This window comes from Salmo salar, chromosome ssa21, assembly GCF_905237065.1.
Source record: "Salmo salar chromosome ssa21, Ssal_v3.1, whole genome shotgun sequence".
NCBI classification, from domain to species: Eukaryota; Metazoa; Chordata; class Actinopteri; order Salmoniformes; family Salmonidae; genus Salmo; species Salmo salar.
The window spans coordinates 36,378,020-36,522,198 of NC_059462.1; the positions used below are offsets into that span (position 1 = coordinate 36,378,020).

Sequence of the window (144,179 nt, forward strand, 5' to 3'; positions counted from 1 at the left end):
CATTACAAAAACACCCCTATACATAGGACCTTCATTCAGAAGCAACGAGGAGCAGCTGCTTCCAATTGAAGGTCAACCCCATTAACTAAACATAGAAATAGAAAGACTAGAACTAACATAGAAATACACTTACATAGAACATTAGACCAAAAAAACCCGGAATACATAAAACAAACACCGCTCTTATATAAGCACATAGCCCAACAAACCCCGAACCACATAAAACAAACACCCCCTGCCACGTCCAGACCAAACTACAATAACAAATAACCCCGTGACAGTAAGCCCCCCCCCAAAGGTGCAGACCCCGGATGCACCTGAAACAAAAAACTAGCAAAACTATAACCCACAACAAAAAAATCCCAAAAGTACAGGGGAGGGTGGCCACCATCACCGACAGTTCTTGTGCTACACCCCCCCCAACCCACCTACTATGGAGGTGGATCAGGCTCCGGCCTTACTCCCCAACCTAACCTGTCCACCCCCGCTAAATACTTATTAAATATTACCCCTCCCGAAGTCTCTGGGCTATGGCGCATCGCTGAAGACCTCGGGCTGAAGGGAGACTCTGGGAGCTCCGGACTGTGGGCCGTCTCTCTCGGCTCCGGACTGTGGGCCGTCTCTGGACGGGGCACTGTCGCCGGACACTCTGGACGAGGCACTGTCGCCGGACACTCTGGACGAGGCACTGTCGCCGGACACTCTGGACGAGGACTGCGCACTGAAGGCCTGATGTGTGGGGCTGGCTTAGGAAGCGCCAGACTAGGGACACGCACCACAGGGCTAGTGCGAGGAGCAGGAGCAGGACGAGCTGGACTGGGCTGACGCACTGGAGGCCTGGTGCGTGGGGCTGGTACTGGAGGTACCAGACTGCAGACACGCACCCCAAGGCTAGTGCTAGGAGCGGGAACAGGACGTACTAGACTGGGCTGACGCACTGGAGGCCTGGCGCGTGGTGCTGGCTTTAGAGGCGCCAGACTAGAGACACGCACCTCAGGGCTAGTACGAGGAGCAGGAACTGGATACACCGGGCCATGGGTAAGCACTGGAGGTCTGGAGCGCACCTCCTGCACAACCCGTCCTGGCTGGATGGTAATAGCAGCCCTGCACAAGCGGAGTGCTGGCACAAGGCGAACTGGGCTGTGCAGAGGCCTGATGGTTGCCGTGCGTAGAGCAGGCATAGGGTAGCCTGGGCCTAGGAGGCGCACTGGTGGCCAGATGCACTGTGCAGGCATCCTCCTTCCAGGCTGGATGCCCACTCTAGCACGGCACTTGCGAGGGGCTGGGATCACTCGCACCGGACTGTGCATCGGCGAGATCGTGCGCACTTCCGCAGACACCGGCGCTCTCGTCTCCACACGCTCCCCATAATAAGCACGGGGAGTTGCCTCAGCTCTACTGCCTGCCCTAGCCAATCTCCCCGTGTGCCCCCCCCAAAAAATTATTGGGGGTGCCTCTCGTACTTGCCCATCGGCGCGTATAATGCCTCATAATGACGCCGCTATGCCTTGGCTGCCTCCAGCTTCTCCTTAGGGCATTTGTACTCCCCAGCCTGGTGCCATGGTCCTGCCTCGTCCATGATCTCCTCCCATGTCCATGATTCCACATAGTCCCCATAGTTCCTCTGCTGCTCCTTCCTCCGCTGCTTGGTCCGTTTGTGGTGGGTAGTTCTGTCACGAGCGTCGTAAGGATTGGACCACAGTGCAGCGGGAACGTGTATACTCATCTTCTTTATTTATTTAAAAGAAGGAAAAACAAACAAATCACGTATACAAAACAACGACCGCCACTAAACAGTCCTGTCAGGTGCACAGACACAAAACAGGAGACAACTACCCACAAATCCCATTACAAAAACACCCCTATACATAGGACCTTCAATCAGAAGCAACGAGGAGCAGCTGCTTCCAATTGAAGGTCAACCCCATTAACTAAACATAGAAATAGAAAGACTAGAACTAACATAGAAATATACTTAAAACCCCGGATCACATAAAACAAACACCCCTCAGCACATAGCCCAACAAACCCCGAACCACATAAAACAAACACCCCCTGCCACGTCCTGACCAAACTACAATAACAAATAACCACTTTACTGGTCAGGACGTGACAATTTATTCAATCAACTTATCTCTTGATAAGTCCAGTATCTATAAACCTTATAATTCTGCATATGGCCTAATATCTAATCAATGTATCTCTTTCTCTGTCTTAGCCTCAAACAAATCCAAAGCACTTGCAACAAAAACAGAAATTTCAGAGCAAGTTTTGAAAAAGGAAGTTGTCTACGGGGAGGTTGAGTCTTACACAGAAATCAAGGCATCCCATACTCAGATGGCCATGACTGAAGGCCAGTCTCTCACCCTGAAAGCCAACATCCCCAGAGCTTCAGATATCAGATGGATCCTGAACGGAATGGAACTGGCCAACTCAGAGGACTACAGATATGGTGTGTCTGGAAACAACCATACTATGACCATCAAAAAGGTCAGCCAATATGAGCAGGGGGTCATCACATGTGAAGCCAAAACCGAACATGGCCTTGTCAAGTGCCAGTTCAACACTACTGTCACTGAAGCACGATCAGATGCACCATCATTCCTTGTGCAGCCACGCTCTCAGAATGTCAATGAAGGACAGAACGTCAAGTTCACATGTGAGATTGCAGGAGAGCCTGCCCCTGAAATCGAGTGGTTTAAGGACAACATAATGGTGAGTAGGCTACAAAGAGTTTTGTAAATAATGTTTGATTTGATTTCTTCAATTAAATTACATTTAATATGACAGAACTGTATTCATCCAATCAGGGGCAATCAGACAAAGCAAGTCAGGTTACAAACATCACTTGAATAGGTACTTGATTAATACAAAACACAAACAAATATGTTATTATTTTGTCTCTCTCGGTACAGATATCTATGACCTCAAACACGAAACTGAGCCGTTCCAAAAATGTATACACTCTGGAGATTATTGAGGCCACAGTTGCTGACAGTGGCAAATACACCATCAAAGCCAAAAACAAATATGGACAGTGCTCTGCAACATCATCTCTCAACGTCATCAGTAAGTTGTCATTGCTTCATCAATCCATTGTTTAATTAACAGCTTACAGTACAGTGTGATAATGCAAAGCTTCCCAAGTTCTTTGAAAAATGAAACTTGAGTCTCAAAATTTTACTAATACCTTAAATTAAAGACTAATCTTTAATTTTCCTTACCAGTATTTTCCATAGAATGTTAACAAAATGGACATGCCATTTTGTTTATATTCATATAGAAATATACACAGATGGATTTGAGTATCTCCATCAAGAAATGACCATTTAGCCATGTACCTCATCATTTGCGTTATTCTCACAGCTCTTGTTGAAGAACCTGCCAAAATGGTTATAATGGAGCAAAGAGCTGCTGCTGCCAGCTTGCACAGTGACAGTTTCTCAGCCACATCAGTCCATATGGCTGGAGCATCAATGTCTAAAGCATCAATGACACATGAAGGCTCTTTCCAAAGACAATTCGAAAGCATGTCTGCTGCTAGCATGTCCGCCATGACATCTGAATCAATGGTATCCATGAGCTCCAGCAGTATGATGAAAATGTCAAGTGAAATGATGTCAAGTCATGCTAGTTCAATGTCAACTCATGGATCCTCAATGACTGCTCTTACTCATGGTGTTGGTAAAGGTGAGATGAATTACCTTTACCTATACATCTAGTAGTGGTATTAGTAGTATAGTCTGAGTGACTATTGTATGTTGTTCCTCTGCTTTCAGTAAGAAGTTGACACCTTAATTAATTCCTATTTCTTTTTTTCTCATTGCCCTGTAGCTCCCAAAATCGAATTTCTCCCAGAGGATATCAGCATTGAGCTAGGAAGGCCTTTGAGCGTGTCCTGTGCTTTCTCTGGAGACCCAACACCTGAGATTGAGTGGACCCGCACAGGGAAACAGTGTGATGAAGACAGTGACCGGTTCCACATCGAGACCACGGAGGACCTCACCACCCTTGTAATCCCCTGTGTGAAGGAAGACGATGCCGGAGCGTACACCCTCAAACTGTCCAACAAGCTTGGATTTGCCATGGCAACTGTCAACATTCATACTCGATCCATGTAAAAAATAAAAAACACGTAAACATCTAATTTCTATCCCCCATTTTCCCTCCTCCAGTACCTTTTTATTTATTGAATTAGCAAAAATAATCTTTACTTGATAAAGACCTGGATTTCTGTTCTTGTAAATATGAACTATTTTTATACCAAACTTGACATAAATTTATGCCAAACTAGACTAAAGTCTAAAGTTGTTATAAAATGTGCCATATTGGATAATTATGACTAGGATTTTTGAACCACTTTTCTGTGACATGTACATAATGTATATAGCCGAATTTAACGGTTATGGAAAATGTATGAATTGTTATTTATGACAATATTAACTGAAACAAAAGGAACTAAATGTTTAACAGGAGAAAGTTTCACATGAAACGAATACCCTGAAAAACCTGAAACTAAACTCCGTGCCTCAACAAAAAGTTGAAGTCTTAAGATTTCCTCAACAGGTAGAGAGGCTCCCTGTTGAAGTTTATACTAAATCAGAGAAAGACAATGTTATGCACCGTGCATCTGTGGGTGCAATATTACAAATACTCATATGAATTGTAACATGATCATAAGACCCTGAGTGCTGTTTGCATAAACCCTCATGTAAGTAGCACAACTAGGTCTTGTGTTCAGACTGACTATGTCATACCACCATTTTAATGACATGCTAAAAGTGCGAGCGGCCTGCACTTTGAGCTCTATTTTTATGTGCTCTGTTTCTGGCATTGGACAGTTGAATTGGCTTTTTAAAACGTAACATCACCTGGCCATTAAAAAACAAAAGTCAATTCAAGTACTTCGTTGCAGAAACAGTGCCACCTCTTGGAGGATTGTTAGGTAATATTTTGTGTGTGTGAGTGTGTTCTAGTTTTAGAATTTCACCTTGCCAGTAGTCAGGGTAACCATCAAGTGAATGTACCATGGTGATACCATCTACCGTGAAACAAAGAAAGCAAAAAGCATGAATAATAATGCCCTGCACTTTGATTTAACTGAGTCTATTGATGTAGAATTACTACTGTATTCATCCTCCTTGAGTTTTATTTTACTGTTTTAATAAAGCATGATTTCAGCACTAGTGAACAACTCTGTGTTTCTTTATTCGCCTCAAGAACCTTGTATTGATGTTCAGTTTCCTTTCCTTATCAATGATTCCTTCACTTTCACATTTTCAAATGCAACACATAGCCACTAATGTGGATAATAACTAAATGGATACCACAGTCACAAGTCACAATTTGATTATACAGAATATTACAGAACAGTACAGAATATTAACCTGTTTAGGTAGCTAATTTCAGGAGAGCTTAGGCTGGAGTACATATTGTCCCACGCTTTGTCAAAGTTATATAGCTGTAATGGATTCCTTTTAGAGAAGTAGAGAAGTCAGGCGCAGGACACAGGGATCAATGTAAACAAAACGTGTTTACTTGAAAAATCAATAAATCTTCTCATAGGAAAATACATAGTGCGGAGAAACACCTCCGACACACAAAACAGGAAACAATCACCGACAAGACAAATAGGAAATGCAGAGGTTTAAATAATGAACATAATTAGGGAAAATCAAAAACAGGTGTACACAATAAAGACAAAACCAAACAAACAGTGAAACATCGATCGGTGGCAACTAGCAAGCCGGTGACGTCGACCGCCGAACGCCACCCGAACAAGGAGAGGGGACGACTTCGGCGGGAGTCGTGACAATAGCTTAGGCGGTTTGTTATTTTGAAAGTCTATAACATGGTTCGTCAACGTTTTTTAGGCCTACATACACTATATGACCAAAAGTATGTCGACCATTACATTCCAAAATCATGGGCATTAATATGGAGTTGGTCCCCCCTTTGCTACTATAACAGCCTCCACTCTTCTGGGAAGGCTTTCTACTAGATGTTGCAACATTGCTGCGGGGACTTGCTTTCATTCAACCACAAGAGCATTAGTGAGATCGGGCACTGATGTTGGATGATTAGGCCTGGCACACAGTCGGCGTTCCAAATCATCTCAAAGGTGTTTGATGGGGTTGAGGTCAGAGCTCTGTGCAGGCCTGTCCTGTTCTTCCACAACGATCTCAACAAACCATTTATTTATTTATCTTTTCATGTTTGATCCCTTTTTCTCCCCAATTTCGTGGTATCCAATTGGTCGTTACAGTCTTGTCCCATTGCTGTAAGAGGCGAAGGTCAAGAGCTGTGCGTCCTCCGAAACATGACCCAGCCAAGCCGCACTGCTTCTTGACACAATTCCTGCTCAACCTGGAAGCCAGCCGCACCAAAGTGTCGGAGGAAACACCGTACACCTGGCGACCGTGTAAGCGTGCATGCGCCCAGCCCAGAGTCGCTAGAGCGCGATGGGAAAAGGAAATCCCGGCCAGCTAAACCCTCCCCTAAACCAGACGACGCTGGGCCAATTGTGCGCCGCCCCCATGGGTCTCCTGGTCGCAGCCGGCTGCATGGGGGCATTGTCATGCTGAAACAGGAAAGGCCCTTCACCAAACTGTTGCCACATAGTTGGAAGCACAGAATTGTCTAGAATGTCATGTATGCTGTAGCATTAAGATTTTCCTTCACTGGAACTAAGGGGCCAAGCCCGAACCATGAAAAACAGCCCCAGACCATTATTCCTCCTCCACCAAACTTTACAGTTGGCGCTATGCATTAGGGCAGGTAGCGTTTTCCTGGCATCCGCCAAACCCATATTTGTCCGTCAGACTGCCAGATGGTGAAGAGTGATTCATCACTCCAGAGAACCCATTTCCACTGCCCCAGTCCAATGGCGGCGAGATTTACACCCCTCCAGTCGACACTTGGCATTGTGCATGTTGACCTTAAGCTTGTGTGTGGCTGCTTGACGCATTTCATGAAGCTCCCGGAACAGTTCTTGTGCTAATGTTGCTTCCAGAGGCAGTTTGGAACTCAATTTGGAACTGAGTGTTGCAACCGGGGACAGACAATTTTTACACACTATGCGCTTCAGCACTCGGCGGTCCGGTTCTGTGAGCTTGTGTGGCCTACTACTTGGCAGCTGAGCCGTTGCTGCTCCTAGACATTTCCACTTCACAATAACAGCACTTACAGTTGACCGGGGGAGCTCTAGCAGGGCAGAAATTTGATGAAATGACTTATTGGAAAGGTGGCATCCTATGACGGTGCCATGTTGAAAGTCACTGAGCTCTTCAGTAAGGCCATTCTACTGCCAATGTTTGTCTTTGGCTGTGTGCTAGATTTTAAACACCTGTCAGCAACGTGTGTGGCTGAAATAGCTGAATCCACTAATTTGAAGGGATATTCACATACTTTTGTATATATAGTGGATTTTGGATCCATCCTTACTCAACGTCTACGCAGCACGGCAACAGATCGACTGAATTAAAATCCAATTCTGTTTCCAAATCTCAACCCAAATACTCCAGATTAAAATGTTAATAGATGACAGAAGCATATAAAACAGAATTTAAATAATGTATGGACATTATATCTGAATGACCATCTGACGTGACTCTCCTCTTGAAACAGACTGAAATCTGGGACCAGAAAACCTACATGATCTTTAAACTTTCCGTTACAGATGGAAAAACAATAAGGAATATCACACGTCTTGAAAACATGGTCAAAGGTATCATAAACTCTTTGCATCTCAGATGAAGATGGAAATCACAAAGCAGAAACTTGAACGAAAGTAGTAAAAATATGTAAATGTATACACTGAACAAAAAATGTAAACGCAACATGTAAAGTGTTGGTCCCATGTTTCATGAGCTGAAATAAAAGACCATAGAAGTTTCCATATACACAAAAATCTTATTTCTCTCAAATGTTGTGCACAAATATTTTTACATACCTGTTAGTGTGCATTTCTCCTTTGCCAAGATAATCCATCCAGCTGGCAGGTGTGGCATATCAAGAAGCTGATTAAATAGCATTATACAGGTGCACCTTGTGCTTGGGACATTAAAAGGCAACTAAAAGGCCACTCTAAAACAACACAATGCCACAGATGTCTCAAGTTTTGAGGGAGTGTGCCATTGACATGCTAACTGCAGGAATGTCCACCAGAGAATTCAATGTTAATTTCTCTACCACAAGCCACCTCCAACATTGTTTTACAGAATTTGGCAGTACGTCCAACTGGCCTCACAACCGCAGACCACATGTAGCCACACCAGCCCAGGACCTCCACATTCGGCTTCTTCACCTGTGGGATCGTCAGAGACCAGCTAGCCAGACACTGATGAAACTGGGTTTGCACAACCAAAGAAGCTGAAAATGTCCCAGTTCTTCCAAGGCCTGTATACTCACCAGATATGTCACGCATTGAGCATGTTTGGAATGCGCTGGATTGACGTGTACGACAGCGTGTTCCAGTTCCCACCAATATCCAACCATTTTGAACACAGCCATTGAAGAGGAGTGGGACAACATTCCATAGACCACAATCAACAGCCTGATCAACTCTATCCAAAGGAGATGTGTCACGCTGTATGAGGCAAATGGTGGTCACACCAGATACAGACAAATTTTCTGATCCACGGTATCTAACCAACAGATGCATATCTGTATTCCCAGTCATGTGAAATCCATAGATTAAGGTCTAATGAATTTATTCACAGACCCAGTTTAAATCAATCCAGGTGTAGGTCTAACTCTGGTTTATAAACCAAGAACTAAGAACTAAAAACCTTTCAATTATACGTTTTGCGACATATGATATATCAACACCAAAAAAATCTCTACTGACAGTGCTTTATCTTGAAAACTTGATTGCTGACATGAATGATTTGGGGGGATTGTATTAACAGTGGACTAATGGATAAAATACTTAAAGGTAATTTTTGGTTGTAGTATTCCTTCAACACAGCATGACATCTAAAGGTAACAAGGTGTAAAGGTCAGTGTCATAGACAACTGTGATGATTGTGTCATACATACACAACTTCAGTGACCTTACAGCCTGTTGGGCATTGAGCCAAATATCAGCTGCACTCTGTCTGAACACAGAGTGACCAATACCCAGGTTAAAGGGGCAATGCACAATTCAAATAATAACAAAGTGGGCACCCCACCACTTTTTTTGGTTAATAGCTGTTACCACTCTCAAATTCATAAACAAGAGCTACAGTATGGATGCAAGGACTGACCATCTATGAGATCAAAATTATAGTTTTAACCATGTTTTGAAGCTATACATTGTATGTTTATGTTGACATTGTTTACAAACATTGGAGTAAAATAAGATTGTATTTTGGGTTCTGATGGGGTACGACAGGTGAACTAAACTCACAAGACATGTATAAGTTCTATTCTTCAAGAATCAATGGCTATATATATTTAATTTAACAATCAAAATGGATGTAGGAACTGTAGATTGCATATGCAGATGCAGGAATAGCATCTACTATAAGAGATGTAGGTTTTTTTTAAGAAAAGGTTTATGACATAAAAAATCATAAATTACAATTGTTCCACCATATCAGCCTTGTAGCAAATGCATCAACCTGACACATTTTGAGATTCTGAGAATTTAGCCCGATGAACTGAAGGCAAAAAAACGGTATTTCTTTGGCACTGCAACAGTATTACTCATGATTTAATTATTTTTACTCAACTACTGCCAGAGTTGCACTTCCATTCTTATTGAGATAAGTGGATATATGGTGCAAGCTTGCAATTTGAGATCCAACTACAGTATTGGCTCCTGCAATCAGGACTATCAAAGAAGCAACAGTATTGCTACGGCAGGAACAGAGCTTAGGTAAGACATTCAGTAGATGTTATTTTAAAAGATCTATAGAAATATTTACATTTGAAAGTAGTTATAAGATATAAATCTTAGGCTATGTTGATGATGTAGGGGGGTTTCGCAGTCTTTGGCAGTACTCCTGTGTTGATGCTCTGAATAGCTGGCTAATGGCTATGCTACAAGTTATTGGAGGCTAGATATCAGGAAAACTAGCCTTATTAAGGTTGGGCTTTGCCCCACAGCGTATGATATACAGTAGTCATATTAACGAGTTGACCTGCAACTAACTGGCAAGTGTTTGCTTTCAGATCTTGAGGTAACATGCCAAAGCAATATGCTTTTATACTCCATCTCATCATGGGCTGTACTGTCATACTCACAGAAGCTACACCATCCTTCCGATCAGGTTTGTAGTTATTGTTGGTAGTGTTTTTAATATAAAAAGACGATAAAAATATGCTGGACTGAGACAAATAAGGAACTATGAGATGAATGAAACTTTTTAAAAGAGAGAAAATAAAAAAGGGTCTTACCTTGTTCACTTGATTATTTTTCTTACCTTATTCACTTATTCAGGTAAGAAGAATATCTGGTTGGTTCCAAAATGCAAAACATTTCTGTCTCCTCCTCCTCCACCTCCTCCTCCATTTCCTCCATCGACACGGACATCTGCCCTACTGGTAATGGACATAGCAAACAGCACATAAACAATTCAGACTATGTTGGTTTACAGTGTAACATGCAAGTTAGATGTCTGTCATATGTTCTTGCTGACTGTTGTTTCAGGTGGATATAACAGAATATCTCAGGGGACCAAAGGGTGAAAAGGTAGTACTCGCTTGATTTCTATATACTGTAACTGATAATAATAATTACCATTTTTATTAAGTTATTATTTATGTAGTTCATTTTCACGGTTTCTCTTTAAAGGGCTGCAAAGGACCAAAGGGTCAGATGGTATGAATATATACATTGTAATAAAAAATAATACATACGATTTATATGAGACTTTTTATAATGACACTAGAACGTATCAGAAAGACACACTCAGTAGTGGGACAGTTATGTGACTGGACATTGTCTTGCAGGGTCGACCCGGTCAAAAGGGAGAAGAGGGAACCCATGGTTCCCCTGGTGTGATAGGACCCATAGGCCAAAAGGTCAGTGACACAATCTCAAATGCAATTGGGCTCCCTTTCTGGTATATAAGCTGTAGTTTGAATAATGGATAGGTATAGAGAGTGCTACATCCAAAATAAGTTGTAGTGTGTCTTTACTCATCGCTAGGGAGAGAAGGGGGACAGAGGCTGGCGTGGTTTATTCGGTGACATTGGAAGACCTGGAACACATGAGGTAAATTATCCACATAATATCTAATGCTGTGTTCTACCGGTATATTTCACGCTGCTTTTACAACAAATGTACATGTATATTTTTACAGGGTTCTCAAGGACGCACTGGTTCAAAAGTAAGCTTTTATTGCTTTAATAATTCATAGTTTCACAAATAATATACTTAACACAATAATAGTGTATGTCTAGCACCAAGTAAACTAAAATGACACATGAAAATGTGATGTTTATGATATAAACAGGGCGAGAAAGGACTGAAAGGTGACCTGGGACAGAAAGGTGGAAAGGTAAGTTGTCAATCAAGTTTCAATCACAATTGGAACGTCACATGTACTTTTACTCAACCCTCAACTTGTGTGTTATTTAACAGGGTTCCACTGGAAAGCCTGGTCTCCATGGACAGAAGGTGAATGAATAGCCAGCATTCTCTTACATTAAAGATGCTGAAACAAACCCCTAGGCCAGCAAACCTGGATTTGGAGAAATGCCAATGAACAGCAATCATTGAAAATGTCTAATTGAAGAAGCATTTTGTGGCCAAAATATTTCAATTTTAATGGTTACGTTTTTGATTATATAGTTGTATGCTTAATGGTTTAGGGTGACCGAGGACTAAAAGGATACACTGGATTACAAGGACTGGATGGACCTAGGGGAACTCCCGGGCATAGAGGGACAATGGTAAAGTGTCTCTGCTGTCTCTGTAGCCTCTGTAGCCTACAGTTTTTTCTGAAAATAATTAATTTGGCAATAATGATTAACTATCATTCATTTTCAAAGGTTAGACTAAACAAACTTCCTTTGATGTTGTTCTGCACTACTCCATATTGTATTTAGGGAATAAAAGGTCATCGTGGACAGCATGGGTTAACTGGATATCATGGAGTTGTGGGCAAACAGGGCACAACAGGAAAAACTGGTGCTCCAGGGGAAGGTTAAGTATATTATTGATATCATGTATCGTATGTATGCTGAATATACAAAACATTAAGAACACCTGCTCTTTCCATGACAGAGACTGCAACTCAATATTAAGAAGGTGTTCCAAATGTTTGGTATACTCAGTGTATATCAATACATTATTATGTAGGCCTACAGTGCCGTGAAAAGCATTTGCCCCCTTTCCGATTTTCTCTATTTTTGCATATTTTTTTTATACTGAATGTTATCAGATCTTCAACCAAAACCTAATATTAGATAAAGGGAACTTGAGTTTACAAATAACCCAAAATATATACTTATTTTATATATTTAATTAGCAAAGTTATGCAACATCCAATTCCCCCATGTGAAAAAGCTATTTCCCCTTTACACTCAATAACTAGTTGTGTCACCAAATGCTTCCTGTAGATGTTGATCAGTCTCTCACATAGCTGTGGAGGAATTTTGGCCCACTCTTGAATGCAGAACTGCTTTAACTCAGCGACATTTGTGGGTTTTCAAGCATCAATTGTTCGTTTCAAGTCCTGCCACAACATCTCAATTAGGATTAGGTCTGGACTTTAACCATTCCAAAATGTCAAATTTGCTGCTTTTTAGCCTTTTTCATGTAGACTTGATTGTGTGTTTTAGATCATTGTCTTGTTGCATGACCCAGCTGCGCTACAGCTTAAGCTCACAGACGGATGACCTGACATTCTCCAGTAGAATTCTCTGATACAGAGCAGAATTCATGGTTCCTTCTATTAAGGCAAGTTGTCCAGGTCCTCAGGCAGCAAAACATCCTCAAACCATCACACTACCACCACTATGCTTGACCGTTGGTATGAGGTTCTTATTGTGGAATGCAGTGTTATAACCCATGTCATCCAGAAAGTTGACTCAAGTTTGCCAAAAAGCACCTGGAAGCACCTGGATGATCATCAAGACTTTTGGAAGAATGTTCTATGGACATATTATTCAAAAGAATAACTTTTTGGATGACATGGGTCCCAATTACTGGGTGTAAGGGGGCAATAACTTTTTCACACAAGGGCATTGGGTGTTGCATTACTTTGCTTATGAAATAAATGAAATAAGTATGTAATTGTTGTTCTATTTGTTCACTCAGGTTCCTTTATCTAATATTAGGTTTTGGTTAAAGATCTGATAACATTCAGTATAAAAAATATGCGATAGCAGAGAAAATTAGAAAAGGGGGCAAATACTTTTCACAGCACTATATATACATTATTCTGAGTATAAATGATGTATTATGAGATATTATGTCAACAGCTATTGATATGATTAAAAAACATTCTTGTGTTTTCTTCTAGTATATGTTTTTCAAGGACACAGAGGGGAGAAAGGCCATAAAGGACCTTCTGTCTTTTGTAATTGTTCTACAGCAAATTCCTTCAAGCCAATCCCTGGCACAGGAAGATATAATGCTGATAAGGCAGTATCTGTAAGTGTATAATAAGAATCTTTCTATGCTTGGATAACATCATGATGTTTGGGTGATATCAAACGTCTTAATCATTTAATCATGTGATCAATTTTTTTTACCTCTTTGAACCTTCCATTGAAGACCTTTTTTAACCTTTTTATTAATTGAACAATAGATTTACATTGTGAATGGTGAGAGCGAGATGTCGGAGTTAAGATCTGAAAATGTTATGGTCCTGAGGAGAGATACTCGCATGCTGTTCGTCTACAGTGGCTCTGAATGGATTGATGTTATGGCTCAGGTAAACATGCACTGATATTTTAGTACGTCTGACATGCTTAGGCTACATTTGGAAAAGTGTCCATGACTGCATCCCAAATGTTACCCTATTTCCTATAGTGTACTACTTTTGACCAGGGTCCCTAAGTGTTGTGACACTAGGACTACAACCCCATAGGACTCTAGTCAAAAGTAGTGCAATATAGGGAATAGAGTGCCATCTGAGCTACACCCCTGTTTTTTCACAATGTTTTGTCTAATCTGATTGTTTTCCTATTCAATTCCATGAACACACTCTTGGTATTGTGAACAGAACAAACATCCCACTGCATCTGCTCTGTGACTACCCTCCTGCAAGAAGCACCCCCATGTAGTATGTGGTTCTGTCCTTGAGCTGTTGTCTATTCATGTTCTGTAATATGTCATGTTTCATGTTTTGTGTGGACCCCAGGGAGGGTAGCTGCTGCTTTTGTAATGAGGATCCTAATAAAACACCAAAAAATACTCAAAACAAATGAAGAAGCCCCTACCGTCCATTTTAAATTAAAATGTCATATGGCATGTCTGTCACTATAGGCTACTGTGTAATACAATTAAATAAAATTCACATCCTAATTTATATTATCTCTGTCTGACTCAGTGCACTGAATGTCCACACTATGTAATATGTCAAGCAAAAGTTAACAAAATATATACAATTTCATGGACATTTTTGTTCCATTTTTACACATGACATGGACATTCTTGGAGACATTACCGATGTGGTTAGAAATATTGTTTACCGTTTAGCATAGAGCCCTTGTATTGCTCAGATAGAAGACTTTTGTTGTGAAGCTTTTTTCAGGAAAATCTGACGACCCGGAAGTGGCGATGTAAGCAGGGTCACAGATAGAACAATGATCTTTGGCAGGGTGAGTTATAAAAAATCTTTGGCTAAACTAAAGGCTAAAGCTAGAAAGTAACACACGAGTAAAGTGGGTTTCGCCGTCCTAATGAGGAATAATAAGATACATACCTATCAATAACATAGTGCTGGAGCGGCATAGTTATCTATGTGGGTTGTGATTATGTAGATAGCGATGAATGAAACAGGATTTGAATCACGACTGTCGCTGGACATATGATGGCGACGGAGCTGAGACGCTTTTGGAAGCTGTTTGGGTCACTGAGACGTATTTTTACTTTCTCACTTCTATTTTTGTTTGTGCATTGTCATACGTGTAAACATCAAGTCCCATCTCTGTCGGAGGTAAGTGTCGTTTATCGCTATTTTGTCGTAAGGAATCAATTAACCACTTCGCAAGGAGGGCGCTCGAGCCATGTCAATATGGGTGTTCCATGTCGATTATCTTAACATTTTAGCTATTTCCTCTCAAAGTAGATTATTAAACGTTTCATTTATTAATGCATGCACTTAAATGTATTCTTTACATGAAAAAAACGATGCTAATCATGTGGTTCACTCATCTTAATGTGTTTCTACATGATAATCAGTGGTGGAAAAAGTACCCAATTGTCATAAAAGTAAAGATACTATACCTTGAGAAAAAATAAAGATACCTTAATAGAAAATTACTGAAGTAAAAATGAGTCACCCAGTAAAATGCTACTTGAGTTAAAGTCTAAACGTATTTGGTTTTAAATATAATGTATAAATCATTTCAAATTCCTTATAAAGCAAACCAGAAGGAAACTTATTTTAAATGTTTTTTATTTACGGATAGCCAGGGGCATGCTCCAACACTCCGACATAATTTACAAACAAAGCATGTGTTTGAGTCTGCCAGATCAGGGGCAGTAAGGACGACCAGGGATGTTCTCTTGATAAGTGTGTGAATTAAGCAATTTTCCTGTCCTGCTAAGCATTCAAAATGTAACGAGTACGAGTACAGATATCCCCCAAAAGTACTTAAGTTGTACTTTTAAGTATTTTTACTTTAGTACTTTACACCACTGATGATAATACAGTAGCTGCTTTGCTTTCAACAATGCTTCTTCTTGTAGGTTGTCCATAAAGTATATCTGAAGTCGGAAAGATTATCCAAAAGAAGCTCTGATCAACAATTAAAGATAAAAATAATTTATGATTCAAGTGTGGACAAGTAAGTTTATTTCTATCCTACTATTCTCAGAGTTTATAAGTGTGTTCCTGGCCTTACCGTAAGCCGATCTCAATGTTATTGTATACATCTTATGTCTTCTTCCAAAGGTTAACCTCAGATAAAAGAAGACTTGTGAAGGTATGTTGGTGTGAATGAGGTCAGAGCTCTTTCCCATTGACGTGTGTGTGTGTGTGTGTGTGTGTGTGTGTGTGTGTGTGTGTGTGTGTGTGTGTGTGTGTGTGTGTGTGTGTGTGTGTGTGTGTGTGTGTGTGTGTGTGTGTGTGTGTGTGTGTACGTACAGTTGAAGTCGGAAGTTTACATACACCTTAGCCAAATACATTTAAACTCAGTTTTTCACAATTCCTGACATTAAGTCCTCGTAAAAGTTCCCCGTCTTAGGTCAGTTAGGATAACCACTTTATTTTAAGAATGTGAAATGTCAGAATAATAGTAGAGAGAGTGATTTATTTCAGCTTTTATTTCTTTCATCACATTCCCAGTCGGTCAGAAGTTTAAATACACTCAATTAGTATTTGGTAGCATTGCCTTTAAATGTTTAACTTGGATCAAACATTTTGGGTAGCCTTCCACAAGCTTCCCACAATAAGTTGGGTGAATTTTGGCCCATTCCTCCTGACAGAGCTGTAACTGAGTCAGGTTTGTAGGCCTCCTTGTTCGCACACGCTCTTTCAGTTCTGCCCACAAATTTTCTATAGGATTGAGGTCAGGGCTTTGTGATGTCCTCTCCAATACCTTGACTTTGTTGTCCTTAAGCCATTTTGCCACAACTTTGGAAGTATGCTTGGGGTCATTGTCCATTTGGAAGACCCATTTGTGACCAAGCTTTAACTTCCTGACTGATGTCTTGAGATGTTGCTTCAATATATCCACATTATTTTCCTCCCTCATGATGCCATTTATTTTGTGAAGTGCACCAGTCCCTCCTGCAGCAAAGCATCCCCACAACATGATGCTGCCACCCCCGTGCTTCACGGTTGCGATGGTGTTCTTCGACTTGCAAGCCTCCCCCTTTTCCCTCTAAACATAACAATGGTCATTATGGCCAAACAGTTCTATTTTTGTTTCATCAGACCAGAGGACATTTCTCCAGAAAGTACGATCTTTGTCACCATGTGCAGTTGCGAACTGTAGTATGGCTTTTCTTAATGACGGTTTTGGAGCAGTGGCTTCTTCCTTGCTGAGCGATCTTTCAGGTTATGTTGATATAGGACTTCTTTTACTGTGAATATAGATACTTTTGTACCTGTTTCCTCCAGCATCTTCACAAGGTCCTTTGCTGTTGTTCTGGGATTGATTTGCACTTTTTGCACCAAATTATGTTCATCTCTAGGAGACAGAACGCGACTCCTTCCGGAGCGGTATGACAGCTGCGTGGTCCCATGGTGTTTATACTTGCGTACTATTGTTTGTACAGATGAACGTGGTACCTTTAGGCATTTGGAAATTGCTCCCAAGGATGAACCAGACTTGTGGAGGTCTACAATTTGTTTTCTGAGGTCTTGGCTGATTTTCTTTGGATTTTTCCCATGATGTCAAGCGAAGAGGCACTGAGTTTGAGGGTAGGCCTTGAAATACATCCACATGTACACCTCCAATTAACTGTCAATTAGCCTATCAGAAGCTTCTAAAGCCATGACATAATTTTCTGGAATTTTCCAAGTTGTTTAAAGGCACAGTCAACTTAGTGTATGTAAACTTCTGACCCACTGGAATTGTGATACAGTGAAATAATCTGTCTGTTAACAATTGTTGGAAAAATGGCTTGTGTCATGCACAAAGTAGATGTCCTAACCGACTTGCCAAAACTATAATTTGTTAAAAATAAATGTATGGAGTGGTTGAAAAACGAGTTTTAATGACTCCAACCTAAGTGTATGTAAACTTCCGACTTCAACTGTGTGTGTGTGTGGTGTGTGTGTGTGTCATGTTTATCACATCTACATGATAATCTTACCTTTTTTCAGTTTTGTTGCACCAGGCTAATATTATGTTTTGTGTATCCTAGCTGGCTGCTGGTATCATAGGTACTCCCTTTTTGTTTTCTACAGGATAAACTTTTTCCACAAGCAATTGATTATTTACAGAAGGTTTTTCAGGTTCGCCGGAAATCAGGGCCTATACTACTCAGCAGGTAGAGAGCTCACCTCCCATCACCCCCCAACACAGTCCAATAACATGTTCTTATCTCAAGAATAAAATACTATAATTTCACGTTTGTAATTCAATTGGGGTGTGTAACATTTTAAGATGTTCAAGATAATCTATTTTATTGAATAGACCTTAAACAAGGCTCAATCAGAGGGTCAGTATCTTTCTCTTGCATTATAAAATGGTGTGTTCCTGTTCAGACAATGTGTGACCAATCAGTATCTGAGGAAGAAAGATGACCCTCACCGCTACTGCCAGGGATCATGTGCAGACATCACAAAGTGTGGACCAGTCATTGTTCCTGAGCATCATCTGCAGGTCTGTCTACCCCATTGAGGTGTACTGACCCGGTAGGTTGGTTGATAGACTAGTTATTAGTAATACCTACTCTATCAACCAACCTATTTAGTCAGTGTTGGTTACTGTTATTGGTCGCCGTTATTACCTTGTGATTTCTGGTGGTGATTTATTATTGATGAAACACGGCATGTACATTGTCATTAGGGATGCCTGTTCTTCCACATTCATGTGTTTGGTCCACATACATTGCCCTGCCCACTACTATCCACTACAAATACAGACAACTCATACATTGCCCACTACTATCCACTATCCATATGGACAACTTATACGCACATAAAATAAAAAAGGTTTTACTAGATATTGTTCATCCTGATCAGACTGTTTTTTTAAATGGACAATATATTGGAGAAAATATACGACAATTACTTGAAACAATTGAATATTGTGAAACATCAAAGATGCCAGGCATGGTCTTCATAGCAGATTTTGAAAAGGCGTTTGATAAAGTACGACTAGAATTTATATATAAATGCCTGGACTACTTTAATTTCGGTGAATCTCGTACAGTGGGTTAAAGTTATGTACAGCAACCCCAGGTGTAAAATAGTTAATAATGGTTACTTCTCAGAAAGTATTGAGCTCTTAAGAGGAGTAAAACAGGGTTGTCCGTTGTCTCCATATCTATTTATTATGGCCATCAAAATGCTAGCTATTAAGAGTCAGATCCAACAAGAACATCAAAGGGTTAGAGTTCCGGGAGTTAAAAACAAAAGTGTTAATGTATGCCGATGACTCGTTTTTTCGTAAGACCACAATCAGGATCCCTGCATGGTCTCATTGAAGATCTTGATCACTTTTCTAGCCTTTCAGGACTAAGACCCAATTATGACAAGAGTACCATGTTATGTATTGGATCGTTTAAAAGACATAATGTTTACAGTACCTTGTAGTTTACCAATAACATGGAAGGATGGTAAAGTAGACCATACTTGGTATTCATATCTGAAAAAAAAATAGAAATTAACTTACCACAACCAGTTTGAAAAAAAAAAATAGATACGATTCTGCAACCATGGAGAGGTAAATACTTGTCTATTAATGGAATAATCACATTGGTTAACTCTTTGGTCCTATCACAGTTTACCCTTTTACTAATGGCGCTGCCTACTCCAGACGATTTGTTTTTTTAAATCATATGAGCAAAAAAAAATCACTTTATTTGGAATGCTAAGCCAGAAAAAAATTAAACCAGAAAAAATGTTACATGCCTATTTATATAATGAATATGAGTTTGGGGGGCTAAAATGATTTAAATATTAAAACATTAAACCTCTCACTAAACGCGTCACTCATACATAAGTTATACTTAAACGTCACTCATACATAAGTTATACTTAAACGTCACTCATACATAAGTTATACTTAAACATGAACTGGTTCTCCAGTCGATTATTAAGAAATCAATCAATAATATAATAATACTCATAGACATTGTTTTTCATCTTTAGCTCACAATCTGTGGATACTGTGATTTTAAAAAGGTTCAAAATTCATGTAAAACTTCACAGCACAATTGAAAAATATATGGGACATGGAAACCAAACGAGGTAGATCTACGGTGATAGGTGGGATGGGCTGAGAGTGGCTGAGGGGTAGGAATAAAGAGCTCATATTCGGTAATGTATTATTGTAATATGGTTGCTGTATGTAAAAGTATGAAGTTTATGTAAAGTGTGATATGTTGCAAAAAATCTGTAACAACAAATATTTGTGTTCTCCGAAGAGGGTGGGTGGGTTAATAAAAAATACTTTAAAAAAATAACTCATACGTTGTCCACCAGGGCACCCCTGGACCATTCTGGAGTTATGGGATTAGCTAATGCACCCTACACCAGTTCAGCGAAATGTGGATTATGATACGGCTTAGGTTGGAGTGCCTACTCACTGACCTGACAGCCTCAAACATGATTAGCCCTTCCGGGTCAAGAGTCATTTGAGGCACGCATTAATTTAAACCGCTCTCCAGGAGCTTTTGTCTTAACTAATATAATATACAGTGGCAAGAAAAAGTATATGAACCCTTTGGAATTACCTGTACTTCTGCATAAATGCCACAGCATCTCAATCGGGTTGAGGTCAGGACTCAAGACGTATTTTCTTCTGTTGTTGATTTATTTCTGTGTTTTGAGTCGTTGTCCTGTTACATCACCCAACTTCTGTTGAGCTTCAATTGGCGGACAGATAGCCTTACATTCTCCTGCAAAATGTCTTGATAAACTAGGGAATTCATTTTTCCGTCTGATAGCAAGCTGTCCAGGCCCTGAGGCAGCAAAGCAGCTCCAAAGCATAATGCTCCCTTCACCATACTTTACCGTTGGGATGAGGTTTTGATGTTGGTGTGCTGTGCCTTTTTTTTTCCCACACACAGTGTTGTGTGTTCTTTCCAAACAACTCAACTTTAGTTTAATCTGTCCATAGAATACTTTGTCAGTAGCGCTGTGGAACATCCAGGTGCACTTTTTGCGAACTTCAGACATGCAGCAATGTTTTCTTTGGACAGCAGTGGCTTCTTCCGTGGTGTCCTCCCATGAACATGACAAGATTCAACAACTGAGACATAAACTGAACAAGTTCCACAGACATGTGACTAACAGAAATGGGGTAATGTGTCCCTGAACAAAGGGGGGGGGGGGGTGTCAAAAGTAACAGTCAGTATCTGGTTTGGCAACCAGCTGCATTAAGTACTGCAGCGCATCTCCTCCTCATAGACTGCACCAGATTTTCCAGTTCTTGCTGTGAGAAGTTACCCCACTCTTCCACCAAGGCAATTTCCCAGACATTTCGGGGGGGAATGGCTTGTCCTGTCTTGCAGGAAATCACACACAGAACGAGCAGTATTGCTGGTGGCATTGTCATGCTGGAGGGTCATGTCAGGATGTGCCTTCAGGAAGGGTACCACATGAGGGAGGAGGATGTCTTCCCTGTAACGCACTGCGTTGAGATTACCTGCAATGACAACAGTCTAATGATGCTGTGACCCTCCACCTCCAAATCGATCCCGCTCCAGAGTAGAGATCTCGGTGTAACGCTCATTCCTTCGACGATAAACACGAATCCATCCATCACCCCTGCTGAGACAAAACCGTGACTCGTCAGTGAAGGGCACTTTTTGCCAGTCCTGTCTGGTCCAGCGACGGTGGGTTTGTGCCCATAGGTGATGTCTGATGAGGACCTGCCTTACAACAAGCCTACAAGCCCTCAGTCCAGCCTCTCTCAGCCTATTGCAGACAGTCTGAGCACTGATGGAGGGATTGTGTGTTTCTGGTGTGTTTCTGGTGTAACTCGGGCAGTTGTTGCCATCCTGTACCTGTCCCGCAGGTGTGATGTTTGGATGTACCGATCCTGTGCAGGTGTTGTAACACATGATCTGCTACTGCGAGGACGATCAGCTGTCTGTCCTGTCTCCCTGTAGCGCTGTCTTAGGCGTCTCACAGTACGGACATTGCCATTTATTGCCCTGGCCACATCTGGAGTTCTCATGCCTCCTTGCAGCATGCCCAAGGCACGTTCATGCAGATGAGCAGGGACCCTGGGCATCTTTCTTTTGGTGTTTTTCAGTCTGTAGAAAGGCCTCTTTAGTGTCCTAAGTTTTCATAACTGTGGCCTTAATTGCCTACCGTCTGTAAGCTGTTAGTGTCTTAACGACCGTTCCACAGGTGCATGTTCATTAATTGTTTATGATTCATTGAACAAACATGTGAAACAGTGTTTAAACTCTTTACAATGAAGATCTGTTAATTTGTAAAAATCCAAAACTTATCTTTGAAAGACAGGTTCTTGAAAAAGGGACATTTTTGTTTTGCAGAATTTCGTAGATTCGTCAACAGAGATGTTGGCATGTTCCAGAGATTTCATTAAGTCTTTAGCTGACACTCTAAGATTCTTCTTTACCTCATTGAGCATTCTGCGCTGTGCTCTTGCAGTCATCTTTGCAGGACGGCCACTCCTAGGGAGAGTAGCAACAGTGCTGAACTTTCTCAGACCATTTGTCTTACCGTGGACTGATGAACATCAAGGCTTTTAGAGATACTTTTGTAACCCTTTCCAGCTTTATGCATGTCAACAATTCTTAATCTTGGGTCTTCTGAGATCTCTTTTGTTAGAGGCATGGTTCACATCAGGCAATGCTTCTTGTGAATAGCAAACTCACATTTTGTGAGGTTTTTTTAATAGGGCAGCTCTAGCCAACATCTCCAATCTCGTCTCAATGATTGTACTCCAGGTTAGCTGACTCCTGACTCCAATTAGCTTTTGGAGAAGTCATTAGCCTTGGGGTTCACATACTTTTTCCAACCTACACTGTGAATGTTTAAATGATGTATTCAATATAGACAAGAAAAATACATTAATTTGTGTGTTATTAGTTTAAGCAGACTGGGTTTGTCTGTTGTGACTTAGATGAAGATCAAATTTAATTTTATGACCAATTTATGCGTAAATCCAGGTATTTCCAAAGGGTTCACATACTATTTATTGCCACTGTATTTCATTTAGCAGTCACTTTTATCCAAAGCGACTTAGTCGTGTGCTTACATTTTATGTATGGGTGGTCCCGGGAATCGAACCCACTACCCTGGCATTACAAGGGCCTTTTCTCTTCCAACTGAGCACAAAGGACGACCTCTATTGCTTGTTACTCACCTTTTAAGCTTGGCCTTTTTAACCAGTGACGTTATTCTATTAGACATACAGTACATTTAATCACTTTAAATAGTTGTATTTTACTTGGCCTGAAGAAATTAGTACCGTAATTTCCGGACTATTAAGCGCACCTGAATATAAGCCGCACCCACTGAATGAAAAAAAATATATATATATATTTTGAACATAAATAAGCCGCAGGTGCCTACCGGTACATTGAAACAAATGAACTTTACACAGGCTTTAACGAAACACGGCTTGTAACAAAAATAAATAGGCTTTAACGAAACACGGCTTGTAACAAAAAATAAAAAATTAGCAGTAAGCTTTAGTTGTCTTTTTGCACTGAGTCAATTCCTCACACTGCTGTTTCCAACGTCTTATCATCGACTCATTAAGACCAAGCTCCCGTGCAGCAGCTCTATTTCCTTTTCCAACAGCCAGATCAATCGCCTTCAACTTGAAAGCTGCATCATATGCATTTCTCCGTGTCTTTGCCATGATGAGGGTGACAAAATGACTACCTCAATCAGAATGATGGGTAGTTTGAGGGCGCTCGATTTAATCTAAACAGTAAACAAAAAACTTGTTTGACCGTAACCCGTTCGGCAATTTCATCGGTCTAATGAAAGCTTCATGCCGCCAAAAAACTGAACACGTCACAGAATGTGTTTTTTTTAATTATTTTTTAAATTGAAAGCGGGAAAAATCCATATTAGCCGCGTCATTGTTTAAGCCGCGAGGTTCAAAGCCTTGGAAAAAAGTTGCGGCTTATAGTCCGGAATTTACGGTAGTTAAAACCTATGCTTACATGCTCAACTGGGTTTCCTCTACAGAATATCTACTCACCTGACTTGCTATTATTGCCTTCTGCTGCTATGTTGAACAGGTCTTTCTTGCAAAAGACATTATCTCAATGAGACTAACCAAGGTTAAATGGAATGATAGGAAACCGCCCTTGACGCACATGCGATCCACATGCCTGCGTGGAATCCAGTTCCGGACACACCGGTCTTCACACGGTCTTCCCTCTCTCCCTGCTTATTCCATCTATCCCTATCAATAAAATATGTATTTTTAAAAAGATGCTAAACTGATAGGCCTATAGAAAGGTTGGCTGATGTTGGTCTTGAGTACTGTACTGTGATGATGTTATTATTATGATCATCATGTGATTTTCAGTAATGCAAGGTATTTCAGGTCTTACTTGTAGATTCAGGGCTCACCTGTAAAGGAGACCTGGGTCACAATGTGACTTTCCTGTTTAAATAAAGGTTAAATAACTAAAATGAAATAAATGGTATTCTGTGTATCGGATTTCCAGCAATGCAAGGTGTGCAGTGAGACAGGGAGGTCGTGTGGCTCGGCAGGGCCTCCGGACGGGAAGGGGGTGGAAGGGGCTGATTTTGTCCTCTACGTCAGCGGGGTGACTACAGAACGCTGTGGACAGGAGAACATTGTGGCCTACGCTGCATACTGTCAGCTGGAGTCTGAGCTGGACAGGTAAGCCTGCAACCCTATACACCTTTTATTAGGGGTGTAACGGTACATCTTTATTAGGGATGTCAAATCAAATTTTATTGGCCACATACACATTGTTAGCAGATGTTATTGCGAGTGTAGAGAAATGTTTATGTATGTTACGGTACACGTATTCGTTTCCGAACTGTTCGGTACGGGGACCTCAGTTCGGTCCACAATGTGAACCTGAATAAATACATTAACTCCTAAGGCTGCAGAAATCTTATTAGCATAATTAAAAATCCCCATAACAATCTGTCAGTTTAAACTAGAGAGATCAGCTTTTTTGCATCCACCTTTGAAAGAGCAGTGTATGTCAGATCATGAGACATCCCGAGTAGCTTCCAAACGGTTTGGTCTACAAACTATTATGACCCCTCTATGGAAAGATGACTCTCACGAACACGTTTTGCTCTACAACCCCCACAAGTGTCTTGGGACTCGTCTGAAGTCGCTACAGCCGATCTGCCAACTTCTGTCTGTGGTGTCCCAACAGTTTGGGCTACACACTAGTATGACCCCTCTGTGTAAAGGTGAGACTCTTGCTTTTCTCTAGGACGCTCACAAGACTCGTCTGAAGGTCCCCCGGTACCAGTAAAAAAAAAAAAATGGAATTATTAATAGAGAATGTTTAGTGACAAAAAATAAGGGGTTAAATACATCTAAAATAAATGTTTCCTAGATCTTTCTGATCTCTCACATATACAGAGCCTTCGGAAAGTATTCAGACCCCTTGACTTTTTCCACATTCTGTTACGTTTCAGCCTTATTCTAAAATGTATTAAATATTCACAATACGCAATAATGACAAAGCAATAACAGGTCTAGAGGTCCTCTGTGGAGATTGGAGAACCTTCCAGAAGGACAACTATCTCTGCAGCACTCCACCAATCAGGCCTTTTAAAAAGCATGACAGACAGCCCGCTTGGAGTTTACCTAAAGGACTCTCAGACCATGAGAAACAAGATTCTCTGGTCTGATGAAACCAAGATTGAACTCTTTGGCCTGAATGCCAAGCGTCACGTCTGGAGGAAACCTGGCACCATCCCTACGGTGAAGCATGGTGGTGGCTGCATCATGCTGTGGAGATGTTTTTCAGGAGCAGGGACTGGGAGACTAGTCAGGATCGTGGGAAAGATGAACTAAGCAAAGTACAGGGATCCTTGATGAAAATCTTCTCCAGATATTTTCTTTTGATACTTCAATTATTTAAAAAAAAAATCTTATACCTTTCCTTGACTTAGACAGGGCTTAGACTGTTTACTGCCCAAAATAAGCAGTTAAATTAATGTAAAAAAATATATATTAACTCAGCAAAAAAAAAAATTCTCCCTTTTTCAGGACCCTGTTTTTCAAAGATAATTCATAACAATCCAAATAACTTAACAGATCTTAATTTCTAAAGGGTTTAAACACTGTTTCCCATGCTTGTTCAATGAAGATGCTAAACTACAGGACTGTTTTGCTATCACAGACTGGAACATGTTCCGGGATTCTTCCGATGACATTGATGTGGTGTATTCCTCAGTCACTGGCTTTATCAATAAGTGCATCGAGGACGTCGTCCCCACAGTGACTGTACATACCCCAACCAGAAGCCATGGATTACAGGCAACATTCGCACTGAGCTAAAGGGTAGAGCTGCCGCTTTCAAGGTGCGGGACTCTAACCCGGAAGCTTACAAGAAATCCCGCTACGCCCTGCGACGAACCATCAAACAGGCAAAGCGTCAATACAGGGCTAAGATTGAATCATACTACACCGGCTCCGACGCTTGTTGGTTGTGGCAGGGCTTGCAAACTATTACAGACTACAAAGGGAAGCACAGCCGCGAGCTACCCAGTGACACGACCCTACCAGATGAGCTAAATCACTTCTATGCTCGCTTTGAGGTAAGCAACACTGAGGCATGCATGAGAGCATCAACTGTTCCGGACGACTGTGTGATCATGCTCTCCGTAGCCAACGTGAGTAAGACCTTTAAACAGGTCAACATATACAAGGCTGCGGGACCAGACGGATTACCAGGACGTGTGCTCCGGGCATGTGCTGACCAACTGGCAGGTGTCTTCACTGACATTTTCAACATGTCCCTGATTGAGTCTGTAATACCAACATGTTTCAAGCAGACCACCATAGTCCCTGTGCCCAAAAACACAAAGGCAACTTGCCTAAATGACTACAGACCCATAGCACTCACGTCCGTAGCCATGCTTTGAAAGGCTCACATCAACACCATCAACACCATTATCCCAGAAACCCTAGACTCACTCCAATTTGCATACCGCCCAAACAGATCCACAGATGATGCAATCTCTATTGCACTCCACACTGCCCTTTCCCACCTGGACAAAAGGAACACCTATGTGAGAATGCTATTCATTGACTACAGCTCAGCGTTCAACACCATAGTACCCTCAAAGCTCATCACTAAGCTAAGGAACCTGGGACTAAACACCTCCTTCTGCAACTGGATCCTGGACTTCCTGACGGGCCGTCAGGTGGTAAGGGTAGGTAGCAACACATCTGCCACGCTGATCCTCAACACTGGAGGGGGTGCATGCTCAGTCCCCTCCTGTACTCCCTGTTCACCCACGACTGCGTGGCCAGGCACGACTCCAACACACATTAAGTTTGCAGACGACACAACAGTGGTAGGCCTGATCAACGACGAGACAGCCTATAGGGAGGAGGTCAGAGACCTGTCCGGGTGGTGCCTGAATAACAACCTATCCCTCAACGTGACTAAGGAGATGATTGTGGACTACAGGAAAAGGAGCACCGAGCACGCCCCCATTCTCATCATCGGGGCTGTAGTGGAGCAGGTTGAGAGCTTCAAGTTCCTTGGTGTCCACATCACCAACAAACGAGAATGGTCCAAACACACCAAGACAGTCGTGAAGAGGGCACAAAGCCTATTCCCTTTCAGGAAACTAAAAAGATTTGCAACATTGAGAGCATCCTGACCGGTTGCATCACTGCCTGGTACGGCAATTGCTCGGCCTCCGACCGCAAGGCACTTCAGAGGGGCAAAGCTGCCTGCCATCCAGGACCTCTACGCCAGGCGGTGTGAGAGGAAGACCCTAAAAATTGTCAAAGACCCCAGCCACCCCAGTCATAGACTGTTCTCTCTACTACCGCATGGCAAGCAGTACCGGAGTGCCAAGTCTAGGACAAAAAGGCTTCTCAACAGTTTTTACCCCCAAGCCATAAGTCTCCTGAACAGGTAACCAAATGGTTACCCGGATTATTTGCATTGTGCCCCCCCCCCTCTTTTACGCTGCTGCTACTCTCTGTTTATCATATATGCATAGTCACTTTAACTATACATTCATGTACATACTACCTCAAATTGGCCCAACCAACCAGTGCTCCCGCACATTGGCTAACCGGGCTATCTGCATTGTGTCCCACCACCCGCCAACCCCTCTTTTTACACTACTGCTACTCTCTGTTCATCATATATGCATAGTCACGTTAACCATACCTACATGTACATACTACCTCAATAAACCTGACTAACCAGTGTCTGTATATAGACTTGCTACTGTTATTTTCATATGTCTTTTTACTGTTTTTATTTCTTTACTTACCTCCACACACACACCTTTTTTTCGCACTATTGGTGTAAGTAAGCATTTCACTGTAAGGTCTACACCTGTTGTATTCGCTGCACGTGACAAATAAACTTTGATTTGAATTACTGAACATGCACCTGTGGAACGGTCGTTAAGACACTAACAGCTTAGACGGCAGGCAATTAAGGTCACAGTTATGAAAACGTAGGACACTAAAGAGGCCTTTCTACTGACTCTGGAAAAACACCAAAAGAAAGATGCCCAGGGTCCCTGCACATCTACGTGAACATGCTGCAAGGAGGCATGAGGACTGCAGATGTGGCCAGGGCAATAAATGGCAATGTCCATACTGTGAGACGCCTAAGACAGCGCTACAGGGAGACAGGACGGACAGCTGTTCGTCCTCGCAGTAGCAAACCACGTGTAACAACACCTGCACAGGATTGGTACATCCGAACATCACACCTGCAGGACAGGTACAGGATGGCAACAACAACTGTCCGAGTTACACCAGGAACACACAATCCCTCCATCAGTGCGCAGACTGTCCGCAATAGGCTGAGAGAGGCTGGACTGAGGGCTTGTAGGCCTGTTGTAAGGCAGGTCCTCACCAGATATCACCGGCAACAACGTCGCCTATGGGCACAAACCCACCATCTCTGGACCAGACAGGACTGGCAAAAAGTGCTCTTCACTGACGAGTCGCGGTTTTGTCTCAGCAGGGGTGATAGTCGGATTCGCGTTTATTGTTGAAGGAATGAGCGTTACACCGAGGCCTGTACTCTGGAGCGGGATCGATTTGGAGGTGGAAGGTCCGTCATGGTCTGGGGCGGTGTGGCACAGCATCATCGGACTGAGCTTGTGGTCATTGCAGGCAATCTCAACTCTCTGCGTTACAGGGATGACATCCTCCTCTTTCATGTAATACCCTTCCTGCAGGCTCATCCTGACATGACCCTCCAGCATGACAATGCCACCAGCCATACTGCTCGTTCCTGCAAGACAGGAATGTTAGTGTTCTACCATGGCCAGCAAAGAGCCCGGATCTCAATCCTATTGAGCACGTCTGGTACCTGTTGGATCGGAGGGTGAGGGCCATTCCCCCCAGTAATGTCCGGGAACTTGCAGGTGCCTTGGTGGATGAGTGGGGTAACATCTCAAAGCAAGAACTGGCAAATCTGGTGCAGTCCATGAGGAGATGCACTGCAGTACTTAATGCAGCTGATGGCCACACCAGATACTGACTGTTACTTATGATTTTGACCCCCCCCCCTTTGTTCAGGGACACATTATTCCATTTCTGTTAGTCACATGTCTGTGGAACTTGTTCAGTTCATGTCTGTTGTTGAATCTTGTTATGTTCATACAAATATTTACACATGTTAAGTTTGCTGAAAATAAATGCAGTTGACAGTGATAGGACATTTCTTTTTTGCTGAGTTTAAATACAGTACCAGTCAAAAGTTTGTACACACCTACTCATTCAAGAGTTTTTCTTTATTTTTCCAATTGTATACGTTGTAGAATAACAGTGAAGACATCAGAACTATGAAATAACACATATGGAAATACAGTTGAAGTACATACATCTTAGCCGAATGCATTAAAACTCAGTTTTTCACAATTCCCTCTTATTTAATCCTAGTAAAAACTCCGTCTTAGGTCAGTTAGGATCAAATGTCAGAATAATAGTTGAGATAATGATTTATTTCAGCTTTTATTTCTTTCATCACATTACCAGTGGGTCAGAAGATTACATACACTCAATTTGTATTTGGTAGCATTGCCTTTAAATTGTTTAACTTGGGTCAAACGTTTCGGGTAGCCTTCCACAAGCTTCCCACAATAAGTTGGGTGAATTTTGGCCCATTCTTCCTGACAGAGCTGGTGTAACTGAGTTAGGTTTGTAGGCCTCCTTGCTCGCATACACTTTTTCAGTTCTGGCCACAAATTTTCTATAGGATTGAGGTCAGGGATTTGTGATGGCCACTCCAATACCTTGACTTTGTTGTCCTTAAGCCATTTTGCCACAACTTTGGAAGTATGCTTGGGGTCATTGTCCATTTGGAAGACCCATTTGCGACCAAGCTTTAACTTCCTGACTGATGTCTTGAGATGTTGCTTCAATATATCCACATAATTTTCCTCCCTCATGCGCTCATCTATTTTGTGAAGTGCCCCAGTCCCTCCTGCAGCAAAACTCCCCCACAACATGATGATACCCCCGTGCTTCACGGTTGGGATGGTGTTCTTCGGCTTGCAAGCTTTCCCCTTTTCCTCCAAACATAACAATGGCCATTATGGCCAAACTGTTTTATTTTGATTTCATCAGACCAGAGGACATTTCTCCAAAAAGTACGATCTTTGTCCCCATGTGCAGTTGCAAACCGTAGTCTGGCTTTTTTATGGTGGTTTTGGAGCAGGAGCTTCTTCCTTGCTGAGCGGCCTTTCAGGTTATGCCGATTATAGGAATCGTTTTACTGTGGATATAGATAATTTTGTACCTGTTTTCTCCAGCATCTTCACAAGGTCCTTTGCTGTTGTTCTGGGATTGATTTGCGCTTTTCGCACCAAATTACGTTAATCTCTGGGAGACAGAACACGTATCCTTCCAGAGCGGTATGACGGCTGCGTGGTCCCATGGTGTTTATACTTGCGTACTATTGTTTGTTTCCAGATGAATGTGGTACCCTCAGGTGTTTAGAAATTGCTTCCAAGGATGAACCAGACTTGTGGAGGTCTACAATTTTTTTTTCTGAAGTCTTGTCTGATTTCCTTTGATTTTCCATAATGTCAAGCAAAGAGGCACTGAGTTTGAAGGTAGGCCTTGAAATACATCCACAGGTACACCTCCAATTGACTCAAATTATGTCAATTAGCCTATGAAGCTTCAAAAGCCATGACATAATTTTCTGGAATTTTCCAAGCTGTTTAAAGGCTGTCAACTTAGTGTATGTAAACTTCTGACCTACTAGAATTGTGATTGAGTGAAATAATCTGTCTGTAAACAATTGTTGGAAAAATCAATTGTGTCATGCACAAAGTAGATGTCCTAACCAACTTGCCAACACTATAGTTTGTTAACAAGACATTTGTGGAGTGGTTGAAAAAACTAGTTTTAATGACCCCAAACTAAGTGTATGTAGTACAAAAAAAAATGCATGAAATGTATGTATTCACTGCTGTAAGTCGCTCTGGATAAGAGCGTCTGCTAAATGACTAAAATGTAAAAATGTAGTCTTCCGACTTCAACTGTATGTAGTAACCAAAAAAGTGTTAAGCAAATCAAAATGTATTTTATATTTTAGGTTCTTCAAAGTTGCCACCCTTTGCCTTGATGACAGCTTTGCACACTTTTGGCATTCTCTCAACCAACTTCATGAGGAATGCTTTTCCAACAGTCTGGGGTCCAACTCATCCCAAACCATCTCAATTGGGTTGAGGTCGGGTGATTGTGGAGGTCAAGTCATCTGATGCAGCACTCCATCACAGCCTGGAGGTGTGTTTTGGGTCATTGTCCTGTTGAAAAACAAATGATAGTGCCACTAAGCACAAACCAGATGGGATGGCATATCGCTGTAGCCATGCTGGTTTAGTGTGCCTTGAATTCTAAATAAATCACTGACAGTGTCACCAGCAAAGCACCCCCACACCCCCTCCTCCATGCTTTGCGGTGGTAACCACACATGCAGAGATAATCCATTCACCTACTCTGCGTCTCAAAGACATGGCAGATGGAGGAAAAATATCACATTTGGACTCATCTGACCAAAGGAAAGATTTCCACCGGTCTGATGTCCATTGCTCGTGTTTCTTGGCCCAAGAAAGTCTCTTATTGGTGTCCTTTAGTAGTGGTTTCTTTGCAACAATTTGACCATGAAGGCTTGATTCATGCAGTCTCTGCAGAGGTAACGCTGGGTCTTCCTTTCCTGAGGCGGTCCTCATGAGAGCTAGATTCATCTTGCGACTGCAGTTGAAGAATTCTTGACATTTTCCGGATTGACTGACCTTCATGTCTTAAAGTAATGATGGACTGTTGTTTCTCTTTGCTTATTTGAGCTGTTCTTGACATTAATATTGACTTGGTCTTTTACGAAGTAAATCTTAAGTGTACGACCCCTACCTTGTCACATCACTGTCATGACTCTCTCCTTGGTGAGGATCAAAGGCGCCAGATCAGCTTGGCACAGGGCTGACAGATTGCCAGACCCCCCCCCCCCTCTCCCCCACTAGAGAGGAAGGGGGGAGTTGGGATGGTTTTATGACTTAACGCCGGTCGTAAACTTGGTCTCTCTTGCCCTGCAGTATTGAACAAAGGAATGTGCTGTGTGTAGAGCAGTGGTTCTTAACCTGGGTTCGATCGAACCCCAGGGGTTCGGTGAGTCAGTCTCAGGGGTTCGGCGGAGGTCAAGACACACACCCGACTCATATGATTCGTGATGACACGGCCCGCTTGGCCATCATTGGCTGCCGGTGATCACGCAACATCGCTTGGCCTATCTGTGCTGCAGGGAATTTGGCGCGCTCAGTAGTCGAATTGTGACTGTCGTGATGGTACGTCGTGTGATTTCTTTCTTAATATTTTAATCCCTTCATACTAACTATGTCGAGCAAAAAAAGAAAGTGGTCGGACGAATATGTACAATATGGATTCACATTTTGTAAGCCTCTTACGACAACAACTAAGGCAGCCGATGTGAATAAACTTGTGGATGACTTCTTCAAAGACAGCAATCTTTCGTGGGATATGGTTTCTGCAGTTTGTTCGGACGGAGCTCCAGTCATGCTGGGAAGAAAGTCTGGTTTTGGTGCGCTAGTGAAAGCCGATGCACCACACATCATTGTTACGCATTGTATACAGCAACTCTTCAGAACAACAACGCTCTCAACGTTTTGGTGTCAACAAATGGTAACGTACCCTGTTATTGCTAAGAAAGCTCTGGAGATTTTCATACCGTTTGTTACAACATATCTTTGCGAGCAATCCTTTTCGAGGATGCTGGACATAAAAACGAAGAAAAGGAACAGACTTTGTTGCGAAAATGACATGAGAGTGGCACTTGCCAAGGTGAAGCCGCGCATTTCTGAACTGGTCTCTGAAAGGCAACAGCAGAAGTCACACTGATTTGCAGTAAATATTCATTATTATGTTTTTGTTTTTGTGTGAAAATCATGTTTTTGTTCTTTGAACACTGATGTTGATGCACGGTTCATTTTGTGCACCAGTAAAATATATACCTATGTTTTGAATTTTATTTTTCCAATTAAGAAGGGTTCGGTAGAGACTCTTGCCAAAACTTCAACGAACGGACACTGGGCCAATTTATTTAAACATTCAAACGTTGGGGATGATGAGGTATGGAATATAGAAAATTAATATCTATTTTGTGATGTCATTAAGATTATCAGAAAGACTGTGACTCAAAGTGTACACGTGCTATTTATCAGGTTTACATCTAAATGTTGTATGAAATAAATTATTAAGAATACTTTTGAAAAGATAGAAATGTGATTTTAGCCTTCTAAATGAGATAATGGCATTTCATATAAACCTGGGCCCAGTTAGTAACCACGCCCACGTGAACACAGACATTGTGTCAACAGGACGGAACGCTGTCCAAGGCCAGAGTGCTTAAAAGGACTTTAAATACAGACCAGAGAATGTGAGGACATGGTCCACATGTTGAAATGATTAAAAACTCCAAGATCAGAAAATGGTAAGACCCTCTGAATCTCTCAACGATTGAAGAAGATGAAGACTACACCAAAACATGCACCGTCTGCAGCTATGCATGTAAAGTAGTCTAGGACAACTGACCAAAGACTGGAGAGAAGAATAGATCCCCATCACAACGGGGTGGTACACCTCTGATGTATCTATTCTAACGAACACTCCAAGACAAAGTAGCATACAACTAAGGACATTGTGACTTCTGGTGGACATCCAGAAACTTACATCAAACTACTCGCCATAGACTGAATGAGTGGTTTCAACAGACAGACATCTACCCGTAAATATATGTTGCATTTCTAATCTGAATGAGCGGTTGTTATGGGACTAAATATTCTGACTACGGTGAGTGTAGTTTCCAAACCATGTATGTGTTTTTATGTATTTCTGTGTGATTTAGTTAGTTAGTAAATAAATAATTAAGCCAGTTTGTGTATCGCTGATTCATCACTTAAGTTAGGGTTCGTGCAGATTTACATAGTCAACGACGTTCAGAATGAGACTGATATGAGGAAATAATTAATAATTGACTTATTGATGTAAGAAGAGATATTTTGATAATCTTTAGAGTTTAAGTCGGGAGATAGTAACTCGGTAAACAACTTTTCCCGTGGTGCCCCAAATTCCTAATGAGTTAATTGTTACATGATTTAATTGAGGATCATTAATGTGATTACTGCTGTTTATCGAATAATTACCTACTACATTTAATTAGTAACGTCACGACATCACAATTGATTGGCTCAAACGCATTAAGAAGGAAAGAATTCCACAAAATAACTTTTAACATTGCACACCTGTTATTTGAAATGCATTCCAGGTGACTGACTACCTCATGAAGGTGGTTGCAAAAATGCTAGGTGTGCAAAGCTGTCAAGGCAAAGGGTGGCTACTTTGAAGAATATAAAATATATTTGGATTTGGTAAACTTTTTTTTGGTTACATGATTCCATATGTTTTATTTCATTGTTTTGATGTCTTCACTATTATTCTACAATGTAGCAAACAGTAAAAATAAAGAGAACCCTTGAATGAGTAGGTGTGTCCAAACTTTTGACTGGTACTATATATGTTTTTGATACGTCAAGGGGTCTTAAAATTCCAAATCAAATAGCTAAATTATCCTTGGTATGACCCTATTAAAGCAATTCCATGTAGTTTAGTAGTCCTCCATTTAAATTTCCAGTTTGGGAAAATGTTTGCTTCCAAGTAGATTACAACGGCGATGAAGCCGCGGATCTGCGCCCATTCTCAGGGTTTCTTTCAGCACCTCGTGAAAGTGCTCGAGCCACATTACGATCTTCCCTCTTGCACCCATTTCAAAAAACGGGTAGTAACCGCTCTATGTAAGCCAACCAAAGCTGAAGTTTTCAATTAATTGGCCAATCACATTACCCCGGTGTGGAAGCTGTACCACGCTACAGACACGCCCCCTTTTATAAGTGCGCATCTGGCACTGAAAGAGGTAGTGTCATGGTGCGTTCGTAATCAAGTGGGAAGTGGGAATTTACCACATACAACTGGGGAAAATCCACTTGGACGGCCCTCAAACTGGTAATTACTTGTGGAAAACTTGTCTATCACCCTGAGCACCCACTTCTCCCACATGGTAACCTCTGACGTTACCTACTAAGGAAATGGCCTCTAACAGCATTTTCAGCCATTACTATAAATGCAACAAGAAAACATAATTTAAAAGAAGCAATCTGTTAATGTTGTTTTTTAACTCTATAAGTAGTTTTATAAGTATGTTAGCTGTACTTTTAGTTTTTGGTTGCCACAGCTTGTTGGCCATTAGCCAATCAGCGTTTCTCAACGAGTTCAAATTAATCTAAGTAGTATTGACGAATTCATAACGGGTCAATTCCCACCTTCCACATGGTTACAAATGCAGCATCAGAGTCAACTTGAGAGGCACAACATAACAATCCGGGCACAATAGAATGCAAGGAACATTGTGAATGCTGAACATTGTAAATAGCATTTAATGTTCCTGCTGTACAGAAACTGAACCGTGACCCCAAAACTGCAATATGTACTGAACCATGGGTTTCGGGAACCATTACACCCCTACTCTTTATACACACCTGGTTATATACACCCTTAGAATATATTTTAGAATGGCAGCATTTTAGGATATTTCAGATTGCCGTAGGTAGTGATTGGGTCTGGTAGGTGACATGGTAGTTATTGGCCCCTGAATAGGTATTTTAACCCAATGATATCATAATAATGTCAGTTTCACTCTCTTTACCTTTTCAGGCCCATTGCTGGATATGCCAACCTGTGCCCCAATATGATATCCACCCAACCTCAGGAGTTTGAGAGCATGCTGTCAACCGTCAAACACGAAATCATACATGCCTTGGTGGGTGCATTGGAATCTACTTTATATTCCTATTGGGGCAAAGCTAGTCATGAATTACTTAAATAAATACGATAATCAATCGAACCTGTCCAACACAGATTTCATTATTGATTGAGTAATATAATCTTTACTTATCTGTCCAAAAGGGTTTTTCAGCAGGGCTGTTTGCGTTTTATCATGATTATAATGGCAAGCCATTGACACCTCGGTTTGCAAGTGGACTACCAGCATTCAACGAGAGGCATGTATACTTGATCATTTTCCTCTGCTGTCAGACTGTGTTTTTATAATCGTGCTGTTTGTAATAACCAGTTGGCTTAGATAATATTGTAATTGTTTTTCTGTTGTGCATTGTATTTTCTCATTCATTTTGTTAACATTTAAGACTATTTTTGCTTTCTATTATAGTTTAGGCCTGTATCAATGGAGTGATGCAGTGATACGTAGAGTGACTCGATTATGGGACATCCGTGGTGGAGTGATGGTCCGTCATGAAGTGCATCTTCTAGTGACGCCGCGTGTTGTGGTAAGAATCCTCGTTTTAACCTCCTCACCATTGAATTATGTATTTACATGCATTTGTCATGGGTAGATACAGTATGTCCCTTTTGTAGAGGCTATGCTGGACTGTTCTGTGTGGTGTTATGCTATTTTGTTAAGTTGTGCTGCACTGTCCTGTCCTGTAATGTGGTTAATGTTTATGTCCTGTATCCCTGCATGTGTTGGCAGGAGGAAGCGAGGAGACACTTTGGCTGTCCCATTCTGGAGGGTATGGAGCTGGAGAACCAGGGAGGGATGGGTACTGAGCTGAACCACTGGGAGAAGAGGCTACTAGAGGTAAAAGGAGGGCTAAAGATTGATGGCATTGTACTGTGCTTAGTTTTTACTGTTATCTGAAATGATTCCTTTCTGTACAATATGTATAGCCTACGTTTGTGGTGTATCTTTACTCAGCCTAGTAGAACTGATGTCTGTAATGGAATTCCTGATATAGACCTAACCACACCATACCCTTTCACTCAGTTTCATAGTCTGTATAGCTATTGTGAATTCTGTATTTCTTATTTAGCTATAGTTCACTACTCATCGTCAGCATTTATATGCTCATATAGGTTCATTATTAATCTATATATCATACTTGGATGATTCTCCTGTTTGTATTGATAACAGAACGAAGCAATGACTGGATCGCACACACAAAACAGAGTGTTTTCTAGGATCACCTTGGCCATCATGGAAGACACAGGGTAAGGTTGCTGACTGTTTCCACAAAATATATGGAATACAAGAAAATAATGACTTTTACATTTTATGTCATTTCAAGAGCTTTGACTATTAAACAACTTGGCTCTTTTTTCTTGAGCATTGGCGTGATTGAAAGTTTTTGTCTTTGACATATGATTTGTATTGAAGTTCAAGAGTTTACCTGACTTGATGTACAATGTGTTCGGGTCATCTATGTCTCCTATGTAGTTGGTACAGTGCCAACTACAGCATGGCAGAGAGGCTGGACTGGGGCAAGGGCCTGGGCTGTGACTTTGTGATGAAAAGCTGTAAGTTCTGGATTGAAAGGCAACGTCAGAGGTAAGGAGGTATCTAATCAGAGTTAAGGTTTGTTATTGTACACAACAGGCTGAAACATCTGAACGTCTAGGCACATGGCATGCCCCTAAACAAATTTAAAGTAGCACCAGACGATGCACCCTGTCTCATATGTCAACATTTCTGTCAACACAAACATCAAGCCTTAGAAACTCTATTAGAAATGGTAAAAAAACACAATAAAAACATTTAAATGACAAACTGTGGCTCTACCTGATCCAACCCTCGGTGTGTTATTGTTTTTCAGTCGTAAAGTGGTGACCCCTTACTGTGACACGGTGCGGGCCACACCCCTCCAGCTAACCTGCAGGCAGGACCAGCTGGCTGTGGCTGTCTGCAACCTGCAGAAATACCCTCAGGACCTACCCCTGGACTACCAGGTAAAATACTAGTCTGACAATGCAATCCTTCAAAGCCTAGAAATCGAGGCTATGACAATACACCCAGTGATAACCACATGATGCTAGCAAGAGTCTGTGTCAGAAAACTATTGGACCACTACAGGGGATTAGAAGACAAACATAAATATGGCAAGTGTATGACACCCAACGATTTACTAAACACTTGCACCCAAGCAAAGTTTGTACCTATAAGACAAAAAAAGCACCAAAAACGAACAAAACACACATTTAAAATGGTCTTTATTTAAGATGTTGTTGACCACTTGTGACCTACATAGTACACCCCATACAGTAAATCTTGTCCACTTCCCCTCCTGCAGTACTTTGACCATATCCCTGATGTCTCTGTGAGGGACATTGCCTCCTACGGTGGAGCTGTGGAGATCGCTGACTACTGTCCCTTCAGTCAGGAGTTCAGCTGGCACCTGAGTGGAGAGTACCAACGCAACTCCTACTGCAGGGTCCAGGAGAACCAACCCGGTAATATCCATTTCCTTCTTGCATTGTTCTTGCCTCTTGGTGCCTCAGACCCCACTGTGCCTTGGATAATATACTCTGAGACTGTTCACTCACTAGAAGGTCTGTAAAATTCCAGAAACATTCACAACATTCCCAGGTTTTCCAGAAATCCCAGCTGGAAGATTCCCAGTTGGATGATTCCCTGTTGGAGTGTTCCATGTTCCCTCTCTGCTTATTCCCTCCCAATTCTGGGAATCTTCCAACTGGGATTTATGGAAAACCTGAAAATTGTATTTCTGGGAAATGTTCCGTCATTACTTACGAGTAGGCTACCTGACACTGCTTCCAGATTGGTGGAGGAACTATGGAGCTGAGCAGTATGGTCCAGACTCTGTGTGTTTGTACCAGAAGACAGCCTTCATCATGGAGCAGTGTACCAGGCGTATGACCTACCCTGACTGGGGAAGTGGCTGTTATAAGGTAATGCAGAATAAGTAAAAAATGAAATCGATATCTCCATTTCAGCATCTCTGCAAACTATGTTTTGTCACCTTTCCATATTTTGCAAGCTATATACTGTGGGAGTCTTCTTAATGTTTACCACCTTTAAGTCTCATCCTTTTATCATATGATCTTACAGAATCACAAATTCAGCTCAGTCCAATTTATGTGTTTTGGGTTAACAAATTTACATTTACATTACATTTACGTAATTTAGCAGACGCTCTTATCCAGAGCGACTTACAAAAATGTTATAGATGTGTGACAGGCAGATATTTAAAGTGACCCATACAAAAAACAAATACTTAAATGTTATATTGTGGTTGTTTCCAGATGTCTTGCTCTACCCATGGTCTGACAGTATGGGTGCAGGATACTGAGTTTCAGTGTGTGCATACCGGTCAGCTGCTGAGAGTTAGTGTGCGTGTTAATGACTGGGTCTACAACGGGGTTCTCGTCTGTCCTGCCTGCTCAGACTTCTGTAGCGCCTGCCCTCTACCACAACAGCTGCCGCCCCTCAATAGTACCAGGAGAGTTCCTATTGGTGAGTTCCCCTGCCTGTCTTTCCTACCTTCCATATTCATGCACACACATATATACTTTATATAACTAGATACATTATATAGACCTTTTGGTATTAAGGAAGTGTTTTGCCTCTCTTCCAGACCCGTGCTCCAGTTCCTCCAGCTTAGTGGTAACTCTGTGGCTTCTATTGTTAAACCTCATCCCTCTGCTAGCTGGATTTATCCTTTGTGTGTTGAACTGACTGACTGACTGACTGTGTGGCTGACTGACTGACTGGTTGGATGACTGACTCACTGACTGCAAGGTTCTCTGCCTGGGGCTGTGTACCAGATGACACCCTATTTCCTACATAGTGCACAACTTTTGATGGGCTGACTGGCTGGCTGGCTGGCTGGCTGGCTGGCTGGCTGGCTGGGGGTGGCTGGGTGGGTGGCTGACTGATTGAAAGGTTCTTTGCCTGAGGCTGAGTCCCGGATGACACCCTATTCCCTACATAGTGCACTACTTGTGATGGACCTATTGACTGGTTGGGTGGGTGGCTGGGTGGGTGGGTGGCTGACTGACTGACTGACTGACTGACTGAAAGGTTCTCTGCCTGGGGCTGTGTCTATCAGCCCAGGTCAAAAGTAGTGCTCTATAGGGAATAGGATTTGATCCTTGGAAAATCATCAAGGAAAAGTCAGGAAAGTTGTTTAGGAAACAATCACATTAACCCCATCAAAGTCAGGGAAATGTGTGATACTTTTGAAAAAATGTTATGTTGATTCTTAAAAGAAAATGCTGTGAAAAATGTATATGTATTATACATGCCTGAAAGAAGGATTTGAACCACAATACCTTATCTGTCTAGTTTAAACACATTTCTACAACCTAGAACTTATTTTAATGTTAGTTTTGGAACAGACAAGACAGTGGCCCATTGTCAATGACTGTTCATGAAATTGCTAGATATAATCAATGAAAACAATACTAACCTTCGTCCTTTGAAAGTCTGAGGATTGGAAAGGCATTGAAATTACATTTGGAAAGTCAATGTTCTCTATACGTTCTTTCTCCTCTCTCTGAACAGTCTCCAATCCCAGTCATGGCACGGTTTGTGGCACATTAAGACAGTCCCAAATGGCATCCTATTTAAAGGGAATAGGGCGCCAATAGTGCACTATAAAGGAAATAGGGTGCCATTTGGGATGCACATAGGGAGAACTCAAGATTTCAGGTTCTCGATGTCCTCCTGACACACTACTTTGCCCTTTAGGGCCACTGTACTCCAGACAGTACCATCAGAATACTGGAAAGGTGTGTGTGCCAAGTAAGGCTACTATCAGAAAAGTGGAAAAATAAGCCATTGATTGCACTTTTCTTTATCGAATTAATGAAGGAGATGCCAGTAAGCTGTAAGCAAAATCAGAAGAAGCCATACCTCAAGAGAGGCTAGCTGATCACGGTGAGGTGCCAGTGCTTCTTTATGAATTACCACCTATTCTAAAATGAATAGTTTATTCCCCTCACCGGGACTGTAAAATGAGGATGTTCAGTTTCCTAGTGTTGTCGTGCAAGGTTTGCAACATTCTCAGACCTTACAGTAAATGAATCACCTACATTTTCATCAAGCCCTTTTTCAGTTAACATTTTTATGACATGTTGTCCAATGATTCAACACCACTCAATGTAACAATGCAGTATTTCAATTCATTTTTTACAGCAGATTGTTGTTAACGTGTAGTTCTTTCCTGGTGAAAGCTCCATATCTAGTAAACTGGTATTTTTATTTTTATTTTATTTAACTAGGCAAGTCAGTTATGAACAAATTCTTATTTATAATGGCGGCCTACCAAAAGGCAAAAGGCCTCCTGCGGGGACAGGGGCTGGGATTAAAAAAATAAAAATAAATATAGGACAAAACACACATCACGACAAGAGAGACAACACAACACTACATAAAGAGAGACCTTAGACAACAACATAGCAAGGCAACAACACATGACAACACAGAATGGTAGCGACACATGACAACAGCATGGTAGCGACACAACATGGTAGCAGCACAAAACATGGTACAAACATTATTGGGCACAGACAACAGCACAAAGGGCAAGAACATAGAGACCACAATACATCACGCAAAGCAGCCACAACTGTCAGTAAGAGTGTCCATGATTGAGTTTTTAAATTAAGAGATTGAGATAAATCTGTCCAGTTTGAGTGTTTGTTGTAGCTCGTTCCAGTCGCTAGCTGCAGCAAACTGAAAAGAGGAGCGACCCAGGGATGTGTGTGCTTTTGGGACCTTTAACAGAATGTGACTGGCAGAACGGGTGTTGTATGTGGAGGATGAGGGCTGCAGTAGATATCTCAGATAGGGGAGTGAGACCTAAGAGGGTTTTATAAATAAGCATCAACCAGTGGGTCTTACGATGGGTATACAGAGATGACCAGTTTACAGAGGAGTATAGAGTGCAGTGATGTGTCCTATAAGGAGCATTGGGGGCAAATCTGATGGCCGAATGGAAAAGAACATCTAGCCGCTCGAGAGCACTCTCAGCTGCCGATCTATAAATTATGTCTCCGTAATCTAGCATGGGTAGGATGGTCATCTGAATCAGGGTTAGTTTGGCAGCTGGGGTGAAAGAGGAGAGGAAACCAAGTCTAGATTTAACTTTAGCCTGCAGCTTTGATATGTGCTGAGAGGACAGTGTACTGTCTAGCCATACTCCCAAGTACTTGTATGAGGTGACTACCTCAAGCTCTAAACCCTCAGAGGTAGTAATCACACCTGTAGGGAGAGGGGCATTCTTCTTACCAAACCACATGACCTTTGTTTTTGAAGGTGTTCAGAACAAGGTTAAGGGTAGAGAAAGCTTGTTGGACACTAAGAAAGCTTTGTTGTCGAACATTTAACACAAAATCCGGGAAGGGGCCAGCTGAGTATAAGGCTGTATCTTCTGCATATAAATGGATGAGAGAGCTTCCTACTGCCTGAGCTATGTTGCTGATGTAAATTGAGAAGAGCGTGGGGCCTAGGATTGAGCCTTGGGCTACTCCCTTGGTGACAGGCAGTGGCTGAGACAGCAGGTTTTCTGAATTTATACACCTCACTCTGAGGTAGCTAGCAAACCAGGCCAAAGACCCCTCAGAGACACCGATACTCCTTAGCCGGCCCACAAGAATGGAATGGTCTACCGTATCAAAAGCTTTGTCCAAGTCAATAAAAATAGCAGCACAACATTGCTTAGAGTCAAGCGCAATGGTGACATCATTGAAGACCTTTTAAGGGTGCAGTGACACATCAATAACCTGAGCGGAAACCAGATTGCATACCTGAGAGAATACTATAGACATCAAGAAAGCCAGTCAGTTAATTATTGACAAGTTTTTCCAACACTTTCGATAAACAAAGCAAAATATAACAGTTAGGATCAGCTTGATCTCCCCCTTTAAGTAAAGGACGAACCTTGGCTGCCTTCCAAGCAATGGGAACCTCCCCAGAAAGGAGAGACAGGCTTGGCAATGATATGGGCAGAAACCTTAAAGAAGAAAGGGTCTAAACCATCTGACCCAGATGGTTTTTTGGGGTCAAGTTTCAGGAGCTCCTTTAGCACCTCTGACTCAGTGACTGCCTGCAGGGAGAAACTTTGTTGCGGGGCAGGGGAAAAAAGAGGGACAAGCATCCGGGATAGTCGCATTAGAAGGGGTGGGAGATGAGGAAATGTTGGACGGGCAAGAAGGCATGGCTAAGTCGAATAGGAATCCTGACTTAATGAAGTGGTGATTAAAGAGCTCAGCCATGTGCTTCTTGTCAGTAACAACCACATCATCAACTTTAAGGGACATGGGCAGCTGTGAGGAGGAGGGTTTATTCTCCAGGTCTTTAACCATTTTCCAGAACTTCTTGGGGTTAGACCCACAGAGAGAGAACTGCTCCTTAAATTAACTAACTTTGGCCTTCCAGATAGCTTGAGTGCACTTATTTCTCATTTGCCTGAATGAGAGCCAGTCAGCCTGAGTCTGCGTGTGCTGAGCCTTTCGCCAAATGCAATTCTTGAGGTGGAGTAACTCTGCAAGATCATGTTCGAACCAGGGGCTGAACCTGTTTTTAATTGTAATTTTCTTTATGGGGGTTAGTTTAACAATACCACTGAAAATATAAAAAAAGGTTGAAGCGTCTTCGACAGAGGGGATCAAGCTGATTCTATACCATTTTACAGAGGCCAGTTCATGGAGGAATGCTTGCTCATTCAAGTTTTTTATCAAGCGTCTATGACAGATCAGGACAGGTCGTTTCACTGAGCAGCCATTACGAACACAGGCTGTAAAACAGTGATCACTAAGTTTATTTAAGAAAACACCAGACCTATCAGGATTATTTGTGAGGATAACATCAAGGTGCTCTAAAAGTTTTTGCCTCAGTTTGGTTTTGAAATATAATTTTTTGGGGGGGATATTAGATGTTGATGATTTTGTAGATGCGATGTGACTGAAATGAAGATGCCTCTAAGACTATTTCACAGTACAGTGACAGGCAGTCTAGTAGTGACAATGCTTGATGTAGATTGTAGTTCAAACTTTTTTGTTGATTTTCATAATTATGTATTTTAGTTAGGACTAACAGATTATCTAAAAAATAACATCTTACTGGTGATGGAGGGAACAAGATTGATTGTCTCAGTGAATATGAATATTTAAAGTAAAGATATGTTTTTGTTCAATTTATTATGACGTTTAATGCCTTTAAATCCCCTGTGGCGAGCAAGAGATTATGTTGAATTCCCCTTGATCCCTACTGTAAGTGTTGTGTGTCTGTCCATGTGGAAAAAATAATTGTGAACAGCCATAATGTAGACCTGCTGAAGTGAATAGGGACTTCTCAGTTTCAGATACTCTCTTAGCTTCAAAGTTGGTCAGTAGTACTTACAACTGTATATTCAATTTAAAGTTAAAGGGATAACAAACAAGTACTATATGATGGCGTTATACCTGTAGCATTCCATTGACTCTGGTGTAAGCCCACTGTAATGACTTGAGTGACTTATTTTTCACGTTTGTTTTGTCTTATTTCAGTTGATATGGTATACTATTACCATATTTTAATGTTCCTCTATTCCTTAAATGCACTGAACAATACAACATATCTTGATTAGTAAAGTGAAGTAACATCAGTTAATTTTGCTATTTAACTTGATTCTTGTAAGTTTCATGGTGCAGAGTATGGCTTTTATAAATACAGCACAATTACAGCACTATACAGAATAATGACTAATTGATTTGAGCATATATTTGGTATGAAACAATTTGGCAATCTTACATTTTTGGTTTATTGTATGTGCCTGAGGCTGGATTTTTACATATAGTACATTGAAAATGGTATCAAAACAATCACAAGAGATTACAAGATGACAGGACAAAAAAATCCTTATAATGCCATGTCTATCGTACGTGTAGTTTAACATAGCCTAAAATCAAAGAAACAAACAGTAATCAGTACAGTCTACACAGGAGTATGAACTAAATACATTATTGCACTACAGTTAAAGAAGTGCCACTGACATGCTATTTTATATTGTCTATGGTCCTATGTACACTGTAAAGCCCAATGTGCTGTCATTACTTCAAATCTTTTGAGGAAACCTCTTGCACTTAATATATCCAAGTACAGTTACTTAGTGATTTTGTAGTCATTACTCAAACACTGTGATCCTGTAGGGTGTCCAGACTTGAGTTGTATCAGCTTGAAAATGTTAAGTAACGCCCCGAAAAAAAACCTTGCCTCCAATATTATTTTCCAGTGTTCCTTGCCTTTTCGAGTGAATTGTAGCGTTACCACCAATGACTGTATTTGTTAGTGACAGAGACATGGTTGTTGAATTTGTTCATTTTCAGTCCTGTGGCCTTCACCAAGTGAGTTAATAGGTGCATGTTATCATTATAATTAAACTCTATGACAATACATTACATATCTCATAAGGCCTTATTTTGAGGCCTAGCTTTACCCTAATGCAAGCGCCTGAAACTCATGGTTTAAAGGCCAAATCAATCCTGCAAGTAGGATTGCAAAATGATGGTAACTGTCCCAAAATTCCCCAAAACTCCTGGTTGAAGGATTTCCAGGAATCTTCCAACCGGGATTTCTGAAGAATTTTGCAACCCTACCTGCAAGTAACCTCATGCTGGCTTGCAAAGAGAGGTGTAATTCCTATTTGATATCCAACAATTACATTATTCACCCATTCATAATGACTGCCAGGGTTAAGAACAGTGTTAGAAGACTATCTAAGCCATTTAAACTAGAACAACTATTTTAGTAATGGGTGCAATAAATCTAACTAAATGATTTGGATTAGTTTAGAAAAATGTGTTATTTATCTTTGTGTAGCAAAATATAAATCAATCATTCAATGTACATGCAAAGACAGATATTAAAAACAATTCCAAAAAACCAACCTCCAGTTGAGCATGCTGGGAAAAAAGGTTTTCTGTATGGTTGCAAACAGGGCCTACATCAATTATGGGAACATTTGTATTTTCTCATGATAACGAACAAAAGTAATGTGTTGATGAGGTGGATTGAGACCACAAAATGGCTAAGAGTGGGGATGTTGGTCTATCTGTTAATTGAGATGACTACTAGGTAATTGAGATGACTACTATATTTTTTGGCGGAAAATACATTAGATTATTCAGTTTTTGTTGTTTGTACCCATGCAATTGTCTGCATTAGAATGTCTTGTTTGTTTTTGTTTTCTGTCCTTTAGTTTTTTGTTACATTCCAGAGTGAAGTGAAGGACGACAGTGCTTTCATTTATGATCATGTTTAGCCTTGTACGAGAGTCAATTGTATAATATGTGTGTAGAAAATGTGTTGATTTTTTTCCCTAGCTGAAAAAAGATGGTGTGTTTTACAGCTCACTGGTGGCAGTTTTCTGATGGTCAGTGTGAGCGAATATGAAAAAAACGACATTTATATGATATGTCATTTTTCTCAACATGAAGAAATGTATGTTTGTTTGAAACAGTACAAAGAGGAAGAACATGTACATACCTGAAATCTTTGCTTAATTTACAGTGACCAAAGATATTTCTATCCAGAAATGTGAGGTTTTCTATTGTACATAAATTAAAAGATTGCAAAAAAATCCTCTTAACTTAACTCATCAAAAATATTTTATGTTGTTTTTATTGCTGTAGTGTTTTATTTCTCACTAAAAGGGCTGCTTTGTCAATTGAATCAACAAAACTAAAACAATCAGAAGAAATGATGACTGAAACTTTTATGTATTCGTACATCTGTTCATGTCATTAGTTCTTGATACACCATATAGCCTACTATTGCTGCTCTCTGGGGCCAGGATTCAATCTGATCACACTTTGTCATCAATGCACCTTTTAAAGGCAATGTTCCCAGGTTTGCATTCAGGGTTAATGCTGCATATGTTGGCTCAATCGGCCTTTAAATGGCGTATAGCTGACAAAGCACAATCGGATTGAATCCTGGCCTTATACTGCGCACCTTGCTGAAATATTGTGACACGTGTACAATGTCAACCTCTTAAAATAAGGGATCCGGAACAACAAACCAATAAAGCCGCTTGACAGTGGAATGTTTGTTCTTTTTCATGTGTGTTTTTATGACAGTTTAGTGTTGTTTCTTTTTTAATCACAAATAGGAAGAAAATAAAAGATTTCTACATAAACTCTTTTATAAGACAACATGTTAGATAGTGGAACCAGTTCACAATCATTTGGTATTTATCTGTGGTCATTTATCAGAAGTCAAATAACATCTTCTGCATAGATCATTAATGTTAGATACATTAAGCCATATAGTTAAGGCCTTGTTCTTTCTCTGTGCATCCCCAAACTTAACCTGGGTTGTGTTCATTAAGTCACACCGTAGAAAAACGTTTTTGAACGGAAAGCAAAAACAAGCCCTTCTTATTGGACAAGTCTAAGATAGTATTTCCACATTTCAATCAATTTTCTTCCATTTTGTACCTATTGAACATGACCCAGCTCATGATTTGAAGAGGAAGTCTGTTATGCCTCACAATAAGAGAGCTGCTTTCCCAAACATTTGGTTCTCAGAGGAAAGTTTTTTGATCTTAATGGCTTAATAGAATCTATACCAACTCTTGTTTATTGAGTCCGCATGGTTAGTGTGATGGAAGACTTTAATGTTACCTTTGAAGCAAGAGAGTCATTGAATGATTGAATTGGTGTAGATCTAAGAATCTCATATCAGGCTGTCTGGGAAAGTAGTCCCTCTTACTGTGAGTTCAATGTTGTACATTAAGACAGGTCATGCCCTCCTTAATGGTCAGATATAGGATTTGACTAAAACAAATACACTTTTGTCTTAGTAAATGGATGAAGGCATTATTTTCTGCCTTCATCCATTTACTAAGACAAAAGTGTATTTGTTTTAGTCAAATCCTATGTCTGACCATTAAGGAGGGCATGACCTGGCATGACCTTATTTTATTTATATATATATATATATAACAGACGCCTCACAAGTCCTCAACTGGCAGCTTCATGAAACAGTACCCGCAAAACACCAGTCTCAACGTCAACAGTGAAGAGGCGACTCCGGGATGCTGGCCTTCTAGGCAGAGTTGCAAAGAAAAAGCCAAATCCAAGACTGGCCAATAAAAAGAAAAGATTAAGACAGAGGAACTCTGCCTAGAAGGCCAGCATCCCGGAGTCGCCTCTTCACTGTTGACGTTGAGACTGGTGTTTTGCGGGTACTATTTAATGAAGGTGCCAGTTGAGGACTTGTGAAGCGTCTGTTTCTCAAGCTAGACACTCTAATGTACTTGTCCTCTTTCTCAGTTGTGCACCGGGGCCTCCCACTCCTCTTTCTATTCTGGTTAGAGCCAGTTTGTGCTGTTCTGTGAAGGGAGTAGTACACAGCGTTATACAAGATCTTCAGTTTCTTGGCAATTTCTCGCATAGAATAGCCTTCATTTCTCAGAACAAGAATAGACTGACGAGTTTCAGAATAAAGTACTTTGTTTCTGGACATTTTGAGCCTGTAATCGAACCCACAAATGCTGCACTCCTTTTGACCAGGTCCCTATGGGCTCTGGTCAAAAGGAGTGCACTATGTTGTTGGGAATAGGGTGCCAGTTGGGACACACAATAACCAACTGGAAGCTATTATATTTTTCAGTGTTCCACCCACCTTGTAGTGTGTGCGTTTGGGTGCCCAGTCTTTGGGCTGCTTGCTGGGCTGTTTGGTACGGTACAGGTAGAAAGCCATGGCAGCAATGATAGCCACTAAGATGGGAGGGACCAGGCTGATCACTACCACTGGGATCACATCTTTACTCTTGAGCTTGGGAAAACCTGAGGACACAGTTAAAAACACAGTGAAGACAACATGGAATCTGATCATAGGTAAGTATACAACATTACTACTACTACATTTTCTAGTATTTCATGTGCCTTCAGAAAGTATTCATACCCCTTGACTTATTCCACATCTTGTTGTTTTACAGCCTGAATTCAAAATTGATTAAATATTTTTTTTTCTCTCACCCATCTACACACAATATCCTATAATGACGAAGCGAAAACATATTTTAAAAAATTTGTGCAGATTTATTGAAAATTAAATGCAGAAATATCTCATTTACATAAGTATTCACACCCCTTTGCTATGACACTCAAAATTGAGCTCAGGTCCATCCAATTTCCTATGATCTTCCTTGAGATGTCACTACAACTTGATTGGAGTCCACCTGTGGCCAATTAAATTGTTTGGACATGATTTAGAAAACAACACACATGTCTATTTAGGGTCCCACAGTTGACAGTGTATGTCAAAGCAGAAACTATACCATGAAGTCGAAGGAACAGTCTGTAGATCTCCGTGTTAGGATTGTGATGAGGTATACAGTGGGGGGAAAAAGTATTTAGTCAGCCACCAATTGTGCAAGTTATCCCACTTAAAAAGATGAGAGAGGCCTGTAATTTTCATCATAGGTACACTTCAACTATGACAGACAAAATGAGAAAAAAAAATCCAGAAAATCACATTGTAGGATTTTTAATGAATTTATTTGCAAATTATGGTGGAAAATAAGTATTTGGTCAATAACAAAAGTCTATCTCAATACTTTGTTATATACCCTTTGTTGGCAATGACACAGGTCAAACGTTTTCTGTAAGTCTTCACAAGGTTTTCACACACTGTTGCTGGTATTTTGGCCCATTCCGCCATGCAGATCTCCTCTAGAGCAGTGATGTTTTGGGGCTGTCGCTGGGCAACACGGACTTTTAACTCCCTCCAAAGATTTTCTATGGGGTTGAGATCTGGAGACTGGCTAGGCCACTCCAGGACCTTGAAATGCTTCTTACGAAGCCACTCCTTCGTTGCCCGGGCGGTGTGTTTGGGATCATTGTCATGCTGAAAGACCCAGCCACGTTTCATCTTCAATGCCCTTGCTGATGGAAAGAGGTTTTCACTCAAAATCTCACGATACATGGCCCCATTCATTCTTTCTTTTACACGGATCAGTCGTCCTGGTCCCTTTGCAGAAAAACAGCCCCAAAGCATGATGTTTCCACCCCCATGCTTCACAGTAGGTATGGTGTTCTTTGGATGCAACTCAGCATTCTTTGTCCTCCAAACACAACGAGTTGAGTTTTTACCAAAAAGTTATATTTTGGTTTCATCTGACCATATGACATTCTCCCAATCCTCTTCTGGATCATCCAAATGCTCTCTAGCAAACTTCAGACGGGCCTGGACATGTACTGGCTTAAGCAGGGGGACACATCTGGTACTGCAGGATTTGAGTCCCTGGCGGCGTAGTGTGTTACTGATGGTAGGCTTTGTTACTTTGGTCCCAGCTCTCTGCAGGTCATTCACTAGGTCCCCCCGTGTGTTTCTGGGATTTTTGCTCACCGTTCTTGTGATAATTTTGACCCCACGGTGTGAGATCTTGCGTGGAGCCCCAGATCGAGGGAGATTATCAGTGGTCTTGTATGTCTTCCATTTCCTAATAATTGCTCCCACAGTTGATTTCTTCAAACCAAGCTGCTTACCTATTGCAGATTCAGTCTTCCCAGCCTGGTGCAGGTCTACAATTTTGTTTCTGGTGTCCTTTGACAGCTCTTTGGTCTTGGCCATAGTGGAGTTTGGAGTGTGACTGTTTGAGGTTGTGGACAGGTGTCTTTTATACTAATAACAAGTTCAAACAGGTGCCATTAATACAGGTAATGAGTGGAGGACAGAGGAGCCTCTTAAAGAAGAAGTTACAGGTCTGTGAGAGCCAGAAATCTTGCTTGTTTGTAGGTGACCAAATACTTATTTTCCACCATAATTTGCAAATAAATTCATAAAAAATCCTACAATGTGATTTTCTGGATTTTTTTTCTCATTTTGTCTGTCATAGTTGACGTGTACGTACCTATGATGAAAATTACAGGCCTCTCTCATCTTTTTAAGTGGGAGAACTTGCACAATTGGTGGCTGACTAAATACTTTTTTCCCCCACTGTATATCTGGGGAAGGGTATAAAACAAGTTTAATAATAGTGAAGTTTCCAAAAGCACAATAGTCTCCATCATTGGGAAATGGGAAAAAATATTTAACCACCCACTCTGCATAGAGCTGGCCGTCTGACCAAACTGAGAAACCAGGCAAGAAGGACCTTGGTCAAGGAGGTGACCAAGAACCCAATGACTACTCTGACAGAACGACAGAGTTCCTTAGCTGATATGACAGAACCTGCCAGGAGGACAACAGTCTATACAGCACTTCACCAATCTTGGCTTTATGGGAGAGTGGCCAGACGGAATCCACTCCTGAGAAAAAGGCACATGACAGTATGCCTGGAGTTTGCAAAAAGGCACGTGAAAGACTCAGAGCAAAATATTCTGTGGTCTGATGAGACAAATGTAACTCTTTGGCCTGAATGCAAAGAGCTATGTCTGGAGAAAGCCAGACACAGCTCATCACCTGTCTAACACCATCCCTACCGTGAAGCATGGTGGTGGCAGCATCATGCTATGGGGATGCTTTTCAGCGGCAGGGACACTGATAAGGATGAGGGAACAATGAATGGAGCCAAATACAGGCAACTCCTTGATGAGAACCTGCTTCAGAATGCAAACGACCTTAGACTGGAGCGAAGATTTACGTTCAAACAGGACAATGACCCCAAGCATACAGCCAAAGCAATGCTGGAATGGCTTTGGAACAAGAATGGTAAAGTCCATGAGTGGCCCAGCCAAAGCCCAAACTTGAATGCCATTGAAAATCTGTGGAAATACTTGAAGATTTCTGTTCACCGCTGCTCCCCATCTAATTTAAAAGAGCTCCAGAAAATCTTAAAGGAAGTTTGGGAGAAAATCCTCAAATCCAGATGTGCAAAGCTGATACACAACATGGCTCAAAGCTGTAATCACCACCAAAGTGCTTCTACATTGTATTGACTCAGGGATGTGAATACTTACAGTACCAGTCAAAAGTTTGGACACACTTACTCATTCAAGGGTTTCTCTTTATTTGGACTATTTTCTACATTGTAGAATAATATTGAAGACATCAAAACTATGAACTAACACATATGAAATCATGGAGTAACCAAAAAAGTGTTAGACAAATTAAAATATATTTTAGATTTTAGATTCTTCAAAAAAGCCACCCTTTGCCTTGATGACAGCTTCGCACACTCTTGGCATTCTCTCAAACAGCTTCATGAGGTAGTCACCTGGAATGCATTTCAGTTAACAGGTGTGCCTTGTTAAACGTTAATTTGTGGGTCATTGTCCTGTTGAAAAACAAATTATAGCCCCACTAAGCGCAAACCACAAGGGGTGGCATATTGCTGCAGAATGCTGTGATAGCCATGCTGGTTAAGTGTGCCGTAAATTCTAAATAAATCACAGACAGTGTCACCAGCAAGGCACCCCCACACCATCACACCTCCTCCTCCATGCTTCACGGTGTGAACCACACATGTGGAGATCATCCGTTCACCTACTTTGCATCTCACAAAGACACAGCGGTTGGAACCAAAAATCTCAAATTTGGACTCATCAAACCACAGGACAGATTTACACTGGTCCTTTGCTCGTGTTACTTGGCCCAAGGAAGTCTCATTATTATTGGTGTCCTATAGAAGTGGTTTCTTTGCAGCAATTTGACCAAAAAGGCCTGATTCATGCAGTCTCTTCTGAACAGTTGATGTTGAGATGTGTCTGTAACTTGAACTCTCGGAAGCATTTATTTGGGCTGCAATTTCTGAGGCTTGTAACTCTAATGAATTTATCCTCTGCAGCAGAGGTAACTCTGGGTCTTCCTTTCCTGTGGTGGTCCTCATGAGAGCCAGTTTCATCATAGCACTTGGTGGTTTTTGCGACTGCGCCTGAAGAAACATTCCAAAGTTCTTGACACTTTCCGGATTGACTGACCTTCATGTTTTAAAGTAATGATGGACTGTCAGTTCTCTTTGCTTATTTGAGATGTTCTTGCCATAATATTGTCTTTGTCTCTGTGATTATTGTCTTATTTCACTGTAGAGCACCTAGCCCTGCCCAATATGCCTTAGATAGCCCTTTTGTTCCACCCCCCCATACATGTGGTGACCTCACCTGGCTTAACTGGTGCCTCTATTCTTTCATCTATTCTTCCACGCCCAGAAATCTGCTCCTTTTACTCTCTGTTCCGAACGCACTAGACGACCAGCTCTTATAGCCTTTTGCCATATCCTTATCCTACTCCTCCTCTGTTCCTCTGGTGATGTAAAGGTTAATCCAGGCCCTGCAGTGCCTAGCTCCACTCCCATTCCTCAGGCGCTCTCATTTGTTGACTTCTGTAAGCATAAAAGCCTTGGTTTCATGCATGTTAACATTAGAAACCTCCTCCCTAAATTTGTTTTATTCACTGCTTTAGCACACATTGCCAAACCGGATGTCCTAGCCGTGTCTGAATCCTGACTTAGGAAGGCCACCAAAAATCCTAGAAATTTCCAACTATAACATTTTCCGACAAGATAGAAGTGCCAAAGGGGGCGGAGTTGCAATCTACTGCAGAGATAGCCTGCAGAGTTCTGTCATACTATCCCAAACAATTCGAGCTTCTACTTTTAAAAATCCACCTTTCCAGAAACAAGTCTCTCACTGTTGCTGCTTGTTATAGTACCCCTTCAGCCCCCAGCTGTGCCCTGGACACCATATGTGAATTGATTGCCCCCCATCTATCTTCAGAGTTCATACTGTTAGGTGACTTAAACTGGGACATGCTTAACACCCCGGCCGTCCTACAATCTAAGCTAGATACCCTCAATCTCACACAAATGATCAAGGAACCTACCAGGTACAACCCTAAATCTGTAACCATGGGCACACTCATAGATATCATCCTGACCAACTTGCCCACCAAATACACCTCTGCTGTCTTCAACCAGGATCTCAGCAACCACTGCCTCATTGCCTGCGTGTGTAATGGGTCCGCGGTCAAACGACCACCCCTCATCACTGTCAAACGCTCCCTAAAACACTACAGTGCGCAGGCCTTTCTAATCGACCTGGCCCGGGTATCCTTGAAGGATATTGACCTCATCCCGTCAGTAGGGGATGCCTGGTTGCTCTTTAAAGTGCTTTCCTCACCATCTTAAATAAGCATGACCCGTTCAAAAAATGTAGAACTAAGAACAGATATAGCCCTTGGTTCACCCCAGACTTAACTGCCCTTGACCAGCACAAAAACATCCTGTGGCGTTCTGCCTTAGCATGGAATAGCCCCCGCGATATGCAACGTTTCAGTGAAGTCAGGAACCAATATACTCAGTCAATTAGGAAAGCTAAGGCTAGCTTTTTCAAACAGAAATTTGCATCCTGTAGCACTAATTCCAAAGAGTTTTGGGACACTGTAAAGTCCATGGAGAATAAGAGCACCTCCTCTCAGCTGCCCACTGCACTGAGGCTAGGTAACACTGTCACCACCGATAAATCTATGATAATCGATCATTTCAATAAGCATTTTTCTACGGCTGGCCATGCTTTCCACCTGTCTACCTCTACCCCGGCCAACATTTCAGCACCCCCTGCAGAAACTTACCCAAGCCCCCCCCCGGTTCTCCTTCACCCAAATCCAGACAGCTGATGTTCTGAAAGAGCTGCAAAATCTGGATCCCTACAAATCAGCTGGGCTAGACAATCTGGACCCTCTCTTTCTCAAATGATCCGCCAAAATTGTTGCAACCCCTATTACCAGCCTGTTCAACCTCTCTTTCGCATTGTCTGAGATCCCCAAAGATTGGAAAGCTGCCGCGGTCATCCCCCTCTTCAGAGGGGGAGACACTCTAGACCCAAACTGTTATAGACCTATATCCATCCTACCCTGTCTTTCTAAAATCTTCGAAAGCCAAATTAACAAACAGATCACCGAACATTTCGAATCCCACAGTACCTTCTCCACTATGCAATCTGGTTTCCGAGCTGGTCATGGGTGCACCTCCGCCACACTCAAGGTCCTAAACAATATCATAACTGCCATCGATAAAAGACAATACTGTGCAGCCGTCTTCATCGACCTGGCCAAGGCCTTCGACTCTGTCAATCACCGCATTCTTATCGGCAGATTCAATAGCCTTGGCTTCTCAAATGACTCCCTCGCCTGGTTCACCAACTACTTCTCAGATAGAGTTAAGTGTGTCAAATCGGAGGGCCTGTCGTCCGGACCTCTGGCGGTCTCTATGGGGTGCCTTCTTTGGACAACAAACCTCCAAATGAGCTTCAATGCCATACAACTATCCTTCTGTGGCCTCCAACTGCTTTTAAATGCTAGTAAAACTAAATGCATGCTCTTTAACCGATTGCTGCCCCCACCCGCCTGCCCGACTAGCATCACTACTCTGGACGGTTCTGACTCAGAATATGTGGACAACTACAAATACCTAGGTTTCTGGTTAGACTGTAAACTCTCCTTCTAGACTCACATTAAGCATCTCCAATCCAAAATTAAATCCAAAATCGGCTTCCTATTTCACAGCAAAGCCTCCTTCACTCATGCTTCCTAACATACCCTCGTAAAACTGACTATCCTACCTATCCTCGACTTCAGTGATGTCATTTACAAAATAGCCTCCAACACTCTACTCAGCAAACTGGATGTTGTCTATCACAGTGCCATCCGTTTTGTCACCAAAGCCCCATATACTACCCACCACTGCGACCTGTATGCTCTCGTTGGCTGGCCCTCACTACATATTCGTCGCCAAACCCACTGGCTCCAGGTCATCTATAAGTCAGTGCTAGCTAAAGCCCCAACTTATCGCAGCTCACAGGTAACCATAACAACACCCACCCGTAGCACGCGCTCCAGCAGGTATATTTCACTGGTCATCCCCAAAGCCAACACTTCCTTTGGCCACCTTTCCTTCCAGTTCTCTGCTGCCAAGTCTTATATCTTATATCTCCCTCTCTAACTTTAAGCATCAGCTGTCAGAGCAGCTTACCAATCACTGTACCTGTACACAGCCCATCTGTAAATAGCACACCCTACTACCTCATCCCCATATTGTTATTTATCCTCTTGCTCTTTTGCACCCCAGTATCTCTACTTGCACATCATCATCTGCACGTTTATCACTCCAGTGTTAATGCTAAATTGTAATTATTTTGCCTCTATGGCCTATGTATTGCCTTACCTCCCTACTCTTCTACATTTGCACACAACTGTACATAGATTTTTCTATTGTGTATTTGACTGTGCATTTGTTTATGTGTAACTCTGTGTTGTTGTTTTTGTCGCACTGCTTGCTTTATCTTGGCCAGGTCGCAGTTGTAAATGAGAACTTGTTCTCAACTGGATTCCTGGTTAAATAAAGGTGAAGTAAAAAAAATATGGACTTGGTCTTTTACCAAATAGGGCTATCTTCTGCATACCAGCCCTACTTTGTCACAACCCAAATGATTGGCTCAAACGCATTAAGAAGGAAAGAAATTCCACAAATTAACTTTTAACACGGCACACCTGTTAATTGAAATGCATTCCAGGTGGCTACCTCATGAAGCTGGTTGTGAGAATGCCAAGAGTGTGCAAAGCTGTCATCAAGGCAAAGGGTGGCTACTTTGAAGAATCTCAATATAAAATATATTTTGATTTATTTAACACGTTTTTGGTTACTACATGATTTCATATGTGTTAGTTCATAGTTTTGATGTCTCGCTATTATTCTACAATGTAAAAAATAGTAAAAATAAAGAAAAACCCTTGAATGAGTAGGTGTGTCCAAACGTTTGACTGGTACTGTATGTGAAAAAGATATTTCTGTATTTAATTTTCAACAAATTTGCAAACATTTCTAAAAACATGTTTTCACTTTGTCATTATGGGGAATTGTGTGTAGATGGGTGAAAAAATTATCATATTTAATCCATTTTGAATTCAGGCTGTAACAAAATGTGGAATAAGTCAAAGGGGTATGAATACTTTCTGAAGGCACTGTACATTATACATGTTTCTCCTCTTTCTATTTTTAAAGACTAAATTGTAAATAATCCTAATTAATCATCAAATACTTACATAATCATTATAAAATATTTTTCAATGTAAAAAATGTCTGGTTGCACCATGTACACCACACCTGGTTCCAGGGTAAAAAAAAAAGTGCTTCTTACCATTGGAGCCCTTGTCGAATATGAGCTTATCGTTGCACTCATGATCTCCCAGGCAGCCACAGACGAAAAGGACCCCGTCCTCAGAAGGATGAGGAGCCATCACACACTCGTTGGAAGAGTAGTTGGACAACAAGATGTTATCCAGAGGCTGCTGGGGCTGGTGGCATAACGTCTTCACACTCATACTCTGGTTGTCCTTCCGCCTGGGTCACATGGAAACCCACAAACACAGGCAAACAGGCAGGCAGAGAGGCAGGCAGGCGAGCAGGCAGACATACACATACGTGTGCAGGCGCACACATACTCGCAGGCACACACACATGCAGGCACACACACACAAGTTATTTATCAAACTAGTAAACCGAAATGGCTGAACAATTTTAGAATAGGAAAATGTGTCTGGGAAGTTGCCTTTTTACTTTTGTGGTTTTGGGTGGAATTGTTATGCATGATTTGTTTGAGTGGACTGGAAGTTTTTATTTTACAAATGGTCAATCCAATCTGCTTTGTATCCTGCCTGCCAACAACACCAGTCTCAATAACACCTGTCTCTTTCAATCCGTATGCATCCCAAATGGCACCATATTCTCTATGTAGTGCACTACTGTTGACCAGTGCCCATAGAGTGCCATTGGAGCAGCCAATAGACTTTACAGAAACAACCACCCTGGGCTAGGAGGATCTATGAGGGCAGCAACTAAGACCAAGTATGCGTACCCTAAAACATTAACTACTTTTGAACAGGGCCCATAGGAAACTATTTCTTTATTACTGTAGAGGTTTGACCACCAGGTTCCAGCATACCAGACTGAGAGTAACAATCAAATAGAGACACAATTGACTTTGTCCTCTTCATTGCAAACATAGGAAAGCAAACTGGGTGGTTTGAGCCCTGAGATGCTGATTGGCTGACAGCCGTGGTATATCAGACCGTATATCACAGGTATGACAAAAAATGTATTTTTACTGCTCCAATTACGTTGGTAACCAGTTTATAATAGCAATAAGGCACCTCGGGTGTTTGTGGTATGTGACCAATATACCACTGCGAAGGGCTGTATGTAGGCACTCCACGTTGCATCGTGCATAAGAACAGCCCTTAGCTGTGGTATATTGGCCATATACCACACCTCCTCAGGCCTTATTGTGTAAATATACTGTACCTTGTTTGGGAAGCTATATATTTAATTTTTTTACTTAACTAGGCAAGTCAGTTAAGAACAAAATTCTTATTTACAATAACAGCCTACCGGGAAACAGTGGGTTAACTGCCGTGTTCAGGGGGAGAACAACAAACGTTTACCTTGTCAGCTCAGGGATTCGACCCAGCAACCTTTCGGTTACTGGCCCAACACTCTAACCACTAGGCTACCTGCCACCCTTATAAGCTAAACCAGATTAACATTACTAGTTGTTGTATGTATATCTGTATGTGTTTGTTAATAACGTTCTTGCTGCTTTTAATGTGAGAGGCTCATTCTTTATATAGCCTATTTCAAATAAACTTGAATTTGGGAAACCTGCACACTTACCATATAGCAACGCAGATCTCTTCACTCAGATAACAGAAGGAGGAGAGGGAGCAGTTGGTGTAACACACACTGTCCTCACAGATAGGGCTGGAGTAGTCACACCACTTACACAGCCTGGGCTTGATGTGTGTGAAGGAGAGGATGGGAAGGCCTGTGGAATACACATACATGCACGCATGTAAGCGCGTACACATGCGCAGGCAAGCACATACACACATGCACAATAATCAGAGGAAAGCAGATCTGGCTCTGTATAGAATGGCTGGCACAGAACAGAACCATAGTGCCAGGCTATACAACTTTACATGGCTCTGTGACAATAAACCAAGGCTAAACAGGTTATCACAACATTCTTTAGAAGACAAAGTTAACTTTCAAATCAAGTTTTGATATATCTCCAAAACCATATCGTTATCACACCGATCTGCCAAATGTTCTGCTGTTTAGAGCACACACCTTTTCATTGTGACAAGCCACATCAGATAGGTTGCAGGCACAGCCCTGGAGTGTGTCCCAAATGGCACCCTATTCTCTGGATAATGCACCACTTTTGACCACAGACCTATGGGTCCTGATCAAAACCTGACAAAAGTAGTGCACTATAAAGGGAATAGTATTCCATTTGGGATGCACAACTGGTTTATCTAGATAAGGAAAGGGCTGGGATAGGATATCCATAATGTGTGAAGGTCTGCAGACATTGGCCCAATTTTACTCTGTGCCTCATCCTGTAGGCGTTTGAGGGTGCTTCCAAACCAAATTGCATGACACTGAAATGCATGATTTTATTCCCCACCAGCAGTGGGTCTAACATGAACAGCCAGAGTAGAGCATTCCCATTCTTCTGCCATAACGGTCCAGACCTCTTGGTAGAGACAATTGTATGCATATATACAGGGAAGCTTTAATAGTAACTGGTTGTTATTCAAAATACTTGTTTTATTATACATTTTAGCTTATGTACAAAGTATATAAAAGATTCCAAACCTTTTTCATTAAAGTTTTTGATTGTAAATGAAACACATTGAATATGTATTTGGCCTGGTCTGGGGGGGGCAAGTTTGAAGCTCAGCCCCTTTGTGTCTTATGGGAAATCCAACCGCTTTGCTGTATGCTTACAGCCGGGAGGCCTAGGGATGTTGGCTGCATTTATTTGGTTTTCAGTTTCAGCCTCAAGACTCGACTAACTCTCCCTGGTTCCCCATCAGCTTACCCATAGAAATAGAATCACTACGACGGCATCCCTATACAAGTTGGTCTGAAATGGGTAGATCGTAATTGGTAGGATCTGTGATTATATTTTAATAACTACACTGACTATACTCACCACACAAAAAAACACCAACACAGTGGAAGAGCCGAAAGGTTTATGTTTCTAAAAAGATCAAGTACATACTGTAATACATGTATATTTACCCTCTCAAATAATGTGGGTTTTGAGGAAAAATCTAAGAAAGTAGCTAGGTCTTTAAATCGAATCAGTTCTGTATAAATGTAATGTAGTCTAAGCTCAGTAGGTTCAAATGTTTATTGAATTCTGTCTGGATCTTGTTTTTAGAAGACATGTTCAAGACATCACCAGAACATGCAACATCCTCTACATTATGTGTTGATGGGGATGTTGCTATTGTTCAAGTTAGTTTGCCTAATATGGGTAAATAAAACAAGAAAACTCCCAAATCTCTTATTTTTCTCATCTGCACTCTCATTCCTTTTGTCCTTTTGGACAGAGAACCGTCCTGGTGTCGTTGTAAAGTCCATGTTTGTGCAAAGTTATCTTTACATTAGAAAAATCTTAGTTCAAACAGTATACTCTACTATATGGTTTTACTGTATAAGTGACAGACTTGCTGAGCCCCACATCCAGCACAGTAACCAAACCAGGCCACTAGTTGGCTTGTTCCACACCAACCAATCTCCCCATTATTAATGCAGCATGCTGAAATCCCACTCCACAGGACTCAAAAGGAAAGCATTTCCTGATTAAATAGACAAGAGCACAATTAAATTAACTAGGCGTACTGCACGTATATCCCTTTGAGCGATCCCGCCTTGTCTTAAACAATAAATAGGGGCGGCAGGCCATCTAAACTTGGTTTCCTCTATCGTAATCTCTCCCCTTTCACCCCAGCTGCCACACTAACCCTGATTCAGATGACCATCCTACCCATGCAAGATTACGGAGACATAATTTATTGATCAGCAGATAAGGGTGCTCTCGAGCGGCTAGATGTTCTTTACCATTCGGCCATCAGATTTGCCACTAATGCTCCTTATAGGACACATCACTGCACTCTATACTCCTCTGTAAACTGGTCATCTCTGTATATCTGTCGCAAGACCCACTGGTTGATGCTTATTTATAAAACCCTCTTAGGCCTCACTCCCCCCTATCTGAGATCTCTACTGCAGCCCTCATCCTCCACATACAACACCCGTTCTGCCAGTCACATTCTCTTAAAGGTCCCAAAAACACACACATCCCTGGGTCGCTCGTCTTTTCAGTTTGCTGCAGCTAGCGACTGGAACAAGCTGCAACAAACACTCAAACTGGACAGTTTAATCTCAATCTCTTAATTTAAAGACTCAATCATGGACACTCTTGTGGCTGCTTTGTGTGATGTATTGTTGTCTATACCGTCTTGCCCTTTGTGCTGTTGTCTGTGGCTAATAATGTTTGTACCATGTTTTGTGCTGCTACCATGTTGTTGTTATGTTGTGTTGCTACCATGCAGTGTTGTCATGTGTTGCTGCCTTGCTATGTCGTTGTCTTATGTCTCTCTTTATGTAATGTTGTGTTGTCCCTCTTGTTGTGATGTGTGTTTTGTCCTATATTTATATTGTATTTATTTAGTATTTTTAATCCCAAGCCCCCGTCCCCGCAGGAAGCCTTTGACTTTTGGTAGGCCATCATTGTAAATAAGAATTTGTTCTTAACTGACTTGCCTAGTTAAATAAAGGTTAAATAAATAAATACAAAATCTAGTGGTTAAGAGCGTTGGGCCAGTAACCGAAAGGTCGTTGGTTCGAATTCCCAAGCCGACTAGGTGAAACATCTGTTGACGTGCCCTTGAGTAAGACACTTAACCCTAATTGCTCCTGTAAGTTGCTCTGGATAAGAGCGTCTGCTAAATGAAAAAAGAAATGTTTTAAGAAATGTAAGTGGCTTCGGGATAAGTCTTTGAATGTCCTTGAGTGGCTCAGCCAGAGCCCGGACTTGAACCCGATCGAACATCATTGAACATCCAACCTGACAGAGCTTGAGAGGATTTTCAGAGAAGAATGGGAGAAACTCCCCAGTTGTGCCAAGCTTGTAGCATAATACCCAAGAAGACTCAAGGCTGTAATCACTGCCAAAGGTGCTTCAACAAAGTACTGTGCAAAGGATCTGAATACTTATGTAAAAAATATACACAACCATTCAAAAGTTTGGGGTCACTTAGAAATGTCCTTGTTTTTGAAAGAAAAGCAAAAAATGTTGTCCATTAAAATAATATCAAATTGATCAGAAATACAGTGTAGACATTGTTCATATTGTTAATGACTATTGTAGCTGGAAACGGCAGATTTTTCATTTTTAATGGAATATCTACATAGGCGTACAGAGGCCCATTATTAACAACTACCACTCCTGTGTTCCAATGGCACGTTGTGTTAGCTAATCCAAGTTTATCATTTTAAAAGGCACATTTCTTCTTTTTTTTTTTTACCGTTATTTTACCAGGTAAGTTGACTGAGAACACATTCTCATTTACAGCAACGACCTGGGGAATAGTTTCAGGGGAGAGGAAGGGGATGAATGAGCCAATTGTAAACTGGGGATGATTAGACGGCCGTGATGGTATGAGGGCCAGATTGGGATTAATTAATCATTAGAAAACCCTTTTGCAATTATGTTAGCACAGCTGAAAACGGTTGTGCTGATTAAAGAAGCAATAAAACTGGCCTTCTTTAGACTAGTTGAGTATCTGGAGCATCAGCATTTATGGGTTTGATTACAGGCTCAAAATGGCCAGAAACGAAGTACTTTCTTCTGAAACTCGTCAGTCTAATCTTGTTCTGAGAAATGAAGGCTATTCCATTCGAGAAATTGCCAAGAAACTGAAGATCTCCTACAACGCTGTGTACTACTCCCTTCACAGAACAGCGCAAACTGTCTCTAACCAGAATAGAAAGAGGAGTGGGAGGCCCCGGTGCACAAATGAGCAAGAGGACAAGTACATTAGGGTGTCTAGTTTGAGAAACAGACGCCTCACAAGTCCTTAACTGGCAGCTTCATTAAATAGAACCCGCAAAACACCAGTCTCAACGTCAACAGTGAAGAGGCGACTGCAGGATGCTGGCCTTCTAGGCAGAGTTGCAAAGAAAAAGCCATGTCTCAGACTGGCCAATAAAAAGAAAAGATTAAGATGGGCAAAAGAACACTGGACAGAGGAACTCTGCCTAGAAGGCCAGAATAAGGCTGTAACGTAACAAAAAAGTAAAAGTGTCTGAATACTTTCCGAATGCACTGTACATTTCTTTGACCTACAAGTCCAAGTGAATCATCTTATTGTAGCCTAAAGGTTAGTCAAAGGATGAGAATAAGCCACTAAACTAAGAGGAGTGGCCAGAGGTAAAATTGGGGGCATAGTATTATCTGTTGTTATAGCTACAGGCTATTTTCTCATACTCAACAATGAAAAGCCACTGTATCTGTTGTGAATTGGTTGAATCGTTCTTTGCTCCATCATGAGTGCAATGCCACCCTTGCCAACCAAAGTAGAAAAAGATTTTTGTCCTAAATGACACCCTATTCACTATGTAGTGCACTGCTTTTGAACAGGGTGTATGGGGCTCTGGTCAAATGTTGTGCACTATATATGGAATAGGGTGCCATTTGGGACACATGCAGAGGCTAACAGAACACACAGGGATCAGTTTGTGTCCCCAGTGGCCATCGCAAGCTGGGCACATAGAGAAGGAGGAGGGGGTAGGAGGAGAAGAAGGGGGATTGTTGCATCTTATTTTTGCCTGCTTATGTCATCACAATCTTGTCATTGTGGGCTGATGTGGGATGATGGAAGGTCAAGCTAGAGAACACAACACAAAGCTCATCATGTCATGGCACTCATTGTGCTCTGTGTCACTTTGCTCCCTCCATATCACTGAATATCACTTGTAAGTAGTAAGTATGCAACTTATGTCCCCAAGAAGGCAAACCCTGAAAATAGGTAATGTGAGAAGATACATCATTCACAAGAAGACTTGCTCAACTCTTACTAAGTTCTGTATTATGAATATCAATGAGTTTTAAGTTGGTTCTATAGCCCAGGAGTAATCTTCATAACATGTCAGAAGTACACCATTACCTCTATAGTACTTACAGTAGCCTACATGACCTCCGAACACCTCAACATCTTGTCACTTTGATTTCTCAATATCACTTGTAAGCAGTAAGTGTGCAACTTTTTAAGTCCTCAAAAGGACACACTGAAAATGGGTCAAGTGAGGAGTTTCCCCACTACTTCTACAGTAACAATGCCTATAGAGTGTACTTGAGCTACAAACTCCTCCTCAATCTATATCAGTGCGTCCAATCTTGTATTCCCTGACGAGAAGTGCCCCTGTTTGCATGCAGCAGGGATAATTGAGTCTCAGAATCAATTTCCTGTTTGTACATTTTCATTGCAGATGGCAGCAGTAACATTTTTTGATGTGGTCGCATCACATCACAGTTCTATTGTATCTTTTCACTATCACAACTACTGAGACCGGGGCTAATAAACTTGTCACAGTTACATTGATGTAGTGATCAAGCCATGTTTGTTAATTTTTATGTCCTTAAATAAAATAACCCTAATGTTTGTGAGTTGTTGTTGTAGCTTATTGACTTCATATTCAAATAAAATCTGAAATTATTGTGGGAAATTGTTTGAGACAAATGTTAGTTAGTTTAGTTTACTTCAGATTCTGTTAATATTAGCAAAACTTTGAACATCTACGTAAACAATACATGATTTCAATTGAAATGATATTAAACATTCAAAGTCTGCTGATAATAAATCAAACAGACATAGCTAAAGGACTGTCAAAGTGTCATAAATGTTTTTCACCAGATTGGATGACTTGGATCATGGTTTTACAATGCAGTCATTTCAATTTGATTATGTGCCTCCAGAGGTTCCGAGGACTATTCCTGTTGATTTCGTTTATCTGACTGCCAGGATATCCTTTAGTTGGACAGTACCTGCTAAAGCACATACAAATGATATGTTACATGTTGTAAAAATACTGGTTTAATGAATCGCATAGCTAAGGTAAATACAAAAATAGATTTAAACAAATTAACAAAGGGAAAGGAAGAGATAATATATAACGTGACAATTTATTTTCATTAAGTCCGCTATTCCATCACATATCTGACATTGAGAAAATAACACCTATGTCACTTTTCCACTGAAGAAACGTATTCTTGTCGTATTTCAGAAATAGAGTAATTTTGAGAGTCTGTTTTACACGGCCAGAACCTCCTTTGAATAAACATTTGATCCTCACCCCCTTCACAACTTCACGAAATTGAAGAAACAATGGACACTGAACACTTAAAAGTGAATACGGAGTGAGTAGCGAATAGAAAAATACTTACAGAAAGACAGAAGAACAATATTCACTGCCGAGAATCTCCAGCACCCCATAATCTTATCATAAAAATGTAAACCCGGTCAAAACGTCGTGGTCGAACTGTGTCTTTCTATGTATTTGAGAATGTGAGTAGTGGGCTTATTGAAGCTGTATTCAGTGAAACAACTGGTTGGGCGTGGGGCTTTTGGCTGGAGTCCCGTGTAGGCAGATCCAGATGTTTTTCATCCAGCTCTGTTAAGGGACCCGCCCAGGAATTGAACTTGATAAATATCGGATCCAAAATCTGTAGAATGTGGGGTGACAGGGTGAACTGGGATGTGTAGTAGGATAATAGAAATAATAATCCTAATACTAATAATAACAATAATAGCTCAGAACAATCATTCTTGAAAATTGAGGGTGCATATGCCTTTGTGTTTAGATGTTGTAGGCTTTAGCCTAGTATTTATATCTGCCATGTGTGTTTTGCTGTGTTTCATTTATTGTGCAACGTTAGGCTATTTATTGTCTCACAACCGAAGTTTATTCCTGGAAAAAGTTATTATATTCTATTCTATTCACTTTGAGCTAGCAATAACAGCCTAATTTACACGTCCACTGTGCATTATAATGCAACATATTGTTATTTTGGTAACACCTTACACATGGCTTATAAAGGGGTTTTAGCTCATATATCCTTCTGTAATAAACCGATATAATAACACAATGTTTGTGTGATTGTTATTTTGGTTGTTGTCAAATATTGACAGGACTGTTATAATGCCAGTATTTCCCATTGATTATGTATTTTGCTAAGGACACGGGAAAGGGCAGACAGCAGCTGATGTTTCTCATGACACTCAGGTGAGTTGAGGCAGAGAGGAAGCGATGAAGCGAGAGGTTTCACTCTCGCCACAATCTGTCCAAAATATGTGCTTCATTTGGGCCAAAGCTTGTCGCCTGCCATCCGACCGTTGGCACAACGACTCCCATAGTTAGGGTGGGTACATTAGCATCTCGTCACAGATCTCTGGTCGAGGTTGGGAAAATAAAAGGGTTAAAAGTGCGCATGCGAGGCTATGCCTGTCTGCTATACCCCTGACAACAACACACAACTCAGGAAGATATGATGGCAGACTCCGGACCCAAGGAAGTAGCGGTGATCGGGAACACCGACCTCACCTCGGCAGAACTAGATAACAACATTAAAAACACGGTATAGCATCAAACGTATTCGTATTGTCAAAAAGCGAGGCATTTGGACGTAGCAAAGTTGTTAGGGAGGCTGTTTGAATGAGTTGGGTTTTCTAGGCCTGATCAATCCACGGAGTTTCGCAGAGAGCTTCACTGAGCCAGCAGCAGCTGTAGGTAGCTGCATGTGCAGGAAATGACCGCTAAAAGTTCAACAACTCATTGTAATGTCCACGTCGACACAAAGTAAAGTTAGCTAGATCGTTCTTATTAACATGGTTAGCTTGACCATTACCAGGAACTAGCTAGCTTGCTAGCCAACAACTTTTTTTCTGCTACAAAGTTGCAAATTTCGACAGGAGGGGCCAGCGGTTTAAAGGAACTTTGCTTATGTTACAAGTGCTAGGACCAGCTTGACCAATTATTGATGCCCATGATTGCAAACATACATCAAATTATATTGCATTATTATTGTTACCATGTTATGATGTGCATTGGCCTATTCTAGATGGTTGAGATTGAAAAAGGGACGAGTCTTCTAAGAAAGATGGAGATCAGCGTTGCAGAGGCAGAGAAAAGGACTGGGAAGAATACAGTCAACATGCAGGAGTTATACACTGTTTATCTAATTGAGACACGGTAACTATGCCTCATCTGTGTGAATTCTCTCAAACTATTTGTGATATCCTACATACATCTTCCAGGCCAGTACTACCATTTTGTGACACTGCCATGAACAGCTACTTCCACAATCACACCTATACCACCTTGTCTGCTCATAATTCCACACTGTCATTACAGGTGGTCTGGCCATGATGATGATGATGATGATTCAAACATCTGACTCTTTTAGAAGAGGGGGCGGCAGGTAGCCTAGTGGTTAGTGTTGGGCCAGTAACCGAAAGGTTGCTAGATCGAATCCCCGAGCAGACAAGGGAAAAATCTGTTCTGCCCCTGAACAATGCAGTTAACCCACTGTTCCTAGGCCGTCATTAAGAATTTGTTCTTAACAGACTTGCCTAGTTAAATAAAGGTTAACAATTTGAAATTAGACACTCCATTCATTGAGAATGTGTTCTAAAGGTTTGGTTTGTTCAAGAACTGCACATCACACCAGCTTTCTTTATTACTTTTATCTAGCTAGCTTTCTATTTACTGGTTTCATTTCATGCAATCACACACACACAATAAATGTGCACACACGGAAATCATGTAAGCTCACAAGCTATACATACTGTACACACACACTGGGCCTTTGTTTACCAGTGGGCCATTGAGAAGAGTGTATCGGAGCCAGGCACTCAATGCAGTTAGACTGGAGAATGCCACCCAGCTACTTATTTTCCTGTATTTAACTCTTTCCCTGCTCTCTTCCCTTTCCTTTTCTCCCTAGTCTTTGCTGCTGGATCCACATATACTTCTAAAGTTGAAGTCTCCCCTCCTTCCCCTTTCTCTCTCTTTCTCTTGTCAGTAGTGTTTCTTTCTCTCTCTTTCTCTTGTCAGTAGTGTTTCTTTCTCTCTCTTTCTCTTGTCAGTAGTGTTTCTTTCTCTCTCTTTCTCTTGTCAGTAGTGTTTCTTTCTCTCTCTTTCTCTTGTCAGTAGTGTTTCTTTCTCTCTTTCTCTTGTCAGTAGTGTTTCTTTCTCTTTCTTTCTCTTGTCAGTAGTGTTTCTTTCTCTTGTCAGTAGTGTTTCTTTCTCTTGTCAGTAGTGTTTCTTTCTCTTGTCAGTAGTGTTTCTTTCTCTTGTCAGTAGTGTTTCTTTCTCTTGTCAGTAGTGTTTCTTTCTCTCGTCTCTTTCTCTTGTCAGTAGTGTTTCTTTCTCTTGTCAGTAGTGTTTCTTTCTCTCTCTCTTTCTCTTGTCAGTAGTGTTTCTTTCTCTTGTCAGTAGTGTTTCTTTCTCTCTCTCTTTCTCTTGTCAGTAGTGTTTCTTTCTCTTGTCAGTAGTGTTTCTTTCTCTCTCTCTTTCTCTTGTCAGTAGTGTTTCTTTCTCTCTCTTTCTCTGTCAGTAGTGTTTCTTTCTCTCTTGCTTTATGTCAAAGTGTTGGCATCAATAATTCATAGAATGTTGGATAATACTGTACTTGGTACCTTGAAAGATGGCTTAGATACTGTAACATGTATCAAATGTTTAGGTGGTACTCTTAGTCAAGTCCAGTTGTGACATAAATCCTTCCCTCTCTTCTGACAGGCCGGTTGATGCTCTGACAGAAGGTATAACCCCAGACTCCTTATGGCGGAGATACAGCGAGTTTGAGCTTCTGAGAAACTACCTGTTGGTCACCTATCCCTTTGTCGTTGTTGCCCCATTACCTGAGAAGAGGGTACGTGAGAACAAGGAGGATGCCTTGGATTAAATTAATGCAGTGTAGTTTAGGAAGTGATATTTGTAGCATGATGTACTTACTACAGTACCTGTAATGCTCTGTACAACATCCAGTTTTACGTTGAAGACATTCCTGACGCTAACATAATGGTGTTTTGTCTCCTTATCAATATAGTAGTAGTTATTTGTCTGTTTCTCACAGGCAGAGATTGTGTGGCACAAGCTGTCAGCGGACAACATGGACCCAGACTTTGTGGAGAGGAGGAGGGTTGGACTGGAAAACTTCCTGCACCGAGTCGCCTCCCACCCAGTTCTCTGCAATGACAATATCTTCTATATCTTCCTCACTGAGGTCAGTTACAGATGTACTGTTTTTATTTGACCAGTATTGTCGCAGCAAAATAATCCTGCAGCAGCAGTATTTGAACAATTCTTCCATTCACACTATTCCGCCAATGTAATGTTGCTTGATCGGTGGTTAGGCTATTGGCTGGCCAAAATTAGGCTACATAAAAAGTGCATTACTGTTAATATAACTGTCTGTTAGTGTAGGTTTTCAGTGAATTTATGTAAATCCTGTGGCGCAGGAAAATTCTCAGCAACAGTTATCAAATGACGATCTGACATTTGTAGCCAAGCTACTATAGACACACACCTTAACAGTGTGAATCTAGCCTGATCCTAGATCTGTTTGTGCTGTTTTGCCAACTCACTTATCAAGTGTGACAAGGACCGTAGGAGTAGGCAAGACCGTACAAACAGATCTGGGATCAAGCTCAAGTGAACCCCAATCATCAGCAAAACCTTCATTCCTCCATCTCAAGACTACAACAGTAGCAAGTCAGAGGTGCTGTTCATAGGTTTTAACAGGATATAACCTTGACAGAAAAGAGTGATATCAGAAGCAAGGACCATTTCCTTGCTCGCTTTCTCTGTAGCTCTGATAAGGGTTGAGAGTTTTGTAAATAATGTCTTATGAAGTAGGCCTTAAGCTTAACTCTTTACTGTGCTGCTGTAGTCGTTCTGTCACGGATCACCTTAGACCTTTAGAGTTGATAGTGTGACAGTGTGCCCCCCAGTGCCCCCATGCATCAGGCTGTCCTATCTCTAATGGTCTTTGTCAAAGTCACACAGCATCCTCTCTCTGTCCAGCAGGATAAAGATTGGAAGGAAATGGTGTACGAGACAGGATTTCAAGCAAAGGTACTCACTCCATCAGCACTTTATGGTCTTTTCGTGGTTGCATTGTCCTGTCAACTTTCTTTGATAATACCTTACCGGGCGACCTCATGTGACTTTGCAAACCATAGCGGTGTAATAAAGGTATATTGTAAAGGTTGTAATCTGTGTAAAAAAAAATAAAAAATGATTTGGTTTTTAATATATATATTTTTTTATACTTATTCTGATGCATCATGTTTTAGGTCTCAAAGGTACAGTGTTGTCTAAAATTATTCAGGTCATCAATAGCAACTTCTGAACTAACAAACATAGGAAACCATTTGTTGATATTTAATTAGTCTGTTTTTTTACAGGCTGATTCCAGGTTGAAAGCTGTGAATGCAGCATTCAGGGTGAAGAATCCAGATGGGTAGGTCATAGAAATGATCTGTCCCAAATGACACCTTAAAGGGTAAACTGTATGATAGGGCTGTCACGATACCAGTATCGCAATATTTTTTTCCTTGGCAAAAAGGGCAACATGAAGCAGACCATGATCTTTGGTCCTTTAAAAACCTGCTGTATGTAAAATACTGTGTGCCATAATGATGTTTGTGCCCAACATTAGGGCTGTTTTTTTTACCTTTCCACAATACGAATGAGTATCATGATACTGGTATCGTCCCGCCCCTAGTGGATATAGTGCTCTGGACTCTGGTCAAATGTAGTACACTTTATAGGGAGAACAGGGTGCCATTTAGGATCCATCCATTGTTTTCTTGTCACAGTTTTCTTTTGTGTGGAGCCAACAATGCACTTCTATCTCCATGTATTGTAACATTAATAATTTGGACTCTGTCTCTACTATCCATCCCATTCCCCTTTAGTTGATATACTGCCATACTTTGTTCTGGGACTGTGTGGGAAGTACAGTAGGATCAGGTCAATGTCAGATCCAACGTTGACTCTTGTCTTGTTTATCTGCCTTGCTGGGAAGAAAATGTTCATTTTTCTTCTTCTCTGGCCCTGGCATCTGCAGAAGGTTTACAGAGTTGAAACACTACAGTGACGAGCTACAGACTGTACTCTCCCAGCTGCTGAGAGTACGGGCGGTAAGTACAGGCAGCTGTCGGCATATTCACACGTCTTACTGACTAGACTGACAACCAGACCTGGGTGCCACTACTATTTGATTTTTCAAATACTTTGAATGTTTGGTCTAGCCTGCCTGGAATGCCAGATGGGTGAGGTTTGGAGTTTTGGAACTATTCAATTGTTCCATTGAGCCAGGGAAGCTAAATTGACCAAAGACAAAGTATTTTAAGTGATTTTAAATAGTATTTGAACCCAGGTCTGTTTACTGTACTGCCAGCTGTAACATACATTTTACTGACGAGACTAGATATACAGCTAGCGTTAAAACGCATGTACTGGGCTCGAAGTTGACATGCATCAGAAGGATAAAACGCACAACTGGTCTGTCTGATAAAAGTGGATTGGCTGCTGCTGTAACACACAACTTAATGACTAGACTGGGACTAGACATACTGCCAGCTGGTTGTAACATGCATAAGGGCCACAATTAGATGGACTACACCAACCAGCACACTGTAAGTTGTAACATACAACCTAGGCTTGTGTCCCAAATGTCACGCTATTCCCTCCAGTGTGGAAATTCACATACATTACACAGATAGACCAGCTGTATGTTTTATCTGATAGAAGTGGATTTATACTTGATTTGAGAAAACAGTAACACATACTGTAGCTGCTTTACCATAACTGAACAAGGGGGCTATGATGCATTCAACTTACGGTAGCTAGGTACGACGACCACATGTCCATAGTAAGTAGAACATTCCTCAATAAAGCGTCTGTCTGCGACACTGTACCTCACTATTGTTTCGGTTTCATAACACCATATGTAACATAACATGGAAGCAGCAGTATCAAAGAAACTATGCAAAATTTGACCTAGAACTTGACCTTCTTCATCCACTCAGAGGGTAGCAGATCGACTGTATGGGGTGTACAAAGTGCATGGAAACTATGGACGAATCTTCAGGTAAGAGTCGTGTGTTTGGACGAAAGGGTGACGTGTGTGTATAAAGCTGTTGTATTATGTACTGTGTGTGTATAAAGCTGTTGTATTATGTACTATGTAATGACTTAAGTGTATATGTCAAATGCATACAGTGAGTGGAGTGCCATAGAGAAAGAGATGGGAGATGGACTACAAAGTGCTGGCCATCACATGGATGCGTAAGTGTTTTCAATAACCACGTTTCCATCCAGTTTTTATGCAAGTAAAGTCATATCGTCCCCCAAAAAATCATGACAGCTGTGATGGAAACAGGAAGTTTCAGTGTAATTTTATAAATGCCGACAGATCATTTGTTCGTTCGACATGGTGAGATCTTTTTGTATCCGTAAAATTAATTATGCTGAAAATGTCAGTGGAAATGCCTTTATGTGCAAATATTTATATAATAACCATCATGTCGAAGTAAATCTGGAGTCATGCGATGATATGGTGTGTGGTTCTCCCACAAAATTGACGGTAGAGTTGAAAATGCGATGGAAAACTTAAGCGAAAAAGTATATTTTGTGTGCACTACTGTACTTCATCAGACATTTTTATCCGAAACAAGTCCGTTTGGTGGACGCATTCCACTAGTGGGAAAATGTGTATTTGTTTTATGCGGTTTCTGGAATATTTGCATGAAAATCTGTTACCAATTGGTTGGAAACCTACTTAGTGATACACGCACACACTGAGTTGTAGGTAAGTAGCCTTGCACAAGTTTGGCTTGTACAAGCTGTTTCTGTAGCTTGAGGCAGCATGATGTACAAGTACACCTCCTGGACAGGACGCTAAGTCTATTTCAGGGCCTTACCACCAATCTATCCACTCAATGCTTTGTCTTATCCTGTGTAAATAGTCCGGTTTTTTTCGTATATATTTTAATCTCACTTTCTATCTATGAACTAAATATACTTTCCTGCAAACTGCCTCACCCAATATGGTACAGATCTGCTATTTTTATTCCTTATAACTGGAACCTCCCTCAGGAGCTAGCCAGCTAACTAGCTACTAGCTATCAGTCTTTGTTAACCACGGCTAGCGGTCTTAACCTTTAGCTCGGACACCAGCCAGCTTTAGCTCGGACACTACCTACCAGTCTGCACAGCGCGATATCAACCCAGAGCATATCGGACTACTTCTCTCTACCACATCATCGGATTCCTGCCGCAAGCTCTGGACCATTACACCGGTTCATCGCCGCTAGCTAGCTGCAATCAAGTGGCTACTGTTAGCTAACACCTCTATCCCGAAGCAAGCACTGCTTAGCCTTGAGCTGGCCACGCGCAAGGCCCATATACCAGCTAACTTCTTGGGCTACAATACCTCTTTTGCCAATTGGCCTGGACCCTTTATTGTCGACACGGAGCCCCGCCTATCCATCACAACTGGTCTGCCGACGTAATCATCCGATGTGGTTTCAACAGGCTTTTCCGTTGCGATGTTGCGGAAGACCCATCCGCTAGCCCCGGCCCGCTAGCTTTCTGAACGCCGTTGTCTCCCGCTCGCCTAACGTAGTAGCGACTACCGAACAGCTCCCTGACTCACCTATTGCTGCTCTTTGGACTCTATGATCACTCGGCTACAAAGTTGATGCCTGCTGGACTGTTCAATAATGCGGTACCTCTTTGTTTACCTGTCGGCCCCAACCTCGAACTCAGGTCATGTGCATACCTAACTGACCCTTTCTGCCCATTCATCGCCATTTACCCGTTGTTGTCTTAGCTCTCCCAATCAACACCCTTGATTGCTTTATGCCTCTCTAATGTAAATATGCCTTGTCTACAGTGAACTACGGTTAGTAGTTCACTGTAGAGCCCCCAGTCTCAACGTGCCTTAGACAGCTCTTTTGTCCCACCCCCGACACATGCGGAGACCTCACCTGGCTTAACTGGTGCCTCCAGAGATGCAATCTCTCTCATCGTCACTCAACTCCACTGTACTCACATCCTACCATACCCTTGTCTGTACATTATGCCCTGAATCTATTCTACCAGACCCAGAGATCTGCTCCTTTTACTCTCTGTCCCCAAAGCACTAGACGACCAGTTCTTACAGCCTTTAGCTGTACCCTTATCCTACTCATTCTCTGTTCCTCTGGTGATGTAGAGGTTAACCTAGGCCCTGTAGCCCCCAGTACCACACCTATTCCCCAGGCCCTCTCATTTGTTGACTTCTGTAACCGTAAAAGCCTTGGTTTCATGCATGTTAACATCAGAAGCCTCCTCCCTAAGTTTGTTTTATTCACTGCTTCAGCACACTCTGCCAACCCTGATGTCCTAGCCGTGTCTGAATCCTGGCTTAGGAAGGCCACCAAAAATGTCCATCCCCAACTACAACATTTTCCATCAAGCTAGAACTGCCAAAGGGGGCGGAGTTAGCCTGCAGAGTTCTGTCATACTATCCAGGTCTGTGCCCCAACAGTTTGAGCTTCTAATTTTAAAAATCCACCTTTCCAGAAACAAGTTTCTCACTGTTGCCGCTTGTTATAGACCCCCCTCAGCCCCCAGCTGCGCCCTGGACACCATATATGAATTGACTGCCCCCCATTTATCCTCAGAGTTCGTACTGTTAGGTGACCTAAACTGGGATATGCTTAACACCCCGGCCGTCCTACAATCTAAGCTAGATGCCCTCAAACATCCTGTGGCGTACTGCATTATCATCAAATCGATATGCACATTTTCAGGGAAGTTAGGAACCAATATACAGAAAAGCAAAGGCTAGCTTTTTCAAACAGAAATTTGCATCCTATAGCAGAAATTCCCAAAAGTTCTGGGACACTGTAAAGTCCGTGGCGAATAAGAGCATCTCCTCCCCACTGCACTGAGGCTAGGAAACACTGTCACCACCGATAAATCTACAATAATCGAGAATTTCAATGAGCATTTTTCTACGGCTGGCCATGCTTTCCACCTGGCTACCCCTACCCCATCCAACAGCTCTGCACCCCCTGCAGCAACTTGTCCAAGCCCCCTTCCACTTCTCCTTCATCCAGATAGCAGATGTTCTGAAAGAGCTGCAAAATCTGGACCCCTACAAATCAGCTGGGCTAGACAATCTGGACCCTCGGGCTGACTCTTTTCTCTGTATATGTCAATGATGTCGCTCTTGCTGCTGGTGATTCTCTGATCCACCTCTACGCAGACGACACCATTCTGTATGCTTCTGGCCCTTCTTTTGACACTGTGTTAACAAACCTCCAAACGAGCTTCAATGCCATACAACACTCCTTCCGTGGTCTCCAACTGCTCTTAAATGCTAGAAAAACGAAATGCATGCTCTTCAACCGATCGCTGCCCGCACCCGCCCGCCCGACTAGCATCACTACTCTGGACGGTTCTGACAGAATATGTGGACAACTGCAAATACCTAGGTGTCTGGTTAGACTGTTAACTCTCCTTCCACTCACATTAAGCATCTCCAATCCAAAATTAAATCTAGAATCCACTTCCTATTTCGCAACAAAGCCTCCTTCACTCATGCTGCTAAACATACCCTCGTAAAATTGACTATCCTACCGATCCTTGACTTCAACGATGTCATTTACAAAATAGCCTCCAACACTCTACTCAGCAAGCTGGATGTAGTCTATCACAGTGCCATCTGTTTTGTCACCAAAGCCCCATATACTACCCACCACTGCGACCTGTATGCTCTCATTGGCCGGCCCTTGCTTCATATTCGTCACCAAACCCACTGGCTCCAGGTCATCTATAAGTCTTTGCTAGGTACAGCCCTGCCTTATCTCAGCTCATTGGTCACCATAGTAACACCCACCCGTAGCACACGCTCCAGCAGGTACATTTCACTGGTCATCCCCAAAGCCAACACCTACTTTGGCCGCCTTTCCTTCCAGTTCACTGCTGCCAATGACTGGAACGAATTGCAAAAATCACTGAAGCTGGAGACTTATCTCCCTCACTAACTTTAAGCATCAGCTGTCAGAGCAGCTTACCGATCATTGCAGCTGTACACAGCCCATCTGTAAATATCCCACCCAACTACCTCATCCCCATATTGTTATTTATTTTTGCTCTTTTGCACCCCAGTATCCCTACTTGCACATCATCATCTGCACATCCATCACTCCAGTGGTAATGCTAAATTGTATTTATTTTGCTACTATGGCCTATTTATTGCCTTACCTCCCTAATCTTACTACATTTGCACACACTGTATATAGATTTTTTTGTGTTTTTGACTGTACATTTGTCTATCCCATGTGCAACTCTGTTGTTTTTGTCGAACAGCTTTGCTTTATCTTGTTCTCAAATGGCCTAGCTGGTTAAATAACGGTGAAATAAAATAAAGTCCCAAGCAGAGAGTCCCAAGCAGAGACGCATCTGGTCCCAGTTATACAGTCTTTGGTATGATTTGACCAGGGATCGAACTCCCAACCTTCCAATCTCAGGGTAAACACTAACCACAAGGCCATTGAGTTGTAACCATGCAATTATCTCCCATATTAATCATAACAATTTTATTGGATTACAACAGGATTGTATGTCAAAAAATGATGCAATATATAGTGAATATGTTGCCATTTCAGACATAGCCAACCTCTTTCCTTACCCTCTGTGACCTCATACAGACTCACTAAATGAGCTGATATGTCGAGGTGTTGCACAACCCCATTTCCCCCCCAGCAACGCTGTACATATTACTTGGTTCCTAGTTAAGCTATACAACACATTTGTCGTGTTTGATTTGAAAGCAGTTCATATTTGAAGCATAGAGTCTGCTGTAGCTGACCATGAGGACTGGGGAGACTTGAGTTGTGAAGGTTCTGGGTTCAAACTGAGAACTGGCTGGCAAATAGCCAGATGCTTTTACTTTCAACTTGGGTGCTGTGTATAGTTCTCTTTGAGTGACATGAGTGGTCTCGGCCCTATCCTTGGAGTAGTAACACGCACCCACATCTCGGAGTGATAAAATGATTATCCCCTACCCCGTCACTGATGGTTACTAGATTGTAGGACTCAATTCTAGAGGTCAGGGGTCACAGCGCTTGGCCACTGAGGCGTATCAAGGAAGGCAGCATTTCTGTCAACGTTTGAGTGCCAAATGGCTCCCTATTTTATTCCCTTTGGGTCCTGGTCAAAGGTAGTGCACTAAATAGGGAATAGGGTGCCATTTGGGATGCAGAAACCTATAGTTTTTAAAGGGATACTTCAGGATTTTGTCAATGAGGCCCTTTAAATACTTCCCCAGAGTCAGAATTACTCATGGATACCAGTCTCTGTGTCCATTTTGAAGGGAGTTGGTGTTAGTTTCATGAGCCAATGCTAACTAGCATTAGTGCAATGACTAAAAGTCTGTGGGTGTCTACTAGCATTTGCGTTAGTTAGCAACTTCCTTCAAACTGCACGCAGAGATATAAAAAGGGTATCCACGAGTTAATCTGACTCTGGGGAAGTAAAGCATATGTAGTTCCCCATCCCTCTGTTAAAGGTGTGATTGTTGTGAAGCAAATGTATTCATATGGGCTCCCCTCTTGTCTACAGGTATGCTGCTTCTGTAGATGATATTCTGGAGGAGGAGGAGCACTATGCTGATCAGCTGAAGGAGTACCTGTTCTATACTGATGCACTAAGGTATTTACTACACTGGGACTTCTTCTGTAGGCCAAGTACATATCACTATATAAACCAGGGGTGTCAAACATGGTTTGAGTTAAAACATTTAAAATATTTTTTTTTTGGGGGGGGTGGGGGCAAACTCAATATACTTTATAATGACTAAAATCAAATTGAGAATGTGTAGAAATGATAGGTTCTTGTCTGTCCATCTTGCTAATAATCACTTTCCTGAAAGCAGGTAGGGAGCATCGAAATTTAAATAATGATGGATAGAGGACTATTTTTAGCAAATTTTGACTGCAAGGCCGTACATCCAACTTTGATGCGACCCTCCAGACCTCATTGAAGATGGCCCCGTTACAAAATAGGTTTGACACCCCTAAAGATCATGCCAAATCACTAGTCAGTGTGCCCTAGGTTGTATGTGTTATGTAGGTAGCTTCACATCCTCACATTACCTTGCTGAAGACCTGTGTGGACAAAATTCCCAAGGCAGTCACTGTACTCACTGAGCCCCCTCATTGAATCTATAGAACAGCTCTCTGACCCTGTGTGTATGGTGCATAATGATCATACATGTACAGTAGCAACCATAATAAGCAGCTAGGCATCAGTACATCCAGTAGCAACCATGATGATCAGCAAAGGCCTCTGTTTCTGCAGGGCGGTATGCAGAAAGCACGAGTTGACACAGTTTGAGCTGGAGATGGTTGCACTGGACCTCACCTGTAAGAAACAGCAGAAGGAGGAACTGGTCACTGGGGTGAGTTGTTATATACAGTACCAGTCAAAAGTTTGGACACCTACTCATTCAAGGGTTTTTATTTTTTTTCTACATTGTAGAATAGTAGTGAAGACATCAAAACTATGAAATGACACATGGAATCATGTAGTAACCAGAAAAGTGTTAAACAAATCAAAATATATTTTAGATTCTTCAAAGTAGCACCCTTTGCCTCGATGACAGCTTTGCACACTCTTGGCATTCTCTCAACCAGCTTCATGAGGTAGTCACCTAGAATGCATTTCAATTAACAGGTGTGCCTTGTTAAACGTTTATTTGTGGAATTTCTTTCTTTCCTTAATGCGTTTGAGCCGACGTGTTGTGACAAAGTAGGGTTGGTATACAGAAGATAGCTTTATTTGGTAAAAGACCAAGTCCATATTATGGCAAGAACCACTGAAATAAGCAAAGAGAAATGACAGTCCATCATTACAGTCCATCAACACATGAAGGTCAGTCAATCTGGAAAATGTACTTTTAACAAGACACACCTGTTAATTGAAATGCATTCCAGGTGACTACCTCATGAAGCTGGTTGAGAGAATGCCAAGCGTGTGCAACGCTGTCATCAAGGCAAAGGGTGGCACATTTTTTGGTTACTACATGATTCCATATATGTTTATTTCATAGTTTTGATGTCTTAACTATTATTCTACAATGTAGAAAATAGTAAAAATAAAGAAACCCTTGAACGAGTAGGTGTCCAAACTTTTGACTGATACTATAAGTATTCAGACCCTTTACTCTTCAGTACTTTGTTGAAGCACCTTTGGCAGTGATTACAGCCACGAGTCTTCTTGGGTATGAAGCTTGGCACACCGGTATTTGGGGAGTTTCTCCCATTCTTCTCTGTAGATCCACTCAAGCTCTGTCAGGTTGTATGGGGAGCGTCACTGCACAACTATTCTCAGGTCTTTTCAGAGATGTTCAAGTCCGGACTCTGGCTGGGCCACTCAAGGACATTCAGAAACTTGTCCCGAAGCCACTCCTGTGTTGTCTTGGCTGTATTCTTGGCTTTGCGGTCCTGTTGGAAGGTGAACCTTCGCCCCAGTCTGAGGTCCTGAGCACTCTGGAGCAGGTTTTCATCAAGGATCTCTCTATACTTTGTGCCGTTCATCTTTCCCTCGATCCTGACTGGTCTCCCAGTCCCTGCCGCTGAAAAACATCCCCACAGCATGATGCTGCCACCACCATGCTTCACCGTAGGGATGGTTCCAGGTTTCCTCCAGATGTTACTATTGGCACTCAGGCCAAAGAGTTTATTTTGCTTTCATCAAACCAGAGAATCTTGTTTCTAATGTTGTGAAAGTCTTTAGGTGCCTTTTGGCAAACTCCAAGCGGGCGGTTATGTGCCTTTTACTGAGGAGTGGCTTCAGTCTGGCCACTCTACCATAAAGGCCTGATTGGTGGAATGATGCGGAGATGTTTGTCCTTCTGGAAGTTTCTCCCATCTCCACAGAGGAACTCTGGAGCACTGTCAGAGTGACCATTGGCTTCTTGGTCACCTCCCTGACCAAAGCCCTTCTACCCCGATTGCTCAGTTTTGCCGGGCGGCCAGCTCTAGGAAGAATCTTGGTGGATCCAAACTTCTTCCATTTTAAGAATGATTGAGGCCACTGTGTTCTTGGGTACCTTTAATGCCGCAGACATTTTTTGGTACCCTTCCCCAGATCTGTGCCTAAACACAATCCTGTCTCTGAGCTCTACGGACAATTCCTTCGACCTCGTGGCTTGGTTTTTGCTCTGACATGCACTGTCAACTGTGGGACTTTATATAGACGGGTGTTTGCCTTCCAAATCATGTCCAATGAATTTAATTTACCACAGGTGACTCCAAACAAGTTGTAGAAACATTTTGTTTGTAGACTGAGGGGAAAAAATGTATTTAATCCATTTTAGAATAAGGCTGTAACAAAATGTGGAAAAAGGGCAAGGGGTCTGAAGTGTGTGTGTGTGTAGCTCTCATCAAGGCAAAGGTTGGCTAATTTGAAGAATCTCAAATATTCCATATGTATCAGTTTTGTTGTCTCCACTATTGTACAATATAGTGAAAATTGATAAAAAATAAAATAAAGAGTAACCCTGGAATAAGTAGGGTTGTCCAAACTTTTGACGTGTGTGAGAGACTACTCGACTAAAAAATCTTGGTCGACCAACAGCCTAACGACCAAACAATCGACCAGTCTACTAATTGGGGTCAGACCAAATACGAAGTGTACAGTAGGGTATAGTTTGCCATTTGGGAATGAACCCAGTTTCTGAAGAGACATGGAACTCACCAGAAGATAATGACACAATAGATCATCACATATACAGTAGCAAGCACCGAAATGCGTACATTGAATTTTATCAAAGAAAAGTTAAGCTTATCCAAACCCGACTGGCCAGATGGAATGTTTCTTTCCCTCCCTGTGTTCAGACTGTGCGGACGTTCTCACTGAAGGGGATGACCAGTAAGCTGTTTGGCCAGGAGACTGCAGAGCAGAGGGAGGCTAAGTTACAAGTGTTAGAACAGCAGCTAAAGGAGGGAGAGGAGGCTGTTAAAGAGAAGAACACCGAGAGCGAGTGAGAAACCCTCATTCGCAATCTCTTCTGTCTCTATCTTTTTCGCTCTGTCTCTTGCTCTGTCTCTTGCTCTTGATTTGTCTAGCATGTTATAATTGAATCACTACATTTGCTGCTCTAATCAGCTGCTTTGAAAGGTTGACCAGCTGACCATAATTGTTCGTTTCAATTATTTGAGAAGGTTCTAAAGCAAGACTTTGTCTCCCCAGTGAGTTTGTGAAGACTGCCTGGGTAGACATTGAACGCTTTAAGGACCAGAAGGACCGGGACCTGAAGGAGGCCCTAATTAGCTATGCGGTCATGCAGATCAGCATGTGCAAAAAGGTAGGTGACACCTCCCCACAGATACTTAAAACATATTGCATATTCTGCCTGGAAATGTTTATTTTGTGTCATTTTTATCAATTCCAAATATGTTGTTAAATACTTACTGTGCTACATAATATAATTTTTCTCTCTGTTTCTGTCTCTCATTCTCTCTTTCTCAGGGAATACAAGTGTGGACCAACGCAAAGGAGTGTTTCAACAAGATGTGATCTTCAAGGCCAAAGCCAGACCCTTCAAACAAACTGCCAGAACAGGCTTATTTTCAGGGGACTCCTCCTGGAGCTTGCATCCCAAATGGCACTCTTTTCCCTATATATTGCACCACTTTTGACCAGAGCCCTGTGGAGTCTATGCACTATATATAGGGAATAGGGCTATTTCTGTGACTCATTCCTGGACATTCATTCTGCTGAAGTAGCCATGGCAGCATACTGAGAGGTGTTTTGATCAGTTACGCACAAGAAGAGAATTAGTTTATTCCTTTTCTATGTCTTTATCATGTCTGATTGCTGGCTGCTTAGATTTGTCCACTTGCAATTGCAGTTTTTTTCTGAAATGTATGCGTTTTTTTCGTACACATTTAATTTTGCTGAAACGTGGATTTTGTAAGGAAAATCACTAAGCACTTTCACTGTGTTTATAGCGATGCCAAGATATGTGGACTGAAGCTAATTTTCCAATGCTGCCTTTTACACAATGTTCAAAATAAGGTAATGAGATTTGTTCTATAAGAAGAATATTCTTTACTTTTTTGTTATTTTCATGCATACTTTACTGATTGTGCTTTTGTAAATGTTTTACTCTTTTGAGTGGACAGTGTGGTTGGTATATTGAAGTTTCTGTTTTCTCTACTCTCTCATTGCATTGTCCCAGTGTACTAAAGTTGTTCAACCTTTTCAGATGTTTTTGTATATTTAAAGGCCTTACTGTACTTTGCCATTCAAGGTTGTCATTTCTGAAGAGTGGGTGGTTCAGTGTTTTGATAAATCTAGCCAAAGGAATAGGAAGGTCACAGGAAAAACAGGATGTGATAATTGCCTTAAGTTGGTGCTGTATGTGTACTGGGGATGTGGTCCAAATGGCTCCCTATTCCCTATGTAGTGTACTACTTTTCAAAAGGAGTGCACTACATATAGGGAAGGGTGCAATTTGAGACAACCCCAGGCCTCTTGTATTTTAGTTCATTCTAAGGGCCAGGGGAGGAGGTATAATGTTAATCATTAATTTGGGATTTGATCAGCGCACTGGCAGGAAATTATACTGTTTATGTGGTTGTAATCATTGTGCCAAAAATACACAAATATGAAGTCTAGTTATCAGTCCTTAAATCATGTTTTTACTCATGACACAAAACAAAGTTTGAGAATGTGTAATATATATGTGTATATACACTACCAGTCAAAAGTTTGGAAACCCCTACTCATTCCAGGGTTTTTCTTTATTTTTTTACTATTTTCTACATTGTAGAATAATAGTGAAGACATCTAAACTAAGAATAACACAAGGAATCACGTAGTAACCAAAAAATTGTTAAACAAATCTACAGTTGAAGTTTACATACACTTATGGAGTCATTAAAACTCATTTTTCAACCACTCCACAAATGTATTGTTAACATACTATAGTTTTGGCAAGTCGGTTAGGACATCTACTTTGCATGACACAAGCAATTTTTCCAACAATTGTTATCAGACAGATTATTTAACTTATTCTCTCTATCACAAAAGTTTACATACTCTAAGTTGACTGGATTTAGAAACTTCTGATAGGCTAATTGACATAATTTGAGTCAATTGGAGGTGTACCTGTGGATGTATTTCAAGGCCTACCTTCAAACTCAGTGCCTCTTTGCTTGACATCATGGGAAAATCTAAATAAATCAGCCAAGACATCAGAAAAAAAATTGCAGACCTCCACAGGTCTGGTTCATCCTTGAGAGCAATTTCCAAACGCCTGAAGGTACCACGTTCATCTGTACAAACAATAGTACGCAAGTATAAACACCATGGGACGACGCAGCCGTCAAACCGCTCAGGAAGGGGATTCGTTCTGTCTCCTAGAGATGAACGCTCTTTGGTGTGAAAAGTGCAAATCAATCCCAGAACAACAGCAAAGGACCTTGTGAAGATGCTGGAGGAAATGGGTACAAAATTATCTATATCCACAGTAAAACGAGTCCTATATTGACATAACCTGAAAGGCCGTTAAGCAAGGAAGAAGCCACTGCTCCAAAACCATCATAAAAAAAGCCAGACTACGGTTTGCAACTGCGCATGAGGACAAAGATCGTACTTTTTGGAGAAATGTCCTCTGGTCTGATGAAACAGAAATAGAACTGTTTGGCCATAATGACCATCATTATGTTTGGAGGAAAAAGGGGGAGGCTTGCAAGCTGAAGAACACCATCTAACTGTGAAGCACGGGGGTGGCAGCATCATGTTGTGGGGATGCTTTGCTGCAGGAGGGACTGGTGCACTTCACAAACTAGATGGCATCACGAGGGAGGAAAATTATGTGAATATATTGAAGCAACATCTCAAGACATCAGTCAGGAAGTTAAAGCTTGGTTGCAAATGGCTCTTCCAAACGGACAATGACCCCAAGCATACTTCCAAAGTTGTGGCAAAATGGCTTAAGGGCAACAAAGTCAAGGTATTGGAGTGGCCATCACAAAGCCCTGACCTCAATCCTATTGAAAATTTGTGGGCAGAACTGAAAAAGTGTGTGCGAGCAAAGAGGCCTACAAACCTGATTCGGTTACACCAGCTCTGTCAGGAGGAATGGGCCAAAATTCTCCCAACTTATTGTGAGATCTTGTGGAAGGCTACCCAAAACGTTTGACCCAAGTTAAACAATTTAAAGGCAATGCTAGCAAATACTAATTGAGTGTATGTAAACTTCTGACCCACAGGGAATGTGATGAAAGAAATAAAAGCTGAAATAAATCATTCTCTCTACTATTATTCTGACATTTCACATTCTTAAAATAAAGTGGTGATCCTAACTGACCTAAGACAGGGAATTTTTACTAGGATTAAATGTCAGTTATTGTGAAAAACTGAGTTTAAATGTATTTGGCTAAGGTGTATGTAAACTTCCGACTTCAACTGTATATATATTTTCTATTCTTCAAAGAAGCCACCCTTTCTTTTGATTACAGCTTTTCCTTCACTCTGTAATTCAAATATGAAGGCCAGATTCACGCAGTCTCTTCTGAACAGTTGATGTTGAGATGTGTCTGTTACTTGAACTCTGAAACATTTATTTGGGCTGCAATGTCTGGTAATGTCTGGTAACTCTAATTTACTTATCCTCTGCATCAGAGGTAACTCTGGGCCTTCCTTTCCTGTGGCAGTCCTCATGAGAGCCAGTTTCATCACAGCGCTTGATTTTTGCAACTGCCCTAAGTTGTTGAAACTTTCCGGATTGACTGAACTTCATGTCTTAAAGTAATGACAGACTGTCGTTTCTCTTTGCTTATTTGAGTTGTTCTTGACATACTATGGTTTTAGTCTTTTACCAAATAGGGCTATCTTCTTTATAACATTCCTACCTTGTCACAACCCAAATGATTGGCTCAAATGCATTAAGAAGGAAAGAAATGCCACAAATGTACTTTTAGCAAGACACACCTGTTAATTGAAATGCATTCCAGGTGACTACATTTTAAATTTTAGTCATTTAGCAGACACTCTTATCGAGAGCGACTTACAGTAGTCAATGCATACATTTCATAATTTGTTTATATATTTTTTTTTTCCTGTACTGGTCCCCCATTGGAATCGAACCCACAACCCTGGCGTTGCAAACACCATGCTCTACCAACTGAGCCACACAGGACCACACGGGACTACTTCTTGAAGCTGGTTGAGAGAATGCCAAGAGTGTGCAAAGCTATCATCAAGGCAATTGGTGGCTACTTTAAAGAATCTCAGATATAAAATATATTTTGATTTGTTTTACACTTTATTGGTTACTACATGATTCCATGTGTTATGTCATAGTGTTGATGTCTTCACTATTATTTTACAATGTAGGAAATAGTAAAAATAAAGAAAAACTCTGGAATGAGTAGGTGTGTCCAAACTTTTGACTGGTATTGTATATATTTCTATGGGAAAGGAAAGGAGGCTGACTAAATTATACAAATACTTTCCATTTTGAGCTTATCAGACAGAAGCAATCGATGTTCAGTGAATGCTGCCATCTGTTGTTAACTTAAAATTGTGTTTTGGTAATAATGCACTATAATCAGTTTACATTTTTAGGCCCCATTTGCCCTGTGACTTAGGTGATACAGTTGTGCTCTAATCAGATTCATGTAGTAGCTGAGTTAATTGGTGTACTAGTTAATTGATTTAATAGCAAGTTCATTAACAAATCATTGATTTATTTTTTGTTAATGAGGAAGTTTTGATATGACTATCTGTCAAACAGTATTATGTTTCCTGAATGCATTAAACATCGTGTTTTGGGAACAAATAGTATCGTAGTCATTCTAGTTCTGCGTGCGAGCGCGCTAAAGATATGTAGAAAAGGTCTGCAGAGCACACACTGTAGTGCTTGCTCCACTAGTCACTCCAGGCACAGATAGAACAATGAGACAGATATTTCACTGGATGTATAAATGTGAAGCATCCGCTTGGCATTTCCACTCACTACTAAATATGGTAGTGAGCGAAAGCCTGAAGGCGGGTAGTGGGAGAAGATGGAACGAGATGGATTTTGGGCGACGTTCTGCAAATTTTCTCATTGATGAAACATTTCATCTAAACACAGTTTTCTATTCCCAAAACTAATATATGTTATGAAAAGAGTGGACTACGATTTGTAGACTTTACCCTTTGCAAAAGTTTTTTTAAATCGCGTTTTATAAGGTGCGCAAAGACCAATTGAGTTATTGCACACGCGCACTTGACAGAGTAGGCGTTCCCTAATGGACATATGCAGATTTGTGCTAGAACACCCCAATAGGATCTCGCTAGCTTATGCTTGTCTGTGCCCGACTTCTTGTTTGTTCTGCCCACTATGACTCATTTGTTCACATTGGAATCGATACGTTGTGGTCTATCTTGGTTTACTTACAAAATATTTTCTACAGGTAAAGGACATCACAACGCAAACTAGACAATTTACCGTACATTCCCCATGCACTGCAGTTGGGCCAAATGCGGTGACGTTTCTTTCTCTCGCGGCATATATCACACAGCGGATACACTTTTGCAGATTAACCATGACTGCTAAACGACCTTATTAGACTCCAAAGTAGGTAAGCAGTCTAAAGACGTTACGTTAGCTAGCTTAGCTAATGTTAGTAATATATATATATATATTTTGGTTAGAAACGTTATCTAGACAGCTAGCTAGTTGTGAACAGTTTTCTGCCGTGCATTAGCTACTTCTCGATTTCACTTGAGTGAAGCTAACCTAAATCTTGACTTGAGTTCTTGCTAGCTCTTCTGGGTTGTTGTTTCTGATCAGGCCTAGCTAGCTAACGTTTGCTATTCACAGCTAACCATAGTTAGCAAGCTAGCTAACAGGCTACTGCTAACGTTGCCTGTCAACGCTGATAGCTATCTAACGTTAGCTAGTTAGTTGTGTTGCTTGTTTAGGTAAAGTTGTTTAGCTAGCTAAAGTTACAAATCATCTTAACATCTAACGTTAGGTTGCTATGTTGCTAGTTAGCCAGTTGACCGCTCAATTTATTTTATAGCGACATATCATGTTGTTACCCTAGCTACTACTATGTACAATAGCCTTAGCCTACTAACGTTAGCTAGTTTTAGTTCTAACGCTCGCTGTGTTATTTTGATTTAACGGGATTGTTGATGGCTACAGTAGTTACTCAGTTGGCTGACAATCTTTCAAGGTTTTGTTTGTTAGTTATTCAGTTAGCTAACTGTCAGCTAAACCCGAGATTACTCAGTGATGACCCCTATTAAATGTAGCTAAATGTTTTCGTTGTCTTTAACTAAGTTACAGTAACTCGTTAGCTAGCTAATACTTCTGCCCTCATTTGACCCCACAGACACGTAGGTCCCTCTAAGTTAAGATGAACATTGATGACAAGCTGGAGGGGATGCTGCTGAAGTGTGGTGGGGGAGTGGATGAGAGGGTGGGGTTAGGGGGTGGAGGTCCAGTCGTCATGACCCTGGGCGAGCGGGGTTTAGCCCACCACCCCCTGTTAGCAGACGATGATGAAGAGGATGATGATGACCTGACAGGGGTTTCAATGGTGTCCCATGACCTGATCCCAACTGATGAGATGGTGGTACATGAGGAGACTGTGAAGAACGGCAGGGAAGGGGGAATGAATCAGAGACTCTCACACAAGCTGCCTGTGAGTCCATGTCATGCATACATTCTTATTGCCAGTCTTCTTGCCATACATGCTGTAAATCGTGACATTGGGTGAATCTCAAGTCTTTCGTCATTCCTTACTTCCTCTCTTCTCCCGGTCTTCATTTTGAAGACTTGCGATTCACCCATTGAGTGCAAAATCATTCTGACTTTAAGCAGTGAAATTCAAACATAAGCAATGTTTTGTAGGTAAGCATCAAACAAGAGTTGAAGCTGACTTCTGATCAACTAATGCTGGGGAAGAAAGAAAGAAAACAGCCCAGAGACCTCACAGAGTGTCACAAGAAGAAGAAGCGAAAGCAGCGCTCTCCTGCCAAGGTGCAAATGTATAATACGTTTTGCATTTAAATCATTATTGCTTGAAACAAGGTTATAATCACATGGTCTGTGCAGATTAAATATCTATTTTGGGACCTGACAAATCCTGTTGCCAAAACTAGCAACATGAAAACCATTATTATTATTTTTTTTTTTATGAAGGCCCACCCAGCTTCAGTTGTATATAAATTGTGATTTGACACATTTCTTGTCCTTGTCTTTCCATTTATCTCTCTTTGTTTAGATTCTCACCATCAATGAGGATGGGTCATTGGGTCTCCAGAGTCCAAAGTGTCATGTGTGTGTGCACTGCAACGCAGCCTTCCGAACCAACTACCATCTACAAAGACATGTCTTCATCCACACTGGTATGTCTTATGACAGTCAAGCCTCTTGCTTTACATTAAATTAACAAAACAATGATCTAGGCCCTCTGTTGTAAGGTACAATTTCTGCATAATAAGTAGGCTAACACAATTTCCCATTGAATATAAGTAAGAAAAATATGGTCAAACTGACCAACTTGCTTGGTTTCAGGTGAGAAGCCATTTCAGTGCAGCCAGTGTGATATGCGCTTCATACAGAAGTACCTTCTCCAGAGACATGAGAAAATCCACACTGGTAAGAGAATGCCCCACGAAGTGATGATTTAACTATGTTAGCCAATGGTTAGTCAAAGATCCCACCTGTTGAATGTTGATGTTACTTGCCCACAGAATGAGCTGTCCCTTTGACTTTCTGTCAGGTGAGAAGCCCTTCCGCTGTGAGGAGTGTGGCATGAGGTTCATTCAGAAATACCACATGGAGAGGCACAGAAGGACCCACAGTGGAGAGAAGCCCTATCAATGTGACTACTGCCACCAGGTTGGTTATTTATGTTATCAAAGCACATCTCAATGGCCTGGTCCCATATCTGTTTGTGCTGTATAGCCAACTCCTATGGTTTGCCATGATAGACAATGACCTTAGGAGTTAGCAAGATGGCACAAATAGTATACATCTCTAGTTCAAATTCTAGTTTAAAACTGGTTTATATAGCATGCAGACGTTTCTTTAGAAACATTTATTCTGCTACTATCCATGTATGCCACAAACCCATTCGGTTTGTTTTCCACAGTACTTCTCCAGAACTGACCGGGTTCTAAAGCACAGGCGCATGTGCCATGAGATGAAGGAGAGGAAAGCCCACAAGGCTGCAGCAGCTGGGAAAGATGGAGGACTCCTGCGCAACACAGAATCTCTGGGCTTTTCCTTCTCTGCCAAAGAGTGCTCGCTGCCCAAGAAGAAACGCTTGAAGACTTCAGACAAGTCTCAATGCTCTCTCTCAGCTGCTGCCACTGAAGACGTTGCCACGGTCACTTCTCTTGGCGCCATGGATAAGGAGGTGGAGCAAAGACTGAACAAAATCGAATGTCTACCTCTCTATGCGGTTACCTCCAAGGTGGTCAAAGATGAGTATGTGGTGGCAGATTATTCTGTGGAGCTTCCAGACTCGTCTGGCGAGCAGCATTTGGGGCTGGGTGGGGAGAATCTCTCCTCTGAGGAGATTCATCCTCCCAAGCTGGTCCTTAAGAAGGTCCCCAAGAGGAGTCTGAAGCAACCAACTGATCCCAAACCACCTGTGAGTCTGTCCCCTTTGTCCTCTTTTGAAGATGGCAAAATCACCAGGTACACATTCGAGATCGTGGACAAACAAGGTCTTCTGGATGTGGATGTGGCCAATTCTGACCTGGAGCCAGTAGATGCTCTCCAAGGAGGGCAGACGAAACCAGCATCCAGCAGCACAAACTACGATGATGCAATGCAGTTCCTGAAGAAGAAGAGGTATCTCCAGCAGGCCACTTTGGCCAACAACCGCAATTACGCTCTGAATGTAAGCAGCATCACGTCCCAGCCTTCCATTAGACAAGCCACAGTGGCCAATGTCATCGACGAAACCGTTCCCGCCACCATCTTGGAACCCCAGCCGTTGAGCGTCGAGATCAAGTCCAACCACGACAAGAACGTTCTCCCGGATGAGGTTCTCCAGACTCTCCTGGACCACTACTCAAACAAGGCCAATGGGCAACCTGATATCTCCTTCAGTGTGGCTGACACGGAGGTGACCTCCAGCATCTCCATCAACTCCTCGGATGTGTCTGAGGCCAGCCCGGTAGAGAGCCTGGGAGGTAACCCTCAAGCCCCACCAGCAGAGAAGTCTAGCCTCCTTCACGAGTACTCAAAGTTCCTTCAGCAAGCACTGGAGAGGACCAGCCAGAACGATAGCTACTTGAGCAGCCAGAGTCTTACCTTTGTCACCGAGAGCCCCAGTCTCTCCAACCAGCCTCTGTTCTCCACAGAGAAACAGAACCCTTCACCCAGCAGGTTTACCACTGGTAGGTCAGGGATGAACTCTCCACTACGCTCTACCTTGGAGAAACCCCATTTTGGACTACTTGTAGGGGATTCCCAGCACTCTTTCTCATTTTCAGGGGACGAAACGACCCCCTCGGCTGTGTCGCCAACCGAAGACTTTCTGGAGGAAGTTGCATCCTCGAAAAAGACTGATGCTCAAGGGTTGCATCAGACTTTTCAAATCAGCACCTTCGATCAGAACTTCCGGTCACAGTTCCAGGCCTCGTCACGTTCTGGAATCACCTCCCAGTTTACTATTGCCAATGGACAAGTCAGTCTGCGAAGTCATGGAACAGACTTCTCTGAATTCTCCCTTGAGACGAGGTCTCAATTGAACTCTTCCCCTGATGCTACAAGGAGTCAAACGTTTGGTTGAGGATATTTTTTTTATTTCTGTGATCATTTTGGAAGGCACTTTTATATACATATCCTCTGTTCTGCCAAAATAGGTTACACTGCGAAGGTGGCTGTTGCTCAAAGCATTTGTGATTTAAAAAAATATATATATATACTTTTCTGTTAGATTAAAATGGTACATTTTGGTAATCATTAAAATAGGGGGGGAAAATATATCTGTATGAGAAGCACTTTTCCATATGTAATTGGGTTTCGGGGGGGAAAAGCACTCATTGGCGTTTATTAGAATGTAAATTAAGAAATGTAAGCCACAAAGGTGTAATGAAAAGGATTTGGTTGCATAGTAACTCTTACATTATAATTATTTCTCTGTTTTCATTTTCTAATCGACTTTAATCATGTTTCTTCCACCTTTCTTTTTCTTGCTTTTACTCTCACCAGATATCTGGGCCTGTATTTATAAAGCGTCTCGGAGTAGTAGTGCTGATCTAGGATCAGATTTTCCTTTTTAGATCATAATGAATAAGACTGTATGGGGGGGGGGGGGTTCCTGGCTACCAATCAACATCGCCTGCCTCCCCCCAATGATTTGTAGAATGCAAGCACATTCTGACCTTTCTAATTCGTCCCAGAACCCAATTAGTTGTACTAGGGCCAGCCAACGTGACATTATCAACTTTGATACTCTGATTAGATTTGTTGGATGACCCAATCGCCTATGAATTTGTTTTGTACAACTCCCCTCATTTTGAAGTCACACAAACAACTTCTAGGATGGAAGTTTCAGACAGAATATATGTAGCGATCGATAGGGCAGCGGAAATACATTTGGGGTGAGTCGTCAGGCAAGGTGGCTGGTCCTAGATCAGCACTCTTACTCTGAGGCCCTATGAACACGGGCCCTGTTACCGTAGGCCATGTCAACATAACAATTCTGAGATTCTTCTAAAGTCATGCTATATAGCTGCTGAATGTAGTGTTGTCCACTTGTTGATAATGTACAGTATACCTGCTGTAAGACCTTTTCATTTCATTTTATCTGAACAGAATTAATTTCAAATAATTTATGTAAGGAATGTTTTCTTCAGTTGCTTGCTGAACTCCTTTTTCATGGTGTGTAGCCTGAAATATGATTTTATTTGTATTTGATCATATGATCATTTTGATTTAATAAGTCTTAATTTAAAGTCACTTGATTCAAAGCTCTCCCCTGGAAGAAATGTATGGTGGTTGGTGTGGAATGAAGTACACTACATGACCAAAAGTATGTGGACACCTGCTCGTCAAACATCTCATTCCAAAATCCTGTGCATTAATATGGAATTGGTCCCCCCTTTGCTGCTATAACAGCCTCCACTCTTATGGGAAGGCTTTCTACTAAATGTTGGAACATTGCTGCATGGACTTGGTTCCATTCAGCCATGAGTATTAGTGAGGTTGGGCGATTAGGCCTGGCTCGCAGTCGGGTTTCCAATTCATCCCAAAGGTGTGCGATGGGGTTGAGGTCAGGGCTCTGCAGGCCAGTCAAGTTCTTCCACAACAATCTTGTCAAATACTTTCTGTATGGACCTCACTTTGTGCATAGGGGTATTGTCATGCTAAAACAGGAAAGGGCTTTCCCCAAACTGTTGCCACAAAGTTGGAAGTACAGAATTGTCTAGAATGTCATTGTATGCTGTAGTCTTAAGTTTTCCCTACACTGGAACTAAAGGACCTAGTCTGAACCATGAAAAACAGCCTGGGATCATTATTCCTCCTCCACCAAACTTTACAGTTGGCATTATGCATTGGGGCAGGTAGCGTACTCCTGGTATCTGCCAAACCCAGATTTGTCCGTCAGACTGCCATATGGTAAAACGTGATTCATCACTCCAGAGAACGCATTTCCACCATTCCAGCCGACGCTTGGCGTTGCGTATGATGTTCTTAGGCTTGTGTGCGGCTGCTCGGCCATGGAAAAGTATTTCATGAAGCTCCTGACAAACAGTTTTTGTGCTGATGTTTCTTCCAGAGGCAGTTTGGAACTCGCTATTGAGTGCCAATGTTTGTCTGTGGAGATTCCATGGCTGTGTGCTTGATGTTATACACTTGTCTGTGGCGGAAATAGCCCAATCCACCAATTTGAACGGGTGTCCACATACTTTTGTGTGTATGTCATTCTTCATCCAAATCAACAGTACTTGATAGAAATAGGTTGGTCTTGACCATTCTAAAGATTCTAAACAAATGTAATTTGTCTGAATATTAAATTGTTTGCACAATGTACCTTAAGTGAGGTTAATTGATGATCTTATTGTGATCTTTTTAGGGATTAGATCATGGTTCAAATGAGAACCTAAATGCTTTGTTATAGGTCATCGAAATGTTATACAGTTATGTTGCATGCACTTATTGGGAAACAAATCATGGTTCATTGCAGATGTATTAATCTAAGCAGTCATTGGATACTTAAGTCTCTAGAAGGGTTGGTAGTTGTACGGCTGTTTTCTCAGTAGCTGGTGAAGACCGCAAGGGGAAATAATCCATGAGTAGAGTGGGAAATCAGCCCGGAAAGTTATATAAAATAATCATTGTGTTTTGTACACACTTCATTACGGGTGAATGTATGTCAGCGCAGGTAGGTTTCCATCCAGTTGGTGACAGATTTTCATTTGAATATTCTAAACTCTGCATTAAAAACAATATGCACATTTTCCCACCAGAGATGTTTCCATCTAATGAACTTGTTGTGGATGAAAGGCTGTGCGTGATGACGTCGTGCCCATAACTTTTGCGATTAAATAAAAAATCGCATTTTCAACTCTACTGTTGGTTTTGTACCCCCAAAATGTTATTATATAGGGAATGTGCCCACTCTGGTCTTTGCATGTGTTCTCTATAGCCAACAGCTCGCAGACACAGTGTGGGTTGGCTACCTACATGATGAAATGATGGATAATAGCGAGAATATTTGTTAAATGACAGCCAAGCATAGATCATCATGTCACCAGAATAAGACACTCAATATATTTATTGGAAAACAATGTCAAGCTTGCACTTTCACCATCCTGTGAAGTTCATAACTTATTTAATCTGTAGCCTAATAAACTGCATGCTTTCCCGACGAGTCGTAGTGGGAGGACCACACTATATCATCCCACGACTCCAAGTTTACTTCAATATGATGGTTCTTATATCAATATTTGCACGTCAGGGCGTTTCCACTGCCATTTCTTGCCTAATACATTTTACCAACACAAAAAGATCTCCCCATGTTGAACGAACAAATGATCTGTGGGCATTAATACAATTGTACTGAAACTTCTGCTTTCCATCACAACTATCGTGATTATTTTATAAGTTTTGACTTTACTCACATAACTGTTGCTGGAAACTTGATTTTTTGGGGGGGAAGAGAATTGCCCATTCCGCAGTACTTTATATCCTACATTGCACATATAGTTGTAAGAGATTCAAGTTTGTCTTTCATTTAGGCTCCTGTCCTGGAAAATATCTTTATTAGTTCTCATCAGTGCCTTTTTAAAATATTTAAAATATCCCCATATGTTTCATAGTAATTTTTGGTGACTGTCAATTAAATATACTAGCCCCATCTGCACTTTCTGAAACAAACCCAATTCAAAGTTATTTACAATGAAAGTGGAACTTTCTGCTCTTTAAAAGGACTTTCCTTTCAAACATTCTAGCCCTCTTGCTATTACAGCAAAGACTGACCACTGGCATCTCTTTCGATTTTCTATCTTTTGTAGCACAGAAATTATAAAAAATGTTTTATCTACCGGTAATCTATTGTTAGGGTGTTTATCTGTGTGCTTTTCCAAGAAAGTTCTGAAAATTAAGATTTGAATTGCACGATGACATTTTAAGTGAATGGTTATTTCTTTATAGATATTACTGTATTACACACTGCCTAACTTTCTGAATAGTTGTGCATATTTGGCAGAGGTTACAGAACATTTTTGAGATATATTTTGTTGAGTCTCTCTTGCATTGTTGGGTTTCTATGGTATTTGTTGTAACAGATTGATATAATTGTTGCATGTGAAGCGAAACAACACAATAACAGCCACTTTTTGAAGTTACCTTGACAAAATTAAATGGTTTGAAATTATTTTTCTTGTTATATTGCCTTAGTCATTTCGGTCTTGCTATTTTGTCTTGCATGATGTCTTTCTTTTTTGTGCTTTATTGTTCATGCCTTTTAAAGTTAAATTGTTTTGCTTATAGAATTGATAGTTATATTATGTCAACATTATGTTTTACATCAAATGCTAGCTCTCACTTGTTACATTTCTACTGACAATCAGGGACAAATAATACCCTCATTCTGGATTCAACAGCTACTACACTTTACTCTGTAAACATTCCCTCTGTAGAATGTATAGAAAGTTGGTATCTCTGCTGTAAATAAGTAGAATATTTTTGGCTTGTGTATTTTCAGTTCTGGACAACCTGGTGGTTCTAGCTACAGTGAGGATTGGTGTACAATGTTTTATGGAGCCACTTTTCATTAGATTTTCAATGCAGTTTAATGTTTGTCACTTCATGTTCTGTGAAACCATAGGTTTTTTTCCACCTATTTTTTTATTTTATTTCCCTCATTAGTGATTTGACCAGCTATGATTTGACTCGTAGTAATTAAAGTCCGCCCATCCTTCCATGAAATAATAGTTACAGTATTGTAGTGTGGACTGGACTGTCAGTTTGAAGAATACCTGGGGCATCATCCTCGGAAATTCATCAACAATTGATTATTCAATGTCATGTGGCATATAACTGAAATGTTGACCTGTAGTCAATCATGAGATGTGAAAAATGTTTAGTTTCCCCCCCCCCCCCATTTCAGTTATCATCTGATTGTATGGGTTTAAGTTTTACACTAAACCTACTGTACACCGGTGAAAGAAAGCACATTCAAAAGCACGGTGTATAGTTGTATGTTTATTTCTCCATGACTATCTTAGATTTCAACTTATAGTATAAGTTTGAGACCCAAAATGTTCCTTCTTCAACTGCATACCGAGGGAACTGAAAAGATTGCTGTTATGGTTGTGAAAAAGCAACCAATTTTTGGGACAGTTCCACCACGTACAGTAACCCCCTATCCATAAACTGACCGTAAGTGTCCTTGTATAAGCTGGGGAAAAAATGAAACTTGTTTCATCAGATTGGGGGGGAAAGTATAAATGTTAAAGTTTTTGATAAATACTTTGTTCTATTTTTGAAAAATATAATGTTGCTTGTAAAAAGGCTCTGAAGTATGTATGTCATATAGTCATTATTGCAGACAGTCCTCAGTTATATCAGATAATTGTTTTTATTCTGGATATGTTGAGCTTCTTTGGCAGTTGTGGACAAGAGCTTCTTCCTTTGAGACTGAGTTATTTTGACTCAGATGTTCATGTTTTATCATTGAGCTACAGAAGGAAGGATAGTAAACTCGTTGTTAGTCAAGTTATGATGAATTATTATATTTCAGATGGTTGATCAAAAGCAAGATGTTGATTTGCATGGTCTTTTAGTTGTCGATTCGATTGAACTGGATATTATATGTAATGTACTGCTTTAATTGTAGCTGATTTTATTTCAGTAAAGTTCTGTTAGATTTATGCAATATATTATATAGGACTTGTGAAAAATCTGATTCTTCAATTGTTTGTTTTTGATTGTTTATCATGTCCTTCCAAATAAAAATAATTATCCATACAGTAGGCCTACTGGTTTCTTGGAAGTATAATAATTATATAATATTAATATAGACCTATAAATAACAATTATTTATTGAAGAAATGCTTTGATATTGATTACGTTATTTTCCATCATGAGGCATATAAAATGCACAAATTACACTTCTGAATTTGATATGTTATTAAAACCCAATTGCTGACAACTGCCCATTTGAAGGTTGGTTAAAACTAACAAAGGACTTTAGCCTAGCTGTATCTTTTTGGAGCAGAGCAACACACCTTTAAATTGTCATTGATCAAAACCAAAATGTACAGTGCATTTGGAAAGTATTCAGAGCCTTTCCTTTTTTCCACATTTTGTTATGTTACAGCCCTATTCTAAAATTGATTAAATAAAAAAAAAAATGCATCTATATATACACACACTACCCCGTAATGACAAAGTGAAAACAGGTTTTTAGAAATGTTAGCTAATTTATCAAACATAATAAATGGAAATACCTTATTTACATAAGTATTCAGACCCTTTGCTATGAGACTCGAAATTGAGCTCAGGTGCATCCTGTTTCCATTGATCATCTTTGAGATGTCTCTACAACTTGATTGGAGTCGACCTGTGGTAAATTCATGAATAATGATGAGTGAGAAAGTTACATTTACTCAAAGATCATGCCCCCCCCATACATGCCCTCTCACCATTACCAGCAGCACACCATCCTGCATCCCACTGCTGGCTTGCTTCTGAAGCTAAGCAGGGTTGGTCCCTGGATGGGAGACCAGATGCTGCTGGAAGTGGTGTTGGAGGTCCAGTTGGAGTCACCATTTCCTCTTGTCAATGTTTTTATCCCAATGCCCCAGGGCAGTGATTGGGGACATTGCCCTATGTAGGGTGCCATCTTTTTGATGGGAAATTAAACGGTTGTCCTGACTCTCCGTCATCACTAAAGATCCCATGGCACTTATCATAAGAGTAGGGGTGTTAACCCCGGTGTTCTGGCTAATTCCCAATCTGGCCTTCATACCATCATGGCCACCTAATCATCCCCAGTTTACAATTGGCTCATTCATCCCCCCTCATCTCCCCTGTGACTATTCCCCAGGTCGTTGCTGTAAATGAGAATGTGTTCTCAGTCAATTTACCTGGTAAAATAAGGGTAAAAAAAAAAAATATTGCAAAAATACCAGGGGAGGTTAGCATTTTGATCAGAAACATATTCTATTCCTATTTATAATAAAAGTATACAGTGTACATGATTTACCATTCATTTCTATTGGGCACAACATAATGCGAAACACAACCAAAACAAACTGCAAATGCATCCAACAAGCTTGATGGAGTCATTGCGTGCCAGGAATATGTGACCAAATTCTAATCTTTTAACTACATTTTATTGAATTTGTCCAAATATTTATGATCCCTTTAAATGGGGTGACTAGATACTTACCGTTAAAAGTGCTTTCACTGTTTTCTGTCCCTCCCAAAAGATAGAATTTGTAGATAATTGGACCAAGCCTGGCCATTTGAGGAGTGACGGATTCCATCCTAGCTGGAGGGGTGCTCTCATCTTATCTACGAACATAGGCAGGACTCTAACTCCCCTAGCTCCACAATGAGATAGGGTGCAGGCCAGGCAGCAGGCTGTTAGCCAGCCTGCCAGCTTAGTGGAGTCTGCCACTAGCACAGTCAGTGTAGTCAGCTCAGCTATCCCCATTGAGACCGTGTCTGTGCCGCGACCTAGGTTGGGCAAAACTAAACATGGTGGTGTTCGCCTTAGCAATCTCACTGGAATAAAGACCTCCTCTGTTCCTGCCATTATTGAAAGAGATAGCGATATCTCGCATCTCAAAATAGGGCTACTTAATGTTAGATCCCTCACTTCCAAGGCAGTTATAGTCAATGAACTAATCACTGATCATAATCTTGATGTGATTGGCCTGACTGAAACATGGCTTAAGCCTGATGAATTTTCTGTGTTAAATGAGTCCTCACCTCCTGGTTACACTAGTGACCATATCCCCCCGCGCATCCTGCAAAGGCGGAGGTGTTGCTAACATTTATGATAGCAAATTTCAATTTACAAAAAAAAAAAATGTTTTCATCTTTGGAGCTTCTAGTCATGAAATCTATGCAGCCTACTCAATCACTTTTTATAGCTACTGTTTACAGGCCTCCTGGGCCATATACAGCATTCTTCACTGAGTTCCCTGAATTCCTATCGGACCTTGTAGTCATGGCAGATAATATCCACATTTTTGGTGACTTTAATATTCACATGGAAAAGTACACAGACCCACTCCAAAAAGCTTTCGGAGCCATCATCGACTCAGTGGGTTTTGTCCAACATGTCTCCGGACCTACTCACTGCCACAGTCATACTCTGGACCTAGTTTTGTCCCGTGGAATAAATGTTGTGGATCCTAATGTTTTTCCTCATAATCCTGGACTATCGGACCACCATTTTATTACGTTTGCAATCGCAACAAATAATCTGCTCAAACCCAACCAAGGATCATCAAAGGTAGTGCTATAAATTCTCGGACAACCCAAAGATTTCTAGATGCCCTTCCAGACTCCCTCCGCCTACCCAAGGACGTCAGAGTACAAAAATCAGTTAACCACCCAACTGAGGAACTCAATTTAACCTTGCGCAATACCCTAGATGCAGTCGCACCCCTAAAAACCAAAAACATTTGTCATAAGAAACTAGCTCCCTGGTATACAGAAAATACCAGAGCTCTGAAGCAAGCTTCCAGAAAATTGGAATGGAAATGGCGCCACACCAAACTGGAAGTCTTCCGACTAGCTTGGAAAGACAGTACCGTGCAGTATCAAAGAGCCCCCACTGCTGCTCGATCATGCGATTTTTCCAACTTAATTGAGGAAAATAAGAACAATCCAAAATGTACTTTTGATACTGTCGCAAAGCTAACTAAAAAGCAGCATTCCCCAAGAGAGGATGGCTTTCACTTCAGCAGTGATAAATTCATGAAGTTCTTTGAGGAAAAGACCATGATCATTAGAAAGCAAATTACGGACTCCTCTTTAAATCTGCGTATTCCTCCAAAGCTCAGTTGTCCTGAGTCTGCACAACTCTGCCAGGACCTAGGATCAAGGGAGACACTCAAGTGTTTTAGTACTATATCTCTTGACACAATGATGAAAATAATCATGGCCTCTAAACCTTCAAGCTGCATACTGGACCCTATTCCAACTAAACTACTGAAAGAGCTGCTTCCTGTGCTTGGCCGTCCTATGTTGAACATAATAAACGGCTCCCTATCCACCGGATGTGTACCAAACCCACTAAAAGTGGCAGTAATAAAGCCTCTCTTGAAAAAGCCAAACCTTGACCCAGAAAATATAAAAAACTATCGCCCTATTTCAAATCACCCATTCCTCTCAAAATGTTTTGAAAAAGCCGGTGCGCAGCAACTCACTGCCTTCCTGAAGACAAACAATGTATACGAAACGCTTCAGTCTGGTTTTAGACCCCATCGTAGCACTGAGACTGCACTTGTGAAGGTGGTAAATGACCTTTTAATGGCGTCAGACCGAGGCGCTGCATCTGTCCTCATGCTCCTAGACCTTAGTGCTGCTTTTGATACCATCGATCACCACATTCTTTTGGAGAGATTTGAAACCCAAATTGGTCTACACGGACAAGTTCTGGCCTGGTTTAGATCTTATTTGTCGGAAAGATATCAGTTTGTCTCTGTGGATGGTTTGTCCTCTGACAAATCAACTGTAAAATTCGGTGTCCCTCAAGGTTCTGTTTTAGGACCACTATTGTTTTCACTATATATTTTACCTCTTGGTGATATCATTCGGAACCATAATGTTAACTTTCACTGCTATGCGGATGACACACAGCTGTACATTTCGATGAAACATGGTGAAGCCCCAAAATTGCCCTCGCTGGAAGCCATAAGGACATAAGGACATAAGGAAGTGGATGGCTGCAAATGTTCTACTTTTAAATTCGGACAAAACAGAGATGCTTGTTCTAGGTCCCAAGAAACAAAGAGATCTTCTGTTGAATCTGACAATTAATCTTGATGGTTGTACAGTCGTCTCAAATAAAACTGTGAAAGACCTCGGCGTTACTCTGGACCCTGATCTCTCTTTTGACTAACATATCAAGACTGTTTCAAGGACAGCTTTTTTCCATCTACGTAACATTGCAAAAATCTGAAACTTTCTGTCCAAAAATGATGCAGAAAAATGTATCCATGCTTTTGTCACTTCTAGGTTAGACAACTGCAATGCTCTACTTTCCGGCTACTCGGATAAAGCACTAAATAAACTTCAGTTAGTGCTGAACATGGCTGCTAGAATCTTGACTAGATCATTTTACTCCAGTGCTTCCTGTTAAGGCAAGGGCTGATTTCAAAGTTTTACTGCTAACCTACAAAGCATTACATGGGCTTGCTCCTACCTATCTTTCCGATTTGGTCCTGCCGTACATACCTACATGTACGCTACGGTCACACAGGCCGCCTAACTGTTCCCCTTTCTCCACTGGGATTCTCTGCCTCTAACCCTATTACAGGGGCTGAGTCACTGGCTTACTGGTGCTCTTCCATGCCGTCCCTAGGAGGGGTGCGTCACTTGAGTGGGTTGAGTCACTGACGTGATCTTCCTGTCTGGGTTGACGCCCCCCCTTGGGTTGTGCCGTGGCGGAGATCTTTGTGGGCTCTACTCAACCTTGTCTCTGGATGGTAAGTTGGTGGTTGAAGATATCCCTCTAGTGGTGTGGGGGCTGTGCTTTGGCAAAGTGGGTGGGGTTATATCCTGCCTGTTTGGCCCTGACCGGGGGTATCGTCGGATGGGGCCACAGTGTCTCCCGACCCCTCCTGTCTCAGCCTGAGGTATTTATGCTGCAGTAGTTTATGTGTCAGGGGGCTAGGGTCAGTCTGTTATATCTGGAGTATTTCTCTTGTCTTATCAGGTGTCCTGTGTGAATTTAAGTATGCTCTCTAATTCTCTTTCTTTCTTTCTCTCTCTCGGAGGACCTGAGCCCCAGGACCATGCTTCAGGACTACCTGGCCTGATGACTACTTGCTGTCCCCAGTCCACCTGGCCGTGCTGCTGCTCCAGTTTCAACTGTTCTGCCTGCGTCTATGGAACCCTGACCTGTTCACCGGACGTGCAACCTGTCCTAGACCTGCTGTTTTCAACTCTCTAGAGACAGCAGGAGCGGTAGAGATACTCTGAATGATCGGCTATGAAAAGCCAACTGACATTTACTGCTGAGGTGCTGACCTGTTGCACCCTCGACAACCACTGTGATTATTATTATTTGACCCCGCTGGTCATCTATGAACATTTGAACATCTTGGCCATGTTCTGTTATAATCTCCACCCGGCACAGCCAGAAGAGGACTAGCCACCCCTCATAGCCTGGTTCCTCTCTATGTTTCTTCCTAGGTTCTGGCCTTTTTAGGGAGTTTTTCCTAGCCACCGTGCTTCTACACCTGCATTGCTTGCTGTTTTGGGTTTTAGGCTGGGTTTCTGTCCCCCACTTTGAGATACCAGCTGATGTAAGAAGGGCTTTATAAATAGATTTGATTTGATTTCTTAACGGTAAAACAGATATGTATGAAAATTCCCTCTAATAAAAGCAGACATTCTGTACTGTCGCCTCATATAAAACATTTAATCTCAAATCCAAAATTATGGAGTATAGAGCCAAAATAATAGTTTTAGCTTCACTGTCCAAATAAATACGTAAGGGAGTGTATGTCTTCAACATCCCTGCAACCCTTCCTTCCCAAGGTTATTGTGGTAAAGGAGAATGCATTCTCAGTCAACTCAACTTTAAAAACAAATATTATAAAGCTAAATAAATAAAAAGATAAATCAATATGTTTACATTCAAAGGTCTTGTGCATATCTTCTGTGTGTGTTCTGATTTCAACAGTGTGTGGCTGGAGCCATTTACATCACGGGGTTCTCAAAGCCTGCAGAGTGAGTGGGCCATTAGAGGGATGTCTGTGGCTGTCCTGCTCTGCCTTCTTGGTTGCATCTGACTTTCAGCACCATCGATCAAAACTTCCAGTCGCAGTTCCAGGCCTCGTCACGTTCTGGAATCACCTCACAATTTACTATTGCCAATGGGCAAGTCAGTTTGCGAAGTCACGTGACAGACTTCTCTGAATTCTCCCTTGAGACAGGGTCTCAATTGAACTCTTCCCGTGATGCTACAAGGAGTCAAACGTTTGGTTGTGGATATTTCTTTTATTTCTGCAATCACTTTTATATACATATCCTCTGTTCTGTCAAAATAGGTTACACTACAAAGGTGGCTGTTGCTCGAAGCATTTGTGATTTACAAATATATATACTTTTCTGTTAGATTAAAATGGTACATTTTGGTAATCATTAAAGTAGGGGGAAAAAAGATATCTGTATGAGAAGCACTTTTCCATATGTAATTGGGTTTCGGGGGAAAAGCACTCATTGGGGTTTATTAGAATGTAAATTAAGAAATGTAAGCCACAAAGGTGTAATGAAAAGGATTTGGTTCCATAGTAACTCTTACATTATAATTATTTCTCTGTTTTCATTTTCTAATCGACTTCAATCATGTTTCTTCCACCTTTCTTTTTCTTGCTTTAACTCTCACCAGATATCTGGGCCTGTATTTATAAAGCGTCTCGGAGTAGTAGTGCTGATCTAGGATCAGTTTTTTCCTTTTTAGATCATAATGAATAAGACTGTATGGACAGGGTGGGGGGGGTTTGGCTGGTTGCCTGGCTACCCATCAACATTGCTCCGGCCAACTGACGTTTGTTCTCCATAATGAGTATGGATTTGTCTGCCTCCCCCGATGATTTGTAGAACTCAAACACATTCTGACCATTCTGATTGGTTCCAGAAACCAATGGGTTGTTTAGTTTAGTTCATTAATTCGACCATTTAAAAAAAACAAGCACACATAAAACATGAATAAGCCATACATGTGCATGAGTAAAATCATCGAGGATAACACAATAAAGTCTGAGACTTATTTCCATTGTGGTCCTATTGAAACAAGGTGGCTAGGCAAAATCGAACACGGTTGAACACAGTATGACAGCGAGATAATACAAAAAATAACAAAGAAGAAGAACATCTATCTCATCATTGCAGTTTCATCATAGGGGTCGTTCATATGGGCACAGAATACATCAAACAGTGTTTTACTTAATTTTTAAAGCTACCCAGAGAGGACGTCATTTTTATGGGCAGAGGTAACTCATTCCATTCTGAGGCTCCAGTATACAAGAAAGTACCTGTCCCAGCATTACTCCTGAACCTGTATAAGCACACGTTAGCAACACCTGATTTCGTGCTGTGATTATGTGCATCCCTAACACGAGGAAAGTAATCAGTTAGATATCTGGGCGCAGAGCCATAAATACTCCAGTAAACCAAACCCAGTCTAATCTGGGAAACCCTAGAACTCAACAGGCAGTCACTTGAGTTCCTGAAAGCAGCTCCTGTATATATGAGTACGTGGCCTCATCTTCAGTACTACCCTGATCAGCTTATTCTGGGCTATCTGGAGCTTCCCCTTCATCAGCTTAGATAAGCCCCCAAACCAGTAAGTACTAGCGTAGTCAAAATAGCATTGAAAGAGGGCAGTGGCTAGCACTTTCATGGAGTCCTTATCAAGCAGCTTGGGCTTTCTAGCCCTACCATTAACCTTCCCTATCACTTTAGTGGCCATGCTCACACCTCCCAAGCTTCCAACAAGGATTCATCTCAGGTACCTAACAGAGGTTTTAGTAGTCAGCATCTCACCCCCTAACTCCACTCTGATTTCAGAGGACCTACTCAATTTAGGTCTGGGTCCAAAAATAATTGCCTCAGTTTTACCTAAGTGCAGAGATAGCTTATTATCTCCAAGCTATTTGCTAATGTTAGTAAGCTCTGTGCTAATTAAGCTCTGTGCTAAGTATGCCTCTACTACTTGCTCCTTACTTGATAAATAGGACTTTACCCAGCCTAGAGGGATACTGCTTAACCCCAGTGCCTCCAGTTTGGAGATTAGGAGACAGTGGTTAACTGTATCAAAGGCCTTCTGTAGGTCAAGCTGTACCATTCCACACAGATTTCCCTCATCAATCTCTTTCCTGATGATGTCAGTCAAGTAAAGTAGACATGAATCAGTGGAGTATGTTTTTATAAAACCCGACTGAAAATCATACATTGGACCCTGTTTGTTAACATATTCATACATTTGCTCATGTACAACTCTCTCCAGGATCTTTGATGTTATACTGAGGATAGATACAGGCCTATAATTCCCAGGGTCAGACTTTGTCCCCTTATACAGAGATAGAACTGTAGTGTGTTTCATATCTCTGAAACTGGAAACACTTATCTCCCTCACTAGCTTTAAGCACCAGCTGTCAGAGCAGCTCACAGATCACCGCACCTGTACATAGCCTATCTATAATTTAGCCCAAACAACTACCTCTTCCCCTACTGTATTTATTTATTTGATTTATTTTGCTCCTTTGCACCCCATTATTTCTATTTCTACTTTGCACTTTCTTCTACTACAAATCTACCATTCCAGTGTTTTACTTGCTATATTGTATTTACTTTGCCACCATGGCCTTTTTTTGCCTTTACCTCCCTTATCTCACCTCATTTGCTCACATTGTATATAGACTTATTTTTTTTATACTATATTATTGACTGTATGTTTGTTTTACTCCATGTGTAACTCTGTGTTGTATGTTGTTGAACTGCTTTGCTTTATCTTGGCCAGGTCACAATTGTAAATGAGAACTCAACTTGCCTACCTGGTTAAATAAAGGTGAAATAAATAAATATCCATGGGAAAGATGCCTTGTTCAAGAGAGAGATTAGCAATATGTGTAATACTAAGGGCAATTTGCTCAGCAGAATCTACAAGACACCTTGCAGGAATATTATACAGGCCTGTGGCTTTGGATCATTTAAGCTCTGCTAGCATACTGGAAATGTTGGTTGTTGCTACCTTTGCAAATGAAAAATAGTTTGGCTGAACCCCTAACTCGGCATAATACTTCTTGACTTGGTCGTTTCCAAATGGGATGGGCTAGAGCCAGCCTACACGACAACGTTATCAATTTTATTCTCTGATTGATTTGTTTGACGACCCAATTGCTGATGAATTTGTTTTCTACGCCCCTCATTTTGAAGACAGAAACGACTTCTAGGATGGCAGTTTCAGACAGAATGTATGTAGCAATATCAAGGCAAGACCCAAATGCAGACACAGGAGGCAGATGGTTGGAGAAGAGTCGTGGACAGGCAAAAAGGTCAAAACCAGATCAGAGTCCAGGAGGTACAGAGCGACAGACAGGCTCATGGTCAAGGCAGGCAGAAAGGTCAGGTCAGGCAGGCGGGTACAGAGTCCAAAAAAGGCAAGGGTCAAAACCGGGAGGACTAGAAAAAGGAGAATAGCAAAAAGCAGGCGACCGGGAAAACCGCTGGTTGACTTGGAAACATACAAGACGAACTGGCACAGAGAGACAGGAAACAGAGGGATAAATACACTGGGGAAAATAAGCGACACCTGGAGGGGGTGGAGACAATAACGAGGACAGGTGAAACTGATTAGGGTGTGATAGCGATCGATAGAGGAGCGGAAATAAATTCAGGGTGGGTCGTCAGGCAAGGTGGCTGGTCCTAGATCAGCCTCTTACTCTGAGGCCCTATGAATATGGGGCCTGTTACCATATGCCATGTCAACATAACAGTTCTGAGATTATTCTAAAGTCATGCTATATAACTGCTGAATGTAGTGTTGTCCACTTGTTGATAATATACAGTATACCTTCTGTAAGACCACTTAATTTCAGTTTATCTGAACAGAATTTATTTCAAATAATTAATTTATGTCAGTGGCTATCCTGCTCTGCTTTCTGGGTATTAACCTCGCCGGGGGTAAATGGATCATCTGTCTCCACCTGATACTACTTGTGTGTACGTGACATAGGTGTATACGTGACATAGCCTACAGTAGGCCTGAGAATGTGTTCTGCTTGACAAAATCACATGTAACTGTTGTGTGCCTGTAGATCTGACAGAATGGAGTTGAGTGCCAGGAGTAGCACAGTGGTGGAGTTGTTCTTGTGTAGCCTAGATTACAGGATCAATTAACTGTTTTCTCCAGTAGGTGTCATTGTGGCATAATATAGCCTGTGGTAATCCTCAAGGCTTTGTATTTACTGTAGACTTCAGAGTTCATAAGCCGTCTCTCAGCCCTCTAGCTTTGTTGCAAATGTACTGCACCTCTTACATCATGCTCTTATGCAGTAGCTGTAGCTTATAAGCATACCTAGTTCTTCACCTTGGTCAAATAGAATCCCCTTGTAGAGAACCTTGTTTAGTCCCCATCACAGTTTGAAGTTTCCAGACTATTTGTGTGTGTGTGTGTGTGTGTGTGTGTGTGTGTGTGTGTGTGTGTGTGTGTGTGTGTGTGTGTGTGTGTGTGTGTGTGTGTGTGTGTGTGTGTGTGTGTGTGTGTGTGTGTGTGTGTGTGTGTGTGAACATGTTTAACCAGTCCCCACAAGGAAAAGGTTTATTTCTAGGGGGGTTAGAATTAGTGTTAGGGTTAAGGGTTAGGTTAAGGGTTATGAAAAATTGGATTTTGAATGGGAATCAAGGTTATTAAAACAAGACTGTGTGTGTGTGTGGTATGTGTGTTTGTGCATGCCTGTGTAGTAGCTTATGAACAAAGATAATGCATAGAGCGCAATCAGCCCTGAGGCAAGTTAAATTGACTTGGGCAGCACTAAATCTTGTGTAATGTTTACCCAGAAGGTTTTTCATGATGAGGAAATGGTGGGTGTGCTTTTAGACGGTATGTATTCTTTCCCTAGCATTCAACAGGAAGTTGATCCCTGCTCTTCCTGTTCTCACTGATTATCCACTTCCTGTCCAGGCCAGGGGTAGAGCACAGTATGCATCTCAAATGCACCCTACTCCCTATGTAGTGCACTACTTTTGACCTGAGCCCATGGTCGAAAGTAGTGCACTGATTAGGGAATAGGGTTCCATTTGGGATGCAAAAATTCCGTTTACCAGTAGGGCCTGGGATTTATTTATTTTTTATTTTTTTAAATTACAAACTACAAGGACTAGAGTCAATGGTGGTGGTGGGAGTTGGTTTAGTTCAGGAAGCTGAAACCTTAAACCTTACCCCAGCCTTTTGCCCACCATGTCTCTCCTCTCCAGTCCAAACCTTTCATTCCTAATGATCCTCTCCCCCTTCTCAGTCAGAACCCAGAGTCCAGGTCTGCGTCCCAAATTAATCCCTATTCCCTGCATAGTGCACTACTTTTGACCAGAGCCCCTAAGAGAATAGGGTGCCATTTGGGACACACCCCAGAGCTGGCATATGGACCACATCTCGTGGTTGTGGCCTAGTGAAACTGAGGCAGTGGATTGCCAAGGTTTTTCCAATTAAGTTGCTGCTGTGTTTTGAAGTGACCTCATGCTTTGGCACGGAGCCACTGGGTCCTCCAGTGTAGGAGACTAGGACTGCGTCTGAAACGACACGCTATTCTCTATATAGTGCACTACTTTTTACCAGGGCCAATAGAGCTCTGGTCAAAAGTAGTGCACTATATAAGGGAAAGGGTGCCATTTTGGATACGCACTTGGCTGGGCGCTGCATGGCCTGGTTTGGCTGGTTACCTGCCAGTGGCTGGAAAAATGAGCTGCCATGCAGATGTGTTTATAGTTTGATAACACGTTTAATCAGACTGGTGATTTGAGGAGAAGCTGGCCTAGTCGGCATAGGGTCAGGGTAGTCTCAACGGTTAATGCTGTCTTTTCTGGCAAGATTGATGTGTTTCTGGTCATGGATGATGTAGATGAAATTGTTGTCTATGTGACAGAAATGTTGTAGTAAAGGTTTAGTTATTGCTTATTACACTAATAACAGCTTTATGGTTGCAGTTTTCTATACCCCATCAACCTGCTTCTATAGTGCTTTACTGACTGTGACTGTACTCTTGATGTCAGACAACCTGAGGCGGTATAGAGATCTGAGAGGGCATAAAGGAAGGATTAACTAACAGTTTCTCGTGGGAGAATTCAGAAGCTAGTGGCATAACTTTGTAGTGAAATATGAATAGGTTTTGAAACCTCTTCTAAATCTCTCTTTAACATTCCTGCATCGTTATCCTGCCACACTGATCTGTGTTCTGTGTGGAAAACTCATTATGAGTCAAATGGGAATACGCCTAACCCTTTAAACTAGAGACGCTTTGATTTGTGAAGTGATCTTAACTTCCTTTCCCCGTTCATGTAGCTATTTAATGATGAAGACTGACAAGTCCTTCCTGGCTGCAGTAGTGTAGTCTGACTCTAAAAATCCTGAGCCCACTACTGAGACTAACAAAAACCAGTGTTGTAGAGCAGTGGGATAAAGATTTGTTTTACAATGGACGTTTATGTGAACTGGACAATAAAGTAATCTTCTTCATAACTAATACGAGGAAAATCCTCTGTCCTCACATGGTAGAGCATTTGCATCATACATGCATGTGTTCATTTATTTAACCAGTGGAATTTTATGGTCTAATTCCTGTAACCGAAGCTAGTCTATTGGTTCATATTTATTATGCTGGAGACAGTGTTGTCACTTCATCACAAAACACAATCTCTCTCCTTGTCTCTCTCTCTCCATTTCTCTCTCTCGCTCTCTCTCTTCCTCTTTTCTCTCTCTCTCTCTCGTCTCTCTCGATATTCATTTAAACCCTTTTCCAGATCGAACAGACATGAAGTTCCATAATGTGTTTCATGGTTTAGGTTGTAGGGTGTTAACCGGGCTCACCCACATTTTTGAACAATGACAAAAAGAGAGAGTGGATCTTGAGACCAAGCACCACATCATCCCTTCCTGTTGTACTAAGGGTCCTCCAATCAGAAAATCAGGGTCTCCTCCCAATGAACACTGTCCTGGCTGTGGTGACTGCTCAGTGCTCGGAGAGGGATGTCATCAAGGGTCATAAACACAGAAATAAATACAAAAGGGAATTATTGGATCTCTATGGTCTCCAGTCAGCATGCATGCACTCACGCACAAGGTTTATTTACTTTTGGTCAGTGTGGGTGAATGAGAGGAGTGGGAAGAGCTGTGTCAGGTGAACTTGGTCAGTCTGAACACCATTAGAGTGGAGCTCATGGACACTGGGGTTGTGTTCCAAATGGCACCCTATTCCCTATATAGTGCACAACTTTTGACCAGAGGCCTTTGGGGCTATAGGGAATAGGGTGGCCTTTGGGACACAACCTGCCTGGGCCTGTCTCTGTTCACTTGTACTTCAGTGACCTTATCTTTGTTTGGATAGAGGGAGGTCTCAGTGGGTCATGGAATGTACAAGGATTTTGTGGCCATTGTTGCTGGAGCGCAAGAGAGCGATTTCCTCTTGTTACCACAGCCACAAAGTCAAAATTAACTATATAGTAAAAATGCATGAAAACCAAAATGTGCTTTTTGGTCTTAATTTAAGGTTAAGCATAAGGTTAGCAGTGTGGTTAAGGTTAGGTAGAAATAAAATAAAATCAAACTTGATTTGCCACATGCACCGAATACAACAAGACTTTACTGTGCTTACTTACAAGCCCTTAACCAACAGTGCAGTTCAAGAAGAAGAACATATTTACCAAGTAGACTAAAATAAAAAATAATAATAAAAAGTAACACAATAAGAATAAGAATAACGAGGCTATATACAGGGGGCACCGGTACTGAGTCAGTGTGCGGGGGGTACAGGCTAGTTGAGGTAATCTGTACATGTAGGTGGGGGCGAAGTGACTATGCATAGGTAACAAACAAACTGCGAGTAGCAGCAGTGTACAAAAGGGAGAGAGAGGGGGGGGGTCAATGTAAATTGTCCGGTGGCGATTCTTATGAACTGTTCAGCAGTCTATTGGCTTGGGGGTAGAAGCTGTTGAGGAGCCTTTTGGTCCTAGACTTGGTGCTCCGGTACCGCTTGCCGTGCGGTAGCAGAGAAAACACACTACTTGGGTGACTGGAGTCTCTGACAATTTTATGGGCTTTCCTCTGACACCGCCTATTATATAGGTCCTGATGTACTGGACCGTTCGCACTACCCGTCTTACGGTCAGATGCCGAGCAGTTGCCATACCAGGCGGTGATGCAACCAGTCAGGATGCTCTCGATGGTGCAGCTATAGAACCTTTTGAGGATCTGGGGACCCATGCCAAAAAAGGTTTTGTCGTGACCTCTTCACGACTGTCTTGGTATGTTTGGACCATGATAGTTTGTTGGTGATGTGGACATTAAGGAACTTGAAACTCTCGACCCGCTCCACTACAGCCCTGTCGATGTTAATGGGGGCCTGTTTGGCCCGCCTTTTCCTGTAGTCCATGATCAGCTCCTTTGTCTTGCTCACAATGAGGGAGAGGTTGTTGTCCTGGCACCACACTGCCAGTTCTCTGACCTCCTCCCTATAGGCTGTCTCATCATTGTCGGTGATCAGGCCTACCACTGTTGTGTCGTCAGCAAACTTAATGATGGTGTTGGAGTCGTGTTTGGCCATGCAGTCGTGGGTGAACAGGGAATACAGGAGGGGACTAAGTACACACCCCTGAGGGGCCCCAGTGTTAAGGATCCCCAGTGTTAAGGATCAGCGTGTCAGATGTGTTGTTGCTTACTCTTACCACCTGGGGGCGGCCCGTCAGGAAGTCCTGGATCCAGTTGCAGAGGGAGGTGTTTAGTCCCATAGTCCTTAGCTTAGTGATGAGCTTCGTGGGCACTATGGTGTTGAACCCTGAGCTGTAGTCGATGAACAGCATTCTCACATAGGTGTTCCTTTTGTCCAGGTGAGAAAGGGCAGCGTGGAGTGTGATTGAGATTGCGTCATTGCGTCATTTGTGGATCTGTTGGGGCAGTATGCGAATTGGAGTGGGTCTAGGGTGTCCGGGAGGATGCTGTTGATGGGAGCCATGACCAGCCTTTCAAAGCACTTCATGGCTACCGACGTGAGTGCCACCGGGCGGTAATCATTTAGGCAGGTTACCTTCGCTTCCTTGGGCACAGGGACTATGGTGGTCTGCTTGAAACATGTAGGTATTACAGACTCGGTCAGGGAGAGGTTGAAAATGTCAGTGAAGACACTTGAGAGTTGGTCTGTGCATGCTTTGAGTACACGTCCTGGTAATCCGTCTGGCCCAGTGGCTTTGTGAATATTGACCTGTTTAAAGGTTTTGTTCACACCCAAAGGCAGGGTTAATGACTTTGTGGCTGTGGTAACTAGTGACGACCCAAGAGAGCTTAGTTTTTACCTTTGTCCCTGTTATTATAGTTGCCAAAAGTGAGGTTGGTGTTTGGTTCATTCTGTGGTGTTGCTGCAGAGCTAAAATGAGAGTACATGAGGTGCCGTTCTCTCTCTGTTTCTTTCCCTGTTTCTCTTGCCCTCTCTGTTTCTCTCTTCCTCTCACTCTTTAGCTCTCTCTTTTTCTCTCTCTCTGTTTCTCTCTCTGTTTCTCTCTCTCTCTCTCTCTCTCTCTCTCTCTCTCTCTCTCTCTGTCTGTTTCTTTCTCTTGGACTTGGAACCAGCAGGGCTTCTGAAAAGGGTGGTGACTTCCTTTTGGATAAACATGTCATTAATCTGAGAGAACACATTCTTTCCCATCGCAAGATAACCAAGAGGGAAATGGTTCATGATCGTAACATAGGCGGGTCCTTCAGATTTGACCCTCTGGATTAAACCTTTTAACCGCACTAGAACATGGACCACGTCCTAAATGGCACCCTATTCCCTATATAGTGCACTACATTGGACCCTATGCGCCCTGGTCAAAGGTAGTGCACTATATAGGGAATGGGATGCTATTTGGGGCACAGACTTTACAGTACCTCAACCTCAGGAAGAACCACATGAACCATGTACAAAGACTACAGGAATAGTTTCTTGCAGCTGAGGAGCTCGATTCAGACAAGCTTTTATTCATGGTCAGGACTTTATATTTTCCTGTGTTTTTTGAATTGCTTGTAGGGTATTGTTTGTGTAGGCTGACAATTTACTCCACAGTTGTTGATATAGCTGTTCTTCGTGCAGGCTTGCCTGCATATCATGACCAGTTATGTGCTCTGAAATCTAAGCCATTCATACTCAACATGATGCCCCATGTTAAATTTCATAAGGTGGTGTGAACAAATCAGTCTTGTCCAAACGACTGTATAGCAGCAAAACCTTTTATCTCCCATTTGCTGTTCGTGCAAATGTTCGTCCGGCGCCAGTGTGAGGCTGCTTGTGTTTGTGAGTGAGCAAATCCAGTTCAGCTCTCTCACTCTCTCTCGCTCTCTGTCTGTGTGTGTATGTCTGTCTCGCCCTCTCTCTCTCGCCCCCTCTATAACCCCTCTCTCTCCCCCCTTTCCCTCTCTCTCTCTCTCTCTCTCTCTCTCTCTCTCTCTCTCTCTCTCTCTCTCTCTCTCTCTCTCTGTCAGAACCACAGTGCTGTTACAGCTAGCCTGCTAGTACTATTGAACTTGGCAAGTGTTACTGTGAACTAGGATCTGGCCCCCTGATTGCTAGCATCTAGGCGGGGCCCCATTTGGTTCTTCTCCTTCTGGATAGTTACTTATGGGGCTGGGTTATGTTTAGAATTGTAAAGGTCTGGGGTTGTCTGTCAGGATCAGAGCAGACACCTCTGGCTTGGTCCCGGTGTTCTGGTCCAGATGTTCTGGCAGTTCCGGGAATCCAGTCTTACTTAACATCTGCAGAAATGATGCTTTAAAAGTTGTTATAAGCATGTATGAGCCATAATAATGCATCTAAGGGGCGTTGGCTGCCAGGATAAGAGCAGACAACTCTGGCTTGATCCCTGCGGGTCAGGGTTAGGATTAGTCCAGTCCGAAATCCAGCCTTGGTCTTCCGGACAATGGAAGAAATACTAGGGTAACACCTAACTTGCAGTAAGGATGCTTTATAACTTCTTCTGAGCATTTATGAGCCTTAATAATAATCTAATGGCTTTCACAAAAATTTTACCAGGAGTTATGGAACCAATCACAGAGTTAGGCAGGAGTTAAAATGCCTGAGCGCATTATGAAAACATAATGAATGTAAAGATTCAATCCCTATATCCACACAAATAAGACTTCATTTGATGCTGAATATTTCTGTTAAACCTAAGTCTTGGTGGATGTTTTGTTGTTTCAGAACATGGTTTCATAGGGTATTTAGAGGAGCTGCTACGTAAGAACACTCTACCACACTATAAGACAGGAGAAGGATTCTTCACTGTTTTTGGAGTGTTCTTCCCAGCTGTTATTATGTAGATTATAATTAATGGACATATTTTGGTTGATCAATTTTTCATAAGGGAAAATCAAGTCAGAAATTTCTAAGTGGAAATGACAAACTTCAGAAGCCTTTTTAAACCTCAAATAAAATTATCCTGCAATATGGTGATCAACTTAAGATCTTACATTAGTATAGCCGTATTTACAGCTGCTTACATTTTTACTAAGGCTGTCAAACGATAAAAAAATGGAATTGTGTTAATCGTAGAATGTTGTGTGATTAATCGCGATTAATAGAAAGTTCAGAAATCACTCAACTTAAGCTGTAATTTACGATTTTTCATACAAAAACATTACAAGACTATAGACCTTTTGATTTTGTCTAAAGTAACAGTTGGCAAAATTAGGTAAATTAAGAGCACACTTTCTTTAACCTTAATTTCAACATGTTTTTACATTGCATTGTTGTTTTTAGATATATAGATAATGTATTTTTTTGTTTTCAGTGTATTTTGTACACTTTCAGACAATGCGATTAATCACGATAAAAAAAGTATGCACTAAAATAAAAAGTTAAATGGAGTAAACTGATTAACTTTTTTTTACATTTTGTAATTTAGCAGACACTCTTAGCCTGTCCGTCAGTGAATTCATTGACACTTGTAACATTATAGTTGTTGAAAGGACCGACTATAAGCCATAAGCCATACTGTAAAGGCACAATCTGTAAGGTGTCCTGCTGTTCATTTAAATTGGTCATTTAAATTAACACATTGCCTTCATGGTAGGTGTGAGCTTCCACAGTGTTTGAATACCTGTGATTTATATAATTATAACAGTACTCCTGTCCCTGGTGTGTAGGTGTGATGGCTGGTTTCAACATGAGCTCTGATTTGCAGAGACCTGAACACATCTCTGGCTGCCGTCTGTACCTCATTCGTGTCTATTGTTGTTACTTCCTTCTGTTTTTTTAGATATATATTTTCCCCTAACCCTTCCACTCCTCCCCTAATTGGAGTAAACTAATGGACAACAATACTTAGTCTTCTACTTCCAGCTTATACATACTATATACATTTTAAGGACACAGTATATTTTACATGAGTTATCTTTTTTTATTTGTTTTTAGTCCCACCCTTCAGCTACCCTAAACCCCTCCCATCTATCTCTGAAAACCATCCAGTTTTGATATTTTTTTAAAATTCTAAATTCTGAATCTTTCTATTCTCAGTTTCTACAGATTGCAAAATAAAGATGAACATTTTTACTAAGAGTATTATTATATTATTTATCGATTGACTATGGCTTTTCAAGTCACCCAGCAGTGCTACTTGCAGAGTTGGCTCCAGGTAAATGTTGCAATTCTTCAGCCATTCCTGAATCTGCGACCAAAAACAAGCTACATATGGACAGTACTAAAACAAGTGATCTAATGATTCTGTGTCTTTACAGCAAAATCTGCAGAGCTGGGATGGTTGTGTCCCCCAAATACATAACATTATATTTGTTCATAAACCATATGCCATGAAATAGGCACATCGAAAATCTCTTCCCACCTATTTTACAACCTGTATGGCGCAGCTGTCCATTTTTTTTGTCCTTAAATTAAACTGTTTTTTATTTATCACAATTTTCTTTTTGGTCTTTAATGTAGGGCCGACAGTCAAGTTCTTTACCTTCTCCTCCTTCCACTTTTTGCGGTAATTTTTGTATAATTCTGTTTAATAATTACATTTTTGCGGTAATGCTGCAATCAGTTGGTTGTAATTTTGTATAGAGCAGACGTTTCCATATATATTTTTTAGCTGCATTGTGTGACATAATTGCGCCAGTCCTATTTATGATATCATTAACAAAGATTATACTGTTCTTTAGCATTTCTTCCAAAAATATACATATATTGTTCATCAATTAGTGTATTTGAGTTTAACCTTAAGATTTGTTATAATATTTGTTCTGTCTTTTCTGTTGGATTAAACTGAAATTGCAACCAACTTTCTATGGCTTGTTTAATAAAAAATAAAAAATTAAATAACCAAAAGTGAGAGGTTGTAATCTGAATAAATGGGAAAAGGCTGTTTATTTTTAAAGAAGGTGAGACAGTTTTACTAATCTGATGGAAACCAGTTCAGATTTAAGTACAACTTTGACTGAAGTCTTTAGTGACAGGTTCAGTGCTTTAATATTTAAGAATTTCAGCCATCTGAATTCATATCCATTATATAAATATGTTACATAATCCTCTATTTATAGTGAGATGTGTGATGTGTGTGATCTTCCATCTAACTGATGATAAACCGCTGTTGGTATTGTTGGCCACTACAGGTGGTTCCTGTATCTGATCTTTGTGTTCCTTCTGGGAGCCATTTGCACCAGCGAGGCACTGCGCTATGACTTCTTAATAGCGGAAAAGGTAAACTCTCTCCGTCTATCCTCCCGTCCTCCATACAAAAGGGCTGCCCCCTTTTTATAAGGGGCTTTCCTCATGTTAAACATAGTGACTATTTCCTTTAGAAGAGGTTACTCTATTTCCTATGGTTGAAAAATGTCAGAAGTATTCATGTCCAATGTAGGTCATACTTCCTACACATTCTTCAAATATAGAAAATATACACAGACATAAGCTACACAAGAATTGTCTGTGTATGCTTCCTTATATCCTAACTGTGTGATGGGCATAATGGGAATCAATCTCTAACAAGAAAAGTACATTTTCTGAAGAAAATCTGGTGTGCTTGCTAGCTTGTTTGAAAGTATTTATGGTTGGGAAATATGTTATTTTTTTTATTAATACATTTTTATTTGAGTTTGGTCTCTTTTCTCTCCTGTTCTCAAAAAAATCGGCCATCAAACTAGCTAATTTAAAAAAATATATTATCTTGGAAAATTCTCTCTCCCCCTCTCTTCTGCCCCCACGTGAACTGCACTCGTCCTCCTGCTGCTCAAACTACTGCTGAAGCAAAAGCAGACGCTACCGGCACTTAGCGGTAGTATGAGTAGTGGCACACTGGATACCTTTTAGTTGTATGTCGTCTCTCACAGTCAGAGACAGGGAAGGGTTCATTTCAACTGTTTTTAAATGGGCATACAACGCAGAACATTCAGCAGAACAAACTCCAATCACAGTTAAAGAGTTTAAATTGTTACAACAGCATAGCTTACAGTTATTTAGCTTATTTACAGTTAGCTTATTTACATAGTCTACATTCACTATGATCAGCTGATAGCCCTCATCTATTTGCCGTCCCTGTGAGCAATAGGCTAGCTAGGTAGCTTTGACGCAACACATTCTGGGAGTCTGTTGGGACATTGGGCTGACATTGGGACTCCTGAGTCCCACTAGGTAGCTTGGTTACAGTGGGATGAGTGTTTTTGCAGGAAATAAATGCTAAACAAATATGTTGATTTTTTATTTTATTCACTGAGCACCTGCCCCTGCAAAGGTCTGTGCACAGCCCTGCTGTACAGCTAAGGGTCAATGCCCTCGCACCCACAGCCTCACACTATCCCCAGTCACAGCTGTCTCTTCACCAGATACGATACAGCAGGGGGTAGTAGGGGGTGTGGGAACTCTGGGGTTGATCCACTAAACAGGGAGTGACACAGCTCAGCTGTCTGTGGTAGGATTGGGGGGTTGGATTAGTGGGTGGTAGTGTAGTGGGGGGTTGAGCGGAATGGGCGATCTGTTGCTGATGTGTAGCTACATGTTATCTACAGCAGAAATACTACGGAGCTCAGCACAAATATACATCACACATTCTGTATATCAACGTCTTTGCAAGCATATATTTTTTTGGTGTTAATGCCTGCAGGTAAAGTGTTACCAAATTAATATATGAATTTGTTCTAATTTTCAAAATGCCTACATTGTCCTGCTTTCATAAGGGGTTGGTTGAGCTGAACTGAGCTGGGAAAAGTTTACTAATCTCTTTCCCGGTTTTGTTCCAACTTCCCAGGTCTCCTTGGTGGATTTCCTGTTTTTGCTGGGCCTCTATATCTCTTCGCTGGCCTCCTACATGGGTGGTCTGTACAGGGCACCCAGGATCCTCCAGGTCATCGCCAAGGAGAGGGTCATCCCAGCCCTGACCTTCCTTGGACAAGGGTTGGATCTGCCTGGCAGAATGGATAGATGATCCAGGAATCACAAAATATTAAGATAAATGGATCAGGTGCTTTACGTTTCAAGCGTGTCAGAGTAGGAGTGCTGATCTAGGATCAGTTTAGCCTTTTAGATCGTAATGAATAAAGTGAAATAGATAGAGGGACCTGATCCTATATCAGCACTCCTACTCTGAGACAGTTGATACATAAAGCTCCTGATAGTAATTCTTACATGAACAGAAATAACAGCCCACTTAAACCCCATGTCAGCAGCCTACTTACAGTACTCTCCAGCACTTAAATAAATAACTAACATAAGTGCAAAAACACATTTTGCTGCAAACAATTTTCCGTCACCTAACTTAAACTGAATTTTTTCTCTTTTGGCTATAAATCAGAACCATCAAACACAATATAGTCTGTCTCGAGTGGGGGGTGTGGTACCAGTACGATGGGTGGGTTCCACGGGAAACGGTGAGAGAATGGCCTAATTTTAGAGTGGTCAGTAGAGTAAACTAACCTCACAGAGAGAGAGTGAAGTGAGGGAACTGAGGGGGAAATTCAAATGGCACCCTATTTCCTATATAGTGCGCTACTTTTGACCAGAGCCCTATGGAGATGCTATAGGCTCTGGTCAAAAGTAGTGCACTACGTAAGGAATAGGGTGCCATTTGGAATGCAAGTTGAGTGTAGCGTAATGGTCTAAAGGTTGGTCGTGTCTTATGAAACGCAGCACACTGACCCCCCTGACTCCCCACTTCCTCTCCTCGGCCCCCACGCCCCTCAGTACTGTCTGACCTGTTGTGTGTGTGTGTGTGTGTGTGTGTGTGTGTGTGTGTGTGTGTGTGTGTGTGTGTGTGTGTGTGTGTGTGTGTGTGTGTGTGTGTGTGTGTGTGTGTGTGTGTGTTTTCGTGCTGGAACCAGGCCCTAGACATCTCGCCCTGAATCAAAGCCTTAGAACAAATGCAGGAAGGGAGATGAAGGGAGACGGATGGGGCTGGCCCAGATTGCCCTGGAACACTGCCAGAGAGTACCAGTGGTGGTTAAGGCAGGATGGTTGAAGTGTACAGAGCATTCGGAAAGTATTTATACCCCTTAACTTTTTCCACGTTTTGTTACGTTACAGCCTTATTCTAAAATTGATTAAATAAAACAATTTCCTCAGCAATCTACACACAATACCTCATAATGACAAAGCGAAAGCAGGTTTTTAGAAATGTTTGCAAATTTACAAAAAAGTAAAACAGAAATACCTTATTTACATAAGTATTCAGACCCTTTGCTATAAGACTCAAAATTGAGCTCAGGTGTTTCCTGTTTCAATTGATCATCCTTGAGATGTTTCAACAACTTGATTGGAGTCCACCTGCGGTAAATTCAATTGATTGGGCATTATTTGGAAAGGCACACACCTGTCTATATGAGGTCCCACATGACAGTGCATGTCAGAGCAGAAACCAAGCCATGAGGTCAAAGGACTTGTCCGTAGAGCTCAGAGACAGGATTGTGTCGATGCACAGACCTGGGGAATGGTACCAAAATATTCTGCAGCATTGAAGGTCCCCAAGAACACAATGGCCTACATAATTCTTAAATCAAAGAAGTTTGGAACCACCAAGAATCGGGAGAGAAGGGCCTTGGTCAGGGAGGTGACCAAGAGGAGTCCCTCCATGGAGATGGGAGAACCTTCCAGAAGGACAACCATCTCTGCAGCACTCCATCAATTAGGCCTTTATGGTAGAGTGGCCAGACGGAAGCCACTCCTCGGTAAAAGGCACATGACCGCCCGCTTGAAGTTGGCCAAAAGGTACCTAAAGACTCTCAGATCATGAGAAACAAGATTTTCTGGTCTGATGAAACCAAGATTGAACTCTTTGGCCTGAATGCCAAGTGTCACGTCTGGAGGAAACCTGGCAACATCCCAACGGTGAAGCATGGTGGTGGTAGCATCATGCTGTGGGGATGTTTTCAGCGGCAGGGACTGGAAGACTAATCAGGATCGAGGCAAAGATGAATGGAGCAAATTACAGAAAGATCCTTGATGAAAACCTGCTCCAGAGCGCACAGGGCCTCAGACTGGGGCAAAGGTTCACCTTCCAACATGACAATGACCCCAAGCACACACAGCCAAGACAATGCAGGAGTGGCTTTGGGACCAGTCTATGAATGTCCTTGAGTGGCCCAGCCAGAGCCTGGACTTGAACCCGATCGAACATCTCTGGAGAGATCTGAAAATAGCTGTGCAGCAATGCTCCCCATCCAACCTGACAGAGCTTGAGATGATCTGCACAGAAGAATGGGAGAAAATCCCCAAATACAGGTGTGACAAGCTTGTAGCATCATACCCAAGAAGACTTGAGACTGTAATCGCTGCCAAAGGTGCTTCAACAAAGTACTGACTAAAGGGTCTAATACTTAAGTAAATGTGATATATCAGTTTTATATTTTTTATAAATTAGCAAAAATGTCTAAAAAACTGTTTTTGCTTTGTCTTCATGGGGTAGATTGATGAGGGGAAAAAACTATTTACTCAATTTTAGAATAAGGATGTAACCTAACAAAATGTGGAAAACGTCAAGGGATCTGAATACCTTGCGAAGGTATTCAGACCCCCCGTGTTTCTCTCGCTCTCTATCTCCAACCGATGTCTGATTCCTTCTATGCCAAATTCTGCAACCAAGCCAGTTGAACATGTAGTATCACACCTCTGCCCTATTGTATCTAAATGTATTTTCTTGATTTACTCATGTTTTCCCCCTGTCCAGGCATTATGTTCCATCGGCGTGGCCTAGCGTTTGGCCGAGCAAGGAATCTGGGTAGCCAGGCAAACAATGCCCTGCTTACTTCCCTATCTCAAGACTGTGGCAGAGGCATACTGTAGATCACACATGGGGACCGCTTGTACCACAGGTATCATGGGTAGTGAGATGGTTTTCATATTTTACAGGTCACACAAAGATCTTCTACTGTATATCACAGGAGTAGATTTTTATTCTGGAGTGGCAAAAAGTGACACATCTTACCTCAAGTTTTGTGTTGAAATGTATGGTTTATAATATAGTAATATATTAAATTACAGTATGTTTTGTGAATCTACCTACAGGAGCTGCAGCTCGTTTTAGCTTATTCAGATGGATTAGGACCACCCTGAATAGCTTGGGAAGGTATAAAGCTTCACTCCAAATCTTGTAATCTCATGTATTCAGCTCTCTAACTGTATGATATTTATTCATGATGTCTTGAAGACCAAGTATGTAGATCATTGCTATATGCAATCATGTATGAAATTGAGCAGACTGAAGCAGTGAAATCAACGTCTTTGTAACCAAGTTGAGGAAATGTTCAGGAACTCAGGAAATGCTCGTACAATATCAGCTCTGAGCAGCAAAAACAACCGAGAGCCCTGAAACAACAGTATCTTTCCCTGCACAAGGTCAGGTCAGCTGCTTGCTTGTGATACAGTACTCACTGCAGTACCCTCTGGAGCTGTTTACCACTGGTTCTGGGTTCAGAGTAGGGAGTTACTGACATTGGTTGCATCTCAAATGACACCCTATTCCCTATATAGAGCACTACTTTTGACCAGGACCCGTAGGGCTATGGTCAAAAGTACTGCACTGTATAGGGAATTAGGGTGCCATTTTGGACAGGACCCTGGTCAAAAGTAGTGCACTATCTAGGGAATAGGGTGCAATTTAGGATACGTCCATATTGTGGTGCAGTATGTTTGTAGAAGCGTCATCGGCCTGCCATTTATGTTGAGCTGGTCATGAGTAGAAAGAACCAAGACATTATAAAGGCTTGTAGTACATGCTTATAACAAGTAATAAAGCATTTAAGTAAACTGTTTGTGTCATGAGTACCTAGCTCAATTGCCTACATTACAAACATTCATAATTTATGCTTATAACAAATAATAAAGCATCATAGCCTACTAGAAGGCTTACATTAACGTGTTACTAATGTATTCAACCGGATTAATCAGATGGGTTTCTAATTCTATTCTATTCTAATGTCCTTTCCTTCAAGGGTGAGCTTCCTCCGGACCAGATTGTCGTGACACTCTCTGTCAGGAGTCGGCATGGAAACTAGGCAGCTGACGGAATAAACCTGGACTTTGCCTCTCAGGACCGCTACCACCAGTCTTTTTTTATTGAACCAGACAGGATGGCACACCTACAACTCAACTGATCATCAAACCTCTGGATGGCTGGTCCCATCACAGACCATAGTAGCCTGGTCCAAGATCTGTTTGTGCTGTCTTAACAACTCGTGACAATGACCATAGGAGTTGGCAAAACAGCACTTGACAGATCTGGGACGAGGCTAAAGTAGTGTCTCATTCTAGGCCTTATAGACAGATTATAAACAGTCAGACCGAAAGCTGAAATCCTACTCTACTGACATCAAGGGAGTTTTTCCTAGCCACTGTGCTTCTACATCTGCATTGCTTGCTGTTTGGGGTTTTAGGCTGGGTTTCTGTATAGCTCTTTGTAAAAAGGGTTTTATAAATAAATATGATTGATCTGGATTTTTACAGGTCTCTGTGACTGAGTGAGGCAATCCATGGAATGTTTTCTTCCAATCTGTTTGACCTCATTAGAATGTTTTTCTTCATCTGCTTGTATGTAGCTGGGTGGTTGGGGATGTCCCCATTGCAAGCAACTGTAACAATTTGCAACTTTGTTCACTTGCAACAATGTAACATTTGTCGGGATATCAAGTCGACTTTTCATCTGAGAGGTCTGCACTCCACACTTGTGGACATGCATGTAAAGTTTACTATAGTATCTTACACTGAAGAAATCACTGCAAAATACCAGATTCAGAGATTCTTGATATTCTGAAGTCTAGTTGAGCGTAACAATAGCCCACATCCCGCGGAACCTCAGTCTACTAGGGCGGAATTGGGTGGAAACCACTATCGCTGATGTGTGTGGGAGGAGCTTGGCGCCTATGATGTGATAACAGACTTCTGTTTCCAGCACCACTGCACCGCTTTACGGTCTGCAAACGTATTAAAAGTCATCGGATGAACTGATGTTTAGGGTCTCCGAAGGTATTTAAAATTATACATTTTTGAAGAATATAGTTTCTGATGGTGGCTGTGGGCACTTCGCTGCTACTTGTTTGGAATATACGCCTACCCGCCGCCGTTTTCGGGTCGTTTTGATTATGGAAACGTGTTATTTGAGTCACGTAGTCCTAGCCCGTCTTTCTCTGGTGGTCCTCTTGGTCGTTCTGAGACCTCTCAATGCGTGGACTTACACCTCCAGCAGCAACGATATGGATAGGGCACTGGTAACGGGGGTATACTTTTCTCCCCGGGTTACTAACTCTGAAGAAATAACTGCCATAACTGCCTTACCAAAATACTTGTTTACTACTCCGGCAACTTCTACGGACTTTAGGGAGGTATCGTCACCATCATCTGGAACAGAACTGCACCACAGAGTCAGGCATTCCGATGAGAGTGAGACACGGGCGTTGAGTGAAGACAAATTAGGTAAGGTGCAGTATGGTACAGACATATGGAAGAGTGCACCCTTGGGCTTCGAAAATGGGACAAGAGTTCTACACACTGTCCTATCCCGTTATGTGGCAAGGGTCGCGCGCAGTGACAATATTTAAACCTCAGTCATGATTTGATCATTGTATGTAGATGCTATAACGGATGGTTTATTACAAGTTTATATGGTTCTTGGGTCCACTTGGACTAATTTAAAATAACGGCATTTAGGCTGATAACCCCAGAACAAAATAAGAAAAAAACATGGATACATTTCAAATATGGATACAATGATTGCGTAATTTGCTGACAGTCAGAAACCAACATTTAACTTACTAAATGAGTAGGTTATATAAGGCCCTATCTGTGGGCTATCAGAATTGTACTTGGAATTCCCCACCTGAACCTGGTGGTTTTTCCACACTGACACAAGCTTCTAACCATGTTTTCCCCCTCCTGTTTGATGGTTTTGGTGGGTTATTTTCTTGTAATCTCGTGCAGGCATCCCCTCAAAGAAAATCAACTGGTCTTGGACCCTGTCATTCACCTGTATACCTATGGACATTAGATGAAACCTTATCTAAGCCATAATAAGGTCTTCTGATGATAGTATAATTCATCACAGTGATCATTTGAGCCATTAAACTAAAATATCATAGGCAGCTGATAGCCTAAAGTAGATTAGAATTATACACCTTGTATTGAACAACTTCCAAGGTTCACCTTTCAAACCAATCAATGTATTTGTTGACTCATGTTTCAGGACTCTGCTAGAAATGTTGTCTACCTCTATAAATTCTAGGTATTGCCAGTGACTACATGTGGAGAAAGTGTTAACTCTTTCTGGGAATAATTGCCCAGAGTTCATTAGTTATTAAAGCTTCCTTGTAAGCGTACTACGGCCACTGCCAAGACGTCTGAACCTTTATGGCACAGGGGGCAGTGTGCTTGCCTATTAACTGCAGGGTTGCTGGTTCAAGTCCAGTTCTCGTTGTCCCTTCTCAATCACTACATCGGTGGCAACAGCTGGGATAACCACAATGTCTCTCAGGCCTTTACTGGAAGAATGCCTCAGTCTGCATTGGGGTTTGTGAGAGAGGTACATTTTCTGCTTTTCCAGAAGGTGAAGAGTGTCATCTCTCTGTATAGAAGTGTAACAGAGTGCATTATCTTCTGTGGCGAACAGGGCGCAAACCAGCAATCATCTGCACAACAACATGCACTAGGCCTACAGAACTGAAACCCAACCGTCTTAGCCAGCAGAGCAAGAGCCACTCCGTGAGTGACAGTTGGCTTTAGATCAGGGAAGGTGTGATGTCACAGATGTACTCCAGCCAACATGCTATGGGCAACTATCACATCCACTGTCAAGAGGTCTGAGTCTGGACCTTTATGGCTTGCCCTGCTTGCCCTGAAACCCTGGTCAAAAGTAGTGCACTATATAGCGACTACTTTTGACCAGGCCCTGGTCAAAAGTAATGCACCATATAGGGAATGGGACCAGGGAATAGGACCAGAGCCCGGTCAAAAGTTATGATGCATTTCCATACAGGATTTACCCCAGTGTTTTACCCAAAAGGCTCAGACTTTTCTGTTTCCATCTACGGGGGCCGGCACCTCTGTCTCACTGGGCCATGGCTCCAGCGGACCTGCTTTCACCTGGGGCCAAAGCAGGCCACTGATACTTTTCAGCCAGCATTTACATAACAATGACTAACTGTTAATTTTAACACCTTCTCACAAAGCATTTGTTTTGATTATGCGGAGGTTGTTGATTCTGCATGCATCAGTTCAGCTGGCTCCTCGACAAAACTCGGCTAGCCGAAACGAACGAGTGTGTTCGCATACTCCCTTAAAATACCTTCACTTGAAAAATTTGAAAAAAGCGGCAATAATACTGTTTGTCCCTTTTGAGACGTCGTAGTCAGTATACACTTCCTCAAAATAGTCAGAATTAATCTAAGATAACTCAAGAAATCTGTCATGAATTTTTGCCGAGATTTTAACTGCACAATGTTTGGTGCAGTATTACGCAATGAAAAAATGTGCCTGAAAACGAGTCATATCTCATTGAATGACAACAAAGACTTTATTGAAGAATCCCTACTGTTGACCAATTACCCACGAAGGGACATATACTTCGGCTCCGAACTTCGGCTTGCCTCCAGAAAAAAATGTGTCTGCACGAACAGCCGAAAAAACCCTCACCAAAGTCCAAAACGAACAAAAATGTCACAAAATGTCATCATAATATATGCACAAATTTTTCCGAACTGTTTCGGCTGGGAAGCATGTGGACGCCTTTACTGTCAGCCCAAGCTATGGAAACACAATTACACTAGAGTTTGTATTAACATAAAACACTGGCAACACACTGGTGTAGCGGTAAGTCTCCATGGAAATTCGGTATAAATGCACTATAAAGAGAATAGGGTGCCATTTGGGACAGAAGCCATTTTATCATCATCATGAACTAGGAGCCACAGAAGTCCCCAAAAAATAACTAAACACACAAAAGCTAACATCTTGGTCCTGCCAGCACCAATAGTGCTCCATTCCAGTCTGCTTTTGATTACAGTGTACTGAATGCAGGGCTAAGACAGCCAGTTAGGCCAGTGGACTCCATCCAGAGAGCTTTAGTTTAGAGGCAAATGGCCTAATTCTCTAAGAGTGCGTCACAAATGTAACCATATTCCCTATATATTGCACTACTTTTGACCAGGGCCCATACAGTGCCTTCAGAAAGTATTCACACCTCTTGACCTTTTCCACATTGTGTTGTGTTACAGCCTGAATTTGAAATTGATTAAATTTAGACATTTGTGTCACTGGCCTAGACACAATACCCCATAATGTCAAAGTGAAATTATGTTTTTAGAAATGTCTACAAATTAATTAAAATTAAAAGCTGAAATGTCTTGAGTCAATAAGTACTAACCCTAACCCTAACCCTTTGTTATGGTAAGCCTAAATAATTTCAGGAGTAGAAACTTGCTTAACAAGTCACATGATAAGTTGCATGAACACACTCGGTGTAAAATAATAGTATTTAACATGATTTTTGAATTAATACCTCATCTCTGTACCCCACACCTACAATTATCTGTAAGGTCCCTCAGCCGAGCAGTGAATTTCAAATGCAAATTCAACCACAAAGACCAGGTAGGTTTTCCAGATCCTCGGAAAGCAGGGCACCTATTGGTAGATGGGTAAACATTTAAAAAGCAGACATCTAATATCCCTTTGAGCATGGTGAAGTTATTCATTACACTTTGGGTGGTGTATCAGTACACCCAGTCTCTACAAAAATACAGGCGTCCTTCCTAACTCAGTTGCCAGAGAGGAAGGAAACCGCTCAGGGATTTCACCATGAGGCCAATGATGACTTTAAAACAGTTACAGAGTTTAATGGATGTGATAGGAGAAATCTGAGGATGGATCAACAACATTGTAGTTACTCCACAAAATTAAAGTCATTGACAGAGTGAAAAGAATGAAGCCTCTACAGAATAAAAATATTCCAAAACATGCATCCTTTTTGCAACAAGGCACTAAAGTAATACCGCAACATAAATGTTTCAAAGCAATTCACTTTTTGTCCTGAATACAAAGTGTTATGTTTGGGGCAAGTCCAATACAACACATTAATGAGTACTACTTTCCATATTTTCAAGCATAGTGGTGGCTTCATGATGTTATGGGTATGCTTGTAATCATTAGGGACTGGGGAGTTTTTCAGGATAAAAAATAAACTGAAAGGCAAAATCGTAGATTTCCACCAGACACTAGGAGATTAATGCACCTTTCAGCAGGACAATAACCTAAAACACAAGGCCAAATCTACACTGGAGTTGCTTACCAAGAAGACAGTGAATGTTCCTGAGTGGCCAAGTTATAGTTTTTACTTAAATCTGCTTGAAAATCTATGGCAAGACCTGAAAATGTTTGTCTAGCAATGATCAACAACCAATTTGCCAGAGCTTGAAGAATTTTTTAAATAATATTTATTTAACCTTTATTTTATGGGCAAATATTATACAATCCAGGTGTGCAAAGGTCTTAGAGACTTACCCAGAAAGACTCACAGCTGTTATTGCTGCCGAAGGTGATTCTAACATGTATTGACTCAGGGGTGTGAATTGTTTATTTCTAAAAACATGTTTTAATTTTGTCATTATGGGGTATTGTGTGTAGATGTGTGATAAAATATATTTAATGAGTTTTGAATTCAGGCTTTATGTAAAACAACAAAATGTGTAATAAGTCCAGGGCTATGAATACTTTCTGATGGCACTGTACGTCTCTGGTCAAAAATAGTGCACTATATAGGGAATACGGTGCCATTTGGGATGCATCTTAGGTCTCTCGCTCTGTGGAATGACTGTACCGTTGCTGTACTCTTCTTCCCGCTATCTGCATACTGTCTGACAGTCTGACTGTTTGAGTGTGTCATTGCTATGTGTTACATTCAGGATGTTATCTAGCACAGACAGCGCTCTTCCTTGGCAGTGGCAGTAGGTTATTGTTCCAAAGCTCCCCAGCAGCAGTGTTGAGTTAGTGGAGAAGTGCCAGGCTGACAGACAGGCAGACAAACAGGCAGGCTGCCACAGAGTAGAGGGGTGGAGATTTCAGGCCCCAGACCATCTATAAACCCAGCTTTAGGCCTAGGTGGAGTTTGTAGGCCCTAGTAGTAGTGGTGATACGGACAGGAACACACCACACCCGGGGTGTCTGTTTTGTTCTCATACCATGAAATAGCCTACATGTGTCATCTGCACATGTTGGCCAAGAACTGCCCTATCTTAGTAGTAGGAGGCCTAGAACTGCCATATCTTAGTAGTATGAGGCCTAGAACTGCCATATTTTAGTAGTATGAGGCCTATAACTGCCATATTTTAGTAATAGGAGGCCTAGAACTGCCATATCTTAGTCGTAGGAGGCCTAGAACTGCCATATTTTAGCAATAGGAGGCCTAGAACTGCCATATCTTAGTAGTAGGAGGCCTAGTCATGTATCTTTACAAACGGAAACTTAAAGCAATGAACATACCAATTCATTTTTAGATTTAAATGAGATTTGTATACTTTTTAGCCAGTAGTTCTGAAAGTAGCGCCCACAAGGCAAATGGTCCCCAAAAACTGCGTACTACGTCACAAATGTGTATATATGTGACTGACCGGCTTGATTCGGTCTTATGTAGCAAAATTTGAAATTGTGTTTTTTACATTGGATAAAAGTAGAGACTCAGAGCTAGAAAATGGCCCTTGAATGTTTTTGGAAACCTACTGGAGAGCTCTTCTTCGTCTACACCCATTCAGCATCGTTTTAAGCCTCTTAAGCCTTAGCCCTGCCCATCTCTTTAAGGATTCACGATGTGAGGCCATGTACTAAACAACCAAAGATTTCAAGACTAAAGGCTGGTTTATACTACAAGTGTATTAATTAATTCAATCTGGAGTCTCAAATTGCTAGAGGGCTGTCCACATAGGGGTAAATGTAGGCAAGATGGCGACGCAAAGCTTCCAAAAAACGGTCACTTTCAAACTAGGGATTTCGTGGCTAATTGAGGTAAGACAGTAATTCTGCTCATAGATTATGCATGTATGAACTACACATTGACACATCCATCCCAAAGCGGGAGGTTTAAAAAATACTAGCGGAGCATGTCTTTAACTGACTGTTTTCAAAATGCCCCAAAAAACTGTGAGCCAGAGAGCAAACTCTGCTTCAATATGAACCCAACCAACGTCTGCAGTGTGACAGTATTATAACATCTATGGCTTCTGCTATGTCAGCTTAAGGAAGGAAATGGCAAAGTCCCAAAGGCCAGAGTCACCTCCATATTTAGGGCCCAGGCTTTTGTTAGGGTAGACAGGCCTGGCTGCCAATTGTTCTCCACCCAAAATCAGAACAGCCGCAGGCAGCAACTCCTGACATCTTCCCTTTTAGCGTTTGAAGCAAGATACAACCTCTCTGGGGCCATCTGGTGGTCCAGACATTTAAGGTTTTGTTTTGGGTGTCTTTCTTCCCAACTTTATATGTAGGCCTATGTTTCACATAGCTTTCCTTGAATACAGAAAACACATACCTGTCATCCTTTTTTAATTGTATTTATATATTTATTCTTCAAAGCCACTGAACAAAACACACGTCTCTCCTCGGGCTCAACCAGTTGGACATCAGAAGGAACCCTTGGTTTGTCGATGGAGCAGAGGAGCTCTACCATTGTAGTGTCTACAGAGGCTACCACACAGTGGGAGGACAAGACCAGACTAACAACAGACCACCTACCAGAGGCCTACTCTGGGCTCCCAGCACAACTCAGGGCTTTGACTGAAACAAAACGCTCAGTAGAACTTAAGTCTGTGTCTGTTACTGAAGCCAGGCCGCCTCAGGAGAGCCCTGATACTGACAGCAGTCTCAGAGGGGACCAGTCCACAAACCGAGGTACTGTGGATCTCAGAGAGGACCAATCCACAACCCAAGGCACCGTGGGTCTCAGCGAGGACCAGTCCACAAACCAAGGCATTGAGGGCCTCAGAGAGGACCAGTCCACAAACCGAGGTACTGTGGGTCTCAGAGAGGACCAGGTCACAAACCGGGGCACCTTGGGTCTCAGCGAGGACCAGTCCAATATCCGAGGCACCATGGGTCTCAGCGAGGACCAGTCCACAAACCAAGGCACTGAGGGCCTCAGAGAGGACCAGTCCACAAACCGAAGTACTGTGGGTCTCAGAGGGGACCAGTCCACAAACCGGGGAACCTTGGGTCTCAGCGAGGACCAGTCCAATATCCGAGGCACCATGGGTCTCAGTGAGGACCAGTCCACAAACCAAGGCACTGAGGGCCTCAGAGAGGACCAGTCCACAAACCAAGGTACTGTGGGTCTCAGAGAGGACCAGTCCACAAACCGAGGCACCGTGGGTCTCAGCGAGGACCAGCCCACAACCCGAGGCACCATGGGTCTCAGAGAGGACCAGTCCAAAAACCGAGGTACTGTGGATCTCAGAGAGGACCAATCCACAACCCAAGGCACCGTGGGTCTCAGTGAGGACCAGTCCACAAACCAAGGCACTGTGGGCCTCAGAGAGGGCCAGTCCACAAACCGAGGCACCATGGGTCTCAGTGAGGACCAGTCCACAATCCGAGGCACCATGGGTCTCAGAGAGGACCAGTCCACAAACCGAGGTACTGTGGATCTCAGAGAGGACCAATCCACAACCCAAGGCACCGTGGGTCTCAGTGAGGACCAGTCCACAAACCAAGGCACTGTGGGCCTCAGAGAGGGCCAGTCCACAAACCGAGGCACCATGGGTCTCAGTGAGGACCAGTCCACAATCCGAGGCACCATGGGTCTCAGAGAGGACCAGTCCACAAACCGAGGTACTGTGGATCTCAGAGAGGACCAGTCCACAAACCAAGGCACCGTGGGTCTCAGCGAGGACCAGTCCACAATTCGAGGCACCATGGGTCTCAGAGAGGACCAGTCCACAAACCAAGGCACCATGGGTCTCGGCCAAGGACAGTCAACAGATACTCTCAGGAAGGACCAGTGGACCGACCTAGGGACCATGGCTCTCCCCATCCCTGTCCACACCGACCGCACCTACATCTCCTCCACTATGAGTCGAGCGGGAGAGAGGACCTTACTGTCTGTGAGCTCCAACAGCACCTCCATGTACCCTGAGGACTCCACCTGGGGCCTCCCGACCGGCCGCACCGGTGCCGGGGCTGGGGATGTCACCGACAGGATACCCTCCACCGGACCTGACCATGGGCATGACGCTACGTCTGGGTTTGACTCTCACCCCCACCCCCACTCCAACACCAACTCTTCACAAGGTAAACAACCTTCTGAAATTCCCTCTTTGTGTATATGTATGTACAGTATGTATATGTCTACCGGGGAGAATGGGATATGCAAAATACACATTTCCAGTTCTCATGTTGTAAATGGACAAAACGTAATCTTCTTCTCCCTCTTCCTCTTCTTCTACTTATTCTAAACAGAGTGGCCTGGTGGTTTTTCCTCCAGAGGGACCAACCCGCTGACTGGACCCCCCAATGTGACCCAACAGCAGGACCTCACCTCTCTGGTTTCGGAGGGAACCCCCTACTCCACCCCCCCTCTCAGTGTGGCTGATAACCACAGCAGACGGGACACAGACACAACAGACTCCAGTCAGCCCTCCAGAGGCAGGACGTCCCAGACAGAAGATGGGGTCCCTGATTCTTCACAGCCCCCCATCATGTTTTCAGAAGGACCCAGCCATCCCAGCACCAACACCTCTCAGGGAGGAGATAGAGATACTCCCTCCATCATGGTCACCGGGTCTGGGACTTCCACGGAGTCCTCCACAGGTCCCCTCAGCACCCAGGGGGGCCAGGGTGAGACAGAAGGAGTCACATCGCTCCACACAGAGGACACCCCTACCATCGTAGGTCTGGCTCTAACTACTGCTCACCCGACGCTACGAGAAAGTGCCACCGCCCTGGACGACTCCCTGTCCCGGTTCATCTCAAGCCAGCCTCCCTTTGTCCCCAAGACAGAGCAGCCATCGCCGGCGGTGACCACAGAGGTCCTGATGTCCACCACATCCGCTACTGTTACGATGACGTCACAGGTCACTGAGGAGGAGACCTATAGATTTACTACGGCAACCAGCACCACACTGACACCCCCTCTGGCTACGACAAGGATGGTTCAGCTTAGCATCACCACCTCCGTCGAAGCCCAGACTCAACCCACCACCATCCCTACCACCATTACCACTGAGACCACTCTGGGTCTCCAGACCTCGGCTTCAACCCCCCAGCGCCCAGCTACCCTTCAGACCCAGACCCAGGAGCCCTCAACAGGGGTGAGCCTCACCGACGTCACCAGCTCCACCGATGTAACCACCTTGCACCTGGAGACCAGCACGGCCACACCGGGGAACACCACGCCCCACAGCGGCCAGGCCATCCCCACCACCACTACTACAGCCTCCTCTTCCTACAGCCACAGCACCACCACCAGGAGCACAGTGGAACTGCACACTACAGGGAAACACGCTGACTGGGGGACCACTGAGGTAGAAGTGACTACAGCTCCAATGGACATCAGTTCTACACCCCAGACACCAGGTTTGTCAACAGTCTATCTTTAAAAGCTTTTATTCTGATAAAGTTAGTTTTTCCCTGAATTTAGCTGGGAACGTGGAATTAAGATGTGTGTATTCCCAAATCCTAATGACTGTTGTTTGGAACAATGAAGAAGATCTATGAACTGCATTGATATGAGATGCAGTACATCAGTCTGAATCCATCTCTCTTCATTAGGTAGTGCCTGTGAGCCCAACCCCTGTCTGAATGGAGGTGGGTGTGGAGGGACCTATGGAGGGAGGGAATTCACCTGTTACTGTCTGTCAGCATGGACAGGACCTACCTGCAATGAGGGTGAGTTCAACCTACCATTCCCAGCCTTCTAGGCAGAGTTCACCTGTCCAGTGTTTGTGTTCTTTCGCCCATCTTAATCTTCTCCTTTTATTGGCCAGTCTGAGATATGGCTTTTTCTTTGCAACTCTGCCTAGAAGGCCAGCATCCCGGAGTCCCCTCTTCACTGTTGACGTTGAGACTGGTGTTTTGCGGGTGCTATTTCATGAAGCTGCCAGTTGAGGACTTGTGAGGCGTCTGTTTCTCAAATTAGACACTCTAATGTACTTGTCCTCTTGCTCAGTTGTGCACCGGAGCCTCCCACCCCTCTTTCTATTCCGGTTAGAGCCAGTTTGCGCTGTTCTGTGAAGGGAGTAGTACACAGCGTGGTACGTCATCTTCAGTTTCTTGGCAATTTCTCGCATGGAATAGCCTTCATTTCTCAGAATAAGAATAGACTGATGAGTTTCAGAAGAAAGGTCTTTGTTTCTGGCTATTTTGAGCATGTAATCGAACCAACAAATGCTGATGCTCCAGATACTAAACTAGTCTAAAGAAGGACAGTTTTATTGCTTCTTTAATCAGAACAACAGTTTTCAGCTGTGCTAACATAATTGCAAAAGGGTTTTCTAATGATCAATTAGCCTTTTAAAATGATAAACTTGGATTAGCTAACACAATGTGCCATTGGAACACAGGAGTGATGGTTGCTGATAATGGGCCTCTGTATACCTATGTAGATATTCCATTAAAAATCTGCCGTTTCCAGCTACAATAGTAATTTACAACATTAACAATGTCTACATTGTATTTCTGATTAAATTTATGTTATTTTCATCGACAACAATGTGCTTTTCTTTCAAAAACAAGGACATTTCTAATTGACCCCAAACTTTTGAACAGTAGTGTATATATATATATATATATTACTACTGTAATATATTTATTTATTTATTTATTTATTTATTTATTTAACTGGGCAAGTCAGTTAAGACCAGATTATTATTTACAATGACGGCCTACCAAAAGGCAAAAGGCCTCCTGCGGGGACGGGGGCTGGGGTTAAAAATATAAAATACAATTTAAATATAGGCCAAAACACACATCACGACAAGAGAGACACCACAACACTACACAAAGAGAGACCTAAGACAACAACATAGCATGGCAGCAACACATGAAAACACAGCATGGTAGCAACACAACATGACAACAGCATGGTAGCAACACAACATGGCAGCAGCAGAACATGGTAGCAGCACAAAATATGGTACAAACATTATTGGGCACAGACAACAGCACAAAGGGCAAGAAGGTAGAGACAACAATACATCACGCAAAGCAGCCACAACTGTCATTAAGAGTGTCCATGATTGAGTCTAGGCGACCCTAGCAACCTGGCCGAGTAACAGAACAACCTCTTTTACAACCCATAGGGAGATGGATGCCTATTGCAGCAGCTATAGAGCCCAAGGCTCTTGGCCCAGGACCAGAGAGAGTTTTAGTGAGGGTTTAATGATTCAAGTTTTGTGCAGTTTTGTGTACCTGATATCTGTCCTCTGTCAGCTGTCCTCTGTCCCTGTCCTCTGTCTATGTATCTGCGTTGCTTTGTTTGTCCAGATGTGAAAATGTCTTTATATTGCTGATTGTATTCACTATAGTCATCTTGTCCTCTATGTTCACACTGCCCTCTCTGTCCTCTGTCTCTGCTGTGTCCAGATGTGGATGAGTGTGAGAGTGGCCCCAGCCCCTCGGGCCCGTGTCCCAGTGACTCTATGTGTGTTAACACCAGGGGCTCCTTCAGCTGCGAGTGTCCTCTGGGCCTTGACATTGAGAACGGACGAGACTGCACGCGAGGTACGGCTTAACAAACAGTACATACAGCCTTTGTTTACAGTCTCATATGACGATAAAAATATAAACAATATTTAGCTCTTTATTTTTTGGGTGATGTTAAAGTAAGACAGTTGCACTACTAATCATACAACTAAACATACATGCTTTATTTACAAGTCTCATATCACATGACAATATAAACAATACGTAGGGCCTTGTTTAGGTTATCTTAGATCAAATCAAATCAAATTTTATTGGCCACATACACATATTTAGCAGATGTTATTGTGGGTGTAGCGAAATGCATGTGCTCCTAGCTCCAACAGTGCAGTAGTATTTAACAATTCATAACAATACACACACATGTAAAAGAATGGAATTAAGAAATATATAAATATTAGATCGAGCAATGTCGGAGTGGCATTGACTAAAATACAGTTGAATAGAATACAGTATATACATATGAGATGAATAAAGCACTATGTAAACATTATTTCAACATTATTAAAGTGACTAGTGTTCCATTATTAAAGTGGCCAGTGATTCCAAGTCTATGTATATAGGGCAGCAGCCTCGAAGGTGCAGAGTTGCGTAACCGGGTGGAAACCGGCTAGTGATGGCTATTTAACAGTCTGATGGCCTTGAGATAGAAGCTGTTTTTCAGTCTGTCGGTCCCAGCTTTGATGCGCCTGTACAGACCTGGCCTTCTGGATGATAGCGAGGTGAACAGGCCGTGGCTCGTGTGGTTGATCAGGTTATGTTATCGGTTATGTCAGCGATCATCAACTAGATTCTAGATTTTTTTTCGTAACAAGATGATTGGGGGTGCGGAACATAATTACAAATAATTTGTAGACTGCAAATTGACTGCAAGAAGCCCAAACAGATATAATGTTTGACTAAAACATAATTTCCAACCTTGCTTACATTTGTATACGATCATGTTTCTCTCTATTATGCGTGGGAATACTTTGGAACAGATTTCTTACATTAAAATCACTTGGAGTTGATTTCCTGTCCAACAATGAAAATGATAAATAATATTTTTTTTGCTCTGGAATCTTGGAGGGGGCTAATTAAACCACCCGCAGGCCAAATTCGATGCAGGGGTTGCCAGTTGGGGGACCCTGGGTTATGTTATTAGGTAATGATAAGATAAGACACTACTAATCTGATTGATGTATTCATTGTCAATAAAGGGTTAGCTATATTTCATTAGTTGAAAGAAATGACTGTAAACTTTAGAGACAGTCTTGAACCTTAGTTAACCACAGTGTCTGTTTACCTCTACAGCAAAAACTTTCTTAGGGACGTTCAGTGTCAACAACTCTTACTATGACCCACTGCTCTCCAGGAGCGCCACACTGCATGAGATCCAGAGAGAGATCAACCAGCTGGTAAGGACAGGGACAGGCTGGGAAGTAGAGTTGCAGAAGGAGGGAATATTCCCTGTATACATCCCTGAATATTCCCTGCATACATTCCTGAATATTCCATGAATACATCCCTGAATATTCCATGATTACATCCCAGAATATTCCCTGTATACATCCCAGAATATTCCCTGTATACATCCCTGAATATTCCCTGTATACATCCCTGAATTTTCCCTGTTTGCATCCTGGAACATTCCCAGTATATATCCCAGAATATTCCATGAATACGTCCCAGAATATTCCCTGTATACATCCCAGAATATTCCCTGTATACATCCCAGAATATTCCCTGTATACAACCCTGAATATTCCCTGTAACCAGTAATTTTGGAATCTCTCAAGAATGTTGGTATGTTTGGTAGATTACCGGGAGTTTTGCAACCCTAGTGTGGCGAGAGGAATGACTATCACTGACATTGTTCATTGTATATTTGTTGTAGTGATGCAGCAAACCTGTTCAATCAATGTGATAGATGTATTAGGAATGTAAGGAAGATATAGTGAATGTGTTATAAATAATTAAACGTGATCATGCCCAACTAATAATATTTAGCCCTCTTTTTTCACTCTTTTTTTTCACAGCTCAATGCCTCACTATCAATTCTGCGTGGTTACCGGCGCTCTACATTGAGTAAAAAGTGAGTTTCTTCTTCCCCCATAAATGTGTCTTTGCACAACATGCATGACAACATTGCATGTAAAGTGTAATAAAAAACCAAGCAATGCCAAGACACTCTTAATACATTTAAAAGGACTTTATTGTAATGGATGTCCAATAGAACAACAACTTTACAACTCTTGACGCTTTTCGGGTTTTAAATCATGTTTGCTGTGATGTGTGTTCCAGAGGGGAAGACGGAGTTCATATCTCTGCTGTCAACATGTTCTCCCTCTCTGCTGACGTGACCAGCTCTGAGGTCTACGACAGCATACAGATGTCTCTGAACAACTGTAACAGCACTGCTGGACACTGCAGAGTGGTGGTCACTCACCAGCTCTCCTATCAAAGTACAGCACTCTCTACATCCCTCTGTCTTGTGCTCTAATTTTTTTTTTTTGTCATTTAGTAGACGCTTTTATCCAGAGCAACTTACAGAAGCAATTGGAGTTAAGTGCCTTGCTCAAGGGCACATCAGTATATTTTTTTATCTAGTCGACTCGGGGATTTGAACCAGCGACCTTTCGGTTAATTACCCAGCACTCTTAACCACTAGGCTACCTGCTGCCCCTCTCATCTTCCTCCATTCATCATCCTCAGTCCTCTTCCCTCGTCTTCATGACCAATCCTCTCCTCTTTACTCTAACCCTAACTCTTACCCTGAATGACTATAACAGCACCGCTGGTCACAGCAGAGTGGTGGTCAATCACCAGCTCTCCTATCACGGTAACAGCACTCTCTACCTCCATCTTCCTCTCTCAACTTCCTCCATCCTTCGTCTTCCCCTCTTTCACCCTCAGCTTCATGACCCATCCTCACCTCTTTCCCCTAACCCCAGTCTTAAAGGATTAGTTCATCCTAATTTCAAAATTACATATTTGTTTTGTTACCTTGTAAGCAACCTGTGGGGACAAAGGCAGAATTCAATCCATGCATTGGGTTTGTGTATGCCGTCACTGCCACCATCTGCTAACTTTAGCATTTTCTAGCCCAAAAAACGATGTAAATCAATGTATGACATTAGCATGTTTTACATTTCATACCTGACCCTGCTACAACCATCCTAATCTACCCCTCTCCTATCTCTGCCCCTCAGTTGAGAGTCTGTGTCTGGCCCAGAACACCCAGTGTCACCTAGAGCGTTCCTTCTGTGCCGACTCCAATGGGACAGCCTACTGCCAGTGTCAACCAGGGTACTTCAAACTCAACCCTGAGGACCAGTCCTGCCTAGGTGAGGCCTGAAACGAGAACAAGGTGGAGGGTAGTCCTCCATCTTGCATAGCTGAGGCCTAAAATGGGGATAAGTTGGAGGGTAGTCCTCCATCTCGCCTAGGTGAGGCCTGAAATGAGGATAAGGTGGAGGGTAGTCCTCCATTTTGCCTAGGTGTGACCTGGAAGGTGGATAAATTGGAGGGTAGTCCTCCATCTTGCCTAGGTGAGGCCTGGAAAGGGGATAAGTTGGAGGGTAGTCCTCCATCTTGCCTAGATGAGGCCTGAAACGAGGATAAGGTGGAGGGTAGTCCTCCATCTTGCCTAGGTGTGACCTGAAACAGGGATAAGGTGGAGGGTAGTCCTCCATCTTGCCTAGGTGAGCCTGAAACGAGGATAAGGTGGAGGGTAGTCCCTCATCTTGCCTAGGTGTGACCTGGAAGGGTGGAGCAAGCAGACGTTAAAGTATACCATAGCAAAACGTTTTGCAATGCAAAACAAAAAACACGTTGTCCCTGCGGGGTTTCAGTGCGTTTTCTTCCTTTTGGTGCCTCGTGAATATGACCCAGCCTTGGTCAAACATATCTTATGTCAAATTCACTTTATTTATTTTTATTTCATTTTAGCAGGCAGCTTTTTGAAAAGAAAATGTATTATAAAACAAAAATGTTGTTGCTTTGAAATGATTGTAAAATTACATCTTTCAGAATGTGGTGATGGTCTGAAACGGGTCAATGGAACCTGTGTCAAGTAAGCAACGACAACTCTAATCATCTACTTAATCCACTGGACCATTCCATTAATACATGTTATTCATGTTTTTTAGTCTTATATTTGGTTGTTTATATCTTTCAGGTGCACATTTGGATTTGGAGGATTCAACTGTGGAAATTGTAAGTAGGAGACTATAATGACTTAAATGATAATTTAAAAAGTATGAGAAAAAGATATAATGGAGAATCAAGACAACATTTTAATCACTTAACTCCTTAGTTGTTGTCATGGTTATTCTTTCTGCACTCACAATCACAACGTAGACCTCCAGTTTAATCATAACATTTTGTCTTTCTTCTAGTCTACAAGCTGATAGCTGTGGTGGTATCTCCAGTAGGAGGTGCCCTACTCCTTGTTCTCATCATCGCTCTCATTGTCACCTGCTGCAAGTAAGATTCCATGATACTATTGCTGTAGTTACAACCATGTAATAACACAGTAGTAAGAAGACTACCCCTAATTCCTTATTCTCAGTCCATGTTGTGCCATATTAGAAAAACTTAATTGACCACACAATTTGTAATAACTGTTATAAGTGTTTATAAAATAATTCAGTGAACGTATAATATTTTGTGTGTCTCTTTACAGGAAAGACAAGAATGACATCAACAAGATCATTTTCAAAAGTGGCGATTTTCAGATGTCGCCGTACGCAGAGTTCCCGAAGAGTAACCGTGTTTCTATGGAGTGGGGGAGAGAGGCCATCGAGATGCAGGAGAACGGTAGCACCAAGAACCTGCTACAAATGACAGACATCTACTATTCTGTATGTATAGACACTACTACTCTGTACATATAGATTCTACTACTCTGTACATATAGATTCTACTACTCTGTACATATAGAAACTACTACTCTGTACATATAGAATCTACTACTCTGTACGTATAGAAACTACTACTCTGTACGTATAGAAACTACTACTCTGTACATATAGATTCTACTACTCTGTACATATAGAATCTACTACTCTGTACGTATAGAAACTACTACTCTGTACGTATAGAAACTACTACTCTGTACATATAGATTCTACTACTCTGTACATATAGAAACTACTACTCTGTACATATAGAATCTACTACTCTGTACGTATAGAATCTACTACTCTGTACGTATAGAAACTACTACTCTGTACATATAGAAACTACTACACTGTACGTATAGAAACTACTACTCTGTACATATACAAACTACTACACTGTACGTATAGAAACTACTACTCTGTACATATACAAACTATTACTCTGTACATATAGAAGTTACTACTCTGTACATATACAAACTACTACTCTGTACATATACAAACTACTACTCTGTACATATACAAACTACTACTCTGTACATACAGTATACGTCTATGTACTCTATGTATAAACATCTATTCTCTATAAGCACAGACATCTAGCGGTACATAAAGAAACACAACACAATGTTAGCAAGACATAAACATAGCATTTCTCTAGAAGACAATAGACAAACCAATTAGACAGAAGGGCTACTACGTTTGTTATTTTTGGTCAACCATAGCAGGTAAGGATTAGCATACACCGCTCTCTTTCTCATCTCCCCCCGTTGATACTGACCACCCCATCCCTGTGTTGCAGCCTGCGTTACGTAACTCTGACCTAGAGCGTAACGGCCTCTACCCGTTCTCTGGCCTGCCAAGCTCCCGTCACTCCTGTATCTATCCCGCCCAATGGAACCCTTCGTTCATTAACGATGACTCACGACGTCGGGACTACTTCTGACACCCAGCTACCCCGCCTCTGGTCCTGCCTAGCCAGCCAACTCCACCTCTGGCCCTGCCTAGCAAGCCAACTCTGCCTCTGGCCCTGCCTAGCCTGCCAACTCCACCTCTGGCCCTGCCTAGCCAGCCAACTCCGCCTCTGGCCCTGCCTAGCCAGCAAACTCCACCTCTGGCCCTGCCTAGCCAGCCAACTCCGCCTCTGGCCCTGCCTAGCCAGCCAACTCCACCTCTGGCCCTGCCTAGCCAGCCAACTCCGCCTCTGGCCCTGCCTAGCCAGCCAACTCCACCTCTGGCCCTGCCTAGCCAGCCAACTCCACCACTGCCATAAGCCTAATTTACACACCTTCTACTTCACTTCAACGTCCACACAAGGTCCGCATCTGCGCACCTCCTTGGCAAAGTGTCCTGCGGATGCAGAGATTTGTCCGAACGGACAGGAGTGGACATTCGATTTTGCATAATTTCGTTTGAGTGGACCAAGCGGACAGCTCAGAAGTGGAAGGTGTAAATTAGGCTTTAGCCTGGTCCCAGATCTGATTCTGCTCTTGCGTACTCCATTGCTGTCCTTGTCAAGCCGAACATGGCAATGAGTGATAAGGAGTTGTCATGGTAGCATAAACACACGGGCGCGCAGGCTACCGCTGCCTGGTCTCCAGCCAACCACATCCATGATTAAGTGCACCAAAAACACTTCACACTGATTTGATCAGTGCAAATTTGATCATATGATTTGATCGTATGTCAAAAGCAATAATAAAAGCAATCCATAAATTATAAAAGTTACGGTGTATACCATGTATTCATAATGTGTGGATGCATGTCTGTTTGTTCTGCAAAGTGTGTGTGTGTGTGTGTGTGTGTGTGTGTGTGTGTGTGTGTGTGTGTGTGTGTGTGTGTGTGTGTGTGTGTGTATAAGTGTGTATAAGTGTGTATAAGTGTGTGTGTATAAGTGTGTGTGTGTATAAGTGTGTGTGTACTGAAAAAGCAGGTTGAAAAGAGAATGCTGCAAAAACTTGTTTTGTGTGTGTCAAGTATTGTTACATTGTGTAAAGATATTTAACGGCATGTCAGATGGAAAATCAATGTACTGTATTTATCAGATGAAGAATAGATGCACCAAAGTGGTTTCCTATGACACATTGAATGATGGTCAAGCTGCCGTCTGTCGATCGGAACAGTACAACAGTTTTTGTAATTTATTGAATGTATTTCAACAGTTAAAAATGTATGAAGACATTTTCAACATGTTGCATTGTCAGAGGGACTCATACCCCACCCTGTTCTGTAGGGACAAACATCTGAAGTTTGGAACACATAAGGCTGTGTGTGCATGTGTGTGAGTGGACGCGTGTGTGTGAGTGGACGCGTGTATGGATGTGTGGATGTGTTTAACTATACTTGTGGGGACCCACATTTGACTAACTGGGGACATTTTGTTGGTCCCCACAAGGTCAAATGCTATTTCAAGGGGGTTTAGGGTTAAGGTTAGAATTAGGTTTAGGGTTAGGATTAGGAGCTAAGTGTTAGGTTTAATGATTTTCAGGTTAGGGTTAAGATTAGGGTACGGGTTAGGGTTAGGGAGAATAGGATTTTGAATGGGACTGAATTGTGTGTCCCCACATGGTTTGTTGTACAAGACTGTGTGTATGTGTGTGAATCTTGGATTAATTCAGTTCAATAAACATGCTAAGTGTCAACTCTCATTTATGGTTTGCATAGAGATGTACTATATTTGTAGATAGAGTACCCTTTTATATCTTTGTTGTCTTCCTTCTAATATGAATGGTCTATTACCTCTGGCGTTTTAGTCAGATATGCATATTTAATAAATAAAAGAACATTCTGTACAATTGCCTGTCTGTTGACTCTTTAAATGTGATCATTGGGGGAAGTTATGCTTGCATGATCACACTCAAGCTCAGGGCCCATATTTATAAAGCATCTGAGAGTAGGAGTGCTGATCTAGGATCAGTTCTGCCTTTTAGATTATAATGAATACAATTATATGGTCAGGGGGGACCTGACCCTAGATAAGCAATCCTATTCTGAGTCGGTTTATGAATACAGACTTCATGTGTTGTTCATCTCATAGTGATATGGGCTATGTCCCAATTTGATTTAATTTGGTATAAGAAATATGGTGTACAAATTCCCGCTAGCTCATGCCTCTACCAATCCACTGCACAGTCAGATGAGGGTCATCACAGGGATCCTGCAGGAAATTCTCTACTTCCTTTGTGCTCTGTGGAACTTCATTGATTTCTTCTGCTACCAATTATCTTCTATAGCCTTGACTATTATTATAGCCTGTCCATAATTATTGGCACTCTTGATAAAAATTAGCAAAAAAGACTGTATAAAATATATAATGCAAATACTGAGCCATATTGTATGCTCAACAAAATTGGGAAATTATTGTATTTTATGCTAATACAATTGTTCAGAGAAAGAGATTTTGTTTATGAAGTAATAAAACAAATCTAAAAAAAGATAAGTGGTCAAAACTCTAGCACCCTCCCCTTGCAAGGATAAGGACACAGCCTTTTCTCAAATGTTTTATGAGATTGGGAGGGATCTTAGACCATTCCTCCATGCAGAATCTTTCCAGATCCTTGATATCCTTCATCTGCTATTATGGACTGCCCTCTTCAATTCACACCACAATGGGGTTGAAGTCAGGAGACTGAGATGACCATTGCAAAATGTTGATTTTGTGGTCAATTAACCATTTCTTTGTGGATTTTGATTAGTGCTAGGTATTATTGTCCTGCTAGAAGACACACTTTGGACCAAGTGTCAGCCTCCTGACAGAGGAAACCAGGTCTTTGGCTAACATGTCCTGGCACCTCGTAAAGTTCATGATGCTGTTGTCCTTAACAAGGCACTCAGGACCAGTGCAAGTAAAATAGCCCCATAACATCAAAGATCCACGACCATATTTTCCCATAGGCATGAAGTACTTTTCTGCATATGCTTCCGTTTTTCGACACCAAACCGATCACTGGTGTTCATGGCCAAAGAGCTCTATTTTCATGTAATCTGACCATAGCACCGGTTTCAATCCAAGTGCCAATGCCTGATATGGCAGGTGACATGAAAATAGAGCTCTTTCATACAGTACCTACGGAAAGTTGTTTTTCTCAACAATGGCTCTAGAAATAACAATAACTGAAATAACCAGAAATAACAGCACTAACAGCACTTACAGCCATAGCCACGGGATATAGGGGTGTTGAGGGTGCTACAACACCCCCAGATAAATCACAATAAAAAAATATGAATCATTGTTTATTTGTAATGAAAAAAATACAATTTCCACAAAATTATTGAACTAGGCCTTTATTACACTTGTACTGTATGAGCCCCCCAGTCGACAGCACCCCCAACCCAAAACATCTTCCCATGCTTACACCTCAACTAATGGCACTGCTTCTGGCTCTGACTGTATTACACTGGTTTCTGCGACATGGTGGCGTCGAGCTGGGCCACTGCAGAGACCCATGAAGAGCATGAAAGAGAGTGG

General features: G+C 41.9%; 5 protein-coding genes, 2 long non-coding RNA genes, 1 other non-coding gene and 1 further gene across 16 annotated transcripts; 7 read left to right on the plus strand and 2 right to left on the minus strand.

Annotated features, from left to right (window-relative positions):
* Positions 1-2,935: 2,935 nt before the first annotated feature.
* Positions 2,936-5,186, plus strand: LOC100194700 (thiamine triphosphatase; the record flags this gene model as incomplete). The annotated part of the gene is given in 2 exon segments (NM_001139755.1): positions 2,936-3,069; positions 3,835-5,186. The product of NM_001139755.1 is annotated as a thiamine triphosphatase (mRNA).
* A 5,949-nt stretch (positions 5,187-11,135) lies between these two features.
* On the plus strand, positions 11,136-11,884 carry LOC106582208 (uncharacterized). Its single transcript, XR_006761255.1, has 5 exons — positions 11,136-11,203; positions 11,292-11,318; positions 11,445-11,489; positions 11,573-11,608; positions 11,803-11,884. It is a non-coding gene; the product is annotated as an uncharacterized protein (transcript).
* Positions 11,885-13,463: 1,579 nt separating this feature from the next.
* On the plus strand, positions 13,464-14,370 carry LOC123729606 (uncharacterized). The gene is made up of 3 exons (XR_006761256.1): positions 13,464-13,588; positions 13,746-13,871; positions 14,163-14,370. It is a non-coding gene; the product is annotated as an uncharacterized lncRNA (long non-coding RNA).
* Positions 14,371-14,718: 348 nt separating this feature from the next.
* On the plus strand, positions 14,719-41,770 carry lmln (leishmanolysin-like (metallopeptidase M8 family)). The gene is made up of 17 exons (XM_014165188.2): positions 14,719-15,098; positions 15,854-15,951; positions 16,059-16,089; positions 18,021-18,103; positions 18,321-18,438; positions 24,449-24,627; positions 36,217-36,322; positions 36,469-36,563; positions 36,731-36,848; positions 37,052-37,159; positions 37,493-37,569; positions 37,796-37,906; positions 38,172-38,304; positions 38,646-38,805; positions 39,134-39,264; positions 39,619-39,829; positions 39,951-41,770. The coding sequence occupies exons 1-17, from the start codon at positions 14,970-14,972 to the stop codon at positions 40,049-40,051; spliced, it is 1,989 nt and encodes a 662-aa protein (XP_014020663.1). The 5' UTR covers positions 14,719-14,969; the 3' UTR covers positions 40,052-41,770.
* A 3,325-nt stretch (positions 41,771-45,095) lies between these two features.
* LOC123729569 (uncharacterized) lies at positions 45,096-48,392 on the minus strand. The gene is made up of 2 exons (XR_006761213.1): positions 48,274-48,392; positions 45,096-48,107 (listed from the first exon to the last, which is right to left on the minus strand). It is a non-coding gene; the product is annotated as an uncharacterized lncRNA (long non-coding RNA).
* Positions 48,393-48,596: 204 nt separating this feature from the next.
* LOC106582280 (TGF-beta receptor type-2) lies at positions 48,597-65,822 on the minus strand. Its single transcript, XM_014165189.2, has 5 exons — positions 65,599-65,822; positions 58,971-59,121; positions 57,439-57,641; positions 48,986-49,149; positions 48,597-48,692 (listed from the first exon to the last, which is right to left on the minus strand). Exons 1-5 carry the CDS (start codon positions 65,645-65,647, stop codon positions 48,672-48,674), a joined length of 588 nt encoding a protein of 195 aa, XP_014020664.1. The 5' UTR covers positions 65,648-65,822; the 3' UTR covers positions 48,597-48,671.
* A 664-nt stretch (positions 65,823-66,486) lies between these two features.
* LOC106582281 (sorting nexin-4) lies at positions 66,487-82,519 on the plus strand. 2 transcript variants are annotated; one of them, XM_014165190.2, is made up of 14 exons: positions 66,487-66,789; positions 67,273-67,403; positions 68,952-69,084; positions 69,289-69,438; positions 70,239-70,289; positions 70,622-70,677; positions 71,287-71,359; positions 72,251-72,312; positions 72,444-72,509; positions 77,838-77,927; positions 78,576-78,675; positions 81,116-81,261; positions 81,471-81,585; positions 81,750-82,519. In XM_014165190.2, exons 1-14 carry the CDS (start codon positions 66,700-66,702, stop codon positions 81,795-81,797), a joined length of 1,311 nt encoding a protein of 436 aa, XP_014020665.1. In that variant the 5' UTR covers positions 66,487-66,699; the 3' UTR covers positions 81,798-82,519. The 2 variants fall into 2 exon arrangements, with proteins under 2 accessions (XP_014020665.1, XP_014020666.1); XM_014165191.2 differs by having other exon boundaries at positions 70,242-70,289.
* Positions 82,520-86,566: 4,047 nt separating this feature from the next.
* On the plus strand, positions 86,567-96,723 carry LOC106582282 (zinc finger protein 148). 5 transcript variants are annotated; one of them, XM_045704730.1, is made up of 7 exons: positions 86,567-86,857; positions 87,617-87,928; positions 88,138-88,266; positions 88,511-88,634; positions 88,804-88,887; positions 89,012-89,130; positions 89,384-96,723. In XM_045704730.1, exons 2-7 carry the CDS (start codon positions 87,641-87,643, stop codon positions 91,034-91,036), a joined length of 2,397 nt encoding a protein of 798 aa, XP_045560686.1. In that variant the 5' UTR covers positions 86,567-86,857; positions 87,617-87,640; the 3' UTR covers positions 91,037-96,723. The 5 variants fall into 5 exon arrangements, with proteins under 5 accessions (XP_045560686.1, XP_014020668.1, XP_045560687.1 ...); XM_045704731.1 differs by having other exon boundaries at positions 86,571-86,853; XM_014165192.2 differs by having other exon boundaries at positions 86,574-86,857; positions 87,625-87,928.
* A 26,297-nt stretch (positions 96,724-123,020) lies between these two features.
* LOC106582283 (protein HEG) lies at positions 123,021-142,508 on the plus strand. 3 transcript variants are annotated; one of them, XM_014165196.2, is made up of 15 exons: positions 123,025-123,575; positions 129,711-130,025; positions 130,572-131,420; positions 131,589-132,704; positions 132,900-133,016; positions 134,712-134,849; positions 136,122-136,225; positions 136,847-136,902; positions 137,112-137,272; positions 138,020-138,154; positions 138,840-138,882; positions 138,988-139,025; positions 139,208-139,295; positions 139,495-139,672; positions 140,514-142,508. In XM_014165196.2, the coding sequence occupies exons 1-15, from the start codon at positions 123,245-123,247 to the stop codon at positions 140,655-140,657; spliced, it is 3,813 nt and encodes a 1,270-aa protein (XP_014020671.2). In that variant the 5' UTR covers positions 123,025-123,244; the 3' UTR covers positions 140,658-142,508. The 3 variants fall into 3 exon arrangements, with proteins under 3 accessions (XP_014020670.2, XP_014020669.2, XP_014020671.2); XM_014165195.2 differs by having other exon boundaries at positions 123,021-123,128; positions 129,711-131,420; XM_014165194.2 differs by having other exon boundaries at positions 123,023-123,575; positions 129,711-131,420.
* Positions 142,509-144,179: the final 1,671 nt, after the last annotated feature.

What these genes read in the sequence shown, in the direction of transcription:
- LOC106582280 (XM_014165189.2), bottom strand. Translation starts at nt 65,647, where the DNA reads ATGGGGTGCTGGAGATTCTCGGCAGTGAATATTGTTCTTCTGTCTTTC. An exon ending in GAGATCTGCGTTGCTATATG is followed by an intron (nt 57,642 to 58,970) that starts GTAAGTGTGCAG and finishes CATGTGACCCAG; the next exon opens with GCGGAAGGACAACCAGAGTA. An exon ending in CCAAACGCACACACTACAAG is followed by an intron (nt 48,693 to 48,985) that starts GTGGGTGGAACA and finishes CTCCCTTCACAG; the next exon opens with AACAGCACAAACTGGCTCTA.
- LOC106582282 (XM_045704730.1), top strand. Translation starts at nt 87,641, where the DNA reads ATGAACATTGATGACAAGCTGGAGGGGATGCTGCTGAAGTGTGGTGGG. An exon ending in GACTCTCACACAAGCTGCCT is followed by an intron (nt 87,929 to 88,137) that starts GTGAGTCCATGT and finishes AATGTTTTGTAG; the next exon opens with GTAAGCATCAAACAAGAGTT. An exon ending in AATGTGACTACTGCCACCAG is followed by an intron (nt 89,131 to 89,383) that starts GTTGGTTATTTA and finishes TGTTTTCCACAG; the next exon opens with TACTTCTCCAGAACTGACCG.
- LOC106582281 (XM_014165190.2), top strand. Translation starts at nt 66,700, where the DNA reads ATGATGGCAGACTCCGGACCCAAGGAAGTAGCGGTGATCGGGAACACC. An exon ending in ATAACAACATTAAAAACACG is followed by an intron (nt 66,790 to 67,272) that starts GTATAGCATCAA and finishes GGCCTATTCTAG; the next exon opens with ATGGTTGAGATTGAAAAAGG. An exon ending in GCTGGCCATCACATGGATGC is followed by an intron (nt 72,510 to 77,837) that starts GTAAGTGTTTTC and finishes TCTTGTCTACAG; the next exon opens with GTATGCTGCTTCTGTAGATG.
- LOC106582283 (XM_014165194.2), top strand. Translation starts at nt 123,245, where the DNA reads ATGGAAACGTGTTATTTGAGTCACGTAGTCCTAGCCCGTCTTTCTCTG. An exon ending in AGAGAGAGATCAACCAGCTG is followed by an intron (nt 136,226 to 136,846) that starts GTAAGGACAGGG and finishes TTTTTTTCACAG; the next exon opens with CTCAATGCCTCACTATCAAT. An exon ending in GTCAATGGAACCTGTGTCAA is followed by an intron (nt 138,883 to 138,987) that starts GTAAGCAACGAC and finishes TATATCTTTCAG; the next exon opens with GTGCACATTTGGATTTGGAG.
- lmln (XM_014165188.2), top strand. Translation starts at nt 14,970, where the DNA reads ATGATGGCGACGGAGCTGAGACGCTTTTGGAAGCTGTTTGGGTCACTG. An exon ending in AAGTCCCATCTCTGTCGGAG is followed by an intron (nt 15,099 to 15,853) that starts GTAAGTGTCGTT and finishes TTCTTCTTGTAG; the next exon opens with GTTGTCCATAAAGTATATCT. An exon ending in GGGCCTATACTACTCAGCAG is followed by an intron (nt 18,104 to 18,320) that starts GTAGAGAGCTCA and finishes GTTCCTGTTCAG; the next exon opens with ACAATGTGTGACCAATCAGT.